The sequence below is a fragment of the Helianthus annuus genome, chromosome 14, assembly GCF_002127325.2.
Source record: "Helianthus annuus cultivar XRQ/B chromosome 14, HanXRQr2.0-SUNRISE, whole genome shotgun sequence".
NCBI lineage: Eukaryota > Viridiplantae > Streptophyta > Magnoliopsida > Asterales > Asteraceae > Helianthus > Helianthus annuus.
In genome coordinates, this window is record NC_035446.2 from 74,203,331 (window position 1) to 74,347,509 (window position 144,179).

Genomic DNA, 144,179 nt, shown 5'->3' on the forward strand with positions numbered 1-144,179 from the left:
ATGTTGAAGGTGAGTCTTCCTTATCATTTGTCTGTGGTGTCTTGGCGTTATTTTACTGTCTATATAAAATAAAAGATTTACACCATTCATATCTCCACGGTCTATATGGAGATATGTTGGCTACCTGGTCGGGGGTTAAGGGAATGGTTTGGTAAGAGTCTTGCCTTGTTTAGTGTATAGATCCTGCAAGGACCTGGGTCAAGCTTAGTAGGACCTCCTTCAATACCCACTGGTATTGGATGGCGGGGGTTCGAATTTCTTGATCCCCTCATATGTAAACTACTATTAAAACATTAACCCGGCTATTTAGGATTGTATCCTTAATGACTCAAACTACTTAGCCGAGGGTAACGTCACCTTCAAAAGGGGGGCCTACCACATTACGCATTAATAACTTAATTAATTATCTTTCAATAATCCAACCCTTTAGGATTGTATCCTTACTGACTAAAACTACTGGGTTGAGGGTAACGTCACCTTCAAAAGAGGGGTCTACTACTATAACTAAGATAATCTCTTAAAAAGTGCAAAAGTGCGGAAATAATCAAAGGTTACATTAAAGGCGAGTCGGATCCAAGTGATTCGTCTTGTCTATCTGTTTTTATTTTTATTTTTTATTTTTTATTTTCAGCATTTTTAGTTTTTATTTTCATGTTTAAACCTTTTTCTAAAATTTTGATTTGATTAGACGTTGAGGATAAACCGGTACTAAAAGCTCTTGTGTCCTTGGACGACCTCGGTATCTTACCAACGCTATACTACGCTCACGATGGGTGCACTTGCCCATATGTGTGTTTAGTGTTAGTAAAATATCGTGTTTTATAAATTTAAAACTTGACTAAAGTGTAAAAAAGGCTTAAAATATACATAAAAATATATACACATCGACATGCATCAGACTGATTCAACTATATTAGATGGATGCTTTATATCCATTAGGAACCACTCTTTTCCGTTATCCTTGCTTCCGTTGAAATTAGTAGGATTTGACATAGTGATAGGCATGGATTGGTTATCTCATAACCAAGCCCAAATTGTATGTGATAAGAAGCAAGTGGTTATCAAGACTCCGCATGGTGAGCCTTTGACAATTCAAGGAGATACGCAGTACGGATTGCCTAAGCAAGTGTCTATGCTTAAAGCATCTAGGTGTTTGAAGAAAGGCTGTGTCATTTACATGGCACAAGTAACCATTGATGAACCAAAGCCCAAGATTGAAGACATCCCTGTTAGTTCTGAATATCCAAACGTTTTTCCAGAAGAACTATCTGGTTTACCCCCAGATAGGCAAGTGGAGTTCAGAATCGATATTATTCCAGGAGCAGCACCTGTTGCAAGAGCACCTTACCGGTTAGCACCGACTGAGATGAAAGAGTTAAGGAATCAGTTGGATGAGTTGTTGGCTAAGGGTTTTATTCGACCTAGCTCATCCCCTTGGGGAGCGCCGATTCTGTTTGTGAAGAAAAACGATGGATCAATGTGTTTATGCATTGATTATCACGAGCTTAATAAAGTAACAATCAAGAACAGATATCCATTGCCCAGGATCGACGATCTGTTCGATCAACTTCAAGGAGCAAGCTACTTTTCAAAGATCGATTTAAGGTTAAGTTCTCACCAGCTGAAGGTCAGAGATGAAGATGTGCACAAGACCACATTCAGAACACGCTATGGTCACTATGAGTTCTTAGTGATGCCTTTCGGGCTCACTAATGCACCTACTCCATTTATGGATCTCATGAATCGCGTTTGCAAGCCGTATCTAGACAAGTTTGTCATTGTCTTTATCGATGACATACTAATTTATTCAAAGAATCAAGCCGATCATGAAAGACATCTCCAGTGTATCCTTGAACTTCTTCAGCAAGAGAAGCTCTATGCCAAATTTTCCAAATGTGAGTTTTGGCTTCGTGAAGTCCAATTTCTTGGACATGTGGTAAGCAAGCGTGGTATCCAGGTGGATCCTGCTAAGATTGAAGCAATTATGAATTGGCAAGAACCTAAGACTCCAACAGAAATACGCAGCTTCTTGGGTCTAGCAGGATACTACAGGCGTTTCATCGAAAACTTTTCAAGGATTGCTGCACCTCTAACCTCATTGACTCGCAAGAACATAAAGTTTGATTGGGGTCCCAAGCAACAAGAATCTTTTGAGATTCCTAAGCAAAAGTTGAGCAATGCACCTGTGTTGACATTGCCTGAAGGAATTGAAGAATTTGTGGTTTATTGCGACGCATCGCACACAGGTATGGGATGTGTGCTTATGCAGAAAGGCAAAGTTATTGAATATGCTTCCCGTCAATTAAAGGTGCACAAGAAGAATTACACCACCCACGATTTGGAATTAGGTTCCGTTGTATTTGCACTAAACTTTGGAGGCATTATTTATATGGAACCAAGTGCATGATCTATTCTGATCACAAGAGCCTCCAGCACCTGTTTAACCAAAAGGATCTTAACATGAGACAACATCGTTGGATGGAAACACTGAATGACTATGATTGTGAAATCCGATATCATCCAGGCAAAGCGAATGTAGTCGCTGATGCTTTGAGCAGAAAGGAAAGAGTTAAGCCTTTTAGGATCAACGCCAAGAGCATTAAATTAAAGAACAGCTTGAATGAAAAATTGTTAGCCGCTCAGAAGGAAGCTGTGTTGGAAACCAACTTTTCGAATGAGAAGTTAGGCATCGCAGCTGATCAATTGTCTTGTGGCAAGGATGGAATCTTAAGATTGAATGGTCGAATCTGGGTTCCAATTCACGGAGGGCTTCGAGATGTGATTCTCCAAGAAGCTCAAAGTTCGAAATATTCCGTACATCCAGGCAGTGATAAGATGTATCGGGATTTAAAGGCTAGTTATTGGTGGATAGGTTTGAAGAAATCTATAGCCACTTATGTGGCTAAATGTCTGACATGCGCGCAAGTTAAAGCAGAGCATCAAAAGCCGTTAGGTTTGCTACAACAACCTGAACTTCCCACATGGAAATGGGAAATGGTAACTATGGATTTTATTACCAAGTTACCAAGGACGAAACGTGGGAATGATACTATTTGGGTTATAGTTGACAGGTTGACCAAGTCAGCTCACTTCTTACCGATTAAAGAAACGCACAGTTCAGATAAGCTAGCTCAGCTATACGTGGATGAGATTGTGTCCCTCCACGGTGTGCCAGTGTCTATTATCTATGATAGGGATACATGATACACATCACATTTTTGGAAAGATTTCAGCAATCATTAGGCACTCGATTAAACTTCAGCACTGGTTATCATCCTCAGACGGATGGGCAAAGCGAGCATACAATTCAAACGCTTGAGGATATGCTTCGAGCATGTGTTATAGACTTGGGTGGAAGTTGGGATGACCATCTTCCTTTGGTTGAATTTTCATACAATAATAGTTATCATTCGAGTATTCAAGCAGCACCTTTTGAGGCTTTGTATGGAAGAAAGTGTAGAACGCCAGTTTGTTGGGCGGAAGTTGGGGAAACCCAACTATCAGGACCGGATATAGTCCTGGAAACGACGGACAAGATTGTTCTGATCCGAGACCGACTAAAAGCTGCAAGGGATAGACAGAAAAGATATGCTGATATGAGGCGTAAACCTCTAAAGTTTGAAGTTGGTGATAAAGTGCTACTTAAGGTATCATCCTGGAAAGGGGTTATGCATTTTGGCAAAAAAGGCAAGTTGAGCCCAAGATACATAGGACCATTCGAGATCATCGAATGTGTCAGAACTGTAGCCTACAAGCTAAAACTGCCAGAAGAGCTTAGTGGAATTCATAATGTATTCCACATCTCAAATTTGAAGAAATGTCTAGCCGATGAGTCGCTAGCAATGTCACATAAGGACGTTCAGATTGACAAAAGTTTGAAATTCGTTGAAAGACCCTTGTCGATCGAGGATCGACAGGTCAAGAAGCTTCGGAGAAAGTATGTGCCGATTGTCAAGGTAAAATGGGGTGCCCGTAGAGGCCCAGAGTATACATGGGAACTTGAATCCAAGATGAAGCAGAAATACCCTCATCTATTTCAGTAAATCTCGAGGTCGAGATTTCTTTTAAGGGGGTGAGGATGTAACACCTCGTAAAATCATGCCCAATATAATAAAGACACGTGTCATGAACATTAAACGTGTTATAAACCCGGATCAAGTTTAAAATGTCTGGAGGAATTAAAAGTGTCAACATGTTAATTTTTACCTCTGAGTGACCTTTTAACAATTCCAAACTTTTGTGAAACATTAATATACCCTCATGAATATCTGATAATAATTTCATAATGTAACACCCCGTGTTTTCCAAAAGTCAAAGTCAAAGTCAAGTGTTGACTGTTATTGGAATTAAAGATTAATAAAGATTAATTTCATTTTAGTTTCATTTTGATTTTCGTATTATTTGGAGTAAGTGTTGTATAATCAAACTAATCGACCGATAATCGAACTGTGAATCAACGACCGACTGTGAATGATAGGAAGTAACAATGCGATAAAGCTAGTCAATCAATAATCAAGCTAATCGAATCAATCATCAAACTCAAGTGTGGGGATTTTAATGCTTTTTATACGTGTGTGTGTGCCTTATGTGTTACTTGTGCATGTTTACTTTTATGTTAAAGTGTGTGGTGAATCAATCAAATCAATCAAGACTCAAAGGTGAATCGAACTCAATGGAAATCGAACCCGAAATGGTTGTAAGGATGCTTGTATGTTAAGTATAGTCTCGACTACTACTAAAAGTAATTTGATTAGGAATTCTATCATTCTCAAAATCATCGTTCATCGAACTCGAAATATCACAAATCGTTGCGAAACACTCAAAACTAGGCAAGCCGTTCGAACAGGGCAACCTGATCGAACAGGCTAGCCGATCGAACAGGGCAACCTGATCGAACAGGCTAGCCGATCGAACAGACTGTTCGATCGGACAGCTGCTCGATCAGGGATGCTGTTCGATCAGCTGACCCTTTCCTCTTTTGGAAGCCTATAAATAGGGCTGTCCTTGTCAAGCTTTCCACTTTTGGAAAAGCTCTGACCGACCAGCCTCTTCTTCTCACTAAATCTCAGATTTCTCTCAAACCGGTAAGTATTTCGCTCTAATCCTTGTACGTTTTTGTTCATTAATCGATTCTCCATCTTTCTATCTTTCAAAATCTGAATTTCATCCATGAAATCACCAAGATCTAGGTGTTCTTGAGTGATGTCATCATGGTGTTCTTGGTGTTCATCAAGAACTTCATGTTCTTGACTTCATTCAACCATGAATAAGCTAGATCTAACCGATTTCCACATAAATAACCTAAAATCTTCCAAAGATCTTAACATTTCACGGTGGAAAAGGATTGGAAGATGGGTTTTCATCTATCTTTCAACTCTTTTACACTCAAAAAGGGTGAAAACGAGACTTGAACCGATTTACAAATCAATCTAAACAAACACATGGTTCAAGATTCGGGTTCTACCTAGAGATATACCGATTTCGGGTTAAACGTTAAACTTGGGTTCCAAACCGTCTCTGACCGGGTTTGGGTGATTCCTGCTCGAGTCAGTAGGCTAAGTGGGGACTTCAGTTTTGTGGTTCAACTCGTAGTCAAAATATCTCTAAAACATCAACAATTCACGGGAATAAACAAGTGTTAAGTGATAGGTTAACCGAATCGAGAAGCTGGCCGAACGGCTAGGCTGTTCGATCGAACAGCCCAACCGAACGACTATGCCAGCCGATCGACTAGGCTAACCGATCGACTAGCACTTAGACCCACCAACTCACAAAGTGTAGTATTGACGAGGTACTGTTCGATCGACTACGCCACTCGATTGTAATCATTACTACTCGAATCATGAGATACTACACCTCAAAACACTTAGACTTTTCGAAACATTGGAATGTCACCCGATCGAGCATGCCAACCGATCGAGTGACAGACTTGAAAACAATGAAGTGCTAACCGATCGGTTGGGCTAACCGATCGAACAGCTGTTCGATCGGCCAACTTGAAAGGTAGTACAAACCATCATACGCAAACACATCCTTCACATCAAAGGAAGAAACAATCCACTTGAAGGAACCAGCCGATCGAGCCAGCCGGCCGATCGAATGGATGTTCGAACGGACTTTCAAACCAATCGAACAGCCCACTCGATCGAACTGCTGTCCGATCGAATGGCCTACTCGATCCAAGTACATTGTTTACTTTTTTTTCCGTGTTACTCATCGTTGTGTTATCGAACTATTCAGGCTAACCTATTCTCAGTGCTCCCTTCAATCCACGATCAATCACTGTGAGTATACTCGATCCCTTTTTGCTTTCGGCACTTTTGGGTGTTACATACGTAATCTATCAAATCCACAAACAACACAAACTATTTGAACGCTAACCTATTTGCATGTATTACTTGTCTAAATGATTGCTGTTTATTATGTTTACACGTGGAGTGCTATCTACCTGCTTTAGCAACGTAGTACTATAGTTTGGACTCAGCACCCGTTCCCACGGGGGTTGCTAAGGACAATTACTTGCATGGATTACGGTGGTAATCATGTATTGCGAACTGTCTCGGACAGTCAACTCGAAGTCATTGGTATCGATGGTCCCATGTCGATAATTTACATGCATCGTTTTCCCTTGTGTACGTGCTTGGTTATGCGTAAACTATTCGAACTCTATATGCTATATCAAACTTGTGTACTCACCTTTACATTATATGTATTGACTTTATTTTAACGTATGTGACAGGTGTTTAAGCTACTAGCGTGCTAGGGAAGCGAGGCAATAATAAGCTTCTAGGAGCCTGTGACCTTAGGACAGTGTCCACGTACCTGCTCCAGGGCCATAATTATCTGTAGATCTTGTACTGGCACCTGTAGTCAGTAAGATCCACAGTTAGCCGTCTAGAAGTCTTAAAACAATATTAAATTCGGTCTGTAATAATTAAGAATTTGAGTTGTCGGAACAGTTCCCATATTGTTTAGTTGATTTCTATGATAACTTGTTATTATTTGGGACACGGTATGGGACGTGTTATATAACTGAATTGTATGATAGTTGTTGTGGAAACTTCTGAACAATCTGTTTCGCTCAGTGCCGCGCCCCGATGATTCCGCCATCGGTTGGGGTGTGACAGATTGGTATCAGAGCCACAACTATAGGGAATTAGGTTAGACACGATCTAGTCCGGATCGCTGTCTTAGAGACCTAGACTATAGTTAGGAACCAAGAGACCAAGTTTATGTGCTTATTTTATGTTGTTTCCTTCTATTCTATCATTACATCCGAACTCCGAGCCAAATTTTGTAATTTGGACGGGATTAGGAGTGAAACCCGCAAATTCCTGCCTAAATTACAAATTTTTGCCAACTATTTTGTGTGAATTCTATCAACAAACAGGGGAGAATTATACCAAATTAGGGCTGAAACCCGTAATTTGAGGAGAACTTTCCTCTAAATTTTCTTAAAACAAGGAAGAAATTGCTGAGCTAGGGGTGAAACCCTAACCTTGGCAGTTATTCCAACTTTAATTTTATCTCGCCAAGGCAATTGACGGACTCCAACGACCTGAACTCACGAGTATGACCTAGAATGCGCATGCATAATGCCCAAGAATCGAGGCAGAAACATGTCCCCTAGAGTCGAAAGTGACGACAAGTCAACTGTGAATAGTTAAATTGCCATGGTTAGTCAAAGTCTAGTAGCCGCAGACAATCCTTTTTCCGATTTAAGTATTGCTTCGTTGATTTTATGTGATTTACCTGTTTACGTGTTTTAAGATTCGTTGATTACTCCATTTGTTATCAATCTGCGTGACCTTGTTGCTATTCTATCTCGATTCAAATCCCTGTCGATGTGATCTAAACGAAACCAGTGTGCTATGCTACGCTATACGACTAAGATAGACGATACAATGTGGTGCTATCCGATACGCAAAACGAACGGCACTCGACTTGTGGTTATAGGTTTCTGTTTTCTGACTACCTCTGTGATAAAATTGCGTACGTGTTTAGGAAATTAAGTGCTCTATTTGCTTAATTGCTTATGTGCCCTAATTGCTTCTGTGCTTATGTGTCCTAATTGCTTCTGTGCTTATGTGATTATGTGCTTATGTGATTATATGTGTTACGTGACGAGAGATGCGACGTGATTCTAAGCTTTAGAGATCTAAGAACGTGTGAGACTCGAATTCGTTGTGTTGAGCCTATGACGATGTCTATTGCAGACCATGTCGTCATCTGGACAACCTAGATCACGCTCACGTCTTACCTGCCAGGAGAAAAGAGATCGACGTCTGGCTGCTATCATCTCTAAGACCGTGGCGAAGGCCGTGAGTGAGGTTTATGAGAACGCCAGCAAATCATCTGAGATGTCACAAGCTGATGCTCCGAAAGAATCCAGCAAGACTGCTTTTAGCTTCAAGCAATTTAAGGCATGTGGGCCAAAAGAGTTCACCGGCGAGGATGGTCCAACGGCTATGTTTCACTGGTTTGACTCGATAGAAGTCACCTTTCGACAAAGTGGATGCCCAGATAATCTCCGGACTCTCAATGCTACTGGCGTCTTCCAGTCCCGTGCTTTGGACTGGTGGACTGCTGAAAGAAACAAGCGCGGAAACGACGCAGCCTATGCTCTGTCATGGAAGAAGCTGAAGGAAATCATGATCGAAGAATACTGTCCCTCCCATGAGCGTCATAAGTTGGAGGATGAATTCTGGGGTATTAAACAAGACAAGGGTGACAACGCCGGTCTCACTGCTCGCTTCAAGCAGTTAAGCATCATCTGTCCAGACCAGGTCAAGACTCCCGACATGACCATCAAAAAATACATCCGCGCTCTTCCTGACTGTGTAGCGGATTTTGTCCTAGCTTCAAAGCCCGCAACAATTGAGGAGACCTACCTGCTCGCCGCTGAGATTAATGACAAGCGGGTGAAGGCTGGTTTCTGGGATAAGCAAGTCAAGCCCCTGCATCAAGTTACTACCGCATCAACCGACAACCCTACCACTCAAGCCTCCAAGTCTTCGAGAAGAAGAAAGAAGAACAAAAGTTGCGCTGCCGTAACCACTGCTGCTCCACTACAGTCTGTACCAGCCCAGCAGCAACAGCCACAGCGTTCAGCGCCAGTGATCAATGCGCCGCCAGCGAAGCGTGCGTACACCGGCCCCCACCCACTCTGTGCTACATGTTCTTATCATCACCCGGTGGGTGTGGCCTGCCGTTACTGTGCCCACTGCAATGTTTACGGGCATTTCACTGCGAGTTGCCGCTATGGTCCCCGTCAAGCTCAGGCCCAAGTCACTGCCAACCAAGCTCTACTCCCTGCTCCTCAAGCTCAACAAGCCGCTCAGGCCCCAACAACCAATGTTCGGACCTGCTTTGCATGTGGTGACCCTAACCACTTTGCAAACCGGTGCCCGAACAGGGTAGTGAAACAAGAAGCTCAACAACCCCAGCAACAACAGCAGCAGCCTCAACAACAAGCCGCTCACGCCAGAACCTTCAACATCAATGCACGTCAGGCTCAAGCTGACAACAACGTGGTCAATGGTACGTTCCTTGTGAATGGTATATATGCATCATGCTTGTTTGATACTGGAGCCGATAACTGCTTTGTGTCATTTGAATTTGAGAAGCTTCTTAGACGTAAGCGCTCCTATCTTTCGTCACCCTTCGAAGTAGAAGTCGCTACCGGAAGAACCATTGCTGTCAATTCTGTGCTCCGTGATTGTACTCTCGAGCTCAACAATCATATATTCCCGATTAATCTCATTCCAATGCAACTCGGAAGTTTCGATGTCATAGTAGGCATGGACTTTCTTCGTGAAAACCGTGCTGAAGTTGTGTGTTCCGATAAGATGATTCGTTTTGTGCTAGCTAGTGGTGATATTCTATGTGTTTATGGTGAAACTACTGCAAAAGATCTCAAGCTCATGTCCTGTCTTCAAGCTCGCAAATATCTCCGCAAGGAATATCGAGCCTTCTTGGCCAACATTGTTGTAGCAGAGACGGACAAGAAAAAGAAAGTTGAAGTCAAGGATGTCCCCGTTGTCCGAGAATTTCCTCAGGTGTTCCCTGATGATCTTCCTGGATTACCTCCAAGCCGTGATATCGACTTTCGAATCGACCTTATTCCAGGAGCTAACCCAGTGGCTAAAGCTCCGTATCGACTCGCTCCATCTGAGATGCGAGAACTCTCAAACCAACTCCAAGAGTTACTTGAAAAAGGCTTCATTCGCCCGAGCACTTCTCCATGGGGCGCACCAGTCCTTTTCGTCAAAAAGAAGGACGGGTCGTTCCGAATGTGCATCGATTACCGGGAATTGAACAAGCTGACCATCAAAAACCGATACCCCTTACCAAGAATCGATGATCTGTTTGACCAATTACAAGGTGCTCAGTGTTTCTCCAAGATTGATCTACGTTCAGGCTACCATCAGTTGCGGATTCAAGAGGAAGACATACCCAAAACCGCTTTTCGAACCCGATACGGCCACTACGAATTTGTTGTCATGCCTTTTGGTTTGACCAACGCACCCGCGGTCTTTATGGATCTGATGAATCGCGTGTGTAAACCGTTCTTAGACCGTTTCGTCATTGTATTTATCGACGATGTCCTGATTTATTCCAAATCGAGGGCCGAACATGCGCAGCATTTGCGATTGGTTCTCGAGTTGCTTCAGGGAAACCAACTCTACGCCAAGTTCTCCAAGTGTGAGTTCTGGTTGGAGGAAGTTCAATTTCTGGGTCACATTGTGAATAGTCGGGGTATACACGTTGATCCTGCAAAGATTGAGGCAGTCAAGGGATGGGTTACGCCAAAGAATCCGTCAGAAGTTCGTTCTTTTCTCGGATTAGCCGGTTACTATCGGCGATTCATCGAAGGATTCTCAAAGATTGCTGTACCACTTACCTCCCTTACTCATAAAGACAAGCCTTTTGTGTGGGGAACCGCGCAGGAGACTGCTTTCCAAACCCTCAAACACATGCTGTGCCATGCACCAGTTCTTACACTGCCGGACGGAAGCGATGACTTCGTTGTCTATTGTGATGCTTCAAACCTTGGACTTGGCTGTGTTCTCATGCAACGAGACAAGGTTATAGCTTACGCATCTCGACAGCTCAAAATCCACGAGAAGAACTATACAACCCATGACCTCGAGCTAGGCGCAGTTATCTTTGCCTTAAAGATTTGGCGACACTACCTGTATGGTACAAAGTGTACGATCTTCACCGATCACAAGAGCTTACAACATATCTTTAACCAGAGAGAACTCAATATGCGTCAACGCCGATGGGTAGAACTTCTCAACGATTACGACTGTGAGATCCGTTATCACCCAGGCAAGGCGAATGTAGTTGCAGACGCCCTCAGCAGAAAGAATTACGTGATAGGTGTTCGAAACATCCAGGCTCAGTATAACCTCGAAGCTCTCATCCGCGAAGCACAACACGCTTGCTTTAACGAGCGTACGTTGAAGAAAGAACGAATCTATCACGACGGAACTCAGCTCGTGAGCAAAGCCAACGGGATATTCTATTATCTGGACCGAATCTGGGTTCCGAGGAGGACAGATTTGCGAAAGATCATCATGAACGAAGCCCACAAATCCCGATATTCCATTCATCCCGGTGCGGACAAAATGTACCAGGACCTTCGCTACAAGTACTGGTGGCCTGGGATGAAAAGGGATATTGCTCTATATGTTGGTAGCTGTTTAACTTGTGCAAGAGTCAAGGCTGAACACCAAAGACCTTCAGGCTTACTCGAACAACCGCCGATACCCGTATGGAAGTGGGAAAGCATAGCTATGGATTTCATAACTAAGCTTCCGACCACGCCATCAGGTCACGACAGTATTTGGGTTATAGTCGACCGTCTAACCAAATCAGCCCACTTTTTGCCAATACGAGAAGACTACAAGGTGGCCAAGCTAGCCCAAATCTACACCGACGAGATCATTAAGAATCATGGTACGCCTCGAGACATCATTTCTGATCGCGATGCTCGGTTTACATCGAGATTGTGGGAAACTTTTCAAGCAGCTCTTGGTACGACGCTGAATTTGAGTACCGCATTCCACCCGCAAACCGACGGGCAGACTGAAAGAACGATACGTACTATTGAAGACATGCTCCGTGCGTGTGTTATCGATTTTGGTGGTAGTTGGAGCAAACACCTACCGTTGGTCGAATTTTCGTACAATAATAGCTATCACTCCAGCATCGAAATGGCACCTTTCGAAGCCTTGTATGGTAGGAGATGTCGCTCGCCTATTGTATGGCACGAGGTCGGTCATTCCCAATTGACTGGGCCCGAGATTCTACAAGAAACGACTGACAAGATCCACCAGATAAGGGAAAATTTGGTAAAGGCCCGGGACAGACAAAAGATGTACGCCGATAAACGACGCAGGCCCCGCGAATTTGCAGTTGGCGACTACGTGCTCCTAAAGGTATCACCTTGGAAGGGAGTAGTCCGATTCGGCAAAAGAGGGAAACTTGCGCCTCGATTTGTTGGACCTTTTAAGATTCTGGAAAGGATCGGTAAAGTTGCCTACAAACTCGAATTACCGGAGGAACTCAGCAATGTCCACCCGACTTTCCATATTTCAAACCTTCGAAAATGCGTAGCCGACCACGACGCAATAATACCACTCGACGATCTTCAGGTCAATGAGACGCTACACTTCGTGGAAAAGCCTGTCGAAATCATGGACCGACAGACCAAGCAACTCAGACGCTCTCGCATTCCTATTGTAAAAGTACGATGGGAAGGCAAACGAGGCGCGGAGTTCACTTGGGAACTCGAAAGTGACATAAAGGCCAAGTACCCGCAGTTATTCAGTTAGATCTGAAGCATCAAATTGGTAAAATCACACGGCGATGTACGGTTCTCGGCCTAATTTCGGGACGAAATTCCCTAAAGGAGGGGAGACTGTAACACCCCGTGTTTTCCAAAAGTCAAAGTCAAAGTCAAGTGTTGACTGTTATTGGAATTAAAGATTAATAAAGATTAATTTCATTTTAGTTTCATTTTGATTTTCGTATTATTTGGAGTAAGTGTTGTATAATCAAACTAATCGACCGATAATCGAACTGTGAATCAACGACCGACTGTGAATGATAGGAAGTAACAATGCGATAAAGCTAGTCAATCAATAATCAAGCTAATCGAATCAATCATCAAACTCAAGTGTGGGGATTTTAATGCTTTTTATACGTGTGTGTGTGCCTTATGTGTTACTTGTGCATGTTTACTTTTATGTTAAAGTGTGTGGTGAATCAATCAAATCAATCAAGACTCAAAGGTGAATCGAACTCAATGGAAATCGAACCCGAAATGGTTGTAAGGATGCTTGTATGTTAAGTATAGTCTCGACTACTACTAAAAGTAATTTGATTAGGAATTCTATCATTCTCAAAATCATCGTTCATCGAACTCGAAATATCACAAATCGTTGCGAAACACTCAAAACTAGGCAAGCCGTTCGAACAGGGCAACCTGATCGAACAGGCTAGCCGATCGAACAGGGCAACCTGATCGAACAGGCTAGCCGATCGAACAGACTGTTCGATCGGACAGCTGCTCGATCAGGGATGCTGTTCGATCAGCTGACCCTTTCCTCTTTTGGAAGCCTATAAATAGGGCTGTCCTTGTCAAGCTTTCCACTTTTGGAAAAGCTCTGACCGACCAGCCTCTTCTTCTCACTAAATCTCAGATTTCTCTCAAACCGGTAAGTATTTCGCTCTAATCCTTGTACGTTTTTGTTCATTAATCGATTCTCCATCTTTCTATCTTTCAAAATCTGAATTTCATCCATGAAATCACCAAGATCTAGGTGTTCTTGAGTGATGTCATCATGGTGTTCTTGGTGTTCATCAAGAACTTCATGTTCTTGACTTCATTCAACCATGAATAAGCTAGATCTAACCGATTTCCACATAAATAACCTAAAATCTTCCAAAGATCTTAACATTTCACGGTGGAAAAGGATTGGAAGATGGGTTTTCATCTATCTTTCAACTCTTTTACACTCAAAAAGGGTGAAAACGAGACTTGAACCGATTTACAAATCAATCTAAACAAACACATGGTTCAAGATTCGGGTTCTACCTAGAGATATACCGATTTCGGGTTAAACGTTAAACTTGGGTTCCAAACCGTCTCTGACCGGGTTTGGGTGATTCCTGCTCGAGTCAGTAGGCTAAGTGGGGACTTCAGTTTTGTGGTTCAACTCGTAGTCAAAATATCTCTAAAACATCAACAATTCACGGGAATAAACAAGTGTTAAGTGATAGGTTAACCGAATCGAGAAGCTGGCCGAACGGCTAGGCTGTTCGATCGAACAGCCCAACCGAACGACTATGCCAGCCGATCGACTAGGCTAACCGATCGACTAGCACTTAGACCCACCAACTCACAAAGTGTAGTATTGACGAGGTACTGTTCGATCGACTACGCCACTCGATTGTAATCATTACTACTCGAATCATGAGATACTACACCTCAAAACACTTAGACTTTTCGAAACATTGGAATGTCACCCGATCGAGCATGCCAACCGATCGAGTGACAGACTTGAAAACAATGAAGTGCTAACCGATCGGTTGGGCTAACCGATCGAACAGCTGTTCGATCGGCCAACTTGAAAGGTAGTACAAACCATCATACGCAAACACATCCTTCACATCAAAGGAAGAAACAATCCACTTGAAGGAACCAGCCGATCGAGCCAGCCGGCCGATCGAATGGATGTTCGAACGGACTTTCAAACCAATCGAACAGCCCACTCGATCGAACTGCTGTCCGATCGAATGGCCTACTCGATCCAAGTACATTGTTTACTTTTTTTTCCGTGTTACTCATCGTTGTGTTATCGAACTATTCAGGCTAACCTATTCTCAGTGCTCCCTTCAATCCACGATCAATCACTGTGAGTATACTCGATCCCTTTTTGCTTTCGGCACTTTTGGGTGTTACATACGTAATCTATCAAATCCACAAACAACACAAACTATTTGAACGCTAACCTATTTGCATGTATTACTTGTCTAAATGATTGCTGTTTATTATGTTTACACGTGGAGTGCTATCTACCTGCTTTAGCAACGTAGTACTATAGTTTGGACTCAGCACCCGTTCCCACGGGGGTTGCTAAGGACAATTACTTGCATGGATTACGGTGGTAATCATGTATTGCGAACTGTCTCGGACAGTCAACTCGAAGTCATTGGTATCGATGGTCCCATGTCGATAATTTACATGCATCGTTTTCCCTTGTGTACGTGCTTGGTTATGCGTAAACTATTCGAACTCTATATGCTATATCAAACTTGTGTACTCACCTTTACATTATATGTATTGACTTTATTTTAACGTATGTGACAGGTGTTTAAGCTACTAGCGTGCTAGGGAAGCGAGGCAATAATAAGCTTCTAGGAGCCTGTGACCTTAGGACAGTGTCCACGTACCTGCTCCAGGGCCATAATTATCTGTAGATCTTGTACTGGCACCTGTAGTCAGTAAGATCCACAGTTAGCCGTCTAGAAGTCTTAAAACAATATTAAATTCGGTCTGTAATAATTAAGAATTTGAGTTGTCGGAACAGTTCCCATATTGTTTAGTTGATTTCTATGATAACTTGTTATTATTTGGGACACGGTATGGGACGTGTTATATAACTGAATTGTATGATAGTTGTTGTGGAAACTTCTGAACAATCTGTTTCGCTCAGTGCCGCGCCCCGATGATTCCGCCATCGGTTGGGGTGTGACACATAAATATGCGGTTCAAACTTGTGGCAAATAATTCAAAATTTTCAAAGAATGGGATCTTGTGCACATGTACGACAATTTCTTCATTCACATGGCTTTCTTCAAAGACTCCAAGACCCTCATAATGCATGGAAACACTTCCAAGAGTATTCAGGCCTGATCATATGTTCCCCACCTGCTGAAAATGACATTAGATTCGAGTTATAAGGATTGCATGGTCAAAATCTAAAAGTTTTCAAAATTTTGTCTTCTGATCAAAGGCTTACGGACCGCAAGGCATCTACCTTACGGATCGTAAGGAGGCTTAACTGGGCGATAAAATTTAAAAAGCGGTTACGGACTGTATCTAGGCAGAAAAATGGACATCTGCAGGTTAAAGCCCTTCCACCGCCTTTGTAAGCTTGTATTTCGATACATGGGGCTTGTAGATGGTTTTTCATGCACTATGGACACCTGTGAACATCTGGTAGCAACATAGGGACAAATGGATTGATCTTGGAGCATCAAAATCACTATATAAGGGCCTTGTTCTTGCTTCATTTGAACTCACACCTCAAAGTTTTACTCTCAAACTCTTCTCTGGAGCCTCCTAGACTTCTAAGAAGTTTTCTTAAGTTCAATTTTCGTGCTAAGGACTATAGTAAGTGTTCTTAGCTTCCTAAGTTTAAGTTTTATTAGCTTAATGACCAAAAGTCAAAGTTATCGTAATTAAGCTTTGACTTTGTGATTAATCACAAAAGGTCCAGCCATTTTTCGAATTGGAAGTGGCTATCTGATGGTAATTATGTAGGTAATAAACCCTTAAAAGGGCACCTCCTAATTATCACATTTACTTGGTCAATTGTCGGGTCAAACTTATTAATAAAAAAGTCAAACGGGTTAGTTTTTACAAATTATTTCATAACTGATAATGTAGAAGTTATGGAACATGTTTTAACACTTAAATAACTTGGTAAATAATATAAGAACATGTTTAGGCATGTTCAACCCGACAATTCTAAGTTTAGGCTCCGTTCGCAACCGAAAGTCGCAAAAGTAGACTTTTGCTTTGACTTTCAGTTCTGACCCGATTTAGCTTAGTTTAAATATGCCTTAAGGTTCCTTTGGGGCCACATTATATGTTAGTAAAACCCTCTAAGGTTATGCTACATGGTTCCTTATTAATCCGAATCATTTGCATGCTTCCATTAAATGCTTAAAAGTTGACCATTATGCCCTTTTGATATAAAAATGAGATTTTTGAAAATGTGAGAGGACAAAAACCTTTATTACTAATTTATAAACATGTCCTAAAAATTTGACATCAGTTCGTGGTCTAAAATAGAAGTTATGCGTGATATCGTAAAATGAAAGCTTTTTATTAATTAAATAGCATTTTTAGTATAAATCATGTTTAACCCAAAATTTGACACCAAACTTTCTACCCACTGATATAATATAATATTTAGGGATTTTTAGAAATTTTTGTCAAATTTTATACTGATTATATTATAGGGTTCTAGTGTAAATTCGGTATTGACAAAATTGCCCTTTTCTTTGATAAAATGAGTTTTACATAACATTTTGATACCAAACCTTTTCCTACTGATTTCAAATGTGAAATAAAATATTTTAAGCCTTAGAAACTTATCAAAATCACAGATTTCCTAAAATAAACCGAAAATCGTCAAATACCGACTTTTACGCTATTTAAACGCATAGTATGGGTTAAAACTATATTTAACACTTAAGACTTATTACCTACTGATATTATAAGTAAAATTTTTATATTTTAACAGTAAGTAAAATTTTTAAATTCAGATTTCCAAATTTAACTCTTAAAGCATATGTGAAATGACCAAAATGCCCCTACGGTGCATAGTTTGGCCATAAAATGATAAATTTCACATATGTGTGATATCTTACTGATATAACTTATTATAATAAACATTTTACTGACTATTTTAGACCAGAACCTCAGATTACTATTTAACCTTTTCTATAAACTTTAAAATGACCAAAATACCCTTACGGGGCTTAAATTGATTTTAAATTCGTTTTGGGCATAATGGAAGATATTCTAGTGATATCATAACATATTTTAAGCATATTAACTAATGGAACCTATTCATGACTCATTTGGTTACCCGTTATGCATTTTCACGTTCGGTACGATTTATGTAACTAGTTTGCATAAATTAAGCGAAACGGGTCAAACCTTATCATTTTTACTTCAAAATCCAGAATGTGTTTAGTTTACACATTTTATACAAGTCCTCATACTTGTCGGGTCTATTTCACATTCTAATCCGGTCTTCTCTTAATCTCGCGTTTTGAACCGTAGACTTTTCCTAAAAACTAACCGGTCTAAGTTAAGACTTAAATAAGACCCGTTAGGAATCTAATAGGTTATTAAAACCTTCGTTCCAGATTAGGAGCCCAATAAAAGATACTTGTACTTGCTGATTGATATACGGCTGAGGATAAAAATATATTTTGCTCAGGTAAATACTTTTAACTTATTTTCCGTTATAGGGGCTTGGGATACGGTAAATTATTACCGCTTGGTCGGGTATTGAATCTTTAATCAATTAATGGTTAAATCATTGAGATAATCCGTTTTAATCGGTTTTGTTTGATGCAATGCCTTTGAGGGGGGGGGGGGTTAATGACCGTATCATGGATATCCTTGGCTCATTCATTAGGAATGGTCACGACTTAAGCACGGGGCGTAGGCATACACCTGACAGTGCGTATGTAAAAGATATAACCACTCGTTGAGGATAGCTCGCCGTGGGATTATATTAGTGGCGTGTCTGTTAATCTTTAAACCCGGTACTTCTAACCCGGGCTACTGAATGGACGACAAACATATAAATCTGTATACAAGATTATTTTTTTAAATAATTGTCCCAAGTTATAAAAGATTTTATGCCTTGTGCATTCAAACCAATTTTAAAAAATTAAATACCAGTGTAAACTGACGTATTTTTCAAACAGGTTAAGTGCATGTACTAAGCGTAATGGGCTGGAACTCCTGAGTGATTAAATAAAGAGTCTTGCAAGCTTTTATCACTCTAAGTCTGTTGAACAATATTTCTTTTGTTTTGATCCGCCTGTGGATCCCTTTTTCAATCCGTTGTATATTATATTATTTTATTGTACTTTTAACTCGGTTTGTATAAATTACTTTTAGACTTCCACTGTGCATTAAACTGTGATTAATTGACTATGATGATATCAACTACGTCACGATACTCCCCACTGGGCCCACCATTAATACGTGGAAATATCGGGGTGTGACATTTATATGCCTTTTCCGGTATAAAAATAACCAAAATTAAGTGCAAACTTGTAGATACATGTAACCCTTTATACGTGACTTAATAAGAAACAAAAAAAATAACATAGACATGTGTATCAATTTCAAATGTATGGTATGTTGGTCGCGTATCGAATTTGAAGTAATTTAGATCACATTGACATAGTTGTAAAAGACTACTGTAAGTTGAAAAACAAATTACATGACAACCATTTAGTCGACCCTACAGTCCACCATCGTCGAGCCTGGTTAAAGTTCTAGCTCCCATAGTGGGAGCTTGGCAAGTCAAGTATATAAATCAAGCATAATTCTTCTGTAATTTTACAACCTTGGGTTTGGCTCGGATTCTATTTGTTACACCCCAACCGATGGCGGAAACATCGGGATGAGATGAAAACGAGATTGCAAGAGAGTTCATAACACTATGTGACAATAATAATTAAATTCTCATTTCATTTCAAAACTAGATTGTCATACAAGATTCAAATAAAAGGAAACAACATTGTCTCAAAAACAAACATAGCATCATAATTGATAAATTAATCTAGATGTGTATCTAAGTCCACCTAAATCTTGTTTCATCTTGTATCATCATCTCAACAATGAACCTGTAACATGTATTAAAATAGAGTTCAATGCAAAAGCAAAGGTGAGTATACAAGTTTTGTTACATAGCATAATATAGCTTAAAATAGCTTAAGTGCTCATATCCAACATGAATCATAAATTTACAAGTTTATTAGCATGCCGAAACGGTGTACTTATATGTTCAAACCCAAGTTTCCAATGCGTTCAAATAGCTTATCCCAAATAGAATAAAGGGAGGTTAACATGTTTAACTTAACATTACCCCAAGAATCGTGGGCAGTGCATTACTCCTATAGCGCTATAATTGTTAAGGTAGCCTAGCAAAGTTAGTGAAGATAATCGACACAAATAATTTACATTAGCATACAAGACTAAACAAGCATCATATAGTTTCATGGATAGAGTTTAAAATAGTTTCATGTGAAGTGTAAGTTTGTATCAAATACATGTTACACCCAAAAGTGATAAAAGTAAAATGGGTTCGAGTATACTCACGGTTTTGCAAGCTTTCCTACTTGGTAATCCCGCGAGTGAAGTTGGTTGTTTAGTTTGGAGCACCTTGTCCTTTTACACAAAGGAACATAGATGTACGAGTTTGGGGAAATAACGGAAGATTATAGATTCGGAATTTAAATAACATAAATATAGCCATATGAAAATAATCATCCATCACATATGAGGCTTAGAAGATATACTTACTAACTTGACAACGTCCACTTGTTCATCATCAAGGGTTCGGTTTATTTGAATATTACATAAGTATTACGTAGAGTATACTATATCATATATGTCAAGCATGAGGTAGAAGATTAAAATCTTCATTTAGGCACCTCTAAGTATCATAGAAATCATGCATGAGGTAGGAAGAACAAAGCTTCCATTTAGGTACCTCTATTGTTCACCACTACACTTGTTGTTATAAACAACAGGGAGGGTCATGAACTTACAAGTAATAATGATATATCAACAACTAATCTATGGAAAAACACCAAGCAATGTGCGGATTTTCAAGTAGGATAGCCCAAGCTAATCCTACATCACACAATCATCAAACCTTAGGCTTGAACATCACTTGTGGGTTAAACACTTGAACAAAACAGAAAGTTTGTGAGGTTTTAACCTCTGATTTTACATGTCTCAACCTTGTTTTTAAGCCTAACTAACCATAGATGATGTTATAAGCATAAGGACATAGGTTTGAGATGAGTTAGACTCAAGTTCGACTAAGATTAACAAGTTTAGATGAAAACAGAAATGAACAGTCCACTTCGGAGCCCTTTCGGTGACATTCCAGGGCTTGGTTTTCCATGAAAAACCTCTGGAAATGTTCTTAAGGTTGTTCCAAGCAAGTGGGAAAAAGAATCGAGTGAAAAGAGGAAGAAATGAGAGAGTTATGCATAATTTTGTGAAAGTTGATGTTTCTGCTCGAATCTTCAAATTACCAGCTGATTAGAGTGAGATTGAGAGTGTTTTTGAATGTTTGTAAAGAGGAAATGGCTTGACGGGTTGCGGGTGGAGGTGATGATGGCGTCGGTGGTGGTGATCGGTGGTGGCGAAGGTGGTGGGTTGTGGTGTTGGTGATGAATGGTGCTAGATGAGATGGAATGAAAAAAAAACATGGGGATTGGATGGAATGATTTTGAGGGAATAGAATGCCTTATGGAATGGGTGATTCCATTCCATTGACCAACCAAACAGCCTTTCTTTATTCTCTCGTAATAATCCGTTCCATTTCGCCTCTCATTCTTGCATAACAAACACTACCGTAATATATTAAACTTTTATCTTGAATCAAACGGATTAATAATTATCATGTTTATTTGAATTTGATAAATTAAATAAGGATAATAGTAAAAATATTTTAGTTAGGAAAATAAAAAATTAGATAGCTTCATATCCTTATCAGTTTCTTTTTAGAGTTAAATGTCATTTTAGTCCCTGTGGTTTGGGTCATTTTGTCAGTTTAGTTCAAATGTTTCATTTTTAACCTGTTGGTCCAAAAAGGTTTCACAATTGCCATTTTAGTCCACTGAGTTAACTTCATCCATTTTTTCTGTTAACGAGAAGGCCAATTCGGTCATTTTATATGGCTGAATTGCCCTTTTAGTTAACAGAATTACATACAAAATGACCAAATTGGCCTTCTCGTTAACAGAAAAAATGGATGAAGTTAACCCAGTGGCCTAAAATGGCAACTGTGAAACCTTTTTGGACCCACAGGTTAAAAATGAAACCTTTGGACTAAGTTGGCAAAATGGCCCAAACCACAGGCACTAAAATGGCATTTAACTCTTCTTTTTATTACATAGTTCAAAAGATATAAATTTCCGAATGATTCCTAGTCAATGAAAACAGCTTTATATACATCAACTCATATTTTCTTTTATTATAAAACTAAACTAGCTCTATACTTCCGTGCGCGTTGCGCACGGGACCGCTAAGAACAACAAAAAAAGAAAATATAGAAAAAAACACTAAAAGATAACCGAAAGAAAACCAATAAAAAAAAATTTATGGTAATAATATTGTTTGTATGAAATCCGTGGTCAGATATGAGCAAATGGTACTGGGTGTCGGTACGAAATTTCCCGAACCGAAAGATCATAAATACCAATTCGGTACCGACTTTTACCTTCATATACCATTACTGTAACCAGTATTTTCGGTACCAGTACCGATTCAGTATCGATTGGCACCGAGCTCATCCCTACCCCTGAAACTAAAAAAAGAAATCATTAAAAGTTGAAGAAAATCAACAAAAAAACGTTGTACGATACCATTGTCCTTATAGTACTCGTAATCAGGGATGAGCAAATAGTAACGGGTAGCAGCACCGAGTTTCCTGAACTAAAAGATATTCAATATCAACTCGGTACCGACTTTTGGCGTTTTCTGTACAAGCTGGTGCCGGTTTTTCACTTCATGTGCCGATACCGAACAAGATCACCGCCCAATTTACCCAATTACACAACACAAGACCTTATATGACATGTACAATTATACATATACAAATCCTAAGCCTTATGTCAAAGTACAAACAAAACATAAGAACCTACAATAAAGAATAACATGTAAAACCTTTAATGCATAGCTTACAACAACTATAAGCATAACAATGTTTCAAATTGATAATATATAGTATATAATATAGGATACGAAACAACTATTTGTAAACAATAATGAATAAAGTTTGTTTCAAGACAGAAACTTGTGTTATATATGTGAAGTACAACTCTATTTATGATGTAACTAAAATTGATAAACGACACTACATTCATATGTATATCAAACATTAGACATTACAAACTTTTTTTAACGGAAAATTTGGATTATTTACGGACCACTGGAGTAATATGGTGTTACGTCTTACGAGCGAAATTATCCGATCATATAAATCCAATAAATTTGAGGAAAACCCACTTGTATCCATCAAACCCAGGACTTAATGGTCCGGTCCTTAAGACTTATTCCACCCATAAGATATGGGTAGGCTATAATGTCATGTGCATATTAGATATTACAAACTATTTAACTAAGTCTAGGGAAAAGTTATTGTACAAATAAACTTTACGCACAAAACATACGAATTGCACGAAAAGGAAAAAGTAGGCGGTAGTATTTTTGTAATTATCAGTAACTATCAAAGTTACTCTACAAATGTACCTGTAGAGTAATTTTGATCTTTTGTAGAGTAATTTTTTAAAATGGTCTTTGTAGAGTAATTTTGTTCTTGTAGGAGAATTATTAAAATTACTCTACAAATGGTACTGTAGAGTAATTTTGATCTTTTGTAGAGTAATTTTGTAAAATGTTCATATAGAGTAATTTTGGTCTTGTAGGGTAATTATCAAAATTACACTAACCCCCTCCACCCCCCCCCCAAAACCTAAAAAACCTAGCACTCCCCCTCCCTCCCCCCCCCCCCCCAAACTAAAAGCTAAAAACTAAACGTTAAAGCTAAACCCCATAACTAAATGCTAACAAAACAAAATTACTATACAAGATTATTTTACAAAATTACTCTACAAAAGATCAAAATTACTCTATAGTTTTTTGGGGGTTAGTGTAATTTTGATAATTATCCTAGAAGACCAAAATTACTTTACAAAAAATCAAAATTACTCTACAGTTTTTTGATAAACTTGCACGATAATTTTGATTCACTTGTAAAAGTAATTTTGATACAGAGTAACTTTACAAAATTACTCTACAAGAGTAATTTTGATAGTTACTCATAATTACAAAAATGACACTGTACTTTTTTATCTTTTTCTTCGGTTCGTATGTTTAATACGCTTAGTTTATTTGTATTTGATCTTTATCTACTGATTCTAAACTAAATAAATAAATTACCATGTCAATGGCTATTTATGTAGGGCCACTCTATTATATATTAACCAATAGATAAGAATTTAAACTATACTATATGTTTTACAATGGGAACTAAAAAACTCTTCATGCTATTATTCTCACGGCATTATTTTGAACAAATCAAACCAAGTCTCGGTCAAATTACCACGTCGCAACAAATAAAATCAAAGTCAATGAATCATACCACAAGTTTGCTCATTAATTTAAAACAAAATGACGCTAAGCATATCGAAGTCAATGACTCATAACTCATAAGTCTATAAATTATATGATTATTGCAAGTAAAACACTCCAAAAAAAGGTGTTCTGTCACATTGTGAAAACATGCTTCTTCATTTCATCATTTGTGTGACAATGGTAGTGGAAGGTGCTACCACCAACAACATAGCAAAGCCAGGTTGTCCAACCCAATGCAGGAATATTACAGTTCCTTACCCTTTCGGTATTGGCACTGATTGTTCCCTAGACGAATCATATAGCACGATCTGCAATACTTCTTACGAACCCCCAAAGTTGTTTCCTACAAGTGGCGACCTTGAAGTATACAACATTTCAGATTCAGAGGTGCGTTTAGCAACTTTAGTTTCTTACGTATGCTACAACCAAAGTGGGTTTGTAGATGGAGTAATATCAGGGATTGACTTACGTAAGCACAAAGTATACACTTTCTCGGTAAAGAACAAGTTCACAGTCATTGGTTGTGACGATTACGCTTTGATTAATGGGACAGATAAAGATGACTTTACTAGTGGTTGTTTTGGACTATGTCGTAAAAAACCCAATGTGCCTTATGGGCAATGCTCCGGAATAGGGTGTTGTCAAATATCCATACCCAAGGGTCTCACATATTACGATGCTACACTTAACACCTTACGAAACCACTCAGATGTTTTGTCCTTCAATGAATGTGGTTATGGCTTTCTTGTTGAGGAAGGCAGTTTTAAGTTTAGCGGTGCCACTGATTTGTCAGCTGATTACACGGACTTTGTAAAGAGGATAGAGTCCACAATTCCCATTGTTCTTGATTGGGTAATTGCACCCAATGGAACTTGCGCAGATGGTAACGAATGCAAAGGAAACAGTACATGTTATAATGTAGAAGGCGGTGGGTATCGTTGTAAATGTGAGAATGGTTACGAGGGTAACCCCTATCTTGATCATGGCTGCCAAGGTTAGTCTCCGATTTTAGTAAAAACACGTTTTCACTGGCAACTCATAAGTAATTGCCAGTGTCGTTCGTTCCTTAGTGATTAAATCTTCCCTGCTTAACGAGATGTTTAATCCATCAATGTTATCATTTGACTGGAATTTCATTCGCCTTGGTTCATTTAAAACAAACATGAACAATACCTTTTAAAATTTAATTAAGAGTAAACTGCCATTTTGGTCCCTGTGGTTTGGCCAGTTTTGCCACTTTAGTCCAAATCTCAAACTTATTACATCTGGGTCCCTGTGGTTTGCATTTTGTTGCCATTTTAGTCCAAATTTCAAAAACCCCATTTTTTTGACTGTTACAACCTCCTATTTTGTCCTGTAGTGCAGGGGCATTTTGGTCCATGTTAATTTATTATAACATTTCAGTAATTAATAACATCTATCTTCAAGAACATCATCAAACTTCATCATCAAAACCCAGAAAATCAAGAACATCGTCAAACTTCATCATCAAAACCCAGAAAATCAAGAACATCATCTTCAAGAAAATCAAGAACCCAGAACAAAACCAGAACCCAGAACAAAACCAGAAACCATCACAAAAACAAAACCGATTTGTAAAAAGAAACGAGGCTCAGATCTGTATCTTCAAGAACATCATCAAACATCATCATCAAAAACCAGAAAATCAAGAACATCATCTTCAAGAAAATCAAAAACCGATTTGTAAAAAGAAACGAGGCTCCAACAACAAATCAAAACCGCCATGGCTGCAAACAGAGGTTGCAAGCGCACTTGCCCTCCTCCGATTCTGCCACGCCAAGTTGCGGAAAATCTCAAATGTTGACCCAATTTTGACTCGGATTAGGTGAAATCATCACAGCCTCGCAGTTTACTCAAAAAAAAATCATAACCACCAACAGAATACTCTGATACTCTGATCATCATAGCCTTGAAACAAACTTAATAAATAATAATGCCACTGCCAGAACAACAACAGCAATAAAACATAGCATATGCAGGGGGTTCAAGTTAATGATTAAAAAGCACAGATTCAAGTAACCACCAGATTCAAGTAACAAAAACCAATTCAACACAGATTCAAGTAACCTTGCATAAATCAACAAACGACACGTCATCACCTCTCTCTCTCTCTCTCTCTCTTTTACATCACAACACCATCTCCTTCAAACAACATTCCACTAGAAAGAGAGAGAGAGAGAGAAACAGGAGAGAGAGAGAGAGAGGCGAACGAGAGAGAAACATGAGAGAGAGAGAGAGAGGAACGCAGAGATGACGATGACGATGGTGGATCTGAGTTTCGGTAGGGACGACGCCGGAGATGATGATGACGATGGTGGATCTGGATCTGATCGATTTAGAGAGCATCGTGGATCTGGATCTGATCGATTTAGAGAGAAAAGAGAGAGAGTCAGTTATTTGGGGATGATGATGATGATTATGATTTATTTATTTATTTGGGGATGATGTTAATAAAGAAAATGTAAAATAAAAAGCAAAAGGACCAAAATGCCCCTGCACTACAGGACAAAATAGGAGGTTGTAACAGTCAAAAAAATGGGGTTTTTGAAATTTGGACTAAAATGGCAACAAAATGCAAACCACAGGGACCCAGATGTAATAAGTTTGAGATTTGGACTAAAGTGGCAAAACTGGCCAAACCACAGGGACCAAAATGGCAGTTTACTCTTTAATTAAAGAACGAACATGAATACATGCCTGATTCGTTTATTTGTGCTCATTCATTTATGTCTATTTATTTCTGTTCGTTTATATTCATTATTTTATGTTTGTTTATAGTCGTTATTTTACGTTTGTTTCGTCACTCAACTGCAAATGAATTCAAGAATAATGATGAATAAATAAGTCAGTAGCAATAGTATATGTCTTTTGAGATTGTGTCCAGCCAGAAGCAAATCCAAGCATCAGCCTAGGACGTGCAAATATTCCAACCATGGACCAATTCAAAATAATCAAGAATAACTTAGAATAATCAGGTACAAACGCCAAAAATACCAAATCAACCCTCTTCTCACAGTCTTAGAAGCAGAATAATATGGCAATCCTTAAACCAGTACAAGATTGTAATCCAATAACACTCAAGCCAATATATCAACAGAAAAATAGAAAACAACTAATTCATAAAAAATTTGATGGCCTAAGGATCGATTTAACACACAATAATGAATAACAAACTTGTATAAACACAATCTATGAAGAACAAATGATTTCTACAAAAAACTGATTTCATAGAGTAAATGGCTATCAATTTCATTGACTACTGCAAAATACAAGTACAGATATATAGTGATAAATGTTACACTTTGGTACAGTAGGAATACAACAATAGACAAAATAAGATATAAAGTTTTCATTATCTAATATCCCCCCCGCAAGCTGAACGGTGGAGGGCTAATGCGAAGCATATCCCGAAAGATATTGAATTGAGAAGCTGGAAGGCTCTTAGTGAAAATGTCAGCCACCTGAAGCATGGTCGGAACAAATTTTGTAACTAGTTTCCCTGCAGCCACTAATTCATGGAGAAAGTGATAGTCAAGATCAATATGTTTGGCCCGTTTATGGGACACAGGATTCTGGGTAAGAAAGATGGCACTTTGATTGTCACAAAGAATGGTTGGTCGTTCCATCGGTAAGGCATGTAGTTCCTTAAGGAGATGTGTGATCCATACAATTTCCGCAGCAGTGTTGGCCATAGCCCTGTATTCAGACTCGCAACTCGAGCGAGCAACAGTCGGTTGCTTTTTGGCACTCCAGGAAATAAGGTTACCACCCAAGAATATAGAGTTACCATAAGTAGAACGCCTAGTTTCCAAACATCGGGCCCAATCAGCATCAGAGTATCCAAGAAGAGTTGTGTGAGTGGGACGACTGAAATGTAGACCAAAGGCAATCGTTCCTTTAAGATAGCGCAGTATACGTTTCACGTCCTGGAAGTGAGCAATGGTTGGGGCATGCAGAAACTGACTGACTTGATTTACAGCATATGAAATGTCAGGTCTCGATACCATCATAGAGTAAATGGCTATCAATTTCATTGACTACTGCAGAATACAAGTACAAATATATAGTGATAAATGTTATGCTTTGGTACAGTAGGAATACAACAATAGACAAAATAAGATATAAAGTTTTCATTATCTAATATGATTGATTTGATTGTTTTTAAAATGACTAAAGGAGGTCGGTATTTAAACCCACTGATCATACTCCAATTTGTTTTAATACATATTACAACATTACATTTGTTTTAATACATATTACATATTACAAGAGTTATCATTCCAATTTGTTTTAATACATATTACAACATTAGCCAAACTTTCTAGCATTTACATTTAAGGCACTAATGATACTAACTTAACTAACGAGATTAACCAACAAAATCTAACCAAGATGTATTCCAGGAGAATAAGGCTTGTCTTCATTTTCAGTTTGACCAACACAGCATCAAGTATAGCAGTAGAACAACAAAATGACCATGGACATGGACTTCAAAACTGCAAACAAGGCACCAGCATGTGGTTCATCAAATTGATTAAGTTCACAATTTTTTATGAGGGATAATTTTTATAATTTATATCAAACCAGAGGATTGAATTATGTACTTTACTCTTTTATTTATATAAATTCTGTAGGCTTATATGTTTTTTTGAAGTGGCATGCTTAATTTTCATTCTCTTGCTAGATATCGACGAGTGCAACAATCAAGGAACCAACCCTTGCCATGGTGTTTGCATTAATACCCTAGGGGGTTACAATTGTACGTGTCTCCCAGGATTCTATGGTGATGCATACATAAAAAAAGGATGTGAACCCATTGACACTAAAGATTCAAATTGGTCATCGCCAAAATACATGATTGGTAATTCTTCCATGCAAATATAGTTATGTTTATGTCCACTAATAAAGCCTATAAAATCAATATGTTAGCATGTTAAGAAGATTGACTAACGAAAATCTTTGTTCATGTTGATACATATGTAGTAATGGTATCGAGTATGTTCACAATACTAGCTGGAATAGCAGGGATGTGCTTTGGTATAAGGAAGAGGAAGCTAATAAGGCTCCGAGAAAAGTTCTTTGAGCAAAATGGGGGCTTGTTACTAAAACAAAAGATCAAATCACAACAATCTAATGAAGCAATGACTTTGTTTAGTATTGAACAACTTAGAAAAGCTACTAATAATTATGCTCAAGAGAAAATTATTGGTAAAGGTGCCTACGGTGTAGTGTACAAGGGAGTTTTATTAGATAAACGTGTAGTTGCAATAAAGAAGTCTAAACTAGTTGATGCGACCCAAGCAGAGCAGTTCATCAATGAAGTCATGATTCTTACGCGAGTTATTCATCGAAATGTAGTAAAGCTTTTGGGTTGTTGCTTGGAAGAGGAAGTCCCTGTCCTAGTTTATGAATTCATCTCTAATAACACTCTTTTCAATCATATTCATCATAGACTAGGTGGAATGGATTGGTTATCTTGGGAGAATAGATTGAGAGTAGCCTCTGAAGCTGCGAGTGCACTTGCATATCTTCATTCAGAAATTTCTTTGCCAATCATACATAGAGATGTCAAGTCTACCAACATACTATTGGATGAGAATTACACAGCAAAAATTTCAGATTTTGGTGCATCAAGGTTAGTGCCATTAGATCATGAACAAGTAACTACTCTTATTCAAGGCACACTAGGGTATTTGGATCCAGAATACTTCAACTCGAGCCAACTAACTGAGAAAAGTGATGTGTATAGCTTTGGAGTAGTCCTTGCAGAACTCATAACTGGGAAAAAACCCATAGGTGCTGATAGAACAAATGAAGAAAAGAATCTAGCTACATATTTTGTCAATTCGGTTACAGGAAACCGCTTATTTGAAATTGTTGAACCTAGAATTTTAAGAGAAGGGACGCTTGAGCAGTTGCAGGAAGTTGGTGATCTCTTAAAGAGATGTCTAAGTTTGGTAGGCCGTGATAGACCTACAATGAAAGAGGTGGCAGTGGAGCTAGACGGCTTGAGGAAGTTCACAACGCATCCTTGGGTTCAACGAGAAACATATAGTGAGACTAAAAGCTCAGTCCTAGAATCCGTGCAATCGGATCTTTATGAAATCCCACTAATTTATGGTACTAATGAATGGGAATCATATTCGGGTATTACAGATATGGTGCTTAAAGAAAACAATACACGCTAGATTTCTCGATGCTTCTTATAGCATCAACTTTGTGAGTATCGCCACTATGCTTACCAAACCTTTTTAGGAACACTGTGTTTTATGTTATTTATGATGTTGTCTTGTTATACTTATTTTGCTTGGTGTTATGTTATAAAGTCATCTGTGATCATCTTCGTATGATTGGAGTGTGAAGAGTCATGGCAATCATGTGTTTGTGCATTCCGTTGGTGTGTATTGTTTCAACCACTGTGATTTTAATAAGCATAGAACTATTATGTATAGGTTCATAGAATGATAGGTGTATTACTTGGGTCAAATGTGGTAATGGTGATTTGGTTTATCAGTTCATTTGTGCCATTTGTAGGCGAAATGAGTTATAGGAAAACGTTTTCAGAGGTATATTTGCCCACGATGGATTTCATATTGGTTACTGAGTTTTCAAGCATAAATCCTAAGAGAATCACTAAGCTATTTGTATTTGTTAAAATTCATTATATTGCCAAGGTACGGTTCTCTTTACCTGGAAAAAAAATTAGCATGTACTGGCTGACATAGTGCTAAGCGTTGTATTCCTTTTTAGCATAAGTTCCATGTTCGAACACAATTTCTACTATTTCATCTCCTAACCCCATGAAGACCACCTAGTCCCACTGCTTAACACCATATTTTTTTTGAGGCACTCTTGGTGCTAGTTTGACTTGTTAAAAGTCAAATGACTAACAAAAAGAAAACGACTGAACTTCAAAAGAACTTATATATTGTACAAATATGAGATATTAGATGTCAATCCTTAAAACAAGACTTTACATGGGTCCAATATCTCTAACCCTAACAAACACCACTTTTACCTAAGATATGATGCAAATATAATAGATCAAGAGAGACTTTGACATCATCACAAAACTCTAAACTCTTGACTGGCACAATAATCGAAGGCTAAAAAGTTGACAACCTCATAAATATTAATAATTGCAAGAAAACTTTACTCAAAATCACGAGTTTTTGATGCATTTTACATGTCAAATCTATCCCTATTAGTATCCAATGCCACCCAACTCTTTTCATATATCCCGCCTCAACCCAACATGATGACCCATCCCGTCATGTGATCGTTCTTGTGCCCCAAATTTAGCCCGAAAAGCAGAAGCTGCCATGGCAGCAGTTTTGACCCAGTCTTCTTGACGATACTCATATGCATCACTCACAGTCCCATACCGTAACTTAGGATGTAATAAAGCAAATAAATCAAAAGCCCAATAACATTAAAAGCAACTTCTTCCATAGTTCCCCAATTTTCATCCAACCATATCGTTATCCCCACCTTCAATAAATAGAATGACTCATCGCTGAAATGTTACAACAAGGGATCATACAACCTAGCAGTAGTCCATTTTTTCTCTGGTCCTCTTAGTCCGGAAGAAGGATGGCACGTGGTGATTCTGCGTCGATTATCGGGCGTTAAATCCAATTACTATCTGTGATCGTTTCCCCATTCCATCTATAGACGAACATTTTGATGAACTCCATGGGGCGGTATATATTTCTAAGTTGGATCTTCTATCCGGTTATCATCAAATCCGCCTCAAACCAGATGATATTGCTAAGTCGGCTTTCAGTACCCACGCGGGACACTACGAATTTTTGGTGATGCCTTTAGGCCTCTGTACCGTCCACATTTCAACGTTTACTGAACGATGTCTTTGTCCGTTTCTTAGAAAATTCGTACTGGTTTTCTTCCATGATATATTGATTTATAGTACTTCCTGGGCTGCTCATTTGGATCACCTTTGCTTGGTTCTTCACCTTTTGCGTGGCATTCTCTGGTGGCAAAGCGTTCCAAAAGTCGTTTGGCATGACAAAAATTGCATATCTGGACAATTTTATCTCTTGCAGCAGTGTCGAAGTTGATCCTTCCAAAATTGATACCATCAAGCAATGGCCCCAACCCACCATTGTGAAACAGGTCCATAGTTTTCTGGGCCTTACAGGCTACAACAGGCGTTTTATTCGCAATTATACATCTATCGTATGCCCATTAAATGATCTACTGAAGAAAGATGCATTCGTGTGGACCCTACTGGCTGAGATCGCTTTTGGTCAGCTTAAAAACTTGCTTAACACCACTCCGGTTTTTCAGCTACCAGATTTTAGTAAACCACTCACTATCGAAACCGATGCCTCAGGTTTTGGTATCGGCGCTATTCTACCGCAGGAGAAACAACCCATTGCTTACTTTAGCTAGAAACTCAGCCCGCGTATGCAACAAGCTTCGCCATACCAACGGGAAATGTTTGCCGTTACACAAGCAGTTGCGAAATGGTACCAATACCTGCTTGGCTGCAAATTCCAGGTTATCACTGATCAACAATCATTAAGAAATCTTCAGGACCAGGTGATTCAAACACCTGACCAACACAAATGGCTCGGTAAACTAGTTGGTTATGATTTTTATATTATCTATCGACCTGGCAAACATAACGAAGCCGCTGATGCCATTTCCATGGTTCATTCCCCATCTTGCTTGGCGCTTTGCAGTTTATCTCTTAATTAAAAGTTGCTATAGCCAGTGATGCGTATTCAGCAGCTGTCTTTGTCCCCTACTACTTTCCCTATTATACGTACAAAAATGGTCTTTTGTTTTTCAACACCGGTTAGTCATCCCTGCTAACCCGTCCATTCACCAACAACTAATCCTCGAATTCCATGCGACACCTATGGGGGGGGGCACTCCAGAATTACTTGCACTTTTCACCGGCAACTGCAAATTTTTTTTGGAAAGGTATGCGTCATGATGTTCATACTTTCATCACCCACTGTCATACTTGTCAACAAATGAAGTGCTCTTGTGTCCCAAGTGGGCTTTTACAACCGCTGCTGATTCTCGGGTTAGTTTTTGAGAGTTTGGCAGTGGACTTTATCACCTCTCTTCCTCCGTCCCACAACAAAATAGTCATCATGGTCCTTGTAGATCGTCTATCCAAATATGGTCACTTTGTAGCCTTACCTGGTTTGTTTACCAGTTACACAGTCGCTGTTGTCTTTGTTTCTGAAATTGTGCAGTTAAACGACGTACCCCTAAATATTATATTGGACCGTGATCCTTGCTTTTGTCGGACTTCTTGTGAGAATTACACCATCTGCAGGGTACCACACTGTCTTTTAATTAGTACAGCCTACCATCCGCAAACAGATGGATAAACAGAGGCTCTCAACAAATGCCTTGAGATGTATCCTCGTTGCTTTGTCACCGATCAACCCAAAGAATGGGTTTGATTCTTACCATGGGCAGAATTCTGGTACAACACGTCCTACCAAACAGCTGCCAAAATGATCCCTTTGAAATTATGTATGGCGGAAACCTCCGACTGTGATCCATTATGTTCCACACGCTACTAGACATTCTATCGTTGAAGAACAATTGCTGGAGCGAGATGCTACTCTCCGCTTACTCAAGACTAACTTACTTAAAGCCCAAGAACATATGACATTGGCGACTAATAAACACCGTCATGACGTTCAATTCAAAATTGGGGATTGGGTCTATGTAAAGCTTCAACATTTTCGTCAAGGCTCTGTTCGGCTGCAACGCCACTACAAATTGGTTCACCGTTACTTCGGTCCCAATCAAATCCTCGCTAAAGTTGTCCTTGTAGCTTACAAATTATCTCTGCCGTATACTGCCAAAATAAACAATGTATTCCATGTGTCCCTATTGAGGAAATGTTTGGGTAGACCCGAACAACAGATCACACCAATTGAGCTTGTTAACTCTAATGGTACACTTGTATTACAACCGATGACTATTTAGGAATATCTTCTTTCCCATCCTCTTCTACTAAGTAGCACTGGAACGGGTACGGGATCGGGGTACGGGGACGATACGGAAACGAGGAACGGCAAAACTCAAAATTTCAAGATACGGGTACGGCAATAAAAAATTTTAAAAACTAAAAATATATTAAACAAATTCCAAAAATACTACATCTTCCAAAGGTAATTAATTATCAATAATCAAATCATTTTCAAATTCCGGTTCATCTAGTGAGAGATCAGCAATCAATAGAGAATTAGAGATGATGAGACTTGGGAGTTTAGAGATTAGAGAAGGCGAATATGATAGGTCTATTTATTTAATGGCCGGTTGTGGAATTTGAAAGGGTTAAAACCCTAAAATTAAATGGAAACGGGGTGGATACTTCTACCAGATACGTCCCCGACATTGGAAACGAGGAAACGTCCCCGACGAGTACCCATGGTGTTTCCGTCCCCAACAAGTACCCGATACGGGTACGGCCAAATAAATGAAGTCCCCATGCTACATAGCTCTTCTATAATTTCCTTTTTTTATTATCTCCTTCTTGTATAGAAAATAATAATAAAGTTAGCCCTTATTTGCTGGCTATGTTGATTTATCTTATTACATTCCAATATACTTACATCCAAAATTCATGAAAGCAACAAAAAATATCTAACTACCATCTAGTAATCGAAGTTTATATTTCAAATTATGGTTAGGCAAAACAACAAACACTTGGTGGGCATGAAAGTAATCCAACAAGTTAAGCTATTTGAACTTAAATTGACAGCAATTCATGGAAGTAAACAACGCCAATAACTATATACTTACATCTGAAGTCCATGAGAGAAACAAAATCAAACTAGCATCTGGTAATTTAAGTTTAAATATTAGCAATAATAAAGTCGTACGGTTTCATATTCAAAACTTCTCCCATACTCAAAATGTTCACCCCTAGTGCCTTGTAATCTATTGACTGCAAAATGGGTGTTTGAGCCCAACCATTGACAGCCCATCTATGACGAAACCTGCCCTTTTCACAGAAACGCGTGGAATTGTGTTAGAAACCAGAGAGATAATATGGAGGTGATTAATGCATGGAAATGGGTACCAAAAGATTGCGAGCTGAATGAGATTGATCCGGTTGAGTTCATGGGTGTGATGAGGGACAAGAGAATTGGGTTTGTTGGGGATTCTTTGAATGAGAATTTTTTGGTAAGTTTGTTATGTATATTTCGGATTGCTGATATAGGTGCTAAGAAATGGAAGAGAAAATGGGCTTGGAGAGGGGCTTATTTTCCCTTTATTCAATGTCACTGTTGCATATCATCATGCGCTATTGTTGACAGTGATATTATATAAGACCAGACGGTATGAAGACCGGCTTAGGCCTGGCCTGGCCCGGCACCGGTCCCCCACACCGCCCCCTTCGGCCCGGCTAGTCCTTTTCGGCTCCCCCTCGCTGGTCTCGCCGTGCCTCCCTTCTCTCACATATACCTATATATACATACATATATATATATATATATATAAATATATATATATATGTATATATGTATATATATATAAAGGGGTTCATCCCCCACCCCCTAGGTTCATCCGCTTCAAGCCCCTCCTACGTGGCGGTGACGTGGCGGCCCATCCCCTTGGGGATGAGGCTCTCCATACCCTCCAGCCTAAAGGAAAGAACAAAAGTAATTCATTGAAAGCTGCAAAAAGGCATAAATAGCCATACACAAGACCTGACCAAGACCTAAACAACTGACCCATGACTCTACCAACTAAACACGAAAAGGACTCCATGATCCCTATAACCCGGTCAAAAATAACAACCTAATATCCAACGTGCAAAACAAAACATAAAGCAACATACATTAAATAACCAAACATAAAATACTTGAACTAACTTGGAATTTATTCCAACACCCCCCTCTTAATTCAAAGTGTAGTTAAACCAAGCTTCCCACGAAGATAGTAGAACTGGTCTGCTCCCAGAGGCTTCGTAAGAATGTCAGCAGCCTGCTCTTCCGTGTAACACGACACCAGCTCAATCTGTCTTGCATCGACCAAATTCCGAATGAAGTGAAACTTAATGTCGATATGCTTGCTTCTACCATGATGGGCTTGATTTTTGGACAAAAACACAGCTGAATTATTATCACAGAAGATGATGGCAGTCGCACCTTGACATGCAGCTGCAGTGGCAGCAATATATTCTGCTTCGTTAGTGGACAAGGCAACAACTTCTTGCTTCTTCGAGCTCCAAGAGACAAAACCGGTTCCAAGAGAAAATGTGTTTGCTGATATGCTCTTCTGATCATCAATACACTTGCCCTAGTCGATGTACGTGAATCCGGACAACACAACTTCCTTTGCTTTTCCATACCACAGTCCCACATCAACGGATCATGCTATGTATCTCAACACCCGCTTCGCTGCCCCAAGATGATTCACTGTCGGCTTATGCATGTATCGCGATATAACACCAACCGCGTGTGCTATATCCGGCCTTCAATGAGTGAGATATATAAGCCCTCCAACCAAACTTCTAAATGTATAACCATTAGCAGCAGCACTTCCATCATTCATTTGTAGATTCTCATTAACATTCATGGGTGTAGATACACTTTTACAGTTAGCCATTCCAAACCGATACAGCAAATCTCTAGCATACTTCTGTTGGGAAATAAACGTACCATCATCTCTTTGTGTCACTTCCAACCCCAAGAAGTAGTTTAGCTTCCCGATATCGGTCATTTCGAACTCCTCAATCATCTTTTGCTTGAATTCAGCTACCAACTTTGCAGAAGAACTTGTATATACGATGTCATCCATGTAAAGACACACCACAATGATATCACTGGTACCACTTTTTTTTTTGACATATAGAGTTGGTTCACTTTGACTTCGTTTGTACCCATGTTGCACCAAATACCCATCAATACGACTATACCAGGCCCGCGGAGCTTGTTTCAAACCATATAGCGCCTTGTGAAGTTTAAACACCTTATCTTCTTTTCCTTTAATTTCGAAGCATGGAGGTTGTGCTACGTAAACTTCTTCTTTTAAAATACCATTAAGGAATGCAAATTTGACGTCATTGATAGGCGATCCATCCTTTTTGGGCTGCCAAGTCCAGAACAACCCGGATGGTTTCGAACCGTGCAACCGGGGAAAACGTCTCATCGTAATCAATCATATCCTTCTGTGAATACCCTTTGGCAACTATATGTGCTTTATAATGTTGAATCTGCCCATCTGCATGAAGTTTCAATTTAAACACCCATTTTAAGCCAATAACATTTTTACCTTTTGCTAGGTCAGCCGGGGTCTATATATTGTGTCTTTGCAAAGAAGACAACTCTTCTTCCATAGCTTGTTTCCATTCCTCACTTGCCATAGCTGTTTCGGGAGAGGTGGGTTCCATAGATAAGAGAGCAAACTGACATGTGGCATACGGAGATTGTAATGGAACTGTGTTTTCATACACTTCAACAAAGTCACGAACTCTATGGGCAGAGTCGTTAGAGTCAATTGAACCTCCTGAACTTTGGACTTGGTTGTCTTCTGAGGACCCTACACCACTGTTAAGAGATGGCCCACTGGATGAACTTGACCCTTGTGAACTTGGCATCTGTTGTGGGGTCACAGGTGGGCTCTCATTACCTTCAGCTCCCAATTGCTCATTAAAGGTGTTTTCAACTTCATTATGCACCATCCCTCTCACAAATGCGGTATCCTTTTCTTCATCATTAAAATTAACATCAATCCATTCTGCATTTTCATTAAATACAATGTCCCTACTTATGATAATATCTTTCTTAATTGGGTCATACAACCGAAATGCTTTAGAGTTTTGTGAGTAACCAACAAAAATACATTTTTTTTATTTTGGATGAAATTTCTTTCTCAATTGAGCAGGTGTTAACGCATAAGCAATGCAACCAAAGGTTTGTAGGTGACTTAAAGATGGTTTACGACCATACCACATTTCTAAAGGTGTGCTTCCTGCTATTGCTGTTGTGGGCGACAAAGTAATGAGATATACTGCTGCTGCGACCGCCTCGGCCCAGAAATGATTTGACAGCCCTTTAGCTTGAAGCATACAACGAGCCATTTCAGTGACTGTTCTGTTTTTTCTCTCTGAAGTACCGTTTTGCTGTGGCGTGTCGGGTGTTGTAAGATCCCTATGAATCCCATGTTCATCACAGAAACTAATGAACTCTTTGCTCAAAAACCCGCCACCACGATCAGTACGTAATGTTTTGATTTGATACCCGCTTTCCTTCTCCACGTTTGCTTTGAATGTCTTAATAAACCAAAGCTTTCTGACTTCTTCAAAAAATACACCCAAATAAAGCGAGTATAGTCATCTGTTAGAAGGAAATAAAACTTATTACCTCCTAATGATGTAGTTGGCATTGCACCCACCAAGTTTGCATGCACAAGTTGAAGGGGGTATGTGGACCGCCAAGCATGATGACGAAAAGAATGTCTTGTCTGTTTCCCAAAAACACATCCTTCACAGTCTAAAATTGCCCCTATTTCTGGTAACCCAGACACCATATCATTTTTACTTAACTGTTGGAGACCCTGCTCATGTAAATGCCCATATCGGTTGTGCCACAACATTGAGTCTTCTTGACTAGCAGCTAGTATAGTTCCTTGTGAAGCAGTAAAAGGAAAGGTGTTATTACTTGAGATGGGAATCGAACATACCACTTTCTTTGATGCCTTGTGAGTGATGGTACACATTTCATCGTCGAACAACACTGCATAACCAAACCTCATTAGTTGACAAACACTTAACAAATTGTAGTCAAGTGCCGGGGCATATTCAACATCGTGTAGGACTTTTGACTGCCCATTGACAAGCATCAGTTTGATCACTCCTTTACCTTCGACTTGAATCCCTTTCCCGTTTCCCATCTTTACTTGCACCTTTTTTGTTTCGTCCAGTTCTTTGAACAGTCTCCTCTGTCCCGTCATATGATTCGAACACCCGCTGTCGACGAACCAAATGCTAGCTGCCGAGTTCGTATCAGTCATGGCCATAAACAACTTGCACTCTTCTTCCTCCTCTACTTGTTCTGCTGCTGCGTTTGTTACCTGTGGTTCGTACCAACATTCTGATCGGACATGACCAAGACGATGATAGTTGAAGCACTCTATGGCGCTTCTGCCTCTACCACCCATCCGACCACGGCCTCGTCCGCGACCTCAAGCAGCCAACCGTCCTCTACCTCTTATCATAGGTTGGTTTTCCACTTCTCGGGCTTGAAACACACTCTCCTCTACTCTTTCAACACTCTGATTTACTCTTGCTTCATGGGATTGCAACGATCCCATGAGTTGATCGAAGGTGAGTGTGGTGAGGTCCTTAGCTTCTTCAATGGCTGTAACCACGTGGTCCCATTTGGTAGGCAAACTCCTCAAAACCTTCTCAATCACTGTTTGATCGGTGACCTCTTCACCGTATGCTCGCTTCTGATTCACGATCCTAATAACTTTCAGAGAAAATCAGCCACACTCTCATCATCTTTCATCTGTAAGGTTTCGAACTCTCTTTGAAGAACTTGCAACTTAACCGTCATGACTTTTGAATCTCCTTGTTACTCCGTTCGCAACACATTCCATGCATCTTAGCCATTGTAGACGCTGCAATTCGCGAGAATACGCTGTCGTGTACGGCCTGCTGTATAAGAGCGAGTGCACAGGCATCCTTTTTGCGGTTTTCCCTTAGCCTGGCTGCATCTCGATCTGCATCATCAAAACCTCTACTCACAATTTCCCACAGTTCTTGAGACCGCAACACTGTCTTCACTCTGATGCTCCAAAATTCGTAACCCTCTCCTTTAAAGACTGGAAGGAGAGGTTGATTTGTTGTTGTTGAACCCATGTTCGTACACACACTCATGAATTTGGAAAGAAGGCAAACCTGACGCTCTGATACCACTATGTTGACAGTGATATCATATAAAGGAAAGAACAAAAGTAATTCATTGAAAGCTGCAAAAGGCATAAATAGCCCTACACAAGACCTGACCCACTACCTGACCAACTGACCCATGACTCAACTAAACTTGAAAAGGACTCCATGATCCCTACTACTCGGTCAAACATAACCTAATATCCAACATGCAAAACAAAACATAAAGCAACAGACATTAAATAACCAAACATAAAATACTTGAACTAACTTTGAATTAATTCCAACAGGTATTGCTAGCAAAATATGAGTAAATTTTTCTGTACATTTATTATATTAGCATTTCAGTTTGTACAACATGCTATGGAATTTATTGAGATGATTAATATAAACATTGGTATCTTGGTGCTCCCAAGTCTTTTGAAAACTTTTTCCCATAAGAATTGATTAAACTTTGTATATTATGGAAATTGCATGCTTGGTTTTCAAATGCGTGCATCAGTGGAGAATAATGTGCGCATCACACGATGCAGTGATGTGATAACATCGTGTGATGCGTTCCCATGATGCACCCATTAGTAAAATGATGCTTGCATGTTTGAGAGGTCTTTTTACTTGTGGTTACTGATTAAATAAAGGTGGAAGCCAAAACAGTCTGAGGGAGATGGCGTCCATCGTGCAGATGTGGATATTCCTGCAAAAGTGTGGGGGGATATTGGTGGTTTCTAATATTCTTGTTCTAAATACTGGACACTGGTAATTACAGAGCACTTTTAAATCCTCAAAAACATGAACTGAATTTTTATTCTTTGAAAACACACTATATTTTTCTTTACATGTTATTTCAATCATAGGTGGAGCTATATGATAAGTTTCCAAAAGTGTCGCCTCTTTATTTCTTTGAAGGGGGGAAGCCAATAGTTTTTGCTCTTGACATGTTGGAGGGGCTTCAGATTGTACTACAAAACATGGCTGCTTACATACATAACGAATTCCTGAATGTTAGATATCCGCTGAATGTTTTAGGGTTTGACAGAAGTTCTTGTTCATAAATTATGAATTGATGAAAAAAAAGATATGCAGTACATATGTATATATACAGATACATGGATCGGCTGTAACCGCCGAAACTTAGGGTTAACTAATAATAAGAAATATTACTAATAACAAGTAACATATCTAGCTTATAAATTTAATAATTATATGTCTAACACCCTCCGGTAAGCTAGATCAGTGCAACATCATGTTCAGTAAAATCTTTAAGCGAAGAAAGTCTTTTGGCTGCAATGCTTTGGTCATGATATCAGCCAACTGGTCTTTAGTTGCACAGAATAATACAGTTACGCGTCTTCCTTCTTTATTAAGTCTCTGATGAAGTGATATTTAACTCTAATGTGCTTGCTCTTACCGTGGTATACTGGATCTCTAGCCAAACAGATAGTAGATTTGTTATCACAATATATAGGTATTGAATATTTGTTTTTTTCTTGTAGTTCATCCAGAATTCCTTTTAACCATATTCCTTGGCATCCTGCTAGAGTTAGTGCCATGTACTCGGCTTCTGTTGAAGAGAGGGCAACAACCTTTTGTTTCTTTGACTGCCATGATATGGGTCCTGAACCTAGATGAAAGATATAACCGGATGTACTTTTGCTATCATCTAGATTTCCCGCATAATCACTGTCACTATAACCCACTAACTTCTGTTTACTCCCTTTAGAATAAATGATACCTTGATCCAGGGTTCCTTTGATGTATTTTAAAATACGTTTAGCAGCTTCCCAGTGACTTTTCTTTGGATTTTCCATGAATCTGCTTACTTTACTTACAGCAAACATAATATCAGGTCTTGTGTTAGTCAAATACATCAGGCTACTGATGTGTGTAGAATGCAACATATAAATCACATCAATTAAGGCATAAAACTAACCCTTTTTAAGTACTAATGTTGGAAAAAGAGTGTTTTTGTCTTCCTTTTGTATTTTCAGGATGAAATGAGCTCAAAATCACAAAAGAAGCAAAAAGACAACTAATTCTAGCATAAATACAAGAAAAGGAACAAAAGTAGACTGCCCGGACCCTCAACAGCACCTCCCAAGGCAAAGAAGAGAAAACAGAGACTGAACACGCCCCGTGTCCAGCGAACACGGGGGCGTGCCCAGGAAGCAGCAGAAAAGACAAACCAGTAGAAGCTTCCATTGCCCACCACGGGGCCGTGTCCAGCGGGCACGGGGGCGTGGTGAAAGTACAGCAGGCGCATTAATTGTAATTGCGAATTACAATTAATGAAGAGAGAGAATGTCAGACGGGCACGGGGGCGTGTCCAGCGGACACGGGGCCGTGCCCAGCCTTCTGTTCAGCCTATAAATAGGGGTGCTTGGCTTCATTCCATTTCATCCCTTGGCACACCACCTCTCTCACACTTCATCCACCACCCACCACCACCATAACACCATCATCCACCATCATCATCCATTGTCCATCGTAGAGTGTGTGAGTCGTCTCGGGATCCAAGATTGATCGTAAGAGTTCTTGACAACCAAGGCCATGTTTGCCTAAGTCTCTTACATCACTTGGTGAAGACAAGTGTTTAGTATAATACTTTTTATTTTTAATCTTTTGCACTTTTTATTTGGTTTTGTATTAATGACTTTAATAACTAGTTACTTATGTTGAAGGTGATCTTTCCTTATCGTTTGTCCGTGGTGTCTTGGCGTTATTTTACTGTCTATATAAAATAAAAGATTTTTACCATTCATATCTCCACGGTCTATATGGAGGTATGTTGGCTACCTGGTCGGGGGTTAAGGGAACGGTTTGGTAAGGGTCTTGCCCTTGTTCAGCGTTTAGAGGTCCTGCTTGGGACCTGGGTCAAATTTAGTAGGATCTCCTTCAATGCCCATAGGTATTGGATGGCGGGGATCCAAACTCTTTGACCCCCTCATAAGTTAACTACTATTAATACTATAACCCGGCTATTTAGGACTTTATCCCTGCTGACTCAGACTACTTAGCCGAGGGTAACGTCACCGCCGAAAGCGGGGCCTACCACAATTTGCATTAATAACTTAATTCATTATCTTTCAATAATCCGACCCTTTAGGATTGTATCCTTGCTGACTCAAACTACTGGGGTGAGGGTAACGTCGCCTTCAAAAGAGGGGCCTACTACAATAACTAAGATAATCTCTTAAACAAGTGCAAAAGTGCGAAAATAATCAAAGGTTATACTAATACACGTGTCGGATCCAAGTGATTCATCTTGTCTATCTGTTTTTATTTTATTTTATTTTTCAGCATTTAGTTAGTTTTTATTTTTCTTAGTTTAAAACATGTTTCTCACTTTTTGATTTGGTTAGACGTTGAGGATAAACCGGTATTAAAAGCTCTTGTGTCCTTGGACGACCTCGGTATCTTACCAACACTATACTACGTCCACGATGGGTGCACTTGCCCATATGTGTGTTTAGTGTTAGTAAATATCGTGTTTTATAAATTTAAAACTTGGCTAAAAGTGTAAAAAGGGGCTTAAATATACATCTAAAATATATACACGCTAGCACGCATCAAGTTTTTGGCGCCGTTGCCGGGGACACAAGGATTTTAAGAAAGCTTAAAATCGACGGCCTAATCAGTTTTTCAAAACCTTTTTAAAACGCGCGCACATTTTTCTGCATTTTAGTTTAGTTTGCATTTACAGTAGCCTGAACACGGGGTCGTGCTCACTGAACACGCCCCCGTGCTGCATATTTTTAGAGTAGATACCCAGATACAGAGTCTGAACACGGGGCCCTGCTCGCTGAACACGCCCCCGTGCTCAACGTGACCAGTAACTTTAATTAAAACGCCCAGATACAGACCCTGAACACGGGGCCGTGTTCGCTCAACACGGGGCTGTGTCCAGCTTCTGTTTCCGTCTTATTTTTGTTTTCTGGTCCCGAGACTCAGTTGTGGTCTGTTGAGTGATTCTTATGGATCAGTACTCAAGAGGTTACAACTACACCTATGATGAGGATGATTATAGGGGTAATTATTGCACTAATTGTCGTAACGCACGCTCGGTTCAATATAATAACTCATATCAACCATCCAATTCATACAACTACTATGAGGAGCCCAGGTACGAGCCATCAACTTCATACACATCCTATGAAGACCAAAGGTATGAACCTCCTTCCTCATACTCATATTTTGAGGAACCAAGGTATGAGCCTTCATACTCATACTTTGAAGACTCAAGATATGAACCACCACCTTCATATGCTTATTATGAGGAACCATGGCGTGAACAACCCACCTCATATGAGTACTATGAAGAACAAAGTTTCGACCCTTATCCATCATATACTTACAATGAAGAACAATGGTGTGAACCATCTACTTCATATGAGTATTATGAGGAACCAAGGATCGAACAACCGGATTCAAGCTTTGAGGATCCAAATTCTTTTTCTCTCACCGAAGTGACCAATAGGATATTAGAACACATTAAAACTATCGAACGTTACATGAAAGAATCTCGCGCAACGGAAGAGGAATCTCGCGCAAGAGAAGAATTAAAAAATGATAATAACGTAGAGATAGTTGAAAATGTAAAAATGGAAGAACAAGAAAGTGAAAAACCGACACATGAGTTAAACAACGAAAGAGGTGAGGTCGATAACGCTAAAATTCAAGAAGAGTCTAATTTTGAAGAAATTAATCTCTTGTCACCTACTTTCGAAAATCATTGTTTAGTAACCCCTCATGCTAAGTTTTTAAAAGAGTTAAACACTAGTGCTAAAATCAAAGAAATAGTGAGTGTTAAGTTAACTAATGATCAAACCTCGCTAATAAAAGAAGATCCCTTTGAAATTAACATTACACCGGTTCCATGTTTCTTTCAAAATTCCTTTATTAGTAATATCACTATTGATAAAGATCTTTGTGTTAACATAATGCCTAACTACATTTTTGAAAAATTAAGTATTAGTGATTTTACTCCACTTCAAATTCCCATTTTTCTATCCGATCGAAAAGTAATGAAATCAATCGGTGTAGTTGAAGATGTTTTGGTTCAAACAAATCAAATGGTAATCCCAACCGACTTCGTCATCCTTGATGACGCTCCACTAGTCTTAGGAAAACCTTTTGTGCAAACTCATAAAGCTTTGAAAAACCGGAAATTCAACAATCTACCTCTTCAGTTAGGGGCATTCAAAAGGAGCATAGATCTTGAGCGTTCAATGAAATATCCTTTTGGCAATAATGACCCCCTAATTGAAGATGAAGCTGAACCACCCGATACAACTAACGAAGAAGACCACTTTGTCGAAGAAGAGATAGCCATAGAACAAACCTTTAAGGTTCTTAATCTAGATGAGCCACAAAATAAGGTGTCTTCTAAAGACCCACCCATTGAGCTCAAAGAACTTTCTAAAGGTTTGGAATATGCTTTTCTAGGCAAAGATGGTAGTTTACCTGTAATTATTTCATCAAAATTAAGTGACGTAGAAAAAGAGAAATTAATTAGCCTACTTAAAAAAACACAAAAACGCGATCGCTTGGAAGCTTGTAGATATTAAAGGAATAAGCCCTTCCATGTGCACGCACAAAATTTTAATGAATGATGACTACAAAACGGTAATTCAACCACAACGGAGAGTGAACCCCAATGTTCAAGAAGTGGTTAAGAATGAAGTCATCAAACTACTTGACGCCGGACTAATCTACCCTATCTCCGATAGCCCGTGGGTAAGTCCCGTTCAAGTAGTCCCAAAGAAAGGAGGTATGACGGTAATAACTAATGAGAAAAATGAGTTAATACCAACGAGAACCGTCACAGGGTGGAGAGTTTGTATAGATTATAGGCGATTAAATGAAGCAACAAGGAAAGACCACTTTCCTTTACCCTTCATTGATCAAATGTTAGAAAGACTATCCGGTCATAAATTTTATTGTTTCTTAGATGGTTTTTCAGGTTACTTTCAAATACCGATAGCACCAGAAGACCAAGAGAAAACAACTTTCACATGTCCCTACGGAACTTTCGCATATCGACGCATGCCATTCGGTCTATGTAATGCGCCTGCAACATTCCAACGTTGTATGGTCGCCATTTTCCATGATATGATCGAAAAGACAATGGAAGTCCTCATGGATGACTTTTCCATCTTTGGAGACTCATATGACCAATGCCTCGATAATCTTGAACGAATGCTATCCCGATGTGAGGAAACTAACCTCGCCCTTAACTGGGAAAAATGCCATTTCATGGTAACAGAGGGAATAGTACTCGGTCACAAAATCTCAAGCGAAGGAATGGAAGTTGATCGACCAAAAATAGAGACTATTTCTCGATTACCTCCTCCATCCTCCGTACGAGCAATCAGAAGTTTCCTAGGACATGCCGGATTTTATAGAAGGTTTATCAAAGACTTTTCAAAAATCTCAAGGCCTCTAACAAAATTACTTGAAAAAGATGTACCCTTCATCTTTGACAAGGAATGCAATCAAGCATTTCTAACCCTCAAGGAAATGCTAGTCAATGCACCTATCATGATAGCGCCAGATTGGAAATTTCCTTTCGAAATCATGTGCGATGCAAGTGACTTTGCTGTTGGAGCAGTCTTGGGACAAAGAAAAGAAAAGCATTTCCACCCAATTTATTATGCTAGTAAAACTCTTAATGATGCACAAGAAAATTATACAACTACAGAAAAAGAATTACTAGCAGTGGTATTTGCTTTTGATAAATTTCGTTCTTATCTTGTTCTTTCTAAAACAGTAGTCTATACAGACCATGCAGCCATCAGGTACCTCTTCAAGAAACAAGACGCAAAACCCCGTTTGATCAGATGGATTCTACTCCTCCAAGAATTCGACATCGAAATCAAGGACAAAAGAGGAGCAGAAAACACTGTTGCAGATCATCTCTCACGCTTAGAAGACCCAGCTTTGGAGACAACCAGAGACGAGTAAATCAACGAGAAATTTCCCACGGAATCCTTAGAAATGATGGAGAGTAAACAAGAGCCATGGTATGCCGACTACGCTAATTTCCTAGCTAGCGGTATAGTCACCAAAGGATGGCCACATCATCAAAGAAAGAAATTCTTTGCTGATGTTATGCATTACTTTTGGGAAGACCCCTATCTTTTCAAAATGTGTGCCGACCAGCTCATTCGAAGGTGTGTCCATGGTAATGAAGCACGAAGAATTCCCCGTCATTGTCATGAAGGTCCATACGGAGGACATCATGGTGCCGCAAGTACCGCACGAAAGGTATTTGATTCTGGATTTTACTGGCCAACCATTTACAGGGATGCACAAAACCTTGTAAAGACATGTGATGCCTGCCAGAGATCAGGTAATATTTCTTCCAAAAACGAAATGCCTCAAAATGGCATTCTCGTCTGTGAAATCTTTGATGTGTGGGGACTCGATTTCATGGGACCATTCCCACCTTCAAAGGGAAACAAATATATACTTGTGGCAGTCGATTACTTGTCTAAATGGGCGGAGGCCGAGGCTCTTCCGACAAATGATGGAAGAGTAGTGGTAAAATTTTTGAAAAAACTGTTCTCTCGCTTCGGGACACCAAAGGCTTTAATAAGTGATAGAGGTACCCATTTTTGCAATCATCAACTCGAAAAAATATTAACAAGGTATGGGGTCTATCACCGGGTCTCAACAGTATATCACCCTCAAACAAATGGGCAAGCCGAAGTGACTAATCGAGGTTTAAAACGAATACTTGAAAAAACCGTAGGAATAAATAAAAAAGAATGGGCCGACAAGTTAGACGACGCTTTATGGGCTTTTCGAACTGCTTATAAAACCACTATAGGCACAACCCCATATAAACTCGTCTATGAAAAAAGTTGTCACTTGCCAGTAGAAATAGCTCACAAGGCCTACTGGGCAATAAAAAACGTAAACTTAGATTTAGAAAATGCAGGTAAGAATCGATTTTGTCAAATAAATGAATTAGACGAGCTAAGGAATTATGCATATTCTAACTCCGAAATTTATAAAGAAAGAATGAAAAATTTACATGATAAATATATTAAATCTAATGAATTTCGGGTTGGAGATCAAGTTCTATTGTTTAATTAACGACTTCGATTATTTCCTGGTAAGCTAAAATCTAGGTGGTCAGGACCTTTTTCCGTCACCCATGTTTTTCCACACGGTGCGGTAGAAATTAAAACTCGAAATGGGATACCATTTAAAGTCAATGGCCAACGGCTAAAACTCTACCGAGGATCCATTGAGGATGAGGAAGAGGAGATCTCACTTCAAACGGTTAACGAATAAACTCATACCCGACATGTTACAGGTAAGTGTACGTTTCAAAACCAGTAAGTCTTCTAGCCATTTTCGGAAATAACGGGCATGCACACGAGCACATCATAAAAAAAAAAAATTCAAAAACTTTGCCCGGCACGGGGCCGTGTCCGCTGGACACGGGGCCGTGTCGAGGCAACTGTCGGGATAAAACCCTCTTTTCCTATCAGTTACATCATTCCACACGCCCCGTATAGCCGAAAACACTCTGGTTTGAGGCGATTTTCTGCAGTTTTCCAACGTTACCACCGAGTTTAACAACGTCAAGGTATGATTCTATCCTCTTTAGTAGTTAGATTAGTTACTTGCATGTAGTTAAAACATCAAAAATTGGGGAAAAATCTAGGGTTCTTCATGTTCATCCGGATCGAACTCAAAATTTTTGATGAAATCTGTTAGTAGTAGTTTAGATTAGTATAGTAGGAAGTAAATAAACATGTATTGTTGATAGATTCGTTCGATTTCCAACTAAAACCCCAAACCCTTGTTCTTGAACCGAAAAACACGAAATTGAAAGGGTAAACGGTTTGTTTTGGGAAAAACGACACTTAGGGTTTCATTTTCGGGGGAAACCGCTACTATTGGGCTAAAAATTTTCAGGTTTTCGAAACCGGGACGAAAAATGAAATTTTTGGGTTACAGACGCCTGGACACGGGGCCGTGTCCGCTGAACACGGGGCCGTGTCCAGCCCACTGTTTGCAGTTTCACTCCGATTTTCCTTGTTTCGTACTAACTTTTGATGTATTCTTTCAGATGTCGAAATTCACGAGGTTTAACGCAAGTGAACTGGACGCTAGGGCACGGTACGAGATTCTACAAACGAGACCGGAAGAGTACCCGAGGCGGGCGTGTACCGACTTGCTAACCATGGTGAATCAACTTGACCGATTCAACAACATTGTGAGAGGTCCACTGGCTGTCGCATTGAACACCAGGCTTCGGTCGGTGCATCAATGCACGATGGAGTTCTACAGCACCTTCATTTTCAACTCGAGATGTGACCCGTTTGACCATGATGCAGTTACATTCCGATGTGGAGGGACCACGTTCACAACCTCCATGGCACAGTTTGGAGCTATCATAGGGCTATATAGTGAAGAGGAATCGGGAAATGAAGAGAATACTGGGGGATTACGAGACTTGGATGCAACTGAACGCCAAGCCGCATGGGCTCAAATAGGTGAAGGAATCTACAACCCGAGCAGCACCAAAAGCACCAAACTGAGGGACCCGCTTTACCGCTACATTCACAGGCTCCTCACCTACTCGCTGAACCAGCGTCACGACAGTAGTGGCGTTGTAGGGTTGAAAGATTTGGTTGTCCTTCACTGCATCCACAACCAGAAGCCTCTCGATGTTCCTTATCTCTTGTTACGGAACATGCACCTAAATCGCCTTGCTCACGCTCCTACACCTATCTTCTTCGGGGGATGGGTGTACCGTCTTTTCAAGCATTTCACGAATATCCCAAGGTCCTTTGAAAGGAGTCCATGGTCGGGACGGGTCGATTACCACATTTGTCGAGCCATGAACTTGCTTTATGAAGCAGAAGACGGGACGGTGAGCTTTCAAAGGACGCAAGGCTATGCATGGAACCCGCAGGAGGCTCTAGTTCTTCATGCACCACCTCCCCATTTTCAGTACCCACCCCAAGGCGATCCGGGTCAATCCTCCTCTCAAGGAGGTGGTTTTCCTAACTTTCAAAGTTTACATGATCTTTTGCAGGAAAACCTTATGTGCACCAGGAACACCTACAATCTCGCCAACAACACATACCACCGGGTTGGAGCTATCGAGCGCAACATTAATGATATACAAGATGATATCGGTAGCATCCGGGAGTACATGGCGAGGCATGGGGGTGGAGGTGATGGTAGCGATGAAGACATGGAGTAGAAGGCTTGAAGGAACGAGGGGCAGGTTGGTGATGAGCCCACAGATTTAAGTACCCTTCTCTATCGAACAATTTACGGCCTGCGTGCCGCTTGTTAAACAATTTACTTTCCTTAACTATTTCTTTTATCTTTGTTTTATTTTTACTTTATGCGTGGAGACAATTAACGTTGGTAATTTAGGATGGTTTATGTTTGTTTGGTTTGGTATTGAGTGATTAGACAGGTACAATGCAAGGGTTAGAGTGCTAAATATTAGCACTTGCAGCCCCGAAATGGAGAAACCGGGAGACAAAACCTGTTTTTCAGGCTCACAGACTGCCCACACGGGGACGTGTCCAGCCGACACGCCCCCGTGTTCATCTCCCAGACCTGCTGTTTTGACCTGCAATTTTTTGCCAGACAAGAGGCCGTGTTCACCCAACACGCCCCCGTGTTCATCTTCTGTAAGTTCTCGGTACTGGCAGTTCACCACGGGGTCGTGTCCAATGGACACGGGGCCGTGTCCAGACTGCCAGTAACAAAAATCTTTGCTTTTTAAACCACTTTTACTCATTCTAATCAACCAAAAACCTTATTTTTGGACACATTGAGGACAATGTGTAATTTAAGTGTGGGGGGGATGCTAAAACCTTGAATTTTGCAAATCCTAAACACAAGCCTTACACAAAACTCTATTGGAACCGCTAAACACCCCAAATTTTTTTTTAAAAAATTTTTCAATTTTTTTTATTATTTACTTGTCTTAGTTTAAGTTGGGAATAACAAGTTCTAAAAAGGTCATATTTTTATAAGTTTACAACCGATAGCGTCGTGATAACAAAGAACCAACATAAGAAAATTATGAAACGACATAACAAGTCTAGTTAAAAATTCGATTATATATACTTGATCACATTAAAAACCCATTCCCACAAAATTGAGTTTTGAGCCTTTATTGAGCATAAAAATATACATATTTAGACTAAATGCTCATTTTTCGTTTCTTGTGTGAATAGCCGCTTGGTTCTTACAAATCTAGAACTTGCCACGACAATACATTCCCGGTCCTTACCAACTTAAACCCAAGTAAGTAAATGATGGAGGCATTAGGACTAACCATTTTTCTTTCAAAACCATTATTTTTCATTTTTTTTATCACCTACCCAAAATCCCCCTAGATAGCCCCTTTGAGCCTAAACCTTTCATTTCATTACCCCAAAACCCTTTTTACCCACCAAAAACCATTTTTTATTTTTCACCCTTTATTTTAGTAACAAGCTCGGTTTTCTTCGTAAACTCGCCTTTTTATGTGAAAAAATAAAAAATAAAAAAAATGATGAAGTCAAAAACAAACAAAAGCTATATAAAAGCTTGTTTGGAGAAATACTTCAAAATAAAAAGTCGCTAAAGACAAGGTATTTTACGAAAACCGACGCTTTTTACGATTTTCGCCCTTTTACTAACCACTAACACAAACCACCCACCTTTAACCCAAGCCTAACCCTTCACCCCAAAAGTCCTCTTGATATTTACAAAGGTAAAAAGTTAAAAAGGAGGAGGATTGATTGCTTGGCAAGCCTATGGAAGGCGTAAGTTCCATGCCGCTCTCGAGTGATTCACTAAAAATATACACCTTCGGCCGAGTGTTGAGTGATTCCCCGTGAGGTATGTGAACTTGTATATAAATGGAATTTTAATAAGGCATGCTATGCCCAAGTAAGTAATTTATCTTATGAAATGTTCAAAATAAATCATAACGAATAGGATTGTAAATAAATAAAAATAAAACTTACAAAGACCTTGGATTCCCGACACTCTAGGACAAGCTAAAAACTTTCTCTTCTACCTATTCCATTTGGGAGTGTAAGCCACATTTAAAGAGTTTTGCTTGAGGACAAGCAAAAGTTCAAGTGTGGGGGTATTTGATGTGTGTAAAATGCAACATATAAATCACATCAATTAAGGCATAAAACTAACCCTTTTTAAGTACTAATGTTGGAAAAAGAGTGTTTTTGTCTTCCTTTTGTATTTTCAGGATGAAATGAGCTCAAAATCACAAAAGAAGCAAAAAGACAACTAATTCTAGCATAAATACAAGAAAAGGAACAAAAGTAGACTGCCCGGACCCTCAATGGCACCTCCCAAGGCAAAGAAGAGAAAACAGAGACTGAACACGCCCCGTGTCCAGCGAACACGGGGGCGTGCCCAGGAAGCAGCAGAAAAGACAAACCAGTAGAAGCTTCCATTGCCCACCACGGGGCCGTGTCCAGCGGGCACGGGGGCGTGGTGAAAGTACAGCAGGCGCATTAATTGTAATTGCGAATTACAATTAATGAAGAGAGAGAATGTCAGACGGGCACGGGGGCGTGTCCAGCGGACACGGGGCCGTGCCCAGCCTTCTGTTCAGCCTATAAATAGGGGTGCTTGGCTTCATTCCATTTCATCCCTTGGCACACCACCTCTCTCACACTTCATCCACCACCCACCACCACCATAACACCATCATCCACCATCATCATCCATTGTCCATCGTAGAGTGTGTGAGTCGTCTCGGGATCCAAGATTGATCGTAAGAGTTCTTGACAACCAAGGCCATGTTTGCCTAAGTCTCTTACATCACTTGGTGAAGACAAGTGTTTAGTATAATACTTTTTATTTTTAATCTTTTGCACTTTTTATTTGGTTTTGTATTAATGACTTTAATAACTAGTTACTTATGTTGAAGGTGATCTTTCCTTATCGTTTGTCCGTGGTGTCTTGGCGTTATTTTACTGTCTATATAAAATAAAAGATTTTTACCATTCATATCTCCACGGTCTATATGGAGGTATGTTGGCTACCTGGTCGGGGGTTAAGGGAACGGTTTGGTAAGGGTCTTGCCCTTGTTCAGCGTTTAGAGGTCCTGCTTGGGACCTGGGTCAAATTTAGTAGGATCTCCTTCAATGCCCATAGGTATTGGATGGCGGGGATCCAAACTCTTTGACCCCCTCATAAGTTAACTACTATTAATACTATAACCCGGCTATTTAGGACTGTATCCCTGCTGACTCAGACTACTTAGCCGAGGGTAACGTCACCGCCGAAAGCGGGGCCTACCACAATTTGCATTAATAACTTAATTCATTATCTTTCAATAATCCGACCCTTTAGGATTGTATCCTTGCTGACTCAAACTACTGGGTTGAGGGTAACGCCGCCTTCAAAAGAGGGGCCTACTACAATAACTAAGATAATCTCTTAAACAAGTGCAAAAGTGCGAAAATAATAAAAGGTTATACTAATACACGTGTCGGATCCAAGTGATTCATCTTGTCTATCTGTTTTTATTTTATTTTATTTTTCAGCATTTAGTTAGTTTTTATTTTTCTTAGTTTAAAACATTTTTCTCACTTTTTGATTTGGTTAGACGTTGAGGATAAACCGGTATTAAAAGCTCTTGTGTCCTTGGACGACCTCGGTATCTTACCAACACTATACTACGTCCACGATGGGTGCACTTGCCCATATGTGTGTTTAGTGTTAGTAAATATCGTGTTTTATAAATTTAAAACTTGGCTAAAAGTGTAAAAAGGGGCTTAAATATACATCTAAAATATATACACGCTAGCACGCATCAAGTTTTTGGCGCCGTTGCCGGGGACACAAGGATTTTAAGAAAGCTTAAAATCGACGGCCTAATCAGTTTTTCAAAACCTTTTTAAAACGCGCGCACATTTTTCTGCATTTTAGTTTAGTTTGCATTTACAGTAGCCTGAACACGGGGCCGTGCTCACTGAACACGCCCCCGTGCTGCATATTTTTAGAGTAGATACCCAGATATAGAGTCTGAACACGGGGCCGTGCTCGCTGAACACGCCCCCGTGCTCAACGTGACCAGTAACTTTAATTAAAACGCCCAGATACAGACCCTGAACACGGGGCCGTGTCCAGCTTCTGTTTCTGTCTTATTTTTGTTTTCTGGTCCCGAGACTCAGTTGTGGTCTGTTGAGTGATTCTTATGGATCAGTACTCAAGAGGTTACAACTACACCTATGATGAGGATGATTATAGGGGTAATTATTGCACTAATTGTCGTAACGCACGCTCGGTTCAATATAATAACTCATATCAACCATCCAATTCATACAACTACTATGAGGAGCCCAGGTACGAGCCATCAACTTCATACACATCCTATGAAGACCAAAGGTATGAACCTCCTTCCTCATACTCATATTTTGAGGAACCAAGGTATGAGCCTTCATACTCATACTTTGAAGACTCAAGATATGAACCACCACCTTCATATGCTTATTATGAGGAACCATGGCGTGAACAACCCACCTCATATGAGTACTATGAAGAACAAAGTTTCGACCCTTATCCATCATATACTTACAATGAAGAACAATGGTGTGAACCATCTACTTCATATGAGTATTATGAGGAACCAAGGATCGAACAACCGGATTCAAGCTTTGAGGATCCAAATTCTTTTTCTCTCACCGAAGTGACCAATAGGATATTAGAACATATTAAAACTATCGAACGTTACATGAAAGAATCTCGCGCAACGGAAGAGGAATCTCGCGCAAGAGAAGAATTAAAAAATGATAATAACGTAGAGATAGTTGAAAATGTAAAAATGGAAGAACAAGAAAGTGAAAAACCGACACATGAGTTAAACAACGAAAGAGGTGAGGTCGATAACGCTAAAATTCAAGAAGAGTCTAATTTTGAAGAAATTAATCTCTTGTCACCTACTTTCGAAAATCATTGTTTAGTAACCCCTCATGCTAAGTTTTTAAAAGAGTTAAACACTAGTGCTAAAATCAAAGAAATAGTGAGTGTTAAGTTAACTAATGATCAAACCTCGCTAATAAAAGAAGATCCCTTTGAAATTAACTTTACACCGGTTCCATGTTTCTTTCAAAATTCCTTTATTAGTAATATCACCATTGATAAAGATCTTTGTGTTAACATAATGCCTAACTACATTTTTTGAAAAATTAAGTATTAGTGATTTTACTCCACTTCAAATTCCCATTTTTCTATCCGATCGAAAAGTAATGAAATCAATCGGTGTAGTTGAAGATGTTTTGGTTCAAACAAATCAAATGGTAATCCCAACCGACTTCGTCATCCTTGATGATGCTCCACTAGTCTTAGGAAAACCTTTTGTGCAAACTCATAAAGCTTTGAAAAACCGGAAATTCAACAATCTACCTCTTCAGTTAGGGGCATTCAAAAGGAGCATAGATCTTGAGCGTTCAATGAAATATCCTTTTGGCAATAATGACCCCCTAATTGAAGATGAAGCTGAACCACCCGATACAACTAACGAAGAAGACCACTTTGTCGAAGAAGAGATAGCCATAGAACAAACCTTTAAGGTTCTTAATCTAGATGAGCCACAAAATAAGGTGTCTTCTAAAGACCCACCCATTGAGCTCAAAGAACTTCCTAAACCTGGGTTACATTGGGTCTTGTCTTAGTAACTGTTCGGTTTAATATGTATGTAGCACATGCTATAGCTTCAGCCCAGTACTTGTTGGGTAGTTTCTTTATGTTCATCATACTTCGACTTAGTTCCATTAACGTTCTATTCTTACGCTCTGCTACTCCATTTTGTTGGGGCGAGTAGCTGTTGGTGAGTTGATGATGTATTCCATTCACTTTCTAAGTATTCTTGAAATGATCTTCCACAATATTCTCCTCCACGGTCTGTCCTTAATGTCTTTATCACATGATCTGATTGTTTTTCAGTCAATGCTTTGAATAACTTAAAATAGTTCAGGGCTTCGGACTTGAATTTAAGGAAATAAACCCAGGTTTTTCTTGTGAAATCATCAATGAATGTAATAAAATATTTGCACCCACCGATGGATTCCGTCCTCATTGGACCGCAGATGTCCGAGTGAATTAATTGGAGAGGTTTGGTTGCATGCCATTTAGCTTTATTAGGAAAGTTTTTCCTTGCTTGTTTACCGGACACACATCCTTCACATATGCTGTTATCTCTTAGTATCTTCGGTAGTCCAAACACTAACTCTTTATTTCCCATTTCTACTAACGTGTCTAAATTCACATGTCCATAACGCTTGTGCCAAAGTGTTGAAACTTCTCTCGTTGTCATAGTTAAGGCTAATGTTAGATCATTTCCAGGATTGAGTGGGAACATCTTGTTGTTTGTCATTCTTATGGTGCCCATGACTTCATCTTTAGCGTCTTGTATTGTGCAATAATCCTTCTCGAACTTAACTTTATATCCTTTCTGCACAAGTTGTCCCACACTCAAGAGATAATGTTTCAAACCTTTCAATAGAACACATTTGGTATTCTTTTGCTTTGTCCTCGTATTTTGATTACGACTTCTCCACTGCCTAACACCTCTAATCTTTTGTCATCTCTAGTTCTTACTTCCTTCTTTAGAGAATCATCCATTTTAACGAACAGATCTTTGTTTCCCGTCATGTGGTTACTGCATCCACTATCTAAATACCAACAATCCTTGTTAACTGTTTCTTCCATGTTGAAAATCATAAACATGGTATCCTCCTTTTCTTCCGGTTCATTCTCTTGATGAATTAACACGTTATCGCCGTTCACATTATCGTCTTTCTTCCTACAGAACTTGGCTGTGTGACCCAATTTCTGACAATTATAGCATCTGATAGTATTCATATATCGTCCCTTATTTCTGTCACGTCCCCTTACTCCCATATCGTTTCGATTTTGACGAAACCTATCTTGTCCACCACTTTGAATTTGAAATGCATGTTCAACAGGTGTGTCATCATACCTTTTCATACGTAATTCATGGGATTGTAGTATTCCCATCAGTTCTTCGGTGGTTACATCTTCTAAATTTTTCGTTTCTTCGATCGTAATTACTACAGACTCGAAATTTCGAGTCATGCTACGTAGAATTTTCTCTACAATTCTCTGTTCGCTAATCTTTTCTTCGTTCATTCTTAATTGATTGACTATTAAGGTTATTCTATTGAAATAATCTTCAACAGATTCCTCCTCTTTCATTTTTAACGTATCAAATTCACATCTAAGAGTCTGTAGTTTTACAGTTCTTACCCGATTTTCTCCTCTGTATGATTTATGCAGAATACTCCAGGCCTCCTTTGACGATTTGGCCATTGCAATTCTTTCGAAGACAATCTCGTTGACCGATTAAAATATTATGTGTAGTGCCCGCTTGTCTTTCTTGATAGAATCTCGATAGGCTGCAGTGGCTTCATCCGAGGGATTTGTTCCCAATTCTTGATAACCGTCTTCGACTATGCCCCATAATTCTTGTGATTCCAGTAAAACTTTCATCTGAATATGCCAGTGATAATAATTCTGTCCGGTAAGTTTTGGAATTTGGGTTTGAACCCCCTGCGTTTGATTCATGGCGTCTGATGTATGTTTCCGTTGTCTTTGTTGATGGAATTTTTCCGAACGCTGGGCTCTGATACCACTATGTTAGATATCCGCTGAATGTTTTAGGGTTTGACAGAAGTTCTTGTTCATAAATTATGAATTGATGAAAAAAAAGATATGCAGTACATATGTATATATACAGATACATGGATCGGCTGTAACCGCCGAAACTTAGGGTTAACTAATAATAAGAAATATTACTAATAACAAGTAACATATCTAGCTTATAAATTTAATAATTATATGTCTAACACTAAAGGCACTTAAATTTTAGGGGCTGCAATCACCTAGGCACTTCCATGGTGGTGATTGAAACTAAAATGGAAGTTGCTTATTCGACAAACCCCCTGAGAATTCCGAGGTATGAAGCCTAGTTCTGTTAGTTTTGATGCTCGTTTTGTATGAAAACACGCAGATTTGAAGTAATATACATGGACTTTGATCTTCATTAATGAACTCGACAAATAAAACTAAATACAGAACCCTCGATTTGTGCTAGATATAAACTAATCCTAACCAACTCATCATTATTCAGCCACTTTAACTAAATTAGGACTAACTTCAACATTCTCTCCCTTAATCCTAATTTAGACCAGCTTTTCTGAACACTCGAATTCATAATAATTTCTGTGTTGGAGCTTGAAAGTTAAAATACCTCTCTTGTTACATATGCCGCCAGTAGCAGGTGTAGAACAACAGCTCATGTTTTTACATTTTATGGGTTTCTAATTGTACGAAGGGTGGTATATTAACATGGTGATGATATCTGAACAACATGACTTGTGGTTTGACCCCAGCAACAATGGAGTGAACAAAGAAGCAAGCGTAATAAATGAGCTGATTGTTATGGCACTGCAAGGAAAGAATATTGAACTACTTGACCTGACTCATCTTAGCGAGTTTAGAGCAGACACCCATCCTGCCACTTGGTTGGGAAAGAAGGATGTTGTTGCCGTTTCGGGTCAAGACTACATGTATTGGTGCCTATCGTGTGTCCCAGACACTTAGGTCGACATCTTGTGGCAACTTGTGCGTTATAAGTTAGGGTTAATCGGTTCGTGAGGAAGTATGTTGTTTTGACAAACACAGAATCTTTTGAAGTTGGCAAAAGAGTGGAATGATGAGACATACTGATTTGATATATTATATGTTTAAAAAGGAAGTCGGGTTTCAAAATGATGTCTTTGTTGTCAAATGCCTTGAACATCTTTTTTGTTTGGTTAGTTTATTGCTGAATTTTCCAAGTATATTGTTTTAGAGATATTTGTAGAACATGTAGGAACTAGCTTCACTTTTTATTAAAAATACTAATAAATAAATAATACCGAGACTCTCGTTATTTGAGGGAAATTCGACTAGTACAATACCGGTTACAATACTAAATAAACGGAAATAAAATACAATATAATTGTACCAATCTTGATTCAAGCAAGCGACTTTGGAAACTTCAATCGCACATTCCAGATCAAAACTCCGCTGCAAGACAAGCAAAATCGTTGACGTTTTTTGTTGAGGCACGTGTTCAACACGCTTCCCTTAAAACAGATTCCGCGCCTCCTCTCAGACGGTTCTGTCTCCCAGGGTACAACAACCGAAGCAGTAGTTGTACTGCCGGAGATGGCACTCGCGCCCAAGATAACGCGGGGTATGATGGTGTTCATAAAATAGGAAATATTTAGAAGTGTAAAAGAATAATTTAGAGAATACATTTCTCTAAGTTTTATCCAACAAAGACAACCTTCATGTGTGTATAATATTTCTATCCAATCTATCTCAGAATGAACCGTGTTCCAATACTTATACACAATGTAGTCTACAGATCATTAAAACCCATTTAATCTTGTAGTTAATACTGAATTAACCAAGATAATTAATCTTGTAACTACAAGACCATAAAAAGGTTTTAATCGCATTAAAATGGAGTTAAAGTGATCAACGTAACTGTCATATCAATTCATGATGATCTTGTAAGTGACGGAGACTAGGTTGACTGATCGTGACCAGCACCCAAGCGCGCTACACACTATACAGTCGGATCCACGCTTATGCGAGCCGTAGGCCGCTCGTATGCTAGACGCGCACACTGCACTAGAACCTGCGCTGTGCGCGCGACACCTTGACCAGTGCGCCTAATTACCAATGCAAACCCGCGCACGCTTGAACTGGCATGCCAGTCCGCGCGCCATGCTTTAAGGATCTCACGACATGCCATATGCGCGCCATACGGATGCCACTACGTATACCAGGACGCCACCCGGTCATGCGCTGTCCATACTCGTGTGCCACCTGCACTCTCCGCCCTAGCCAATGACGTGCGCCATGCGCCTAAGGAGCTCGCGCCGCATCGACATGCCATCGCATCCGCCTATGCCACCCAAGGGTGCGCCATAAGCGGACCCGCAATGTATAGAACCACGCGCTCATAGACAAAAATACAAAGGTGGTGTGCGAAGTTCAAAGTGCACTACATAGGGCCTATTGCCCATGGCACGCGCGCATATGTGCACGAGTAAGGGTGCTCCGCACCCTTTAGGATCCCCACTAGTGTTTGTGTGACACCTGTGTCACTTCAAACATTAAACAAATACCAAACCAATGAAATATTGTATTTCATACTTGGGATTTGTATAAACATGTGTATCATTTGCACATATCAACTCTTGTTCGATTTCGGACTTTAAATCGCTTTCTGGACGGTTATACACGCACTGATGCGTAAATATAACCAGTTTAATGCAAAAAATACTCCGGAATAGTGACATAGGCTTAACATACCTTAAATAACCTTTACATAACTTAGAAATAAGTTTTGGAAGGTTTGGTATGCCGAAATCAAGTTTATTCGCTTGCAGGGACTAAATTCGACAAACAGCGAAAGTATGTCAATTTGAACTGTAACGAACATTCTGGAACATGACCATAAGTTAAACACACCCTAAATATCCTTTACATAGCTTAGAAATTGGCTTTGAGGGGTTCGGTGTGCTAAAATACACTTTATGCTCATTCAGGGACTAAAAGCGTCAAAAAGTGCATAAGTTTGCATTTTCGCGCATAACTTACGTTCTGAATACTTCCGGACATCCAAAAATTTATGTAAGCACTAAAATATTTTGTTTTAGTGTTTGGCATGAGAAAAATCCATTCGTCGCACAATTTGGATCGTCTTTCGCGCTTATGCGCATTCCGTCGTAATTAAGCAAACATCGCGATCGTACGACCAAACGAACCGACATCCGGCTTATTTTTGAGCATGTTTCATGTCCAAAATGTTTAAGCATCATTTTAGGGCCTTAAGGTTGGCTTAACGGGCCTTAAACGTGTCGGAAATGAGCTTATTGCATAACAGGGACTGAAACTGTCATTTTTCAAGGAAGTTTGCTGATCAGACCCCCAGGCGGGGCGCGTAAGGTATGGGTAAACCTTACGCGGGCGCGAGAGCCCCCCAGATCTGCAGAATTGTTGCAAACAGCTGTTTTCAGCTGATAATCACCCAAAAACCCCTTGCAAATGGTATTTTCAAACCATGGGGTGAATCTATGGGTGCCCAAGGTTTCCCAAAACAATGGGCCCATGTGTACGGCCGAGAACGAAGCACGTTTCGCGATAAACGATCCTAATGGTTGTGCCATGCCTATATAAACCCATTTCATTCATTCCTCACTTGATTTCTAAGATTTTCTCTAAGTTGGAGTGGTTAGCACTTCATACCTGAGAAATACTTGGAAATCAATCTTGCGGGGACCTTCTGTAAGTATCCTTTCGCGTTTTTCGTTCGTTTTAGCGTTAAAGTCAAACTGTGTTTGACTTTCTGCATTGACCAGTTTATGTTCAACGCGAAGTTCGTTTGAACTTCATAACGTGAGCGTAATCACGATGGTTATAGTCCCTAGTGACTATACCTACTGATTACCACGTTATCTAGGCTTAGTGACGAGTCGTAGTTTCGGCCAAAATGCGTTTTCTCGCGTATTTTGTAACCAAACTACTCTTGGGTATTAAAACCGTTTGTTTTAATACCAAACCTGTTTTCTAACTTAACTAAACATGTTCTAGCATGTTTAGCTCGTCACTCTTAGATTTGTGCTTGTTTAGGGTCGTAAAGGTAAGCGATCTAATTAATCGCTTATACTTTCGAACCAGACCCATTCGGTCGATCTTTAGGATCCGATCAAACACTTTAGGTGACCATAGTTGTATAGGGAATAACCTTCCGAGGTTATACCTTATGGTCACGTCGTTTAAGTAGTTGTATGATAAGTAGTTCTTATGCCTTAGGAAAATTACCAAAATACCCTTTTTACGCATAAATTCATTTTAAGCATATGTAACCTAAATTTTGACATCTAAACTGATTAGGCAACAATATTAGACATGTTAAGGCATATTCTTCTTATCATAGGACTAATTAGGTGGTCTGAACGCGTTTTACGCGAACGATGCGTTAAAGTGGCATAAGCTACCTAAACGGGTTATAATGGGTCGTAAGCACTTAGGTTAGGTCCCATTTTAGTATGTAGGATTTGTTAAACCATATCATATGAGTTCCAATACTCATTTGGTTTACGAAACCCCATACTATCCGATCTCCTGATTTAGGTCCGGTTATTTATGTAGTTATCTATATAGGGTGCCGTTTGATTCCGTGATCCCTCTAGGTTTGCTTGGTTGTTGTTCAAGACTTCTAAGCACCCTCATGTGAGTACATAGTCCCCTCTTTTACTGTTTTCCAGACACTTTGGGGTGAAACACATGTGCCTACTTGTTACTTTCATGCTTTCCATGTTTTCAAAGCATATACTTGCTATGTTCATTAGTACACTATTAGTACATGATTTCATTATGTTTTTGCTATGTATGTCCATTGTGTGCATACTTAGTACATCGTTTTACATGACATTTTATGCTATGTATGTTCATCATACTTAGTACATTGTTTTACATTACCTTTTCATGCTATGTATGTTCATCATAGTTAGTGCATTCGTTTTACATCACATGCTATGTATGTTCATCATGCTTAGTACATTTTCATTTCATCACATGCTTACATTTTAGGTATGACGTTTGGTTTGTTTAAGTGGGACCATATACATTCATTAACTTTGATCACGCCGCTCGTTAGTAGGTAATGGTACCATAGGAATTGACAACTCCCGTTCCTGACATCCTAGGTATGTTTGGATGGAAGGAATGACCGAATTCGATTAAAACATAACACAAATAGACCTTTAATTTGTTATTGGTTTATCACCACAGTCATAAGGCTTGGATGTATGCATTTTAACAATACCGCATAAATGTTTGTATTCAGTATAGCATGCATTTCCACAAAACATAACGTTGATTTAAACCACGTTTTACTTCAATACATTGTTTTGTGCATTTTTACCTATGGTTTAGTTGATACATATTTCACTAACCATACATGTCATTTTGTTTACACATTACATGATTGATATTTGACATAGACATTTTGATATTGATATACACATTTGACAACATTTTGACATAAACATTTTGACAAAGACATTTGACAAATGGTTTAGACATGGGCAATTTATATTCGTGGTTTGTTTGGGTAAGTGATTTAAGTAACGAGACGTGTGTAATGTGATACAAGCATGGTGGATACGCCGGTGGTACTTCCTATATATAAGTGCTTGTATTATATTACATGTCGTAACGTTATTTAAATCATTCAATTTGGACTTATACATTTTACACAAATAACATATTTTTCACAAAACGTTGTTTTAGAAAACAATTTGTTTTATACAAACTTATTTTACTTTGTTATTCATTTAACCTTACATTATTTATTTAATCTTACATATCTATCATCGCTTTTCAAATGATTTATAAAACAAAACATTTTTTTTCAAGGATCATGACTGATTTTTGTTAAACAACTTTTTTCTAAACATATAAGTCATGAATCCTAAATCAATAAAACCTATGTACTCGCCGGCATTTTTATGCTGACGTACCTATTTTCACATGTGTTTCAGGAGATGATGCATAGGATTGATCAAGATACACATAGGCGGACTTGGGCCTTAGTGATAATAAAAGATGCAAGACTAGTTAATTTTGTTATTTTTTTTTTGTTGTTAAGACATTGTAATTCAGTTAATCAATAAAACAAAATTTCAATTTTCCATGTGTTATGAAACAATGATTCTGTTACAACACTCCCCGACGATTCCGCCACGTTTTGTTGTTTTACGTGGTTGGGGTGTGACAGAAAAGTTGGTATCAGAGCTCATGGTTATAGGGAATTAGGTTATTAGTAATGCTTTGACCTAGTCTATAACCTTCCTAGGACCCTAACGTGAGTTTACTTGCGTTTAGTCATAAAACAATACCGTCACCTATCCTTAGGCGACAACCACAACAAGAACATAAATTTCAAATCCGCTTTGAAAACTAATCATCTGTTCTAGGATGATTGATTACTAGGTTTTGAACCCTTCGTTATAAGGTTTTGAACCCTCTAAGTTTTCAAAATCTCGTCAAAGTTTGGGTCTTATAATGTGAACACGTGCAAACTGGAAGGGTAAATGCCTGTACTCTGGGTTTTCTGTCTAAGGCTAGAGTGTTCGTACAAATCCGCAGTATCGGACCAGTCACTCTTACCTGGGAACTCTTGGGGTGAGTGTTCACTTATAGACAAGCATGTCTTCAGCGATGCATTATTATGACCCGTTTGCTTTGATTTGTCACCATCTCATTTGTTTGCCTTAGGTAATAAACAAATGATCGCAATTTTTATGCGTTGCCATTCTGTTTTGATTATCCGATAACCTTTCACTTGTTCCTTCCTATGTCTTTCATTTTCTTCTAGAATGTCTCTCTATCTCAGCAACGGTCAAATGTCCGAGCAAACAGCCAAATTTGCCCAGTAAGTAGGCGAGGTAATCCTGAAGTCTGTGGATTTGGGTATCGCCATGTCTCGTCTCAAAAATGGAGCCACTCAAGAGTCACTGAAGAAAGTAGAAGTCAAGCCTGCACCAAAATCAAAGAAGCGTAGGGCTTCAAGGAAACCCGCTGCAATTGCATCAAATCAAACGGGACCTAGCCAAGTGGCGACACCACTAGCTAAGAAGCCCTACAACGGAGCTACACCCTTGTGCAACCGATGTATCCTTCATCACCATGCCAGTATGAAGTGCCGCAATTGCCTAATTTGTGGACTCATTGGCCATACAGCAAGAGTTTGCCCAGCTGCAGCAACACCAAATCAAGCTGGCAACAATCCTACACAAGCTTGTTCTTGCTACAAATGTGGCGAAATGGGCCATTTCCGAAGGGATTGCCCGAAGATTGTCAATGCAAATCCAACCCTTGGATGAGCATTTGGCTGAGCAAAAGATGTTGCTGTCTTATGCCTTTGTTTCTTCTGTTTTCTTGTATTGTGAAACAATCTGTTTTGTTCATAAATAAAAGTCGTTGTTTGCAACTCTGATATACAAATGTAGTTACATGTGTGTATGGCATTTCCCTATGATACCTACATCAAGGAACTATGCCCTTTACAAACTACTCTTGTGATTCTCCCTTTCAAGTGATCGCTCATAATTTCCTCGAAAATTTTAAGTACTTGTTTCATTCTAGGAGACGAAGTACAAGAAATAAAACGAAATTTTGAGTAATCGTGCTTTTGCACATCTGTGCCTTAAAATCCTTGGTTAGATAACTAAGGATATTTTCAAATCTCATACCCATTACATTCTGATTTTTTTCAACATGCATAACATAAGTTTTCAAAACAACCTTCATGATTTCAAAAACATTTTATATATAGTTCGAAAACATTTTATATCAAATGCATGATTTCAAAAACATCATCTATGTTTTCAAAAACAACCATCATGATTTCAAAATGTTTCATATAGTCTGAAGACAATATTAACACAGTATATTTTTATCAAGTGCATGATTTCAAAAGCATCATTCATGTTTTCAAAAACCTTATACATAATTTCAAAAATTCATCTCGCATGATTTTAAAACATTTTTTTATATACCTGCCTAATACACCTACTTTATGATTTCAAAAATATTATATATAAGGTTTCAAAAAAAACATTGAACTCATTTTTTAGAACCCCATGCATAGTTTTCAAAAATATTTTCTTCATACATTGACTTAACCTTCAAATTCTGTTTCATATGTCGCCTTGACATATCTAGCATCTCAACTTCATAAGCATTTTTACTTCATGTTTTGACTTAAGCACATCTAGTGCAAGGTTTCAAAACATCTTCAACTTCTAAAATCCATATGGGATCTTTTTATCTTCACGATTAGACCCTTATGGATGATTATCATTCAAATCAGAGTCCTTAATTGGATTCCTTGTGTACCTTAATTCGAACATTTCGGTTCCTTAAAATCAAAATCTAATTTTCTCTTTAAGATCTTTCTATCTTCATAGTTAGATTCTTGATAATGTATAAAGGTACCAAATAAAATCCACGGATTGGATTTCTGGTGTGCTTTAAATATCTGTGTCCAAAGATAACAAATTTAAAATCATGTTAAACAATTACGTGACTATGTGTTTATGCATTTTGTGTTTTCTTTTATGCATTTTGTGTTTTTGTATACTCTGGATATTCGTTATTCAAATCCTCATAGAACCTTTCATATCTTCATATGAGGGATTCGTAGTAGGATATTCAAAAAGGTACTACCTTAAATCCTTATGGGGCTTCTACGTGATAGTCAAGACCCTTGGATTATATAGTACCATTCAATGATTCAAAAAGAGACGCTTTGAGTGGTCTAGTCAAAGGATTGATTCAAAATCTGGTTGAGAATGACATGTGATGATATAAGCTGAAAAGACTCTTTGGCGGTCTAGAGATCATTTATTGACTCAATTAAAAGGACCCTATGGTGGCCTAGTCACAATCATCACAGGCTCGTTCATTGTTTTCTTCCCCTACACGTTTTAAGATGCACTGTGCAGACTATGCAAGGAATTACATAATTATGGACGCGTACATAATTATGAAATTCAGTGCACGGACACCCGGTAAAATTTACTATGTGTAAGAACCGATAGTGGCAACCATAACAAAATGTGAACAATGTAATAGAGGTACGGTGGACGCACCAATAACGCTTTATATACTTGTATATAAGTGTCTCTCTCACTTTGCAAGCATGATGTTATTTAAAGTTACTAGAAGTTCAGGACTCTAACCAGTGTTGTTCGATCTTTTCAACTTCATGTTTCAAGCTCTCACAGGTTTCCTCTAAATAAATTTCAGGACGAAATTTCCTAAAGTAGGGGAGACTGTTACACCTGTGTCACTTCAAACATTAAACAAATACCAAACCAATGAAATATTGTCTTTCATACTTGGGATTTGTATAAACACATGTATCATTTGCACATATCAACTCTTGTTCGATTTCGGACTTTAAATCGCTTTCTGGAGGGTTATACGCGCACTGATGCGTAAATATAACCAGTTTAATGCAACAAATACTCCAGAATAGTGACATAGGCTTAACATACCTTAAATAACCTTCACATAAGTTAGAAATAAGTTTTGGAAGGTGTGGTATGCCGAAATCAAGTTTATTCGCTTGTAGGGACTAAATTCGACAAACTGCGAAAGTATGTAAATTTGAACTGTAACGAACATTCCGGAACATGACCATAAGTTAAACACACCCTAAATATCCTTTACATAGCTTAGAAATAGGCTTTGAGGGGTTCGGTGTGCTAAAATACACTTTATGCTCATTCAGGGACTAAAAGCGTCAAAAAGTGCATAAGTTTGCATTTTCGCGCATAACTTACGTTCTGAATACTTCCGGACATCCAAAAATTTATGTAAGCACTAAAATATTTTGTTTTAGTTTTTGGCATGAGAAAAATCCATTCGTCGCACAATTTGGATCGTCTTTCGCGCTTATGTGCATTCCGTCGTAATTAAGCAAACATCGCGATCGTACGACCAAACGAACCGACATCTGGCATATTTTGAGCATATTTCATGTCCACAATGTTTAAGCATCATTTTAGGGCCTTAAGGTTGGCTTAACGGGACTGAAACTGTCATTTTTCAAGGAAGTTTGCTGATCAGACCCCCAGGTGGGGCGCATAAGGTATGGGTAAACCTTACGCGGGCGCAAGAGCCCCCCAGATCTGCAGAATTGTTGCAAACAGCTGTTTATAGCCGTTAATCACCCCAAAACCCCTTGCAAATGGTATTTTCAAACCATGGGGTGAATCTATGGGTGCCCAAGGTTTCCCAAAACAACGGGCCCATGTGTACGACCGATATCGAAGCACGTTTCGCGATGAACGATCCTAACGGTTGTGCCATGCCTATATAAACCCAACCCATTTCATTCATTCCTCACTTGATTTCTAAGATTTTCTCTAAGTTGGAGTGGTTAGCACTTCATACCTGAGAAATACTTGGAAATCAATCTTGCGGAGACCTTCTGTAAGTATCCTTTCGCGTTTTTCGTTCGTTTTAGCGTTAAAGTCAAACTGTGTTTGACTTTCTGCATTGACCAGTTTATGGTCAACGCGAAGTTCGTTTGAACTTCATAACGTGAGCGTAATCACGATGGTTATAGTCCCTAGTGACTATACCTACTGATTACCGCGTTATCTAGGCTTAGTGACGAGTCGTAGTTTCGGCCAAAATGTGTTTTCTCGCGTATTTTGTAACCAAACTACTCTTGGGTATTAAAACCGTTTGTTTTAATACCAAACCTGTTTTCTGACTTAACTAAACATGTTCTAGCATGTTTAGCTCGTCACTCTTAGATTTGTGCTTGTTTAGGGTCGTAAAGGTAAGCGATCTAATCAATCGCTTATACTTTCGAACCAGACCCATTCGGTCGATCTTTAGGATCCGACCAAACACTTTAGGTGACCATAGTTGTATAGGGAATAACCTTCCGAGGTTATTCCTTATGGTCACGTCGTTTAAGTAGTTATATGATAAGTAGTTCTTATGCCTTAGGAAATTACCAAAATACCCTTTTTACGCATAAATTCATTTTAAGCATATGTAACTTAGGTTAGGTTTCATTTTAGTATGCAGGCTTTGTTAAACCATCTCATATGAGTTCCAATACTCATTTGGTTTACGAAACCCCATACTATCCGATCTCCCGATTTAGTTCCGGTTATTTATGTAATTATCTATATAGGGTGCCGTTTGATTCCGTGATCCCTCTAGCTTTGCTTGGTTGTTGTTCAAGACTTCTAAGCACCCTCAAGTGAGTACATAGTCCCCTCTTTTACTGTTTTCCAAACATTTTGGGGTGAAACACATGTGCCTACTTGTTACTTTCATACTTTCCATGTTTTCATATCATATACTTGATATGTTCATTAGTACACTATTAGTACATGATTTCATTATGGTTTTGCTATATATGTCCATTGTGTGCATACTTAGTACATCGTTTTACATGACATTTTATGCTATGTATGTTCATCATACTTAGTACATTGTTTTACATTACCTTTTCATGCTATGTATGTTCATCATACTTAGTGCATTCGTTTTACATCACATGCTATGTATGTTCATCATGCTTAGTACATTTTCATTTCATCACATGCTTACATTTTGGGTATGACATTTGGTTTGTTTAAGTGGGACCATATACATTCATTAACTTTGATCACGCCGCTCGTTAGTAGGTAATGGTACCATAGGAATTGACAACTCCCGTTCCTGACATCCTAGGTATGTTTGGATGGAAGGAATGACCGAATTAGATTAAAACATAACACAGATAGACCTTTAATTTTGTTTAAGGGTTTATCACCACAGTCACAAGGCTTGGACGTATGCATTTTAACAATACCGCATAAATGTTTGTATTCAGTATAGCATGCATTTCCACATAACATAACGTTGATTTAAACCACGTTTTACTTCAATACATTGTTTTGTGCATTTTTACCTATGGTTTAGTTGATACATAAGTCACTAACCATACATGACATTTTGTTTACACATTACATGATTGATATTTGACATAGACATTTTGATATTGATATACACATTTAACAACATTTTGACATAAACAATCTGACAAAGACATTTGACAAATGGTTTAGACATGGGCAATTTACATTGGTGGTTTGTTTGGGTAAGTGATTTAAGTAACGAGACGTGTGTAATGTGATACAAGCATGGTGGATACGCCGCTGGTACTTCCTATATATAAGTGCTTGTATTATATTACATGTCGTAACGTTATTTAAATCATTCAATTTGGACTTATACATTTTACACAAATAACATATTTTTCACAAAACATTGTTTTATAAAACAATTTGTTTTATATAAACTTATTTTACTTTGTTATTCATTTAACCTTACATTATTCATTTAATCTTACATATCTATCATCGCTTTTCAAATGATTTATAAAACAAAACATTTTTTTTTCAAGGATCATGACTGATTTTTGTTAAACAATTTTTTCTAAACTTATAAGTCATGAATCCTAAATCAATAAAACCTATGTACTCGCCGTCATTTTTATGCTGACGTACCTATTTTCACATGTGTTTCAGGAGATGATGCATAGGATTGATCAAGATACCCATAGGCGGACTTAGGCCTTAGTGATAATAAAAGTTGCAAGACTAGTTAATTATGTTATTTTTTTGTGTTGTTAAGACATTGTAATTCAGTTAATCAATAAAACAAAATTTCAATTTTCCATGTGTTATGAAACAATGATTCTGTTACAACACTCCCCGACGATTCCGCCACGTTTTGTTGTTTTACGTGGTCGGGGTGTGACAGTTTACCTTTAAGGAAACAATATACAAGGAGTGCTCCTCCTTATAAACCACTTTAAGTTTTGTCATCCCACCTATGTGGGACAAGTTGACAAAACTAATCCATTTTATTCATCTTTGTTTGTTCCAAACATACAACTTCAAACTTCGATATCTCATTCATCTTAGCTCTATTTGGACATAGTTTGAACACAAACCATAAATAATTATTTATACAACACATATATAAATATTATTGATATCCAAAATATTTAGTGAAAAACTCATTTTCACTAAAATTTCCAACAATCCCCCACATGAATGGAGATCGATTAAACACACAAAATTCCCCGATGAAACCTCGACAGTCGAGTATTGCAGGATAGGTAGGTTTTGCCTTTGAACCTTCATTTGTGAAGCATACTTAGCCTACTAGGGTTTTGTAGACGTGATGTCCTTGAACAACCCCCCATTTGTGTAAGCGACAATATACATTCACACAATACTTTCCCTATCCGGGCCATCCCCTCACTATCGTGTCCTATTAAGGTCCTGGAACACTTGCCTGGTTATGCGAGAGCTCTAGGATTGCGCACCCCACAATACCATTCGAAGCGACCATACTTCTCTCTCACATAGGTGATTCCTTTGAATCATTAAAAGCATTATGGCTTTCTATGATTTCCACAAATCAATTAGCCATATATTATGCTTAGCCTCACAAGACTGTCACTGAGTATTATAGGAATGGACTAGGACGTATTTAAACACCCTTTTATAGTTTTAGGGGGATATATGAAACATATAAACTAGCTTATATATAAACGTATATATTAGCTACGCCCCCACAGTGACTACCCTTCGGTTCATGATTAAGTTGGCCTATTGAACCTAGATCTTGGGATCTCCAGTCAACTAGGTTAGGTTTCCCTCATGTCCCTTTTTCCATGGGCTTTAGTCTCATTCCACAACTTGATCTCTTATCAACCCACTGGTTGTTGGATCCAAAATTACTTGTTGACTTCGCTAAGTCAACAACAATAATTTTCAGTTTAGATCAGTTGTTCTAACATGTTCTTGAGTCGCTAGTCACTTTTGCCTTTTAGTCGATTCATAAGACTAATAACTCTTGATCTCAACCTGGATCCAGTTATGTACCTTGTCTTTAGAATGACATGAAACTCAATTCATGGCTAGACACGTTTTCACCATGCCTTTGGTGTGTCATGACTGACATCTTACTAGATTGAATCTAACCAATTGGCATTCGAGTCCAATCTACTCGATTAACTCCATATAACCATTGTGTACTCCATTTGGTCATGCATTTGCAATATATGCAAGTCACCCCCACATTTAAGTGTAATTGGATAACATCCAAATGGGGCGATGAAAGGTTCTCTCTTTCATTTCGAGTTTGAGAAAACTTCTCAACTACCATTTCCACATTCAAATGCAAGTCACCCCCACATTTAAGTGTAATTGGATAACCTCCAAATGGGGTGATGAAAGGTTCTCCCTTTCATTTCGAGTTTGAGAAAACTTCTCAAATACCATTTCCACATACCCTAAAGGGTTTGTTTCTTAAATGGCCTCCTCCCCCCACATTGCTTGCATTTTAATGAAGTTATATTTATAGTTTTGTTTGGCACAATTCGTTCTTGTGTCGTCACATATTTTGAATGTTTAAAGTTAATTTAATCTCCGTCGAGCATATAAATTAACAAGTATTAGTCTAGCATGCTTTAGACCACAATACTCTAGCATGTGAACAGAAGATGCATCATTCTGATTCTTCACAGCCTTAAGAGATAACGCACTATCTCTTCCGAACATTTGTTTCTTAGTTTAGACACAATAATGAAATTTTATTTCACCATTCCAATACCATCGGTTTTAGGAAGGCCTCAAAACCATAGTTAACTTCATCCATTAGGATCATAACTCGTTTGCCTTTTATCTCCAAGGCTTCATCATTGACTTCCTACAGACTTAAACATAAGTCTTAATCCAAGTCACTTTGATGAAAAATCTTTGTATAAAATCACTTGAGTCTTGAGATATAGCCAATTAGATTGACTCTCAACAACAAAGCATTCACGTATGCCTATAGTGATATATACATTTACGTTGTTGTTTCATTAATACCATGTATTGGGATACTCTCCCAAATTGAGGACCAAGCCTCCACATAGTTTAAACAACATTGATGGTGGTAGAAGCATCTACAAGTCCATCACTATTGTAAATTTCCATCAATAAATTTTCTAAATTTATTAAAACATTTACAATAATAACATATATTTCTTTCATATGTTATATTCTTTGAAAACTTACATGTGCATTTCCATGTTGATGCTCTCAGCATTAGACGACATGTCTCGTTTTCGTGTATTCCATCTCAAACCATACACCACGTTTCTTACGACGCCGTTATGCATTTGATGTTTGATTTGTGACTTATTACATAAGTCATGATCACAACCCGCTCGTTGTGTTTGTGTCAATTACTTTTTTACACTTTGTATCAAAATGTGTATCCTTTTGACAACTTATTAGTAGTCCAAAATAACAGGTAAACCAATGATATCTAAACATCAAAAGTCAAAGTGTTATTAGCTTCAACACTTTTTACCGAAATAAACGCAATTATTTCGTTCGGTGTCATGTTTTGAGGTACTCCCTCATCTTGGAACTCTAAAGTTGAAAAATCACAAGTTGTCCAAAGTATAAAGTTGTTTACAATTAACTACTCGCAAGTAGTTAAGCAACTTATTATGTTTATAACAACATCGAGTTGTTTTTCACAAAACAGTCTTTCCAAGACTATTATATGGTTCAAGACGTTATACTTCTCGTGGAAGTAACGAATCACTTGTACTTCGCAAAGACATGTTTTATTCGTTTAAAACATTTCTCGTTTTTGCAAGTGTTTTAATATTAAACTATATATTTATGTTTTGATTACAAATCAAGACAATAAACCTTATAATAGTTTAATAAATAAAACAATTTCAAACTCGCTCGTTTGAAAATAAAACGAATACAGATCGTTTTAATAAATGGTTATCATATTCGAACCATTTCTAACCGCTGTTAGATAATAACGATTGTCAATCGTTAAAAAGAGTGGTTTGTATGATAACCAATTCTAATATGCTAATTAGAATTTAATGTTGAACAAACATTCAAAATATTTGGTTTTTATAAAGTAAATCGGTTCTAACGCGCTCGTTAAAAATAAAACGAATACAATTATTCACTTTTGGTTTAAATGAACGTTTTCTAACACGCTCGTTAGAAATGAACACAAATCTTTTCTAACACTCTCGTTAGAAAATATATAAAACGATTACAAATCATTTTAAATAGTTTATCATAGTTAACCCGGTTCTAACCCGCTTGTTAGAAATAAACAATTGACAAAGTCGTTAAATCGTTTCTAACACGCTCGTTAGAAAATAAACAACTATCAAACTCTTTAAATCGTTTCTAACACGCTCGTTAGAAGTAATCGATTACAAAATTTGTTTCGAAGTTTATAAAAAAATATAAACCATTTCTAATACACTCATTAAAAATAAACAAATAAAATTCGTTTAAACGTATGTGGAAAAAAATCCGTTTCTAGCTCGCTCGTTAGAAATTTAACAGTTTAGACGAAACCGTTACAAGGTTTATTATCCAAAATAATTGTCTCCAACACGTTCGTCGGTAATTATTTGAAATAATAATATTTTCTAACATGCTCGTTAGAAAATCTAGACGTATATTTTCTAGCACGCTCGTTAGAAAATCTAATCGTCTTTTAACAAGTTAGTTTTACACAATCATCGTCTCTAACACGCTCATTAGATATAAAAGATGATATTAAAACTTACCATTCTATACAATTCTAACACGCTCGTTAGAGATATAAAAAGTTTTAATGTTGTTATTCTTTCAACAACGTTTCTAACACGCTCGTTAGAAGATATTAAAACTAGTTATTTTATAAAATTATTACTTTCTAAAAAACTCATTAGAAAATAAATTTATTTCAAGACTTTTAAAAACCAACATTAATCTCTCAATTATGGTTACTAAAAGTTTATAATAAATAAATTAAACGTTACAAACATTTAATTTGAAAGGGGTTACAAAATAAATTTTTCGAATACGCTCATTAGAAAATTTAGTATTTCAAAACATATTGAAATACATTTTATTTTGTATATGGTTCGGTTTATCAAAACACAAACACAAGCCATGAAACTCCAAAACTTGAATCAAAAAGATAGTTTTGTAACAAGGTATTCGGATTAAAGATTGTACTCCAATCATCAAAATTAATCCGACTCATTTGTACTAAATAAATATTTCCCAAAAAATATTTTCAAGATTTTAACAAAAATCTCATTAGATATTTTAACTTTCGTTAACCTAAATCCTCGTAGAGAAGGGATTTAAGATTGTAGCAACAATCTTCACGAAAGTCTGTTTTAAGATTGTAGGAACTAGGTTCACTTTTTATTAAAAGTATTAATAAATAAATAATAACGAGACTCTCGTTATTTGTGGGAAGTTAGACTAGTAAAATACCGGTTACAATACTAAATAAACGGAAATAAAATACAATGTAATTGTACCAATCTTGATTCAAGCAAGCGACTTTGGAAACTTCAACCGCACATTCCAGATCAAAACTCCGTTGCAAGACAAGCAAAATCGTTGACGTTTTTGGTTGAGGCACGTGTTCAACATGCTTTCCTTAAAACAGATTCCGCGCCTCCTCTCAGACGGTTCTGTCTCCCAAGGTACAACAACCGAAGCAGTAGTTGTACTGCCGGAGATGACACTCGCCCCCGAGATGACGTCGGGTATGATGGTGTTCATAAAATAGGAAATATTTAGAAGTGTAAAAGAATAATTTAGAGAATACATTTCTCTAAATTTTATCCAACAAAGACAACCTTCATGTGTGTATAATATTTCTATCCAATCTATCTCAGAATGAACCGTGTTCCAATATTTATACACAATGTAGTCTACAGATCATTAAAACCCATTTAATCTTGTAGTTAATACTGAATTAACCAAGATAATTAATCTTGTAACTACAAGACCATAAAAAGGTTTTAATCGCATTAAAATGGAGTTAAAGTGGTCAACGTAACTGTCATATCAATTCATGACGATCTCGTAACTGACGAAGACTAGGTTGACTGATCGTGACCAGCACCCAAGCGCGCTACACACTATACAGTCGGATCCACGCTTATGCGAGCCGTAGGCCGCTCGTATGCTAGACGCGCACACTGCACTAGAACCTGCGCTGTGCGCGCGACACCCTGACCAGTGCGCCTAGTTACCAATGCAAACCCGTGCACGCTTGAACTGGCCTGCCAGTCCGCGCGCCACGCTTCAAGGATCTCACGACATGCCATATGTGCGCCATACGGATGCCACTACGCATACCAGGACGCCACCCAGTCATGCGCTGTCCATACTCGTGTGCCACCTACACTCTCCGCCCTAGCCAATGACGTGCGCCATGCGCCTAAGGAGCTCTCGCCGCATCGACATGCCATGGCATCCGCCTATGCCACCCAAGGGTGCGCCATAAGCGGACCCGCCATGTATCTGAGCACGCACTCATAGAAAAAAATACAAAGGCAGTGTGCGAAGTTCAAAGTGCACTACATAGGGCCTATAGCCCACGGCACGCGCGCATATGTGCACGAGTAAGGGTGCTCCACACCCTTTAGGATCCCCACTAGTGTTTGCCTTTAAGGAAACAATATACAAGGAGTGCTCCTCCTTATAAACCACTTTAAGTTTTGTCATCCCACCTATGTGGGACAAGTTGACAAAACTAATCCATTTTATTCATCTTTGTTTATTCCAAACATACAACTCCAAGCTTCGATATCTCATTCATCTTAGCTCTATTTGGACATAGTTTGAACACAAACCATAATTAATTATTTATACAACACATATATAAATATTATTGATGTCCAAAATATTTAGTGAAAAACTCATTTTCACTAAAATTTCCAACAGAACACACCAGTCATCCCTCTGCAAGTGATACTTTCAGTGTTGAAAGTCAGGTTAAAAACTAAAATTTCACTCAACACTGTTGGATAGTTAGTTGCTTAGATTATATATATATATATATATACATATATATATATACTAGTCATTTACCCGCGCGATGCGGCGGGAAACATATCACTTAGGTTGGTAAGTTTAGAGCTATGTATGGGGCGGTTCGGTTTTGAGCCATAACCAAAACCAAATTCGCGATGCAACGGAAAACACAACACTTGTTAGTAATTCTAATGGTGTGCATGAGAAGGTTCAGTTCAGTTGGGTCATAACTAAAATCTAAATTTTCGGTTAAGGTACTTTAAACCGGTCATGGGGATTTACCCGCACGATGCGGCGGGAGTGGTGATTTACAATAGGATACTCGTTTACCGTTAGTTTATCAGTTGTCTCTTGATATATTGAATAGTATGTAAGTTACTCCAACATAGAACAATTAACTGGGTCAATACGGAACAATTAAGTGGGGCTATTGCTGGTACCCAAAATAGTTTCTTGTTCTTTTTGCCATGATCGAGTTAAAAATTCAAGGTAAGAAGGTTAATTTCGTGATACGAATTACATAGTTTCCGTCAACTATAAACTTTTTAATAAAAGAAGGTAGAAAAATAATCCAGAGAGTTAATTACACAAATGGGTCCTGTGGTTTATACCTAATTTCGCCTTTGGGTACTAACTTTTTATTTTAACAGATTTAGGTTCTATGGTTTCAATTTTGTAACACCATTGGGTACTAACACCAAAATTAGTTAATTAATGACTAAAATACCCTTGCATTTTTTTAAGTTTATCAATGTAACACATTTGGGTACTAACACCTAATTTTATTTAAGTTTAAATCAATTTTACAAAATCTATTTTTTTTTATTTTCATCTTTTTATTATATCTCTTAATTAACATAAAGTCTATTTATTTTGTTTATTTTCATATTTTTATTAAATTTCTTATTTAACATAAAATCTACTTGTTACACCAGTATTTTTTTAAATAGATTTTTTAAATAAAATCTATAACTATATAGTTTTATGTAAATTAAATTTCTTACTAGTTTTAAATAATATAAACCTTACTCGTTTTGAATTTTGGATATATATGATTGATAATAATAATAATAATAATAATAATAATAATAATAATAATAATAATAATAATAAATATCTTTCATGTAAAAAAAAATTAAGCCATTTTTAACTTGTTTTTTGTTCATTTACATTTTACTATTTTAGAAAGGTATTTAATTTACATAAAATCTACTAGTTGCACAAGTAAAATCTACTAGCTATATAATTTTATGTAAATTAAAAATCTATTTTACAAAAAAAAAACGAGTTAAAAAAAGGCTTAAAATTTTTTAGTTTTATCTAAATACCTAGCTATATAGTTTTATCTAAAATACCTAGCTATATAATTTTATGTAAATTAAATATCTTTCTAAAATAGTAAAATGTAAATGAACAAAAAAACGAGTTAAAAAAAGGCTTAATTTTTTTACATGAAAGATATTTATTATTATCAATCATTTCAATCCAAAATTGAAAATGAAAATTTAATTTACATAAAACTATATAACTAGTAGATTTTATTTAAAAAATCTATTTAAAAAAATACTGGTGTAACAAGTAGATTTTATGTTAAATAAGAAATTTAATAAAAATATGAAAATAAAAAAAATAAATAGAGTTTATGTTAATTAAGAGATATAATAAAATAATGAAAATAAAAAAATAAATAGATTTTGTAAAATTGATTTAAACTTAAATAAAATTAGGTGTTAGTACCCAAATGTGTTACATTGATAAACTTAAAAAAATGCAAGGGTATTTTAGTCATTAATTAACTAATTTTGGTGTTAGTACCCAAAGGTGTTACAAAATTGAAACCATATAACCTAAACCTGTTAAAAAATAACTTAGTACCCAGAGGCGAAATTATGTATAAACCACATAACCCATTTGTGTAATTAAGTCTAATCCAGATATGTTAATTTAGGACTCGAGTTAAACTAATTAATGGATAAGTAATAGCTTTTTAAAGAATAATTTAATGGTTTGAAAGTTGCTCTAAAACACACCACCCATTACTTCTTTTGACTTTCTCTCTTGCTTATCGACTCACAAGAAGAAAATTGTAAAATGCATTTTGATGCTACCAAGAGGAGGTGAAGGATTCAAATCCTAAAAGGTGCATCTATAAGAGTATTTCGAAGTAGTATGTTTGCGGTTTAAAAAAGACGTTTGATGGTACCAACATGATTATTCTGCCCATGATATGTAATATTTACCGTCTAATTCTATTTTATATACCTTAAGTTTTTAACCCCCCTTTATTTCATGTTGAACCAGTAAGAGGTCTGAACCATTAAGTGTTGAACCAGTAAGAGGTCTGAACCATTAAGTCCTAAACCAGTAAGAGGTCTGAACCATTAAGAGCCGATATAATGCTTAACCGTTCAGAGGTAAATATCTAACCAATTCAGATTAGAGGTCTTAACCATTTAGACTCAGTATAATGCTTAACAATTCAGAGGCAAACATCTGAACCTTCAGAGATTTACTCGCGAAACAAACAGTCTGAACCATTAAGTGTTGAATTATTAATAGGTCTGAACCATTAAATGCTTCATTAATAGGTAAACAAACAGCCCCTTAAAAAGACATTCTACATTTCATTTAGTTAACCCGGTCTCATTTACTCTCCCCAACAAATATATATTTCTAGCCTATCTTACTAATATAATAAATCAAACCTTCTAAATCCAATGTGTCAACACCACATGCCTTCTCATTTTCTCTCTCCTAGGTGTCAACTTGTGAAGCCCCTTCCCTAATTATATCCTATGTGTCATTTTGTTAGAATTTTGATTTTTTTTATAAAACCTAAAGGGAATGGGCGGCAATTGACATAAGTAGTGGAACTTTTAAAATTTGAATGACACTGCAAAAATTTATTGTCTGCATTCCCCTAGATGATCAGAGCTTCTCCTCTCAAAACTCATCTCTCTCTCTCTAATCTTCACTATTCTTTCTGGGTAAACATCAACGAGAAGCACCAAATTTCTCCATTGTTATTCTTGCAACTTATCTGGATTCCAAAATGTTGAGCAACTGTCATCAATAAAGGATTGTCAGCAGCGGCATTATCTCCGGCAGAGGTGTAACCACCGGTTTTCATACAGATCCGGTGGTTGTCACTAGATTGATGAGGTTTTGGTTGGGATTCGCGACTTGGTGAGATGTGCAGGTTATAAGGTAAACATATTTCTGTTTGTGTAATGTGATACGAGCCCTAATTTCCCCTTTTCATTCTCCCCCTCTTTGTTCTCTGATTTGGATGAAACCCCAAAACTTGCTTCTGTATCCCCAAATCAACATCAAGCGAAAACCCTAATCTCGTAATCTGGTCACGTTGGTGCTTGAAACATGAGGGTTTGTTTCTTTTTGTTCGAACCTTTGTTGATTGTGTTAATCAACTTGTGGATCTGGTGTGTTTGATATTTGATTCTTGAATTGGTTAGCTAAAGTTTGTTACTTTTATATAATTTCAAAAGAAGAAAAAGATAGTGATTTGTGTTGTGTATATACATTTCTAAAAATTGAGATGTTATTTGATTTCAAGATGGCCTTTTTGTTGCTTTCTTGAATCTTTTTCATCCATAGAAGAAAACCCAAGTTGCATTTTTTATTACAGTTTTTGGGTTCTATAGTTTTTCAGTTTATTAGTTTCTTGACATAGGATATGTTATATAGGTTATATAACAAGAATTGGGTTTTGATATGTGATGGGAGTGTCTGATAATATTTTTGTAATCATATATGACATACCAATAGTTTATATCATCTAAACTATTGGACAAAAAAACTTTTGGGTCAATCCCACCTGTTTCGATCCACACCAATGGACAAAAAACTTTTGGGTCACTTCCATAGAGCACAAAGGTATATGATGCTTGATGAACGTGTTCTCTTGCACACTAGGTGTTCGACAAAATGACAAAAAGAGATTTAGTATCATGGAAAGTGATAAATTTGAGTGTATATTATTTTGATAGTTGACACTTTATAGTGAAACTGGTTTTGTTATTTAATTCTTTAGTTAAACCGCGTGATTTTATTACAAGTTATTATTAGTATGTTTAAAGTTCAGCCGTTCAAGTTTCTATCAATATGATTTGTCATGTTGTTTAAAAAAATAAACAAATCCTCCAAGATGACCCATTTTGCTTTGGAATAAATATGAACGTGTATGATAATCTGAATGTAAATGAATTCTATTACAAGTCTCGGCATTTTAAATAGATCTTGAATAGAGTCTGTAGAGGTATGGCTAGATTTAGGCATGTGGAGGAATGTTCAACCACCAAAAATCTCCACTTTGTATGGTCTAAAATTCTTAATTTGGTATAATATATCTGATACAATAAGATTAAAGTAAAAGAAGTTATAGATAGTTTATTAATGTATACATAACTAGATAGACTTCTAAGTTTTGATATTATTCTATTGGACGATTTGGTGGTTGGAAACTTGAACTGTAGCGAGGCTAGGTATCAAGCTTGATGCGAACAGAGACCAATCAAAGTGTGATATTTAATGTGTTTTTGTGTTTCTGTATATAAGGTTGGTGACCAAGATGAAAAGCTGGCAGAAGGTATCAAGCTTTAGCTGGGGTGTTCGAGAGATTTACCGAGAGACCAATCAAAGTGGTGATATTGTTGATAGTTCGGGTTCGGCTACGGATGTGTCGTTTTCGAATAGTACGAAAAGGGTGTTTGAAGTTGCGGTTGAGTATTCAAGAACTATGGGGTATAAGTTTATTGCTCCTGAACATATTGCTATTGGTTTGTTGACTGTTGATGATGGTAGTGCTGGCCGTGTTCTTCAAAAGCGAGTTGATCATGTTTAGATTATAGAGAATGAGATGCATTAGAGTTTTATTTGAAATATTTGATAATATAGTTCGAATTCGGTTTTCGAACGTACATGCTGGATGGTTTTATTGAGAGATACTTTTAAAATTATTTAAATTCATGTTTTAGAACTGTTTATTACAAATTATGTAGGTTGGTTAACTGTTTCTTGATTTTGAACAGGAAAATAAATAAGAAGAGTGCAGGACTGGGGATGAAACATTTCGATCTTAATTAAGTGGGAGAAGTAGAGTTGCCGCGGTTCATAACCAGTTTGAACATGCCAATTGTTTGTAAGTTTGTAATAAAGAGGTACTAAATTGGAAATTTTAAATGTGATCTTATACGATATATCATTATTCTAGAGATCAATGAACTGTAAGTCTATAACCCTTGCATTTCTTCCATATAAACTATTAAGTTGGGTTGAATTTGTTCTTAGTTTTACATGATAAACTATTCTTGCTTTTAACTGGTTTCATAGATTGACTTGTAATCAAAATCACTAATATGGCTTTATTTATATTCAGTTGATTTTAGTATGTGGTTTTTAAACAAATAGATTTTCAAGAGAACAGGTTTGTTGACCCATGGTTTGTTATGTTTAAGGATGTGTTAATGTATAATGTACTATATTTATGGAATCTTCGGCACCGGTTTTGATGTGAATAAGGATCTATTGACTGAATTAAATCGCAACTGACCACCAAATTTTACGGCTTTATGATTATTTTTATTTTCATGTAAGTAGTTGGAAGTAATCTGATGGTTGATGCAATATATGTGCTTTTTCTATTAATTTATTAATTAATTTCTTTAAAATTTTACAGGAACGCATCTTCATCCTTAGTGAACTGGTTCGTGTTATCTTATATAAATTTCAAATATACAATAAATAATCTAGTACGTAGCCTTATTTTACCATGGCCAGGCAACATGTTTGTTTATTAGCACCATTAGCAGTTGGCACAAAGGGTTTGGGGCCAGGTAGGGTAAAAGGTTCGATACCATTTACTTATAGACATGTATGTTGATTCTATGGGTCATGTTTTATCTCTAGCGCCAAATGGGTTAATGGGGTTGAAAGTCTCGTGTAGAATGTTTTTAAGCATACAACCTACTAATTCGTTTTATAAAAAAATAAATTATTGTTGAGTAATAACAGAAAGAACAAGGACACAATTTTCTTTATTCCATTAAAATGGAAGGTTTGGCCTTTTTAATTTATAAATATAAGCACTAACGCACTACATCACTATCAGTCACATACATTTTTATTTTTTCTTTCCTTTCTAAATAATGTAAACTAAAGAATTAGTTTGATGTGTATGAGTTTATATAATATTTTTATTATGTGATTAACTTTACCCGACCCGAATTGTTAATTTGACTCGATTTTGATCCTTAAAATTAAAAAAATACATTGAATTTAGAAGATTGGAACACATATCCGGTCTTATCAATTGTATTCTTTTAATGATTCAGTTTGCGACTTATCTAAATTAAATTGATATAGAAACAATAGGTATGGTTTCTTTATACATATAACTTTTGAAAACATGTCTTTTTATTTTATTTAACGACATAATTTGATTAATGTAAATTAATTTTTCCTACACGGGAATTTCTCGGGTGGCGCTGACTCAGGCGCTAACAGGGTGTGACTAATTTGTTTGCTTTATTTGTAAGATTTGAAACACAAGTATAGACTCCAGCAGCTGCCCCATCTTCTCTTCTGAAGATATGTATGTAATATGCAATGTGAAATGATTTATTAAGAAACTATAGAACCGATGAATCGCAAATTAAAGACACCATTGTACTGAACAAGCATAAGAATGATTACTTTAAATTTCCATTTCCTAATTAGATTTAAGTAAAATTATCATACTGTTAGTGTCTATTTTCAAAGTGATAATTTTTCAGTTGCCGTTTACACATGTATATCCTGCACCTATAGCTACTCTGATCAATGAATAATGCACTTGACGAAACGAAAACTGTTTTTAAGAAGTAATTATTCCTCCTGATGGCATCCCTCATGCTTTTTTATTCTAAAGATCAATACTCAGTTGCCATTTACACATGTATATCCTGCACCATGTAGCAGTCATGTTAGCAAGGCGGCGTGGTAAGAAAAACACGTGGTAGAAAGGACGTTAAAGTGGTGTTTAAAAATACGGAAACCAATAAAATGTTAGTATGAAGAGGTTATCCAATTATAAGAAATCATATATATAAAATTCTTTTATAAATAAATTTTTTTATAAAACAACTCATACCCGTGAAGCTCACGGGTATATAACCTAGTTATTATATATATCAAATCACAACACCACTTTGCTACAGTGGTGTTGTCAAATTTTTTTCTTTTTTATTCCTTTTTCTTTCTTTCTTTTCTTTTTGTGATTTTTTTTTCTATTTTACTTTTATTCTTTAATTTTCAATATTGACTCTTACAAACTCTTAACTTTCTAAATACTTTTTAATTGAGTTTTACGTTTTTGTTTTTATTTACGTTTCGATGTAAACTTAAGTTGATTTATATTTCGACATGATTTTTTTGTGTTTATTTACGATTTTGCCCCCAGTATAAAATTAGTTTTAATATTTTTTTACAAAACTATGGTAGTGTTTTGTTTTAGTTGGTTTGCTCGATTTAATTTTATTCGTCATGTCATGTCAAGCGGTAGTTTTTCCATCGTTTTAGTTTTTTATAGCAAAAGTATTTTGTTTTACTTTGTTTACTCAATGTAATTTTTTTTTTTTGAGATCGTGTTATGAGTAGTATGTACAAGTAACTAAAACACAGACGTATATGCTATGAGAAAGAAATATTCGGCTTAATGCCCCGCAACGCGGGCAGGCAAAACCTAGTTATTTATAAATGAAAATAAATCTCATTCTTATATAATTAGCTTTTAAATATTAACAATATAGCTTTTGTCTTTTTGAGGTGTTTTACAACCGTGAAAACTAAAGAGACGATTAACCAAATCTAATTAATGTATTTTACTTGTGGATTTAAAAAATAACCGAAAGTAGATTATTCTACTCATAGGATTAGGATCAAATACAAAGGATCCTAATTATAAGAAGTGTATGAAGGATTTATAAAATGACAAGTGTCCAATAACCTAAAAAAACCCACTACACAAAAAAACAAAAAACAAAAAAAAAAAAAAACTTAAACATCCACCACCACCAAAAACCTAACCCCCCCCCCAACCGCAATCACCCACCCAAAAAAAAATTATTTTTTTTTGCCGAGGGGGTGGGGGTTTAGGTTTTTGGGTGGTGGTGGGTGTTTAGTTTTTTTTAGGTTTTTTTTTTTTTTTTTTTTTTTTTTTTTTTTTTTTTTGAGGGGGGTTAGGTTTTTGGGGTTTTTTTGGTGAGGTGTAGTTTTTTTTCTTTGCCGCAGGGGGGGGGGGAGGGTAGGTTTAGGTTTTTGGGTGGTGGTGGGGTTAGGGTAGATTTAATTTTAGGTTATTGCACACTTGTCACTCTATAAATCCTTGTTACACTTCTTACAATTAGAAGCCTTTGTAGAATAACTTGACCCTCTACTCATAATACAATGAATTTACACCAACAATATGGATCATACACTTTGCAATTTCCATATCATTTCGACTTGAAAGATTAGAAACAGTTCAAGAATTTCAGTATTTTCAAAACAAGAAAATGAAGATACATGCATATATAGAAGTATTTTAAACAGCACGAATCAAATGATCAAAATCTGTCCTACAAATTGGACAAGTTCTTCTATGAACCAACCAAAGATCAATACAATGGCTATGAAACACATGCTCACAACTTGGAAATCTTTTGCATACCTCAAGGTCTTAAAAATCATTCAAACATATTGAACAACTCGATGATTCTTCATGTGCTTCATTAATCTTATGATTAAAACATCGCAACGTTTGCAACTCCTCCCGCGACAACCCGGAGGGCTTATGATCAACTTCATGCGCGTCAACTCTAAAAAGTTCTGATTTGGCAATGAACCCAATAACGGCATAAACTATCATCAAATAAAGGAACCTGAGTAAGCAAACAAATTCTGCATTTTAACAGTTCCCCATCGATGCATGCTTCGATATATTATCCAAGCCGAATTGTGGGCCTTCTCATCCTTTGTGTAATTACCCAACGACACCCATGCTCTCGAAACGGTCTTCAGCAGGTTGTGGGCCTTCATCCGAGGCTGTGGCAGCTTAAACCCGTCAACCTGTTGCTTTGGTCTCATTGACTTTCGCCTCGAGGGATTTCTCCAGCGCCTTTGTTGTTTCAATATTTCCCACTGCAGCTGCTGATGATGCAACAAATACGGGACCAAGGATGGTAGCTGGGCTAGTCAGGCAAAAGGGCTCAAGGGTTCAGTTTTGCCTAACGCAGGTCGCGGGGTCCCTCCACGTTTGCAAAACGTGGAAGGAGGTTCACTAGTATGTTTGAATTATTTGCTTTGAAGTTCTTTCTCCAAGGCCGGCTCGGATCCAGAAAAGAAAGCAAATAGAATGAATGAGATGAATCTGATGAAGAGTTATTTGGAAGTGACAAAGAACTCTTTGAATGACCAGAGATTAAGGAATCTCTCTGCTTTTCGGAATGTCTTTGAAGTGTTTATGAGCTGTCTTCTTATAGTGGAAGACACCTCCCGAAATGGTATGGACTATACTAGCGAGACCTGTTTGCTTATGGAGGGTTTCCCCTTTTGGGGTTGAAGGCTTTGGACCCCTGGTTAATAGTGTGTGCTTGTGCAGACCTGCTCTGACTTTGTGAGTTGGTGAGCGTGAGTTGGTGGGACGAGCTGTTAGACATGACTAGTTACTGTTTCTCGATTCCCTCATTTTACAGCTTTTCATCCGATGAACCTTTCAACCTTTTAAGCTCTTTGCATATTAATCATTTTGTTTATCCTTGGGCTACCCCCGTCGTCAGCCCCCCAAGTCAGAGGTTTTTGGGGTAGTACACTCAAAGACTTCTGACTTTTATGCATGTCTTTTAAAGTCTTGAAGGGTTCGTTGCTTGGAGGCTTGAAAGGTTTGAGGCAGTTACTTTTTTGAAATTTGAATTTGAAACGATTTGACAGTTGATTTGATTGACATGTGTCAGGCGGCGGATTGGTAGAGATTATTTATTTACCTTTAATACCCCTACTTTACCTTCATATTTATTTTAACAGTTGCAAACTTTCTTCATTTTCCTTACAATCGTTCACAGTTTTTCCTTCCTCAGGTTAGTTTCTCTTCTCCATTTTCACTTTTACTTTGTTCTATCATGGGTGCCCTTAAGGATTTAGCGAGGTCATTCTCTCGGATGACCCAAGAGGAGGTAGACCTATTTTGCCTTGAATATGGTATTGATAAAAAGTTTAATCCCACCGCCCCTTCTTGTGATGTTTCTATTGACAAACCGATTCCAGGTTCGATTGCTTTGTATTGTCGCCATTTTCAATGGTCCAATCTTCGTTACCCTTTCTCGCTTTTTGTTCTAAACTTGCTTGAGTATTACCGAGTATCTTTTGGGCAAGTTCATCCAAAAGGAATGGCTAGGGTTTTGCACTTTGAAGTGCTCTGTCGTGCTCTTGGCTATGATCCATCTCTGTTGCTTTTCCGGAGGTTTTTTCGTTTAGCCAAAAATGGCGATTGGTTTACTTTTGAAGCGACAAAGGTTGATACTTGCCTTGTTTCATCAATGGTTACAACCCTTGGGTCCTGGAAGGATCAAGTTTTCTGGGTTTCTGATTCTATCATTCCTTTTAAAATGATATGGAGGCGTCCGGATGCTGTTCTCAATGATCCGGAACCTTCTGAGTCTGATTTGAACGATGCCTTTCTTTCAGCCATTCGGGGGTGCCCTTCGAGGGTTCGTCCCTTTCCCGAACATTTGTTAGTGCTTTTAGGGGTTAGTAATATTTGGGCAAAAGCCGATCGGGATCCGGTGTTAATGAGAAATGGCGTTGGTATGCATTTTCCCCTTTTATGCCTTTTTACTTTACTTTGTTTGTGACTTATTTTTCTTTGTTTGTTTTTTGGCAGTTATGTCTGCTTTGGACTTCATCAAGAGTGACGATACGTCCGATGTTATTTTTGAAGATGCTCCAACTGTTCCGGGTGAGAATGTTGTGGTGAGAACCTCTGAGCAAAGGTTTGAGGGCACGGGTTATGCTAATGTTGCCAATGTTAAGGGTTTTACCAAGTCTACTGCCCCTAAGTCTTCAAGTCGCCGATCTTCTCGTCGTTTGCTGAAAGCTGGGCCTCAATCCACTTCCACTGAGCCAGTGGATTTGACTGATGATATTGAGGTTTCGGAGGATCAGGTTGAAGCGGGTGTTTAACAAGATAAGGAGTTGGTTGTTCATGGCAAGAAGGTTCGAGGTAAGAAGGTTACTCCTGTTCAAGAATCATCAAGCAGGGACGTTGGAGGGTTGGACCCTGAAGGTGTTTATGTGCCTGCTTGGCAAGTGAAGAATGATGATACCTTCAAGGATGCTGCCGTTTGTGAGGATGCTCTTAGTCATCTTGCTCCTCCCTCTGTACGTGAAACCATTGCTGAGATGGACGATGACTTTATGTTATCTCGCATGGTTTTAACTACTTGCAACCTTGCTGCCATGCTTCCCCAAGGGATTACACGCTTTCGCCAAAGGATGCGGGAGTATGAGGATTTCTCTAAGAAGAAGGACAAAATGAAATCCTCCCTAGCATCGATGAAGAAGGAAGTGGCTGGGTTTGCAGAGAAGGAGGCGGCGTGGAAGAAAGAGGTTGATGATCTGAAGAAGATGCATGCCATTGAGATGGGTGACCTGAGGAAGAGCTTTGAAGCAAATTTGTTGAAGTTGAAGGCTGATCGAGAGGCCTTGTCTGTCCAGCAGCAGGCTTTTCGTGAAGAAAAGGAAGGGTTGAAAGCTTCAGTTGGTCAGGTGACTGCTGACAATCAATGGTTGATCGAGCATGGTTTCCAGCAGGTGGTTACTTACCTTTTGCATTCCAAGGAATTTAACTCTGCCCTTGGTGATGTTTACACAAAGCTGCTGAACCTGGGGAAGCATCAAGGCCTTACTGCTGGCTATAAACTTCATGAATCTGGACAACCTTTGGAGAAGTCCCCCATGTTTCGCCCCGAGGCTTCTGATATCTTCAAGGCTTCTGTTGAGCAGATGGAGAGGCTAACCTACCCTTACATTCATGAGGTATCCTCTTGCTCTGGTAAGCCTTTGTCTGTTTTACAGGGATTGAAGCCTGAGGGGTTGAATGAGAAGGTTTGTGCTGAGGTTTTGGGTTCTTTGTCGAGGAAGAGGTCTTACTCTGGGGACAGTGATGATACCCTTTCGAGTCTGCCTGAAACCTCAAAGGATGCTGGTTTGGAAACCTCTGCTGTTGGTGGTGAAGAAGGTGCCAAGATGAAGAAGACTAAGAAAGCCAAAAAGTCGAAGGGTGAAGGTTCTAAGCCCTCTGATAACTGACATTTATTCGTAGCTTTCTTAGCAAACATTTTAATGTTTTGTAATGTTTTAAACAATGTTTAGGTTTTGGGAACCCTTAAGGTTCCTATGGTTGGTTAGGCCTATATGGCCGTTGAACACTAGTTTTAATTTGCAAGCCACTAGGGCTTGCTTTGACTATCTTATGAAGGTCTTTTATGGCCTTTCTAACTATGACATGATGGTTATCGTTGATGTTTTTGTTGGTTCCATTTGCTTGGTTTTGTTTTGTGGGGTTTCAACCCTTCAAGCTTTTTGTACAGTTGCTGATAGGTTGAAGCCTTTAACCTTTCAAGCTCAGTACCTGTTGGTTGAACTTTGGGTAGCTTCTGATTTGGTTTGTATGTTTGGTTGATAGGCTTGTTTGTTTATTCTTGCCTTGTCTTTGTTTACTTTGTCTTTATGTTTTTTACACTTTAAAGGGTTCAGTGCTGCAGTCACTTTGCCTTAGTGCTTATCATCAAGACGTAGTATCTATCCTTTTCTTTTATTTCGTTGTAATTTGTTTGATTTCGTAAGTCTATTTATTGAGTACCTTTTTTAGACTTAAGGAACGATTGGTGTAGGCTGTTCGAACCTGTCTATGAGACATTGTTGTTTTCCTTTGATAAGTCTCATGGAGTTGTATTGATCTAGGAACTCACCCCTTATATAGGTCCATTCAACCCTTGAACCTATTGAGCGATGTGGCCTGGGAGCTCATCCCCTTACATGGCCCTTGCCATGGAGTTTTTTGCTAGGTTCTCAACCTGATATTAGGATAGAAAGACAAGTTTGATAAAGTAACTTCATTCATTCAAGCAACATTTGCTTTTACAAAAGGTTTTTGTTTTGCTACAAACCAAACTTTCTAAACATAGAATTTTCTTAAAGTTTTTCCGTTCCAGTGCCTTGGGAGCCTTTTGCCTTCTAGATCTCCCAGCTTGTAGGATCCTCCTTTGTGTGCTTCGAGGATGGTGTATGGACCTTCCCATTTCGGTCCTAGTTTTCCCTGATTTTCTTTTTTGCTTGCTTCGTTGTTTCTGAGGACAAGATCCCCTGGCTTGAATCGTTCGTTCTTGACCTTCTTGTTGTAATAGCTTTCCATACTTTGCTTGTACTTGGCTTCTTGTATTGCTGCTTGATCCCGGGCCTCTTCTAAGAGTTGTAAGTTCAACATGGTCTCTTGTGTGTTTACCTCGGGATCCATGTTGACAATTCGTTGGGTTACAACTCCTATTTCAGCGGGGATTACGGCTTCGGATCCGAATACCAAGCTATAAGGTGTTTTTCTGTGACTTGCTTTTTCTGTTGTTCTGATTGCCCATAAAACGCTAGGCAATTCTTCCAGCCAATTACTTTCGTATCTCCCCAATCTTGTTTTGATGCCTTCCACTATGCTTCTGTTGGTCCTTTCAACCTGACCGTTTGACTGCGGGTAAGCCACTGAGCTGAAGATTTGGTTGATCCTGTACTCCTTGCACCAAAGGCTGAAGGGTTTCTCAGCGAATTGTTTCCCATTATCGGTGACGATTACCCCTGGCAGCCCATAGCGGCATATGATATTCTCCCATACAAAGTCTATGATTTGCTTTCCTGTGATCTTGGCAAGGGGTTTGACCTCTGGCCATTTGCTGAAGTAATCAATTGCTACCAACAGGAATTTTACTCCCCCTTTGCTTGGAGGGAATGGGCCAACAATGTCCATTCCCCATTTATGGAATGGCCATGCTGAAGTTATGGGGACCAAGTCATGTTTTGGACTTTTTGGTATTGGGGAGTGGATTTGGCAGGCATCGCATTTCTTCAATTGCTCGACGGTATCCCGATGCATTGAAGGCCAGAAATATCCCAAGTTCATGAGTTTTGCAACCACCGACCTAGCTCCGAAATGAGCTCCACATATTCCTTCATGCACTTCTTTAACCAAATACTTGCTTTGTTCAGGGCCCACACACCTTAGCAATGGTGCAAGGTATCCTTTTTTATAGAGGATTTCTCCTTGCAACACATACTGTCTTGCTTTGATCTTTACCCTTTCAGCTTCTATTTGATCGCTGGGTAGTTCGTTGTTTTGAAGGAATTTCTTTATGGGAGTCATCCAATTTGGATCTTCCTCGGTGACCACATCTTGTACTTCCAATTCGTCAATTGAACGAGCCTTCAACACTTCAACCAACACCTTTTTTGTGAGGTGGGCGAATGTGAGGGACGCTAACTTGCTTAAGGCGTCAGCCTTTTTGTTTTGGGATCTTGGAATCTGTTTGATGTTGCATGCCTGGAAGGTGTTCATTAATTCCTTCGATTTTTCTTTGTACCTTCTCATGTTGGGCTCCTTGGCGACATAGCTGTCATTGACTTGGCTTGATACTAGTAGCGAATCAGTGAACACTTCAAGCTTTTTGACTTTCATTTCTTTGGCTAGCCGGAGGCCAGCGATCAGTGCTTCGTATTCAGCCTCGTTATTAGTGGTCTGAAAGTTGAAACGAAGAGCATATGTGAATTCTAGCCCCTCAGGGTTGATTAGGATTACACCAGCTCCTGACCCTTCAACGCTTGAAGCCCCGTCGGTGAACAGTTTCCAGGCTTCAGGGTTGGAGGGTTCAGTGGTTGTGGTGTTTACTTCTTCAGTCTTTTGGCTTGGGACTTCTACTAGGAAGTCAGCCAAAACCTGAGCTTTGATTGCTTTTCGTGGGACATAGGTGATGTTATGTTCACCTAGTTCCACTGCCCATTTTGCCAATCTACCTGAGTTTTCAGGCTTTTCAAGCACGTTCTTGACAGGTTGGTCAGTGACCACTTGTATAGGATGTGCTTGAAAGTATCTTCTAAGCCTTCTGGCTGTTTGGACCAAGGCTAGGGCTAGTTTTTCAAGGGGAGGATATTTGGTTTCAGCTAGTTTTAAAGTTTTGCTGAAAAAATAGACGGGTACCTGAGCCTTGTCCCTTTCAATGGTGAGGACTGCACTGATGGCTTCGTCGGCGACTGAGAGGTACACCGATATGAGCTCCCCGGTTTCTGGTGCTGCAATATCTGGCAGTGAAGCAAGGTGCTGCTTCATTTGATTGAAAGCTTCCTCAGCCTCATCGGTCCATCTGAAATCTTTCTTATCTGAACAATTCTTGAGCGTTTTGTAGAATGGTAGAGACCTTTCGGCCAGTTTTGAGGTAAAACGCTTCAAGGCTGCAAGCTTCCCATTCAAGCTTTCAACCTCCTTCTTGGTTCTTGGTGGTTTAGCTTCGAGAACAGCTTTTACTTTGTTGGGGTTGGCCTTGATGCTTTGTTTTCCAACAATATGACCCAGGAATTTTCCTTCATCAAATCCGAACGAACATTTTTCCGGGTTAAGCTTCATGTTGATTTTTCTAAGATTCTTGAAGGTTTCTTGGATGTCATCAAGCATCTGGTATTCCGTTTTGCTTTTGATCACCAGGTCATCGACATACGCTTCCATGTTTCTTCCAATTTGGCTTTCGAAGGCTTTATCGACGAGTCGTTGGTAAGTGGCTCCTGCGTTCTTGAGGCCAAAAGGCATCTTTTGGTAACAGAAAATGCCCTTGTCTGTGTGGAAAGCCGTTTTTTCTTCATCCTCTTCTTTCATGAGGATCTGGTGATAGCCTTTGTATGCATCAAGGAAGCATTTGAACGGGTATCCCGTGAGGGAATCAACCTTAAGGTCAATTTCTGGGAGCGGGTAGCAATCTTTAGGACAAGCTTTGTTAAGATCCTTGAAATCTATACACATTCTCCAAGAGTTGTCGGGTTTCCGGACCATGACAGGATTAGCAATCCATGATTGATACTTAACCTCTCGGAGAATGCCAGCTGATACAAGCTTTTCAACCTCTTGGCAAGCTGCCAGGCTTCTTTCGGGTGCCAAACTTCTTTTCTTTTGAACCACTGGCTTGACATTCGGTGGTATTTTTAACTCATGTTCAGCAATGTTTCGAGGGATCCCGGTCATGTCTTCGGGAGACCAGGCGAACACATCGCTGTGATGTTTTAGCAGCTTTTCAAGGTATGAAAGGGTATCTTGAGAGAGGTTGGGGTTGACCCTTATCCGCTGTTCGGGGTACTTAGGGTTGATGACTAACCCCTGCTTGTCTTTCTCGTCATTGGAACTCTCTCCTTCGATCAGGTAAGCTTCCTGAGAGGGTTGAAGGGTTGCAATCCCTCTCTCGGTTGGAAACTTGACAGTGCCATGGCCAACAGATACAGCCATGTAAAATGCACATTGTCCGGGCCTCCCTATGATTACGTCGTAGTTGGAAGGGATGTTGATAACCACGAAGGTTAGTGATCGGGTTCTTTCCTTTGATCCCTCCTTAAGACAGACATCAAGGGTTATTTGCCCCAAAGGCTTCAGGGTTATATCAGCGATACCCTTTATGGAGGTCCCGGAGGGTTGAAGCCTTGAACGCTCCTCGTTGCTTAGTTGATTGAAAAACTTCTCGAACATGATTTCAGTGGCTGCTCCCGTGTCTATGTATGCTTTGCATGTTTGTAAGGTACCCACGATGGCTTCAACCACAAGGGGACCAGGGAGCGGGTCCCTCCTTGTTGGGGGGAAGCAGACACACTGAAGCTCCCAATCCTCCAACCGTCGCTTCTTGTAAGGGACCTTTTCGTCAGAACATACCATGTTTACTTCCTTCCCTTTGTTTTCAGCCATCTTGTCTCGAACTCCCTTGACCAAGTGGGCAAGTTCCCCTGACTTGACAGCCTCTTCAATTCTCTTTTTCAGCTGGAAGCAATCGTTGGTGTGATGTCCCTTTTCTTCATGGAATTCACAGAACTGATTGGAGTTCTCGTTTTTTCGACTTTTGGGAAGAGGTCTGGGAGGTCTGAAGTTTTGCTTGACCTCTTCCGTTGCCAGGATTTCTTGAGGGGTTTTGGTGAGAGGAGTGAAACTCATACTCTTATCTCTGCTTGGAGGGTTTCGCCCTTCAACCCTTCGAGGGTCTGAACCCTTTGAGCGTCTGTCGTAAGAGTTAAAGTTTCCTCTCTTTCTGGCTGGGCTGCTGCTTCGCCAACCGGAACCCCTTTTTCTTTGTTCTTTGATATCAACAGCTTCCTCTCCTCGGATGTGAGCCTCGGCTCTTTCAAGGGCTTCTTCCAAGGTTTTGGGTAGAGATTTGTTGAAATCTCGTGTGAGATACTTAGAGGTTATGGCGTTCATAAAACCGGCAACCCTCATTTTCTCATCAGCCCCCACGTAGGTTAGCCCTTCTTTCTTGTACCGTTCAATGAATGCTCGTAGGCTTTCATCATCTCGTTGTTTTATCTGGAAGATCACTGTCGCGTCTTTAACGTATCTCCTTTGTTGGGAGAAGTTTGCTAGGAAGCCTCTGCTGAGATCGTCGAAGCTTCGAATGCTTTGAGCTGGTAGGTCGTTGAACCAGATTCTAGCGGACCCAACAAGAGTCTGCATAAACATTAGGCAGCATTCAGCGTTCGTCCATTTTTCTATTCGAGCAGCGCCAGTAAAGATCTGAAGATGATCTTCGGGATCTTCAGTCCCATCATACGTTCTGATGTGAGCTGGCATCTTGATTTTAGACTGAAAATCATAATCAGCTATCTGTCTAGAAAAGCATGAAAGGTTACTTGGCTTGTAAGGTTTAGCCAGGTCTTCTTCATGTCTTGTACCTACGTTGTTGTTGTTGCCAGGGTTTCCCTGGGTGGCAAGCACCTGATTGATGAAGTGTTGCCAGGGGAAGTTGGCCATCATTTGAGACATCATGTTGGGTATGAAATTGAAACCTTGAAGGCTTCCCGGCCCAACTGAGCAACTTACCCCAAGGGGGGTGCTGGCCACAGCACTTCGTGCTAAAGGGAGCACGGATAGGGCTTGCTCCCATGTGGTAGTTAGAGAAGTGGGACAACTGGTCACCGGGGATTGTAGGAGTTGGTCGAGTGTTAACTCGTGTCCTAGAGGAGTACCACTAACAGTTGGTTGGGAAGAGAGAATAGGATGAACAGTGGGGTTTGTCATAGTGGACAGATAAGGGTGAAGGTTTGAAGGGTTGCTAGGACCGGCTTCACTTCTTGTAACGAAGGGTGGTAGAGGTGGTCCAGGAGATAACGTTGGCTCAGGTTCGTCGTAATCTAGACGAATCCTTACACCCTTTTCCCTTTCTCTGTTCACATGTTGGTTAAGAAGTGACCTCAGCTCAAGGAAGTTATGAGCGACCCCCTCGGGGGTAAGTTCAATGCGTGTCGGAGTGTCAGACACACCAACGTTGGGAGACGGAGCTCCAGATCTGGATGGGGTTGGTGTGTTAAAGGTGAGGAACTCGGGTGTACTCCCCGGAGTTGAAAAAGGCGTTGTTATTGTTGTGTGAGCTTGACCACTTCCCGGGGTAGAGGTGTTAGGGATCTGGTTTACCTCTCCCGGAGATCCACTTTCTGACATAGTGGTTTGGGATGGAAGGAGCTACACGTACCAGGTCTCTTTTGAGGAGAAACAGCGGCGTAGCCCCACGGTGGGCGCCAACTTGTTGATGCAACAAATACGGGACCAAGGATGGTAGCTGGGCTAGTCAGGCAAAAGGGCTGAAGGGTTCAGTTTTGCCTAACGCAGGTCGCGGGGTCCCTCCACGTTTGCAAAACGTGGAAGGAGGTTCACTAGTATGTTTGAATTATTTGCTTTGAAGTTCTTTCTCCAAGGCCGGCTCGGATCCAGAAAAGAAAGCAAATAGAATGAATGAGATGAATCTGATGAAGAGTTATTTGGAAGTGACAAAGAACTCTTTGAATGACCAGAGATTAAGGAATCTCTCTGCTTTTCGGAATGTCTTTGAAGTGTTTATGAGCTGTCTTCTTATAGTGGAAGACACCTCCCGAAATGGTATGGACTATACTAGCGAGACCTGTTTGCTTATGGAGGGTTTCCCCTTTTGGGGTTGAAGGCTTTGGACCCCTGGTTAATAGTGTGTGCTTGTGCAGACCTGCTCTGACTTTGTGAGTTGGTGAGCGTGAGTTGGTGGGACGAGCTGTTAGACATGACTAGTTACTGTTTCTCGATTCCCTCATTTTACAGCTTTTCATCCGATGAACCTTTCAACCTTTTAAGCTCTTTGCATATTAATCATTTTGTTTATCCTTGGGCTACCCCCGTCGTCACCCAACGACACCCATGCTCTCGAAACGGTCTTCAGCAGGTTGTGGGCCTTCATCCGAGGCTGTGGCAGCTTAAACCCGTCAACCTGTTGCTTTGGTCTCATTGACTTTCGCCTCGAGGGATTTCTCCAGCGCCTTTGTTGTTTCAATATTTCCCACTGCAGCTGCTGAACTAAGTGCAATTTCCCAAGCTTTATTTTGTAGCTCCAAATCCGTTTTTTCCATCAACATTAGAAGATTTTTCACAAATTCTTCCACAGCCTTGGTCATTTTTGCTGACACTGCAACATGAAGCAATGTATCATGGTTTCCCGTGATAGCCCAACGTATCAGATATGTCTGTATGAAAGGAAACTCGGACTGGCCTGTTTACAAGTAAACGGGTCGAAACCAAAATACACAAAAATAAGTCAAATAAATCCACATTTTTTTAAAACAGGTCATTAAGTCGAATCGAACAGGTAGCATCAAATGATCCACAAAATTTTTAAAAAATATGTAGATAAACTAATTTCTATTTGAAATGAAACGAAACACAGATTGGCTTGTTTACAAGTAAACGGGTCGAAACTAAAATACACAAAAGTAAGTCAAAAGAATCCACATTTTTGTAAAACAGGTCATTATTAAGTCGAATCGAACAGACAGCGTCAAATGACCCACAAAATCTAAAATAAAGTATATAAATAATTAATTTCCATTTAAACTATTTGAGATGAAACAAAACCTAGATTGGCATGTTTACCGTAAACGGGTCGAAACTAAAGACGCCAAAATAAGTCAAAAGAATCCACATTTTTTAAAAACGGATCATCATTTAGTTGAATCAAACAGGCAGTCTCAGACGGCCCACAAAATCTTTAAAAAATATATTTGATTACTAATTACCATTTGAAAAGTTTTAGATGAAAAAAAACCCAGATTGGCCTGTGTACAAATAAACGGTTGAAACTAAACAACACAAAAATGAGTCAAAAGAGTCCACATTATCGTAAAACAGTCAATTTGTAATCAAAGTGACAGCCTTCCAATCCCCATTGATTGTTGCTTCATAAAGCGGAACACCAACCCTAATGTACTCTTCTTTGCTTCCTTCAAAAATCACACACGAATCGCCTCATTTCGCTTTTAATATTGGTACATTGATTGAGAGTGTAACCATTCAAAGTTACTTCACGTATATTCTTTGGGAAGCAGGTTGATACAGAGATTTACATGTGATTATTTAGTATAACACCGCTTTTAAAAACACAGATTTAAAAAAAAAAATCATAACACTTACAATATCTCCAAACAGTTTTGGGTGGGACGTAAGTTGAGCACTTAAAAACCCTTGTAACTCTTGCCACTCACTGTTTTCTGAGTTAACCATAAAATTATCAGAAGATTGCTGCTCCAAAACACCCTCTGGCCAGGCTGTACTTGCTGCATGTGGCTCGTCGGGACCAACAGCTGCGCATGGAACTCAAACCCGTTTCTCCTAACAGTTCACAAGATATTAAGCAGATACATATACAACAAGGTGCAATGAAAACTTTCACTTGATTATAATTAACATAAACTTTCCATTCATATGCATATAAACAATTGTGAAACATAATCAAAGGTTTGGTAATTCCCTTTGTATTCTTGCTCCGTTAATTACAGGTTAACCAAAGAAGTTTCATTTTTAAAGATAAGAAGATATATGGAACAGATCATAAAAACACACACGGGATGAAAAATAATATACCAATGTAGCAAACCAAAATTAGAGAACTTACAAATACATTGTCTACTCCATGCTTTGACAGATGAAACACGGATTTGTCAGAGAAGGCACATGGGGTAGATTTGCATATAGGAAAGCATTTTCTCCGCCCATGATGAAAGCAAGATAAGCGTGTACATTGATCAAGCAATGGCCTTTGAATCAATGGCTTATCCAATGGAAAAAAAATTATTCTCAGCAATCTGTAGCAATTAAAGCAACAACATATGACATAGTCAGATTAAAGTACCACGGTAACAAAAACCCTAAAAAACGTAAAAAATCAAACGGTTAAACAAAAGGTTGAATAAATCACAACCTTCAAGCCGCGTTCAGGTTGCTTAATATGATCCTCCTGCGACCCGTTACAAAAACCCTAAAAATGTCAAAAATCAAACAGTTAATCAACATTGCTAGATCAACAAACATTAAAGACACTTGTTTGAAGAAGAAGGTTGTCGTGACTCGTTAAAATTGATTAATCCTGAAAGGACCAATTAAACATGAAGTTAGTAACATAGTCAATACAATATTCGTGTTAAGGCATCACACAACTTTAATTTAACAAAGCCACATAAGAAAATCACCTTTTCTTACCGAAACCCAACTCCAAATCGGTTCAATATAAGTTGTCTGGGCAAAAAGAATCACAGAAATCATCAAACTATAGCAGATACAAAACGGTATTGACTCAAATAACACACGAAAAACTCGTTCTCATCTGAAAACTATGTTCTTCCAATCCAAAAATTTTTACAAATTTTCCAAAACAAACGTTTAACAACTACAAAATACAAGTTAAAACCTAAAAGTCATGAAACCGAAACAAATTTGCCCTAATTTGTGCATACTTGGTGAGACCTAACGGCGAAGCGAGCAACAGCGCCAGTCGCCGGAGTATCAGCGGCGGAAATTTCAAGCAGGTCAACAGATATGGGTGGAAGTGTGCGGATTACTCTAGAGGATCTGGATTTTGTCTCTGAGAAGTATAAATGGTTTCTTGAGAAAGCGGATTGCTCTAGATAGATCTGGATTTTGTCTCTGAGGAGTATAAATTGTTTCTTGAGAGAAAATGGGTGGCCAGATTTGATTCCTGAATTCAAAATTTGAAATTGCAGAGAGAGGAATATTTAGGTATAGATTTTTGGAAGCTTTTGGTGTCACGGAGTAAAGGGAATTCAAAAATTGGGCCGCCCAAAATTTTGTTTGGCCTCCCAAAATTTTTGTTGCTTTATCATATTCAACATTTGTGCTTTAGTTGGTTATACAATATGTTTTAAAGACTTGTAAAGTGACAAATGACCATTTCTACCCTTCCTATATGCTTATTAATATAGAAAACCCTAAATATTTAAGAAAACTCAAAAGCCCCCGACTTTTTTTTTTGAAAAAAATAACACATGTAATATACATGTTTTTAAGAGTTTTGGGCCAAAAAAATCAAAAAAGCGCCGAAGGTTTTTTTTTTTTTTTTTTAAAAAAAAACAAATTTCAGCAAATTTCAGCATTTTTGTCTAACACATGTTAGGCAACCGGACATTGCTGAAATTTGTTTATTTTTTTAAAAAAAATCCCTTTGGCGCTTTTTTGTTTTTTTTTTTTTGGCCCAAAACACTTTAAAACATGTATATTACATGTGTTATTTTTTTCAATAAAAAATAATGTCGGGAGGTTGGGTAAAAATGGGGAGAGATTTGAGTTTCCAGAGTTTTCTAAGAATTTAAGGGTTTTCTGTCTAGCATTCCCCTATATATATATATATATATATATATATATATATGGTATGGTTCATGAGACAATCACCTTTATCGCGAGAATCATGAGAACAAGTATGAAAATAACCAAAACTACTTAAAAAAGCTTAAAAAACACACAATTTTTTAAAACTCTTCATTAAAAATCGCCCCAGTTTATTTTTTTTTCTTTTTTTTTTTGAACTTTTTTTTAATCCGAATAACAATCACTGATGCACATGTGCATATGTCATATTTCTTGACAACACATATACAATCATTACCATCCGTAATATATTACCAATATTATACAAGTTCTCTTCCGTATACACTACAATTTTTAGAATTAAAACCCTTACAAATATGTTTTTGTAAAATCACTAAGGTCATTCATATTGATGCACATGTGCGTAATTTATATAGTAAAGAGAGAACTAATGTTAATGCAAATATGCATTAAGTTTGTATGTTTGGTTATCTTATGGGTTGTTTATTATTGTAGATTAGTAAATGGAAAAAAAGTGAAGAAGGTAAATTTTGTTCTGAAATTGATGAATAAACGGTACAAAGAATGTCAGATGTTATGCTATGGATGATGATGACCTAATGGTTAATCAAACAGTTAAAAAAAGTTGTTTGTTAATTAATGATGTAGTTGGGAAGATATACACATGTGCATCACTTAATAAATGAAGATGTCATTTGTGTGCAAATATGCATTTTGGCTAATTTTATCTGGTTGTTGATTGTTTGATTATACTTGTCTATTTATGATACGATATATATTGTTAGATATGGTATCAAGGTTGGTGATGCACATGTGCATGGTTTGAAATGTTATATATATTGGCAATGTATTACGAATGGTAGTGTAGACGAAAGTGAAATTGTATAATACTGATAATGTATTATGGATGGTAGTGTAGATGGAATGGAAATTGTATAGGTGTTGTCAAGAAATATGAAATATGCACTTATTCATCAGTAATTGTTATTCAAGAAGTATGAAATATGCACATGTGCATCAACAATTGTGATACGGATTTAAATAAATTTAAAAAAAAAAAATTTATAAATAAGTGTTGCAGTTTAATAGAAAATTTTAAAAAATAAAAAAAATTGTTTGCTTTTAAGTAGTTTTCGTTGTGTTCATATTGGTTCTCGCAATAAATGGTAGTTTCTAACGGATCTTCATCCTCTATATATATATATAGGGGAACACTAAAATGGAAACCATCTCCAGTTGTAAGAACCGCGATAACCACTCTCAACCAATCAGATTAAGCTAAATAAAAAGGTATTTTGGTCTTTTACTTCCAAATGTCAAATTCTCCTCTCTCTCCATTTAATGCTTATCTCTCTCCTACTTTTTATTTCATTTTATCTTTCTCTCTCCTAATTTCTTCTAAAAGCAGACTTCATCTTCTTTATCCCAACCCATTACCCACCAGCCACAAAACCTCTATCTCTCCCAAAACCTCCTTTCTAAAGCTTCACTTCCTTTAATCAATTTTAAAAACCCTAAATCCTCTCATCTACAGCCGCACACCCTCTCTAGTCCGATCAGAGATTCTGGCGACTGCTCCGGCGACCGCACAGTGACTCCGGTCACACACCCCCACCTGCAAACCCCCACCCTTTCACTTAAAACCTTACCTGCAAACACACAAGTCGCACAATAACCTCATCCCTCTATTTCCTCGCCAGAATCTATTGACCGAGAGTTGTGAATCGGGGAAGTGTGCGACACTAGTTGGAGTTGACCGCTGCCGCTGCTTCCTTTCCCAAACCGAGACCCGAATCAGCAATCCTCCAATCATAACCACTGTCGCCGTCTACTCGAACCAATACACTATCTGGCCTTGTTGTACAACCCAAAATAATCACCATCGTCATAGTCCCGTCAGTGCTGACCTTTTGACTGGAAAACACGCCATTGTCGTCGCCGTCGCTGATGGCGGCACTGCTGTTCCCGTTGACTGACCAACTCCATTGTCTCTCTCTCTCTATCTCTGTATTTTCTCGTGCTCGAAACAACCTGACGCCGTCACTGCCGCCGTGAACCTCCATTTCTGATCAGTGAGTAGAGGGTTTCAAGGGAGGTGGTTGTGGGTGAGGTGTTATGAGAAAGATACCTTTATTATTATTTTTTTGAACAACTCTCGGTCAATAGATCACAACTCTAGGTCAATAGATGATTACCTGGAGCTGCTTTATACTTTGTGATTTTTGATGTTTGAATTGTTTGTTGATTTTTGGAATAAAGTATAAAGTGTGCTGTAAATTGATTTGAATTATACTTTGTGATTTTTGATGTTTAAATTGTTTGTTGATTTTTGGAATAAAGTATAAAGTGTGCTGCAAATTGATTTGAATTATACTTTGTGATTTTTGATGTTTGTATTGTTTGTTTATTTTTGGAATAAAGTATAAAGTGTGTTGTAAATTGATTTGAATGATGTTCGGTTCGTTGAGGTTATAAGATAACATGTAAAACCTAAACTTTTTAACGTAAACGTTAAAACGCAAACTTTTTAACGTAAACGTTAAAACGTAAATTTTTAACGTAAACGTTCAAACCGTAAACTTTTTAACGTAAATGTAAACTTTTTAATGTAAAAACGAAAAGATTTAACGTAAAACATAAATTTTTAACGTAAAACGTAAAAAGTTTACCGTAAAACGTAAAAACGTAAAACGTAAAATGTAAATCGTAAAATGTAAACTTTTTAACGTAAAACGTAAAACGCAAAAGGTAAAAACGTAAAAACGTAAAACGTAAAAACGTAAAAATGTAAAACGTAAAACGTAAAAAATTGAGGTAAAAAATTTTATCCCGTAAACCGTAAATTTTTTTGAAAAAAAAAACGGGTCATAAAATACGGAACGAAAAAAACGGCGCGTAAAAAATGGGGCTAAACGGAGCGTACAAAAAAATTGGGCGTATACGGGGCGTAAAAACGGCGTGCAAAAAACGAGCGCGAAAAAAAAATTGTTTTGTTAAAAAATCTAAATTTAAGACGGGTTTTAATAAAAAAAAAAAGAGAAAAATGCCCGGATAATCCCTGTGGTTTCACATTTTTTCATCTATAGTACCCAACTTTCTAAAATTACCTGAATAGTCCCCAACTTTTCATTTTTTGTTCCCGAATAGTCCCTGGGTCTAACTTCAGTTTGTTTTCTCTGTTAAGTGGGTGTGAAATGACCAATTTACCCTTTTCTTTAAAAGGCCAAACCACAGGGACTATCCGGGTATTTAATAAATAAAAAAATAAAAATCTAATTAGTAACTAAAATTTCAAGTGGACCCCACCTAAATCACCACCCACCTCTTCTTCATCCCACACCACCTGCAACCACCCATCTTCACCATCATCTTCAACTTCATCCACCACTCTTCCACCACCAACCCTTTGTCCTGTTCCTGCATAAAGGTTCTACCAAGATTACATGACGCCAACGAGATGCAGCTTGCAGTTCCGCTTTTTTGAGAAACGGTTGAGACTTTCGTCATGGTGAGTGAGTTTCCATGTAACGGAAGTGGTAACCATGACGGTTTTTGATTACCCGTTTTCGATCTTTTCGCCACCAAGAAACAATAACACAAAAGTAAACCGACTATCGCAACCAAACCGGCTAAAACACATCCGATAACCAAAGCGGGTTTTGTAGTTTTCTTCGACGGAAACAAAACAAAATTCTCCACGGAAGTAAGCCCGTCTAAGCTTCGAGCCTCGTTGCTAATTTTCAAGATTTCGAGACCGTTCAAAACCGCGTTTTGATAATCCGCAACACTATCCGGACCGATACTTACAGTCAAAGTGCTTAAATTATCGGATGAATTGCAGACAAAATCTTTGTAAACAGGCACATCGAGGTTACCGATTAATGTCGATAAATCAATATCGGGATACGCATTCTCGGAATTTATAAACAAATTGAACACAAGGGTGTTTAGAGACGTGCTCACGATATCGCAAAAATGCGCACGAACAAAGTAAGTGAAATCGGGATCAACCGGAAGAACCCAAGTGATATTGAAGTCCAAATTAGCAACATTAGCATTTCCCATTGTTTAAGCAGTTGCGTACACCCAATTCGGTGCAATTTCGGGTGTGACACTTTCGGTGACTTTATAATTGACGGGATGACCGAGACACTTGCAGCTGATCCGTTCACATGAAGATACTTTTTATCATTTTCCCAAGTTCTTCCCAGTGTATCGTTTTGCTGGGCGAGTTTCGGACCGCCCATATTCAAACGGTACATAGTTTCGAATGCTTGATTCGAAAGCCCGTTAATTGTGGTAATCGGGAATACAGATGTGGCTTCATTCGGGATCAAATAGTTGGGTACAGATACAACTTCAATCGCGTTAACAAACGCAACTGAATTGTTTGAAGGGATAAAATTCAAAAGCAACGAACCGGAAGTAACATTTATCAAGTACTCTTTAAACAGGTGGTTCGAACCGGACAAAGGGTGGTTGCAAGTAGTGTGGTGAAGAGAAAACAAAGGGGTGGTGGTGGAAGAGTGGTGGATGAAGTTGAAGATGATGGTGAAGATGGGTGGTTGCAGGTGGTGTGGGATGAAGAAGAGGTGGGTGGTGATTTAGGTGGGGTCCACTTGAAATTTTAGTTACTAATTAGATTTTTATTTTTTTATTTATTAAATACCCGGATAGTCCCTGTGGTTTGGCCGTTTAAAGAAAAGGATAAATTGGTCATTTCACACCCACTTAACAAAGAAAACAAACTGAAGTTAGACCCAGGGACTATCCGGGAACAAAAAATGAAAAGTTAGGGACTATTCAGGTAATTTTAGAAAGTTGAGGACTATAGGTGAAAAAATGCGAAACCACAGGGACTATCCGGGCATTTTTCTCTAAAAAAAATTGTTTAAAAAAACAACTATTATAATAATACAAAAAAGTAATAAAAAATAATAAAGACAAAAAGACAAAAAAAAGTAATTTTACTAAACTACCCTTTTGCATTAAAATATTAAAAACATAATAAGACAAAAAATATTTAATATTACTTTTAACTACTTTTAATCTCATCCATCCATATTGTAGATCTAGTGGCTAGAAAGTGGTTCTCGCAACTGGAGATGGTTTTCATTTTAGCGGTCCCCTATATATATATATATATATATATATATATATATATATATATAGGGGAGGGTTATCTTGAGAACGCTAAATATTGCGAGAACCGTGAGAACGAATGAGAAACCAACCAAAACCAATTTTTTTTAATAAAAATAATCCTAGCCTAACTCGTGGCACGCGATATAGTGAAGGGCGGAGGTTCTTTTTTGTCCTTTTATATTCTTTTTTTAATGTTTCTCACAACACCGCTTAATTTTTTTGGTGTTTAGTTAGATTCAACAATTACATGGTGTTTTTATTATTTTTGGCGTTTTGTATGCAATGACTTTTTGTAGTTTTTTTGGCATTTTGAAGCTAAGGGGAGAAATATAGTATTTTATTATTTAAAAAAAATTACAAAAAAGAAAACAAAAAAAAAAATAAAACTCCACGTCAGAAGGTACTTTGTCTGAGAAGTATCCACCACTTCCTTCGTCTTCTTCTTCGGAGTCTTCTTCTAGTCTTTCATCCAAGTCATCACTTTCACTTTCATTGGCTTCTTGTTGTTGAAGATTTGAAGCCTCCATTTGAACATGTCCTGCATGAACGCCATTTTTATGTCCATGTCTGTGTTCAAACATGTGGCGTTGTGTAACTCTTCCATGAACCCAACCCCCTGCTTGGTCATGATATCTTCAAGCATGTAGTCTTCCTGCTCTCTGTTGTCATATATAACGGTCACCATGTCTATTTTTTCATCAAAACGCCATGATGTGATGATTGGGTCCATTTTTCCATCTGCTTTGCTTGGTCCAAATTTTCTTGTTAATCTTCTCGTAAGCTTATGTGTTTCATCACATTCGTTATCAAGAGGGATGCAAGCGATAGGATACACCTTTGTACCTCTTCTTCCATTTTCAAAATTGCTTTGATTGTCTTAACAAACACCCTTCTTCTGTTGTCAAAACGTATGACGAATCTTCTGATTCTCAGGGTGTATTTCCATGAAACGATGGTTGCCATTTTTGGCGTTTTGTTAAACTTAGTGTTTTGGTAAAAGATGTTTCTAGAATGATGGATGGAAGTGATTATGGAAGCGATGTTAACATCGTTTATATAATGATGTTTTTGGTGCGTAATTTAGGAGGGAATTTCTTCTAATAAATGTTAACAATTGAACTTCAGTTACTGTTTGTTTCTTCTACTGTAATCTGCAACGCGTTTTATCACTAAGCTTTTGGCGTTTTGTATTAATGGCGTTTTATTTATTTTGAATGGCGTGTTCTCATTTTAGTTGCCGTTTTGAATTTGAGCAGTAAAAGACCTTTTTACCCCTCAATGAAGCGCGTCCACTTAATAGAAATTGATGTTATTTATGAAAACGCCACCGCGCCAATCTAGTCCATAGATTGTTTTGATCGGACGATCCATAAGCGTTCTCACTGTTCTCACACTACAAGTATATACAACTATACACATGTGTATCAAAAAAACCAAATGGTCAGCGAAAAATAATTATACACATATGTATAAAAAACAAACAGTCACTTAATAGTACTATACACATGTGTATTAAAAACAAACATTCACCTAACACCAATTAGAACCAAACAAGCTACATGTATGTATAAACATAATATACGCATATGTGTATACATAATCATATAATTAAAACATGTACAATTTCTTCAATTCCTACTACATATATGTATATTAGGGCGGCATTCAAATAACATTCACAACAATCCTATTACATATATGTATATAGGTACGAGATTATGAGAAAACACCATAAAGTGTGAGAACGGATCCTGGCCCAACACGTGGCATGCGATATAATGAAGGCCGGAGGGGCTTTTTTGTCCTTTTATATTCTTTTTTTTTTCAATGCGTCTCACAAGACCGCTTCATTTTTTGGCGTGTAAGATTTTTTGGCGTTTAGTTAGATTCAACAACTACATGGCGTTTTATTGTTTTTTTAGATCACGTGCATAGTAAATAATTTAGCGTTTATTGCATCCCCAAATTCATTAAAATCAATTAGTAATTATAACTTCTTTTCGTACATGGCGTTCCCAAATTCATTAGGCGTTTTTGTAGATTTCAACAGTTCATGTATGTTATAAAGGTAAATTTCTTGGCGTTCATGGCCTTTTTAAATTCATTAGTAATTTAAAAGAGTACAGATAAAGACGAAATCAAACAAAAACTAATAGTCTTTTGTGGATGGTATTACATCAGAGATGTAACCATCGCTTTGTTCATCACTCTCATCAGACTCATCATCATCATCTTGTTCATTAGCATATAATGTATCATATACTCATCATCATCATCATCTTGTTCATCACTCTCATCAGACTCATCATCATCATCTTGTTCATCACTCTCATCAGACTCATCATAATCTCGTCTCTTCTTTGTTGCATCATATACTTCAATGTATTCACAACGCTTGCATCGTTCGAAGGTTCTAAATCACATAGTTGTTCAAGAAGATGTAGTATATCTATCTTCAGCACTTCATCCATTATCAACGAATAATCCACCCCGTGTTGATAGCTCACGTTCACCGTTCTTGATTATTCATCTGGACTCCAACTGGTAACTTTTGGTAGATCAGTATCGACAACATCATCATCGTCTTTTTCATCTTCTGGAAATTTTCTCTTTAATCTTCTTATTACCGTTCGAGTCATTTCACAATCGTAGGCCAATAGAATCCCAAGGGCTAGAATATCCCTCTGAACGGCTTCATCCATAATAAGTATGACCTTGATTGTTTTGACTTTCACGCTTCTCCTGGCAGAGAACTTTAGGACGAAACGTCCCTCTGACCTCTCAAACCTCCATGCAATAACCCGAGCCATTTTTTTAAATTGTATGGCGTTCTAGACAATGTGTGGTGTGTTTAATGAATGTATGGAGTGTGAAGCTTTGTTTAGCTGTTGCACTTATATAATGAGCCTTTTTTTGTTCCAGGTAGATATATGTTTTTGGCGGTAAAAAACATCAGTAATTTTTTGATGTGTATTTTGTGTATCAATTGTTGTGCCATGTCGGATGCAGGCCTATAATGTGACAGGTAATTATGGCGTTTTGAAAAGATAAATAAATTCAATTACGATGGTGTGGCTTTTAATATAATAAATGTTAGTAATAAAGTTTTCCCGTCGTTTCAGTTACTGTTTTGTTCAGCTTCATCTGTTGAGGCTGTAACACTTCCCATCTTTTCAGGGTTTGGCGTTTTTTTTAATCGCGTTTAGATAAATATGGCACGTTGTTTTATACATTGTTTTAATGGCGTTTAGTCAATTATTGGTGTTTTTAATAATAATTTGTTAAAGAAATTTCATTATTAGTTTTGGCATTTTTGGCGTTTTATATAGCAATAACATGCTTTGCCAGTGTCACACCCCCAAAATCCACACACGGAGTACCACCGCTTGGGAGCGTGACGTGACCAGGATCAAGCCATCAATCATATCAAAAATAGTAATCGATAATAATAAAAGTCAATAAAGTAGTTTATCATGACATGATTGATGTTTCCAAAACCAAGCATTGTTTAAGTAGCGGAAGCATTATTGTAAACCCAAGTTAAAATACTGAAATGTCATAAGAGTCTAACAAAGTAATACGATCCTTGTCCACAACGACCGGCTCCTCTTTGTGCAAGCTCCATGTACCTAACGATCTGCAAGGCATGTAACAGAATGATCAACAAACTAGTTGAGCGAGTTCACAGTAAGTAAGTGCGTAACAGTAAGTAAAGGATGGCTCTACTGGGCCGTTAGTACGTTGTATAGGTGGGGGCTTCCCATGTTATGTGACCACTAGACTGTTCGTATCAACTACTCGTATCATCCCTGTTCTTCTTCCGAGAACAGTAGCGCGTATGGGGTGTACGTAGGTTTTACGTACGTATCCTTCATAACCGAGGATAGGAGACGCGGGGGTGTACGTGGGTTTCACGTACGTATCCTTTGTACCGAGGATAGAAGTAAGTAATGCGTACACGTAGGTTTTACGTGCGTGCCTGACATCCGAGGCAGTAATGGCATATGACCACGTAGGTGTTATCCTAACCTACGGAACCGTCCTGACATCCGAGGACCATGGTAGGTGATAGTCTAGGAAAGCATATGTACGTTCTTAGTCAATTGTAACCTTTATCCCATTCCCACGACCCGGGAATCCCATGCCTTAGTAGGAGTGTGAACTCACCTGGGTTTGCTCGGCAGACAGTATAATGCTCAAGTATACAAGTAAGGGATCAACCACGTCCTATCATGGTTACTATGCAAGTTAGGTTCGTATGTAGCACGTTTGTATCATGCATGGTATCAAGTATGATCATGGCAAGTCACATAAACGTATCAGCAGTTCATATCATGTAACGAGTCCAAGTAGTCGGCCCAATTAACATAAGCAGTCCAATTAGCAACTATGTAAACAAGTCCAATAACATAACAGTCATAAGGTTGGGCCCGTGACAACGTAGACCCAAAACAGTGTACGTGTAAATGATGGTCTCGAGTCGCAACGGAGATCTCGAGTCGCAACCGGAGATTACGAGTCGCAATAGGTGGTCTCGGTTTATCATGGCCCGGTTACGAGTCACAGCCGGAGGTTACGAGTCGCAACAGGAGGTTGCGAGTCGCAACTGGTGATCTCGACTCATTATGGTCTGGTTACGAGTCGCAACGGGACTCGCAACCATGGTCTCGGCTTGTGCTGTTGTGGTCTCGAGTGGGGTTCCGACTCGCAATGAGTGGTTCCCAGTCGCAACCGCGTGTGTAACTGGTTTCCATAATTCCTGCATTGACTTATCCGTGATTCTAGCAAACATCTAAGGCAGTTTCGAAATCAGATCAATCACAGAAATTTATCAACAGTTTCATATCAACAATAGATCATGTTCATAGCAATTTCATATTATTAAGAACAGTAACAATCCATTCAAACCACATGCAATCGGAAACACCACACAAACCTTATACCGAATTCTTTACTATAATGCATCCTAGCCGGTTAACAACATATCCGAACTAATCTTCATAAAGCCAAACATACATAGCCGATTACAATCATATAATCACCTATATCCGATTCATGAGCAAGCCAATTTTATGAACACTAACTATCATTGATCAAATCTTAAAATTATCATGCAAACCTAAACACTTCACAACCGGTAATCATACATCAATCAAGCAAACATACTAACCGATTACAAGTGAAGAAGGGTGATCCGAACAAGAGGAGGATCGGATGATCTTGTGCCGTCGGGTTCCAAGTAAAACGAGAGAGAATGAGAGAGCTTGTGTGTGTTGCTTTGTAGTTGCAAAAGTTGTAAAAACTAAAGCCCTAAGATGTGCATGTGTATATATATGCGTACAAGGAATGTGGGCCGAAACCCCACATGGGTTTTCTCTAGGTCTCGAGTCCACTAAATGGACCGAGTGGGTTTGTGTTCGGTTGGGCATTCGGTTCAAGTAGTAACATACACATTCTTATGAAATTATATAGCACATAACATTCGATCACACAACTTAATCACATAATTCACATTAATTCAATGGTTACACGTAATGTACGAGACGGTAAAGTACGAGTTGTCACATTATCCCCAACTAATTGGAAATTTCGTCCCGAAATTTGGTATGCACTCACTGAGGAAGCTAGGTAAGTTATAGTATTCACTGGTTTTCCTGGGGTGTCACACCCTCCCCCCGTTGATCTGGAATTTCGTCCCGAAATTCCGAAGTAGTAGCTTCATCCTCAGTAGTGGTAGCATTGGTTTCGAATAACTTGGGGTACTTTTCTGTCATTCTGTCTTCGCGTTCCCAGGTGTACTCTGGGCCACGTTTGGAGTTCCAACGAACTCGAACAAGAGGGATTCTCTTGTGTTTGAGGACCTTCACGTCCCGGTCCGTGTTTCTACTGGTTCCTCGACGAACTGCAGCCGCTCGTCGATAGTGAGTTCCTTAAAAGGAATGATGAGGTTTTCATCTGATAGGCACTTCTTTAAGTTCGACACGTGAAAGACATTGTGAACTGCTCCGAGTTCATCTGGTAGGTTCAACTTGTAGGCTACCTTGCCAATCTTTTCTAAGATTTCGAATGGTCCGACGTACCGCGGATTCAGTTTGCCCCGTTTGCCAAAACGTACCACACCCTTCCAGGGTGAAACTTTCAATAAAACCCGGTCTCCGACCTCAAATTCCAAAGGCTTTCTACGCTTGTCCGCGTAGGCTTTCTGACGGTCGCGTGCTGCCGCCATGCGTTGCCGTATCTGTGCAATCTTTTCTGTGGCGTCCACTACAATCTCTGGACCCGTAATCTGACTATCCCCCACCTCTGCCCAACAGAGAGGTGACCGGCATTTACGTCCGTACAATGCCTCGAATGGAGCGGCTTGAATGCTGGTATGGTAACTGTTATTATACGAGAACTCCACCAAAGGGAGGTGTTTTTCCCAGCCGTTGCCGAAATCTATAACGCATGCCCGAAGCATGTCTTCTAGAGTTTGGATCGTTCGCTCAGACTGCCCATCCGTCTGAGGATGATATGCTGTGCTCATGTCTAATCGTGAGCCGAAAGATTTGTGCATTGCTTGCCAAAGCTCTGACGTGAATCGTGCATCGCGATCCGAAATAATAGAGGTGGGCACTCCGTGCCTCGAAACAACTTCTTTGAGATAAACGTCTGCGAGAGTGGAGAACTTGTCCGTTTCCTTGATCGGCAGGAAGTGTGCAGACTTGGTGAGTCGATCAACTATGACCCATATTGTATCGTTCCCACGCTGAGATCTAGGTAAGCCTGTAACAAAATCCATGGAAATTTCTTCCCATTTCCATTGCGGTATCTTAGGCTGCTGAAGTAGACCAGCTGGTTTCTGATATTCAACCTTGACTCTCGCACAGGTCAAACATTTTCCAACGTACGTAGCAATGTGGGCCTTCATACTAGGCCACCAATAAGTAGTGCTGATGTCGTGGTACATTTTATCTGACCCTGGATGTACTGAGTAGCGAGACTTGTGAGCTTCATTCATCACAAGTTCGCGTAGACCGCCATAAAGTGGGACCCAAATACGCCCCGTTACATAGTAGGCGCCGTCTGCCTTCTGTTCCATTTGCTGTCGTGAGCCGCGTAAGGCTTCAGCCTTAACATTTTCGGGCTTCAATGCTTCTACCTGAGCATTTCGTATCTGTGCTGGAAGGTTAGACTGAATCGTAAGCTGTAGCGCTCGCACGCGCCGTGGTAGAGTGTCTTTCCGACTAAGGGCGTCAGCCACAACATTGGCTTTGCCTGGATGGTACTTGATGGCGCATTCGTAGTCGTTAAGTAACTCGACCCATCGTCGTTGACGCATGTTCAAATCCTTCTGCTTAAGGATATGCTCGAGACTCCTGTGATCGGTGTAAATCGTGCACCTGGTACCGTACAGGTAGTGTCGCCATATCTTAAGCGCGAAAACAACAGCTCCCAGCTCTAAATCGTGCGTCGTGTAGTTGCGTTCATGAATCTTAAGTTGGCGAGACGCGTAGGCTATCACTTTATCACGTTGCATCAACACACATCCAAGACCCTGGATGGATGCGTCACAATATACTACGAAGTCTTCTGTGCCTTCTGGCAATGAAAGAATAGGTGCGCTGCAGAGCCTATCCTTTAGATACTGAAAAGCAGTTTCTTGCGTGTTGCCCCAACGGTAGGTGACACCCTTCTGTGTCAGTAGCGTAAGTGGTTGCGCGATCTTTGAAAAGTCTTTAATAAACCGTCTGTAGTAACCTGCCAGACCCAAGAATTGGCGTATTTCTGTCGGTGTACGCGGTGCAGGCCAATTTCTGATCGAATCTACCTTGGATGGATCGACGTGAATCCCGTCCTTGTTTACCACATGGCCTAAGAAGTGGACTTCACGAAGCCAGAAGTCGCATTTTGAAAGCTTGGCGTACAACTGTTCCTTTCGAAGGAGTTCCAATATCAGACGAAGATGCTGCTCGTGCTCCTCCTGACTCTTGGAGTAAATCAGGATGTCGTCTATGAATACAATGACGAACTTGTCGAGGTAGGGTTTACACACCCTGTTCATAAGATCCATGAATACTGCAGGTGCGTTCGTAAGTCCGAACGGCATAACCAAGAACTCGTAGTGACCATAGCGAGTTCTGAATGCTGTCTTAGAGACGTCCTCCTCGCGGACTCTCAGTTGGTGATAACCTGACCGTAGGTCGATCTTGGAATAGTAACACGACCCTTGCAACTGGTCGAATAAGTCGTCTATGCGTGGAAGAGGATAACGGTTCTTCACCGTCACCTTGTTCAGTTCCCTGTAGTCTATACACATCCTGAACGTACCGTCTTTCTTTTTCACGAATAGCACTGGAGCTCCCCAAGGCGAAGAGCTTGGACGAATGAAACCCTTTTCCAAGAGTTCATGCAGTTGCCTTGACAATTCCTCCAATTCCGATGGAGCGAGACGATATGGTGCGCGAGCTATGGGTGCTGCTCCTGGAGCGAGCTCGATCTGAAATTCAACCTGACGATGAGGCGGTAAGCCAGGTAAATCTTCAGGAAACACCTGAGGGTAATCGCGTACGACTGGTATATCTTCCAATTTCTTTTCCTTTACTGATGCGTCTGAAACAAGAGCCAAAATGGCTGTGTGACCTTTACGTAAGCACTTCTGAGCCTTTAAGAATGAGATGATGCCAACCACAGCACCACTCTTGTCGCCTTGGACTTCGAGAGGTTCTTGACCAGAACGAGGAATGCGAATAATCTTCTCGCTGCATAGGATTTCTGCCTGGTGTTGGGATAACCAATCCATCCCAATCACGACGTCGAAACTTCCCAAAACTATGGGAATGAGATCAATAGAAAAGGCTTGACCAGCTAGAATAAGGTTACAACCCTGAACTACGTGCGTGGCTTCTAGACTTTTACCGTTAGCTAACTCTACTACATGTTTGGTGGGTAAAAGTGTTGGTGCACGTTTTAGCAGTTGACACATTTTCACAGACATATAGCTTGTATCCGCACCCGAATCAAACAAAACAGTAACGTAAATATTGTCGAGGAGAAACTTACCCATAACAACGTTGGGATCGTTCACTGCGTCGCCACGACCTAGTACGAATGCACGGCCCCTTGCCTCGTTGCCGTTGTTGTTTCCCCCATTGTTGTTGTTGCCATTGCCCTGATTGTCGTTGTTGTTGTTCTGGTTCCTGTTGAGCTGTGGGCAGTGTCTCTTGATGTGGCCTTCAGCACCACAATTGTAGCATCCTTTGTTGCCCTGTTGTTGGTTAGGCTGAGCGTGAGGCTGCTGCTGATTTTGGTTCGCAGGACGAAGGCTTCTACAGTCTTTGGCCTCGTGACCCATCTTGAGGCATCTTTGACAACGACCCTTGTTACACTGACCGTTGTGGTGCTTGTTGCAGTTGTTGCACTTTGGAAGATTTCCGCGATATCCACCCTGCCTGTGGCTGCCTGACGACTGCTGGTTAGGGCTTTGATAGTTGTCAGTCTTTCGCTGCTGATTCTGGGACTGAACCGAAACTGATGCTTTGCTTGAATCCCCCTCCCATTTCCTCTTGTTGTCACTGGGGGTAACGGGAGTAGCTGAAGGAGTGACTGTAGTAGTAGCACTGACACGCTTAAGCAGTTTATTCTGTTCCACTGCCTGATCGGTGATGCGATGAGCGAGGCGTTGGATTTCCTGGATGTTTTCGAGGTTAGCCGACGTCACGTGGCTCTGAATCTCTGGCGCCAATCCCTTGAGATACAACTCAATGCACTTGTATGGAGGGTCCACCATAGTTGGACACAGAACGGCCAGCTCGTTCGACCGTTTAGTATACGCTTCGATCTCTGACCCAACCATTTTCAGATTATACAACTCGTCTTCTAGCTTGTGAATGTCTTCACGCGTGCAATACTCACGCTTGATGAGTTCCTTAAAATCGTTCCATGGGGTGGCGTTAGCAGCTGCCAACCCAAGAATCTGCACCTGCGCGTTCCACCAGGTTAGCGCGATTCCTTCCAAGGTGCCAGTAGCAAACTTGACCTTGCGAGCTTCAGGGCACTCGCACATCTCGAATACTGATTCTAGCTTCTCGAACCAGTGGAGGAGTCCAACCGCTCCTTCTGTGCCGCTGAAAGAGTTGGGACGACAGTCCATGAAGTTCTTGAAAGTGCAGACAGGCTGCTGCGCGTGTTGACCTATTGTGTACGAATAGGATGAAGTTAAATACAAGAGTGAATGTAGGATCTAGGGATCCTAGTGTGTGCCTATACTGCAGGATATACTACCTGCTTGAGCTGCTGCAACTGCCGCAGCAACTTGGGCTTGAACAAGAGCCTCTAACTGGGCTTGTGTCATGTTAATTCTTCCAGCCATTGATCTTCATGTCAAAGGCGAAATAGGTGAGAAAAGTTCGCGAATAGTGCGATGACAGAAAAGCGTAAGCACGTAAGGGTTCTTATGCAATAGCAAATAGTGAGCATTGTAGTCTAAGCATACCACGAGCAAAGTTCTAAGTAATTCTATCAAGTAGGCAATAAACATAAACCTTATTACCTAAAATGTCGAGTCTTGCACGTGGAGCGAAGCGTCGTTGTGGATCGTTGAGAGCACTGTTCGGGTTATAGTCTGGTTTTAATAAAAACGTTTTCCCATATTAAAACCAAGTTCTCTATAACCAATGGCTCTGATACCAATCTGTCACACCCCCAAAATCCACACACGGAGTACCACCGCTTGGGAGCGTGACGTGACCAGGATCAAGCCATCAATCATATCAAACATAGTAATCGATAATAATAAAAGTCAATAAAGTAGTTTATCATGACATGATTGATGTTTCCAAAACCAAGCATTGTTTAAGTAGCGGAAGCATTATTGTAAACCCAAGTTAAAATACTGAAATGTCATAAGAGTCTAACAAAGTAATACGATCCTTGTCCACAACGACCGGCTCCTCTTTGTGCAAGCTCCATGTACCTAACGATCTGCAAGGCATGTAACAGAATGATCAACAAACTAGTTGAGCGAGTTCACAGTAAGTAAGTGCGTAACAGTAAGTAAAGGATGGCTCTACTGGGCCGTTAGTACGTTGTATAGGTGGGGGCTTCCCATGTTATGTGACCACTAGACTATTCGTATCAACTACTCGTATCATCCCTGTTCTTCTTCCGAGAACAGTAGCGCGTATGGGGTGTACGTAGGTTTTACGTACGTATCCTTCATAACCGAGGATAGGAGACGCGGGGGTGTACGTGGGTTTCACGTACGTATCCTTTGTACCGAGGATAGAAGTAAGTAATGCGTACACGTAGGTTTTACGTGCGTGCCTGACATCCGAGGCAGTAATGGCATATGACCACGTAGGTGTTATCCTAACCTACGGAACCGTCCTGACATCCGAGGACCATGGTAGGTGATAGTCTAGGAAAGCATATGTACGTTCTTAGTCAATTGTAACCTTTATCCCATTCCCACGACCCGGGAATCCCATGCCTTAGTAGGAGTGTGAACTCACCTGGGTTTGCTCGGCAGACAGTATAATGCTCAAGTATACAAGTAAGGGATCAACCACGTCCTATCATGGTTACTATGCAAGTTAGGTTCGTATGTAGCACGTTTGTATCATGCATGGTATCAAGTATGATCATGGCAAGTCACATAAACGTATCAGCAGTTCATATCATGTAACGAGTCCAAGTAGTCGGCCCAATTAACATAAGCAGTCCAATTAGCAACTATGTAAACAAGTCCAATAACATAACAGTCATAAGGTTGGGCCCGTGACAACGTAGACCCAAAACAGTGTACGTGTAAATGATGGTCTCGAGTCGCAACGGAGATCTCGAGTCGCAACCGGAGATTACGAGTCGCAATAGGTGGTCTCGGTTTATCATGGCCCGGTTACGAGTCACAGCCGGAGGTTACGAGTCGCAACAGGAGGTTGCGAGTCGCAACTGGTGATCTCGACTCATTATGGTCTGGTTACGAGTCGCAACGGGACTCGCAACCATGGTCTCGGCTTGTGCTGTTGTGGTCTCGAGTGGGGTTCCGACTCGCAATGAGTGGTTCCGAGTCGCAACCGCGTGTGTAACTGGTTTCCATAATTCCTGCATTGACTTATCCGTGATTCTAGCAAACATCTAAGGCAGTTTCGAAATCAGATCAATCACAGAAATTTATCAACAGTTTCATATCAATAATAGATCATGTTCATAGCAATTTCATATTATTAAGAACAGTAACAATCCATTCAAACCACATGCAATCGGAAACACCACACAAACCTTATACCGAATTCTTTACTATAATGCATCCTAGCCGGTTAACAACATATCCGAACTAATCTTCATAAAGCCAAACATACATAGCCGATTACAATCATATAATCACCTATATCCGATTCATGAGCAAGCCAATTTTATGAACACTAACTATCATTGATCAAATCTTAAAATTATCATGCAAACCTAAACACTTCACAACCGGTAATCATACATCAATCAAGCAAACATACTAACCGATTACAAGTGAAGAAGGGTGATCCGAACAAGAGGAGGATCGGATGATCTTGTGCCGTCGGGTTCCAAGTAAAACGAGAGAGAATGAGAGAGCTTGTGTGTGTTGCTTTGTAGTTGCAAAAGTTGTAAAAACTAAAGCCCTAAGATGTGCATGTGTTTATATATGCGTACAAGGAATGTGGGCCGAAACCCCACATGGGTTTTCTCAAGGTCTCGAGTCCACTAAATGGACCGAGTGGGTTTGTGTTCGGTTGGGCATTCGGTTCAAGTAGTAACATACACATTCTTATGAAATTATATAGCACATAACATTCGATCACACAACTTAATCACATAATTCACATTAATTCAATGGTTACACGTAATGTACGAGACGGTAAAGTACGAGTTGTCACAGCCAGTATCCGTTCTCACAGTTTTCATACTATTAGGCGTTTGGTGTTTGTAGTTTTTGGCGTTTTATAAACATTTTTTTTACAGATATAATGTATTTTATTAGTGGAGAATTAGATAACAAACAACAGAAAATGATCCCCTAAAAAAATAGAAAATAAAAAAAAATAAAAATGCTAATCTAATTTCTCATCCGAATGTTCACTGTCATCAGCCTCTTCTTCTTGAAGTTTTTGTACCTTGAACCTTTGAATAACTTAGCTAGATGTCGATTTTCCTACATAACTTCCGTCTTTAGACGAAGCTGATTAGTGACATCCTGTATTTTGGTGTGATCTATTGTTGTTTGGTGACATGTGGTTGAAGATCAACGCCTTTGTGGATGCTATTATGATCATGGAGTCCAAAATATAATTTACACTGGTATCGATCTCTCGCAACCCCCGACCCCTACCCCGGGAGCGGAAACCATGAGCCAGTTAAGTGGTATCGGTGTTTATTAATTTGGCAGCGAAATTTAAACATCAGGACCGTAGTTAGGAAATAGTTATCAGAGGTTAAAACACCAAACTTTTATAATAAATAAATAGGATAAAACCCAAGTTTCCATTACAATACATTTATAGGGATAGACCCTATTTTAATGAAAACAAAATCTACTTTTTATTTAGGTAACTTTTATAGCCACATCTTTAAGCCTTCAGTGCTCTCCAGCTGGCTTCTATTAGCTTCACATTAAGTTACCTGAAACGCGCTTTAAAAAGGTTTTATCAGCAGGAAATACCGGCGAGTGCATTCCAATTTGTAAAACATTAGTTATTATTACATATAGTATTAAGGGCGATTACAATGTTTATCGACCCAATTACTCGTTCAGTAGGTGTCACTCGACGGGTCTATGACTAGGGTCATATCACACATTGGATACCCGTGCCCAATTGTGAAGGTTATCAAGTGCTGTATACAAACCCCATAATACTGGCAGCAATTGTAGAATTACAAAGACATAATCACTGTAATTGTAATTGATAAACATTTATGGTTTGGCAAAACATTTGAAATAATGGCTCACAAACGGTGAGAAAGGGAGAATGACTCACATTGTTGACTTAGATAAAACTATAGTTTCCTGATGGTTTTCTTGGGTATTATCTATTAAAAAAAAATAAACAACGCACACTTGTCAACCCAAATCACATTAGACATACAACACGAGACAGAACTCCAACGACTGAGTTAGGCAGAGCCTTGACATACGTTACGGAGCCCTAGATCAATCGGGTAGGGTAACAAATATGTGATCGGGGGTTATAATACTTACAACGAGGCAGAGCTTCGCTTTTTAGGGGGTATTATTCACGAGTATAATTTCCTATTAGAGAATTGAGAGACAAAAAGAAATTGAACGTTGAAGAATGAGGCCGAAGCCTCCTTTTATAGGGCTAGACAATAGCGGCTCGCGCCCCGCGACCAACGTGGGGTCGCTCTTCGCGGCCCGCGAGGAGTGTAGGCTAGGCTCTAGCCTGGTCGAGTTAACTCGCTAGATTCAACACGCATAGGCAGCCTATGGGCTCCTTTTTGATCATTTTATAAGAACGTCTTAAACAATTACAATTTATCAAACACTTGATCGGAGTGTCGCGCTCCGGTCAAAGATAATATTTATAGGCCCAAATTACCCTTAACAATGTGTTAATGGTAGTAAGGGGTCGAACCACGAAGAGTATGTGGTTTGTGTGTGGATTCGAAAGAATTAAAACAATTGTCACGATTTATGAAGCTTGCTAAAGTATTTTTTGTGTTTTAGTTTAATTGAGAGGTGTGAGTTTAAACTAATTGAATTGATTAAATTGATTAACAACTAATGATTAATGCTTACGAACAAATTGATTACTAGAACAATAATAAGAAAAAGGAATCACACCCGGTTTCGGTAATTGCAAACGTAGGATTTCTACAAGTTTTAGATTCAACTCGAATGCATTTGATTAACGGATTTAATGTACCTTGACTTAGGTGCTAAGCCCCGAAGAACGGACAAGAATACACTTTTTAATCAACACAAGTAAATCCTAACAACGACAATGCACAATTACATATCACCATTTCGCAAAGTCATAACTTTTAACATCGTTCGACAATTTACGAATTCGCAACAAATGTAACACTATTGTCAAAAGTTCCAAAAATCAAACACAAATTGTCACTAAGTTGAAACAAGAACAATTCGAAACCCTAAAATTAACAACTACCTACACCGGGGTGAAACCGAGATGATTAGCCGCTCATGGTTGAAGAAGCTTGATCACCGGATGATTGGAACGCGAATGAAGTCATCTTGAAGCTTGATGGATGAAGGAATGATGGATGATTAGGGTTTGTGGATGATGATGGTGAGATGGATGATGGATGAAGAATTAGGGTTTATGGAGGAATTGGTGATTAAGGATGGTTGATGGTGATGATCTTGATTCAGATGTTGTAGTGTTGAAGGAGATGGAATGGTAGGTGATAGGTGGTGAATTGTGGCTCCAAGAACAAGTTTTCCAATTCAAAACTTGTGTAACTCCCAAAATCAATACCCACGAGCCAATAGAATTCGAGCTTAGTCCCCAAATCACAAAAATCGCGTTTCCAGTTTTGACAAGCTGTCGCCGACGGCCCTCAACCCGTCGGCGACGGGTTTTGTTTTTCTGTCTCCGTCCGACGGCTTATGTACCTGGATACGGAACATGTGTGCCGACGAGTGTTTCTGGAAGGCGTCGCCGACGGTCTGGACCCCGTCGGCGACGGGCTCTCGTTTGCGAGATCTCTGTTTTTCGATCCCGACACTCCCGATTGACCCGTGACGCATCCCAGTGCTCCGATTTTCGATCCGGCGACCCGTAAAGCTCTCGAAAAGCTCCTTAAACTTCATTAAACCCGCATAATCACAAATCTAATTAAAAGTAGGCCATTCAAGATTAAAACTCATATAAAAACATAACATTACACCATTACGAGCACCGGTTTTCAACCACATATCACATCCCCACACTTGTCTTTTGCTTGCCCTCAAGCAAATCTGTTTTTCACTTTCACGTGGGTCGAACGATGAGTACACATCCCATTCCCGAGACAAAGGTTAAAGTCTATTGTCATACAAAAGTTCACATTCTTTACAATTTCCACAGATTTACCGGTAAAGTGAATAATCACATATAATAATGGTTATCCAAGATTAACCCGCCCGTAAAACTAACAAGTCATGCATATCCCTCACAATGTTCTCTCCACTCGGTTTATTAATTCGGCTAATGTATATAATGTATTAGCACTTCAATCAATTAATCGCTCAAAACCGGTTAGAACACGTACCCGCATAGGCTTGCAACTCAATCATTCTCCACCACCGATCACGAATACTAAGCACAAGTCAAAAGGTCTTTGAAGGGTTGTAACGGGGCTAGGCTGAAGGTAGGGAATATGATATTTTAAAGTGGCTAAGGTAATGAAAATTCGATTCTTATTACAATACAACTATTCTAAACTCAAATAAACTATAAACATCAACTATAAGGCAATGATTTTCGCCTTTTATTCAACAACTAGAAACACATATTTTTGGATTTTCTCAATGATTTTTCATTCTTTTTCGCAACATTTTATATATATATATATATGTAAATCACAACTTCAACTTAAACTCCTATAATCGAATTTTCATCACACGGGTTTAAAAAGAAAAGGCTTATGGTTATGGGCTAGGGGATAATTTTTGGGTAAGGATATAAAAAATGGTGTAAAAGGAAAAGGTTTGCCTAATGCCTTAGTCATTCTCGTGCTTGTATTCGGTCTATGGTCTCGAACGTATCAAAAGTTGCAAGTTCTACAATATGCGACTAATGGTCCACTCAAACAAAGAAACATGTAAATGTAAATCCATGATATCAAAGTGGCTCAAAACCTCACGTCTAAGGGTATGATATGTGATATGCATCAGCTGCTAGTTCCTTAGGCGAATTATTCCCAAATAACCACCCGCTAAATACCCGTCATGCAATTAATTTGAACTTGACCATGACAAAAGACCAAATGGGTTGTGCCATCGCTCGTTGACTTGGTTACTTGTGCTTTTAAGATCGCTTTTGAAACAAGAAATTTTTGAAAAATTTTTGAAATTCCCCCCCCAATGTGTAGTGTTTAAATGAACGGGTCAAAATCGAAAATTTTTACTACTCACCCATCCCCATACTTGAGGTAAACATTGTCCTCAATGTGTAGTGTTTAAATGAACGGGTCAAAATCGAAAATTTTTACTACTCACCCATCCCCACACTTGAGGTAAACATTGTCCTCAATGTGTAAGAACTAGAGTTTTAAAATGCACAAGGGATGTGACACGACTAATTCCCCCAAATTTTCACCCCGGAAAAATAGTATACAAATTACATTCCACTTATTGCTAATCTAAGAATCAAGGTAAAAAGGAAAGGCATGCACCTGATTTTCATCGCTTGATGCCCATGTCTTCTTCTTCTCTTCATAAAAACAGTTGTCTCTCGAACATCATATACCTACAAATTCTAACCCTTGTGTAGAAGCATGCTTCTCACAACCATTGAAATTTGTTAGGAGTTTTAGTTCTACCGTTTTTTATAAAAGTATTACCAAGTCATACGTTAAATTACCTTGATTTTTGTGGAAAAATAAATTACAACAACAACAAACCTAACTCACTTTCGTAGGAATCACGGTTGCATTTAGCTTATGCAACAAGCCCTTTTAAACCTCCCGATAGCTCGGGAGGACGAGAGGTCTCGTGAGGGTTATATAGGGAACACACCCACAAAGTTCATTTAACTAAGAAAAGAAATTAAATAACAAACGAAAATAACAAAAACAAATAAATATACAACAACAACAACAACAACAAAAAACATACCATACCTCTACCGCTGATATCTTTCGTTGGGATCCACTGGCGGGTTTGGTTGGTATGGATAACCAGTGAGGGCTTCAAACATCTCCCTGTAGTTATCAAGTGGGCTCGATTCTCCTTGAGGCGGTGGCTGGTAGGGAATCAGAATGAAACTGGACCCTACAACCTCGGGCCAGTGAGGAGTCGGGTCGGATGGGCCTTGTGGGTGTGGCAGGTCGGGGTAATTGGTCCATCCCGAGTGTTCAGCATATGGGAGACCAGCCTGATAGTCTCTTTGGTGTCACTCCTGGTCGTGGAGCACCTTGGCATTTTTAATAGCCATTTGTTGAGAGACATACAGGGCACTCCAGTAGCGTCGTTCCAACTCTCTTGCTTCATTTTGACGCGTTGCCTCTGCTTCTTCCCATGCCCGTCTGCGGGCTGCCTCATCCTCCTGCATCTTCGCCAACTGTTCCATGTGTGACCTTTGCATTGCTTGGAACAGTTGTTGCTCTTCCACAAACTTACTCATTCTCTCCCGATGGGCTGCTTGAATTACCCAATACTCCTACATTGAGGGTCCCTGTGACTCCTCCCAAGCTTCCCTCCTTCGGTTATACTCTCGGCCTTCACCTATACATGCAGAGACGTTGTCATATATATCTTGCTGTCCCCTATCAAAATTTTTGTAGGAGGGCACCCGTCTCATGGTCACAAAACCCGCCACATCTGCATTGATTTCCCTATGCGGCCGCATGTATCTTTGTCTTGGTCTTTGTGGACCGGAGGGTTCAGCTTCCTCCTCTTCATCACCCATCTCTTCATCTTCTCCCGATTCCGGTGGTGCCCCTGAAGTAAGAAACTCATACTTATGACCCAACCTGTCGGTCACAACATACTTGTTCCCCGAGAATTTAATTTCCATCTTCCAGTTCTTCCTCATGTGGGCCTTGTTAATTTCCTCCAACAGTTTAGCTACCCATAGTGATTCCGGGGGTAGGCAATTTTGTTGAACGATCATGGCACTAATGAGGCGTGCGTATGGGATGAAACGCCTCTGTGATGATTCCCGAGTAACCCATGTATTCATCATCACTATGTGCCTCCATGATAGTGTAGGAGTCCCGTATAACAAAGAATGTACCACCCTACAATCACTCGCTCTAGCACCTCCTCGGTCGCCAAACCTCACCAAAATATTCTCGAGGGAAATCCCTTGGAGAATCTTTCCCTCAATCGTCATTTGACTTCTTTTTGCTTATCCTCCCTTGCTGTAAGGTAAAACAACTGCTATCAGCTGCTCGGGATCATCATTGTTCATGTGATTATCCAAGAAACGCTCCATGGGTGGGTAATCGTATGCTTGCACTCCTAAGGAGTCGAAACGCACAATACAATTCATTGTTTTGAAGGACATTGTCATGTTCCCTCGGCTAGTCTTCCCCACCAATTTCCACTGCGATGTAGGTTCATTTTTGTTCACGAGCTTCAAAGTGGATAACCATTAACACACCTCCGCTAAATACACCCGGGAGGTGTTGTCTTCACACCAGTCAAGGACTCTTTCCCAACCTAATCGTTCGAACATCTGCACGATCCCAATCTGCCAAAACTCTTCCACGTTCACAACCCGTTCACATATCACCCTTTCAGGAATTGAAGTGTTCACATTGTTTACCATCTTCCACTTCCATAACTTAGCCTCCAATTTCCTATTCTGATAACCTGATAGTGGCTTGTTTTTCTCTTCATCCCAAACTTGAGCACTACGGCTGTTGGTGCATGTTTTGTGACAACAGCTTAGATTTGGTCTTTGGATATCTTGTAATTAGTAAAACAATAAACAGTTAGCGGGTTTAGCTTTGTAATAGTTTGTAATAGTGAAGTAAGAGTGATTGGGCCAAACCAAGCCCACATATGGGGAGTGGTTTGCGAATTGGGCCTAGCCCAAGACCTAGCCCACATGCAAAGCTTTGTCCTATATAAACAAAGCTTAGCATTAGGGTTTAGGTTAATCTTCTAATCACCTTAATCACTTGGAGAGAATTCATGAAAGAGAAAGGCTTGGACGAATTAGGATCTTGATTGATTGTAATCGTTACGAAGATAATCAATAAAGATCGGGTTTGAAGTGATTCGTGTTCTACTAGTTTTCTGTGAAATCTAATCTAGGGGATTCCGCACTCTAGGTTGGATCGACGATTCTGTTACGATCCGCACGCGTTACGGGACTTACAATTGGTATCAGAGCATTCGGCTCTTGATTGGCTTGGTTCAGAATCGTTTTTGCAGAAAAATCGGCGTTTTTGGAGTTTTCAGAAGCTGTGTTCGTGTTCTGCTGCAGATTTCGGATAGGATTTAAGCATTTCGGATCATTATTGATCAAAATACTTGAATTCCGGACCATTACTGATAGAAATCTTGCATTTCTGATCAATTTCGGACCTGAAAAAGGCAATTTCGGACCAGAAACAGAGATTACTGATCATTTCGGATTTCCAGACTTGAATTTCGGATTCACAGGCTTGCATTACGGATCAAAATCTGCATTACGGACTAGATTTGCTTGCATTTCGGATCCATAGGCTAGCATTACAGATCAGACTGCTCCATTACGGATCAGAAGGTGTTGATTTCGGATTATTGTGAAGGATTACGGACCATTTCGGACAAAAAGTGGTCATTTCGGATCAAAATATCTCATTTCGGACCATTCCGGATAAGCATCAACATTCCTGACCATTTCGGACCTTTACTGATCATTTCGGACGAGGTGGAATTTTTCTTGGCTTGTGTAAGAAAATTTTTACTGTTTCGCGTTTAGAAAACTATCCGTAACTCATTTGGAGAAACCGTCTGCACCGTTGGAATCCTTGTATTTTTAGGACAAAAAAAAAATCCGGAAAAAGATCTTCGACATTATATATCATTGGAATCGTATTCTCGAGACGAGTCTAACGGTATAATTTGGTAAAAACAGATTTCGGACACAATTTGTACGGTTTTACCAGTCTGATTACGTTAAAATGTCGAGCATGACTAAATTGAACGAACTATTAAGGATGGAGCATGAGGTTGGCACAACCAACAAACCACCTAAGATGATGAGGGTGGAAAACTACTTGACATGGAAGGATAGGTTTCAATCCTTCATTGAATATCAGGACACTCGCATGTGGATCTGTATTACTGACGGGTACACAAACCCTACACATGATTTTGAAGGCAGACCTTGTGTCATAGCCTATGTGAACATGCAGGAGAATGAAGAAAAAAATGTATGAGGCTGAAAAGAGAGCCTTGGCTGCCATCAAGATGTCCCTACCTGATAGTATCAAACATACCTTTAAGAAGTACACTACTTCAAAGGAAATGTGGGATGCTCTAGAGAAGAGATATGAAGGAAATCCTGATGTCAAGAAGAACAAAGTTGATCTTCTGAAGAAGCAGTTTGCTGTGTTTAAATACATGAAGAATGAGTCACTTGAGGACATCATCACTCGATACTACCATCTGATGTCAGAGCTGGATAATTATGATATAGACTGCTATTCTGACATAGAGAAAAATGACAAGCTGCTAGATGCCCTGCCTGCTAAATGGGATATTTACACTCTCATGATAAAGGGAGAAGCTGACTATGAAACAAAGGAGCTGGAAGAGGTTGTTGGAAAGCTAAGAGCTTACGAGCTCAGCATGAAGAAGAAAGACACTGGATATGATCAGGTTCAAGATCCAGGGATCTACAATGGGCTTACATCTTCTTCATCTCATGATGCTTCTAGCGACTCTGCCACTGCTTTCCTTTCGTGTGATAATGAGCAGGTTACAGTGAATGAGGATGGTGATGTGTGCTTTGTTGCAGCTGCAGGAGGATCAACAGGAGTTAAGAGACAATCAGCTTCTAAGCAAACAAGCAGTGTAAAGTCAATGCCTATGAGTGTGAAGTCTGCTGAAGAACATCTTGCACTACTTTCTTCCTTTGTTGCCTCTTATGAGAACTACATTCAGGGGAAGATATCTGATCCTGCTACCTTAGATGAAGACTATGATCAGATTGACCCTGATGATCTAGAAGAGATGGATTTACAATGGCAGATGGCCATGATTTCGAGGCGTGTGAAGAGGTTCATGAACAGAACTGGAAGGAAGTTTGTGGGGAAGAACGTTGGTTTTGACAAGGCCAAAGTCAGGTGCTTTAACTGTCAGAGTTATGGTCACTTCGCAAGGGAATGTCAGAAACAAAAGCATGAGACTTCGAGCCAGAGTTCAAACAATAAAAATTCATCAAACAACTCTAACTCAAGGGCGTTGATCTCTACTGCAAGAGAGGGTTCGTATGACTGGAGCATTCACTTGGAAAAAGATGAGAATGTTACACAAGCATTTATGGCAGAGATCGTGCCAGTTGAAGAAGCTGAAACTAAAGCAGATGCTGAGAAAGAAAGTGATGCTGAGGTAAAGAAGGTTGATCAGACAACTGAAGCTGAAAAGGAAAAGCCAGAGTATGAGCATGACATGGAAGCTGATGAGAAAGATGAAATTATCAAAAGGATGGGAGCTCAACTTGCTGCTCTCATGGCCAACTTAGACAAAGCGACAGGAGAGGTAAGTAACTCTGCTACTTCTGTTTGTTTAAAGTGTCATGAACTACAGGGTGAAGTTGACAAATTGTCAACTCAAAACAAAAGTCTTGTGAGCGAAATGTCAAACGTAAAAGAATCAAATTTCTTTGCTAAAAGAAATGAGTCATCATATTTGAAAAAGATAAAAGGCTATGAAGCTGAAATTGAAGCTTTAACCTGCAAATTGAATGAAAAACTTCAAGTCATTGACTTAGCTCATGACATGATGGCTGAGAAAACAAAAGAGATTTCTGATAAAAACAAAGAGTTGTCAGATGCACAACTTAAAATTGTTGAACTTGAAAAGAAGTTAGGTCAATTCAGAGATTCTACTTTTGTTATGAAACATATGATGGGTGGGTTAAAGAAAAGTAATGACAAGACAAGTGTGGGATTCCAGGGCTTTAATGAAGTCCCACCTCCTCTTAGTCATGACTATTCTCTCTTACCTGATGAAGATGAGTTCACAGACTTTTTGTCAACATCACCAAGTAGTTTCACTTCCAGTCAAGGTGATGTGTTTGCAGATAATGATGCTAAGAAGGAAAATAACAGCAAACCTGTTTTGAAAAAGAAAAATACATCTTCTAAAAACAATAATCAAACTTTTGTTTAAAAGGTTAATTTTGTTCAAGGAAGTGATATGAAAACCGAAACAGCTGTTATTGAAAAGGAATCAAATGTTGAGTTTGCTAAAAACAAAAACATAGAACAATCTGAAATTAAGCAAACTGAACAAGATCCTTCTAAAGCATCATCGTCAAAACCAGAATCCAGTTCAAAGGCTTCAGGTGAGAAGTCTTCGAAAAGGAGATCGTGCTTCAAATGTCACACAAAGGGACATGTAGCTAGCTGCTGTCCTAATAAAAGGGTTGAAGCACAAGTTAGTGAGAAACAGAGAGGAAAGTCACCAGAAAAGAACGGTGATAAAAAGGAAAGAGAGTCTAACTCTCCAAAGAAATCTGCTCCAAAGCAACAACAGGGTGTTGCTAGTGGTGTAGATAAGGCTGAAAAAGGAACTCCTCAAGTTCCTCGTTTTCAAAGAAATCAACCAAGATTTCAGCCTGAATCTACATCAGGCAGATATGAGAGATCTAGAAGTAGTTCACCAAGAATGAACAACCAAAATTCAAATAATTTTAGAAGCCAAGGTCAATATCAAAATCGATACCAAAATAATGGTGGTCGAACTTTTTACAACAATGGCTTTAGAAATTATAACAATCAAGCTTCTTGGAATCAAAACTCAAGATTTCAAAGGTCACACAGTCCAAACACATATAGGAACCCACAGGACCAGAGACCTTATGGAAATCAAACCCCATTTCCATCAACAGGTCCAAGATCCAAGACTCCAGTCAGGAGTGATGGACATTGGATGGATGTTCCTGTAGTTGATGAATCTGGACGACCCAAGACCATCAAGGCTTGGGTCCCCCACTCTAACTAATTTTTGGTTGGTGTGTGCAGGAGCTGCTAAGGAGGATTATCAACTTATGGTATGTTGATAGTGGCTGCTCCAGGCACATGACGGAGGATGCGAGGTTGTTTTCTGAATTTGAAGAATATGATGGTGGACATGTTAATTTTGCTGGTGCTAAAGGTGGTAGGATTACTGGAAGAGGAAAAGTGACGAATGGGAAGATCACTTTGGACAAAGTGAACTATGTTGAGTAGCTGAAACACAATCTGATGAGCGTGTCACAAGTCTGCGACAAGGGTCACTCGGTCCACTTTACAAATACTGAGGCATTGGTGTTGAAACCGGGTTTGGTCATTCCGGACGATTGGATAGTGATGCGTGCACCAAGGAAAAATGATACTTATGTCATGGACATGGGTGCCAAAGATCCAACTGCTGCGGTGGCGTGTTTACTGTCAAAAGCATCTGAAGCTGAATTTATGTTGTGGCACAGACGCATGGCTCATATTCACTACCGCAAAATGAATTACATTATTAAAAATGAGCTAGTGAAAGGAGTTCCATTGCTGAGGTTTCAAGTGGAAGATAAATGTCTTCCATGTCAAAAGGGAAAACAACACAAGAAACCTCATAAGTCTAAAACAGTAAATTCCATTAATGCCCCTTATGAATTACTTCACATGGATTTATTCGGTCCAGTGAACGTAAGGAGCATAGGTGGAAAGTACTACTGTCTTGTTGTCACTGATGATTACTCACGTTATTCATGGATTTTCTTTTTAGGTACAAAGGATGAAACAGCAGAGATGCTGATAGATCTTTTTACAAAATTGGAAAACGTTCATGATGCAAGGATCAAGAGGATAAGTAGTGACAATGGCACGGAGTTCAAGAATCGTATTCTGGATCTCTACTGTCTACGAAAAGGAATAGAACATCAATACTCTGCTCCTTATACTCCTCAACAGAATGGAGTCGCTGAGAGGAAAAACAGGACGTTGATTGAAGCCGCTAGGACGATGCTTTCAGATTCAAAGCTACCAGTTCTTTTCTGGGGAGAAGCTGTGAATACAGCTTGCTACGTCCTAAACAAAGTTTTAACCGTTAAACGTTTTAACAAAACTTGTCATGAGTTTATGTTTAACGAAAAACCAAACTTAACAGGCTTTGAACCATTTGGATTACCCTGCACCATTGTGCGAAACAAAGATAAACAAAAATTCGGTGAGGTAGCAGACGAAGGCTACTTTCTAGGCTACGTGCCTGGCACACCGAATAAAAGGGTTTTTAATCTAAAAACTGGTAAAATTGAGGTTGTTTTTAATGTGGAAATTACTTCCTACAAACCTCAACAATCAACGAGTGGTCCTGCTATATTATATGATTATGAAAGTGTTTTTAAGTCATTTAATATTCCTGAGGTTTCTGATGCAGATGATTCTCAGCTGATTCAAACAATGATTGGTGAAGACGATGAAGGCGAGTTCATGCCTAGATCGAATGTTGATATGTCAGATGCTCCGGAAACTTCCCAAGGTGCTGCTGATCCTGATTCAAGTGATAGTGAACCTGAACCCAATCAGGGGGAGGATTTCATTAATCCATTTGAAAATCAGAATGTTCAGGGGGAGGTTGGATCAAACCTGGGTGACAATCTGGAAGTCGATGCTGTTGCTACTACAGGAGCAAATAGAGATCATCTAGTTGACATGATTCTTGGAGATCCTACTGCAGGTGTTCAGATAAGAAGAAGCATTGCAGCGAATTCTGGGTTATTTGTTTCGATTGAGAAGACTGGGATAGTGAATGAATGCTTGTATAGTTTCTTTATTTCCCAAGAGGAGCCGAAGAACATTCATATGGCTCTTAAAGACAATTCATGGGTTGAAGCTATGCAAGAGGAATTGGCCCAGTTTGCGAAGTTAAAGGTTTGGGAGTTAGTGGACCTTCCTAAAGGTGAAAGGGAGATTGGCACTAAATGGGTATTTAGGTGCAAGAAAGATGAAAGAGGTATTGTCACGCGCAACAAGGCTCGGTTAGTTGTTAAAGGGTTTAATCAGCAAGAAGGGATTGATTACAATGAAGTGTTTGCACTAGTGGCAAGGTTGGAGGCAATTCATTTGTTTCTGGCTTTCGCTTCATTCAAGGGCTTCAAAGTTTACCAACTTGACGTGAAGAGTGCATTTCTTTACGGAAAAGTCCAAGAACTGGTGTATGTCTCACAACCAGAAGGGTTCGTTGATCCAGACTATCCAAATCGAGTGTACAAACTTGATAAGGCTTTGTATGGGTTACATCAAGCTCCCAGGGCGTGGTACGAGACACTGTCTACACATCTGCTCAAGAATGGTTTTGAAAGAGGTCAGATTGACAGTACACTGTTCATTAAGAGGAAGAAGGAAGATTTTCTGCTGGTACAGGTATACGTAGATGACATCATCTTTGGGTCATCTGATGAGAACATGTGTAAGGAATTTGAACAGGTGATGAAGAGCAAGTTTGAAATGAGTGCTATGGGTGAGCTGTCTTACTTTCTGGGATTACAAGTTGAACAGAAGGAGGATGGGATGTTTATTCATCAAACGAAGTATGTGTATAACATTTTGGATCGGTTCAAAATGAATGATTGCACTACTTGCAACACACCCATTTGTGAAAACCACAATCTCGGCCCAGATCATGAAAGCACTGAAGATGCTGATCCTACTCATTACAGGGCGATGATTGGTTCTCTAATGTACTTGACTGCTTCAAGACCTGACATCATGTTTGCTGTATGCTTGTGTGCCAGATATCAGGCGAATCCGAAAGAGTCACATATGAAAGCAGTGAAGCGTATTCTTCGTTACTTGAAGGGGAAACCTAAACTCGGGTTGTGGTATCCAACTGATAGTGATCTAAGGTTCGTTGCTTACACTGATTCAGACTTTGGAGGATGCAAATCAAACAGAAAGTCTACAACAGGTGGTTGTCAGTTCTTAGGAGGCAGGATCGTGTCTTGGCAATGCAAGAAGCAATCCTGTGTGTCTACCTCTACGTGTGAAGCTGAATATATTGCTGCGGGTAGCTGTTGCTCTCAGGTTCTCTGGATTCAACAGCAGATGCGCGATTACGGTTTGGATTTCACTCGTACTCCTATTATGATAGATAATAATGCCACTATATCAATCACAAACAATCCCGTAAAGCACAGTCGAACTAAACATATTGACATACGTCATCACTTTATACGGGATTGTGCTGAAAAACGACTAATTGAATTACATCGAGTCGACACAGAAGATAACCTTGCTGATCTTTACACAAAAGCTTTTGATCGAGCTCGCTTTGAACACTTAGTCGAACTTAACGGGATGAGGAATCCTGAATAACTGGTTTTTCATAAGAATTTTGTAAATAGTTTACTGCTTTCTCAAAAATCAAAAATACAAAAACATTAAAAAAATCAAAAACATAAAAAAATAGAAAATCAAAAATGAGTTTTCACTGTGTGAAAAAGGAGAAATGATAGTACATCAGCAAGTTAGACTGTCACACTGAAATGAACCTAACATTGCTTCAGTGTGATAGCAGCTTCATCATATGATGTACCCGTAGGCAAAAGCATGAAATAATCAACTTACCAAAGTGATATAAACCTAAAAGCACTGAGTATGAGTGGGGAACAGATCAGTGGTGTATGGTTTAATGACCTTAATTCTTGCGTTGATAGATTGCCAAAATCTGAAGTTTTGGGTCTTTATACTGTTATCTCATCTGGGGATATCATGGGTGTCCTTCTGCTCCATCCAGATACATGCTGACCTAGACACACCCAGGATATCTTAAAAGAGCTAAAAATGCCAAAACCCTGAAAATAGCTCTCAAAGAGAGTCATTCAATAAGTGCAAAATGCACAATTCGTACCAAAAATGGTATCTGTCTTAGCCCTCGATAAGATATTTTGGTCTCTCTGCTGTACGGAAGTACTGACCTGTTCACCAATTATCTATCGTTGAAAAACAAAACGGATGAATTCAGTATACTCACCTACTACGATGAATCTTTGTGCATACCTTGATCGCGGGGGTACATCCTGAAGTGGGACACGCTTGTATTTCGGTATAATAAAATTACCTTAACGTATCATACGGTAATGGTACTTGAAATGTTCATGCATTTTGTTTAGATGGACAAACATACTGGTAATCGTCTTGAACTGCTTTTCACTAAAACATTACATTAAGAATTAGCTAATTGTGTGAAACAGTTTGATTTTGCTGATATGATCTTCTTACCAGTGATTCTCACAAAAATAGAGTGTTTATTGTTTTTGTTATTTATTTGCTTTCAGGAAAATGCAAAAATACAAAAATAGTGTCTTTTTCTGTTTAAAATTCTTAATGTACGGAAAACTGTTATTCTTGGAGGAATTGTTACTGATAGGGGGAGACGGTGTTAGTAAGTGAGTTCAAAAATTTTCAAATCAGCAGGTTATAGGGTGTTTTGTTTGAAATTTGTGCGTGTTGGTGCTGAATGGAAAATGCTTAATCTGTAACATAGTTTAACAAATCTCTTGAATAATAATAATTTGTTCAACTTTTGTTGAAAACTTCTTATGGTTTCTCGAGATGTTTGTTTTATAGTATACAGATTGAAGCTGTATGTTGCTAAAGAGTTGCTGTGAAGATGAGAGTTTGCTTGGATGCATGGTAGGACCTCCTTTCTACATTGCAGACAAAGTTGAAGAGTTGAAGATTGCTATTCAAATGCTGAACAGGAGTTTACTCAAGCGCTAATGTTTTGAAGATTTGGTGATTGGATGCATCAGCTTAGGGGGAGTCTGTTGCTGACAGAAGCTGTTAAAGCTGAAGCTATCCAAAGACCAAAAGACTTGAAGATTCTGAAGACTGAAGTTACCTTTGCAAGCTATTGTCAAGGGGGAGTTTGTTGGTGCATGTTTTGTGACAACAGCTTAGATTTGGTCTTTGGATATCTTGTAATTAGTAAAACAATAAACAGTTAGCGGGTTTAGCTTTGTAATAGTTTGTAATAGTGAAGTAAGAGTGATTGGGCCAAACCAAACCCACATATGGGGAGTGGTTTGCGAATTGGGCCTAGCCCAAGACCTAGCCCACATGCAAAGCTTTGTCCTATTTAAACAAAGCTTAGCATTAGGGTTTAGTTAATCTTCTAATCACCTTAATCACTTGGAGAGAATTCGTGAAAGAGAAAGGCTTGGACGAATTAGGATCTTGATTGATTGTAATCGTTACGAAGATAATCAATAAAGATCGGGTTTGAAGTGATTCGTGTTCTACTAGTTTTCTGTGAAATCTAATCTAGGGGATTCCGCACTCTAGGTTGGATCGACGATTCTGTTACGATCCGCACGCGTTACGGGACTTACAACGGCTATCCCTAAACTTTGCCCACTCCCAATCCTGCCTATACAATCTCGCATCATTCTCCTCTACGGAGCTTAGCTGCTCCCACTTCTTCGGTATTAAACCGGAAGAAGAACCGACTCCTGATGATGAAGCTTGCCCTGTAGTCTTTTGTCTTTTACCACCGACCATAATTTGTGTTGTTGGAACAAGAAAAACTGTGAAAAGATGTAAAGCAAAGAGATTGATGAACACCCCTTCAAAACCCTAAGTTACACGCCCAGAAATCTTGCAAACTAGCAAGAATTGATGAAAACCGTGTTGGGGGTTTTGTTCTTCTCGAAAATTCACACAAGATAGACCCAAAAATCAGGGGATTTGATGGAGAATCGAGAGAGTTTTGGAGGTTTGAAGGTGCTAGGGTTTTGGAGTAAAGATGGGGAAGATGAAGGTGAAAAAGGGTGAGTTAGGTGGAAGAGAGAGCAGGGATTTATGGTGGGTAGATGATATGGAAGAATGGGGGTCGAATATGTGGTCAATAATGAGTTTAGGTGATGTTTGATTAGGTGTAAAAGGGTTTTAATTCGAATGTAGCACCTAAAAAAACGAACCTGCGTCGGAGCAACATAGACAACCCGTCGCCGACGGGTTCCAGCCCGTCGCCGACGGGCAAGGAAAAATGGGAATGGGGGCGACGGCTTAATTACCTGTATACGGGAAAACCTGGCCGACGAGGCTTTTGAGAGGCCGTCCGGGACGGGCACCAACCCGTCGCCGACGGGTTCTATTTTTAAATTTTTTTTTTTAACTAAGAGGAATTTTATGGAATTTTAATAAAGGAACTATATACATTAAAAATTCCTAAAAATTATTAAAAATCTTTTTGTGAATTTTTTATAAGTTTAAATTTGAAAACACAAAAATCGTTACGGCCCTACCACCCCTCGAAAAATCGTGTATTGTCCTCAATGCACCTAATAAAGCTTAAAAACATACCTTATGTCTTCAAAACTTGTTCGGGATATCCGGACTTCACATAATCAACCGGGGTTAGCATGAAACGGAAACGATTATATCAAAAACACTCAAACAATTGAATAATTGTACATAACTTTACACGAAATGTTACCGGTCCTTATCACTCGACCTCATAAACCGGTATGCTTACCACGAAGCCCACCGATTCTTTGTTTTCATCTACCTTCTCGTTACCGTCAAGAAACAGTTTTAGTCGATGACCATTTACCGTTTGCCGTACCCCATCCTTAGTAACATCACCCAATTGTCCGACCCGGGTGATAACATAGGGTCCCATCCATTTGCTCCGGAGCTTTCCGGGAAAGAACTTGAGTTTCGAGTTGTAAAGCCACACCTTTTGGCCCACCTCGATCTCTTTCTTTCTCAACTTGGCATCATGCGCTTTCTTCATCCCATCCTTGTACTTAGATGGGCATTCATATGCCATTTCCCTTAGCTCCTCCAACTCACATAACTTGAGTTTCCTTTCCTTACCTGCATCATCATATTGAACATTAACTTCCTTAATAGCCCATAATGATTTGTGCACAAGTTCAACCGGTAAATGGCAATTTTTACCATAAACCAACCGGTAAGGTGTAGTGCCAATAGGTGTCTTATGTGCCATACGGTAGGCCCATAAAGCATCGTTCAACTTAATTGACCAATCCTTACGGCCCACCCACACGGTCTTTTGCAAAATCTCTTTGATTTGCCTATTTGACACCTCAAGTTGCCCGCTTGTTTGCGGGTGATAGGGGGTAGCAATCCTATGGTCAACACCAAACCGCTTTAGAAGTTTCCCAAACCGAAAATTTTTAAAATGAGATCCTCCATCACTTATAATGACACGAGGAATCCCAAACCTTGAGAAAATGTTGGTTTGAACAAAGTTACACACTACGGAATGGTCGTTTGTCTTGGTGGCTATTGCTTCGACCCATTTTGACACATAGTCAACGGCCACCAAGATGTACAAGTTGCCATAAGAATTGGGGAATGGGCCCATAAAATCAATACCCCATACATCAAAAACATCGAAAACGAGAATTGGTTGCATGGGCATCTCATCCCTTTTTGAAATACCCTATTTTCTAGCACTCTATGCAATTCTTTGAAAACTCATTAGCATCTTTAAAAATAGTAAGCCAATAAAGACCACTATTTAAAACTTTATGACCCGTTTTGTGGCCACTAAAATGGCCACCACATGCAAATGAGTGTAGATGCTGCAACACGCTTGGAATCTCTTCGTCATCTATGCATCTTTTGATCACTTGATCCGCACACTCCTTCCACAAGTGCGGTTCTTCCAACCGATAGTACTTGATTTGGGACATGAAGTGTTGCCTCTTCCGTCTATCCCAATGTGCTGGCATATCACCTGTAACAAGATAATTGACAATGTTAGCATACCATGGCAATTTATCTAATTTCATTATGTGCTCATCTGTGAAAGACTCATTGATCTCTAAAGACTTTGGATCCTCTTCGAACATCAACCGGGACAAATGGTCTGCTACCACATTCTCTATACCCTTTTTGTCTTGTATCTCCAAATCGAACTCTTGGAGCAACAACACCCATCGGATTAATCTCGGTTTTGCATCCTTCTTTTCTATGAGGTACCTAACTGCAGTGTGATCAGAATAGATAATCACTTTACTACCCCATATATAAGACCAAAATTTATCCATTGCATATACTATCGCAAGTAGCTCTTTTTCGGTGGTGGTGTAATTTAATTGTGCATCCGAGAGAGTCTTACTTGCGTAGTATATGGCAACGGGTTTCTTATCGACCTGTTGTCCCAACACGGCCCCCACCGCATAATCACTTGCATCACACATAATTTCAAAAGGTAACGACCAATTTGGCGATTGCAAGATTGGGGCCTCCACTAACTTCTCTTTCAAATTGTTAAAAGCATTTTGGCAATTTTCATTAAAATCAAACGGTTGGTCTTTCAACAACAAATTGCATAAAGGCTTGGTTATATCACTAAAACCCTTAATAAACCGCCGATAAAACCCCGCGTGACCTAGAAAAGACCTAACACCTTTAACAGTCGTGGGATACGGTAAAGTAGATATAACTTGTACTTTAGCACGATCAACCTCTATCCCACGACTTGACACCACGTGTCCCAACACTATTCCTTCTTGAACCATAAAATGGCTCTTTTCCCAACTTAAGACCAAACTAGTTTCGACACACCTTCTTAACACTTTATCTAGTTGGTCCAAACAAGCCTCAAAAGATGACCCAAAAATTGAGAAATCATCCATGAAGATTTCCAAAGACTTCCCCACCATATCTGAAAAGATACTCATCATACACCTTTGGAAGGTGGCGGGGGCGTTACATAATCCAAACGGCATTCGCCTAAATGCGAAAGTGCCATAGGGACAAGTAAACGTGGTCTTTGCTTGGTCTTCCGGATGGATGGCAATTTGGTTATAACCAGAATAGCCATCCAAGAAGCAATAAAATTTTTACCCTGACAATTTCTCAACTATTTGGTCAATGAATGGTAAAGGAAAATGATCTTTGGAAGTTGCGGTATTCAACTTCCTATAATCAATGCAAATTCGCCACCCGGTTACCGGCCGAGTGGCTACCTCTTCACCTGCGTCATTTTTGACGACTTGTATACCCGCTTTCTTGGGAACCGTCTGTGTTGGGCTCACCCATTGGTTATCCGAGATCGGGTAAATGATACCCGCATCAAGCCACTTCAGCACTTCTTTCTTCACCACCTCCCACATATTCGGATTTAATCTCCGTTGTGCATCTCGAACGGGAGTCACATTCTCTTCCGTGATGATTTTGTGCATCACCACCGAGGGACTGATACCCTTCAAATCCGCAATGGTCCATCCAATCGCCGCCCGATTGGTGACCAACACCTCCATCAACTTTTCCTCTTGCTCCACGGTTAAGTTTGATGCAATAAGCATACTTGAGATACTTCGGCAATGCCTTCAACTCAACCTCCGGAGGCTCTACTAAAGACGGCTTCAATTTAGTGTCAATGCTCTCCGGTAAACTTTCAACTTGGTGCGTCCATGTCGGTTTTCCTTCTCGAACCGCAAGCACCTCCAAACTCTTCACTTCCTCGTCTATGCTCCTTTCCACCTCCACCTGTGACCTGTCAAACATATAACAATCCTCTATTGTGTTTTCCCCATTCACGAGTGTGTCGCAAAGAGGTATACACGTGTCAACAATGTCTGCCATATAGCATTCATCATCAACTGGGGGTTCATAAGTCCGGAAAAAACATGCAACCTCAACCTTCGGTTTCCAAATGTCATGTCAACTGTTCCTGTTCTGCAGTCAATTTGAGCATTTGCAGTTGCTAAGAACGGTCGACCCAAAATCACCGTGGGTTGTTTGGTTGGGTCCTTGGCCACGTAATCAAGTACTAGAAAGTCCACCGGATAGTAAAAATCCTCGATTTTCACTATCACATCTGAAACAACTCCACGGGGTAGTTTGGGTGTCAAATCGGCTAACACCACGGTAGTGTTTGACGATTAAAGTGGACCAAACTCGTATTGGTCATATAAACTACCCGGTAGAATGGTCACGCTAGCACCAAGATCTAGAAGTGCCCGGTTGATTTTAAAATCGCCTACTTGAATTGAAATGATAGGATCTTGGAGCTTAGGTGGAAGTGCACCCGAAAGAATCGAACTCACGTTTTCGGTTAAATCTAATTTTTTTTGGAAATTTTTGAGTGCACTTTTGGGTACACAAACCTTTCAAGTACTTAGCATACGACGGTACTTGTTTGATTGCATCCAAAAGAGGTAAATTTATTTTTACTTGTTTAAAAATTTCCAACAACTTTTCTTGTTGTGGACCTCTTTTGTTTACAATTTTCTTTATGGGTCCCTTCAATGCTTCGGGATAAGGGGCGGTATTAGCCTCCACACCCTTTTCCTTAGCCTTGGGGACGGGGATGGTCACAACGGGAGTATCATTGTTCTTTTTCAAATCATTTTTATTTTGACCCGTTTGACCATCCTCAGGCTCATCCTCACTAGCATCTTCCACCACCCCTTCAACAAATTGGGGGGATGGTGTTTTGACACCATTATCAATGACTCGACCACTACGTAAAGTAATTTTATTAATTGGTACCTCACGTGTGTTCCTTGAGCTTGACCCTTGATGCTTAGGGTTCACCGCGGTGTCACTTGGGAGCTTTCCCGTGCTTCCTCTCATTTGAGCCATTTCCTCCGCGAGTTGGCCCACTTGCTTTGCCAATGCCTCATGTGCTTTATCCTGAATCTCGTTTGTCTTCTTTATCTCCGTAATATCATGATGGGATTCTTTTATATTGTTTTGAGATTCTCTTTGCATATTCAACAAAGCATCCATTTTGGCATCAAGTCATCGCCACCGGTTTGATTGTTCGACCCGCTTCCATTATCGCCTTGATTGTTGTAATTCCTTTGGTACCCATCTTGGTAATTATTGTCTCTACCTTGGTACCCTTGGTTGTAATTTCGTTGATAACCTCCTTGGTTACCACCTTGACGGTTTTGATATGATGACCCGCTTTGACCTCCTTGGTTACCCGGTTGAAAATTCGGGTTCATTAGATTTGAAGCATTACCATATCGGAAGTAAGGGTGATTTCTCAAACCCGGATGATAAGTGTTGGAGTTCATGTCATATTGCTTCCTATCTCCATACACTTGGTTGACTTCCTCCGTGTAGTCACTCGGCCCCGTTGGACATTGTTCCGCTCTTTGTCCAATATCACCACAATCTTCACATACCTCGAATTGAACTGCATTTACTTCCTTTTTCTTCATTCGAGCCATTTCCCGCTCCAGGGTGGAAATCCGATCTTTAGAGTCAAGATCGGGAAGTGACCGTGAAATGGGATGCTTCTTAGCTCGATCGGCCGATTCTTTCTCTTTCGAACGTTTACTCATCCGTTCCAAGAATTCCCAATCATTATCTTCATGGTTGCTTAGAAGGGTCCCATTGCTCGTTGATTCAAGTCGGTTCCATGTGTTGTCGTCTAGACCTCGTACAAAGCACTTGACCAACTCCCACTTCTATATTTGATGATGTGGGCACTTTCGCATCAACTCCCTAAATCTCGTAAAGGCTTCATGCAACGGCTCACCCGATAATTGGCGGAAAGACCGAATTTCATCACGAGCATCATCGGTCTTTGCCATAGAATAGTATTCATCTAGAAAAGCTTGTTGCATTTCTCCCCATGTGCGAATGCTATTGGCCGGGAGTGTAAGGAACCATTGCTTCGCTTTGTCTTTCAACGAAAATTGGAATAAGCGAAGTTTGACCTCTTCTAATGCAAAGTTGTGCCCCCCAATAGTACTACAAATAGAAGAAAATTCCGCCAAATGTGTGTACGGTTCATCATTAGACCTTCCGTTAAAATGAGGAAGTATGTTGATGTAATGTGGTTTATAATCAAACATCCTTCGCTCACAAACGATTGGTGAATCGTTTTCGGTGACAATCGGCCTGAAATGGTCATTCACTCCCCGTGGAGGTTGTTGACGACGATAAGGACCGTTAACCTCTTGATCACCCATTCTTCGGTTATCCCTTCTATCATCTCTCCTTTCGTTCCTTCTTTCATCCCTTCTCTCATCCCTTCCGTGATTCCTACCTTGGTTACCTCTTTGATTGCCCCCTCCCACAAAACGAGGAATCTGATTAGGGTTTCCATTATTATTGTTATTGTAATACCCATCATTTCGATTCCTTTGGTTGTTATTTTGTGGTTGGTGGTTATTCTCGTAACCATCATTCCTTCTATTCCCATGACCATAATTGTCATCCCCAACGTAGTTGGCATTTTGATAGCCAAACTCTTCATCTTCGTACCCTCTTGCATGGTAGCCATTACCCCAATTGATGTATCTCCAATCTTCATCATCGTCCACTCGATCATCATAAGAACCCCCATCATCCGAGTTTTCTGTATGAATGCTTACATGTTCCGGCGATTGATAACCGGGAACACTATAAGGTTCATCATCGGGAATTGCATTCCTCAAGTCGTCGATATTGAAAAATGGGTCTTCATTCACGGGATTGCCGCGATCACGATTACCTCTACGATCGGAGTTGACATTCCGATCATCAAGGTTGATGGGTAAAGAAACTTGTCGATGAAGGGTTTGTTGTTGGGGTGTTTGTTGGGTGTTATTGGGATTTTGGTTTTGGAAGGGTGGTGGAGGTGGTCCGGTGTTGTTACCACCCGGTCGCTCTTGAGGTATAGGTTGGACATTTTGGGCAGGATTGAAGTTGCTTCGGTATTGATATTGGTTCTGGTTTTGGTTGGAGTTTTGGTTCGCCATTGAATCAGTTTCAATGGTTGGTGTGAGTTGTGGTGTATGGTTGGTTTGATTAGAAGCAAGTGTTGCTTCTAACCGGCTTGCTAGGTTCCTTCTTGCGACTCTTTCGATTTCCGGTTCGTAGACTAACGGTGAAGTCCTCCCGGAGTTCCGCTATGCATGCACTACCTGTAACCTGCACAAGTAACACACCCCGCGTAACAAAGAAAAAGACAAGTACAAAAAGAAAGCTAAACAATTTAAACAGATAATCACGCAAATTCAAACAATATCCAAACACAAAGCGCACGCACTCCCCGGCAACGGCGCCAAAATTTGATCGGAATGTCGCGCTCCGGTGAAAGATAATATTTATAAGCCCAAATTTCCCTTAACAATGTGTTAGTGGTAGTAAGGGGTCGAACCACGAAGAGTATGTGGTTTGTGTGTAGATTCGAATGAATTAAAACAATTGTCACGATTTATGAAGCTTGCTAAAGTATTTTTGTGTTTTAGTTTAATTGAGAGGTGTGAGTTTAAACTAATTGAATTGATTAAATTGATTAACAACTAATGATTAATGCTTACGAACAAATTGATTACTAGAACAATAATAAGAAAAAGGAATCACACCCGGTTTCGGTAATTGCTAACGTGGGATTTCTACAAGTTTTAGATTCAACTCAAATGCATTTGAATAACGGATTTAGTGTACCGTGACTTAGGTGCTAATAACTATCAACGCCCCGAAGAACGGACAAGAATACACTTTTTAATCAACACAAGTAAATCCTAACAACGACAATGCACAATTACATATCACCATTTCGCAAAGTCATAACTTTTAACATCGTTCGACAATTTACGAGTTCGCAACAAATTTAACACTATTGTCAAAAGTTTCAAAAATCAAACACAAATTGTCACTAAGTTGAAACAAGAACAATTCGAAACCCTAAAATTAACAACTACCTACACCGGGGTGAAACCGAGACGATTAGCCGCTCATGGTTGAAGAAGCTTGATCACCGGATGATTAGAACGCGAATGAAGTCATCTTAAAGCTTGATGGATGAAGGAATGATGGATGATTAGGGTTTGTGGATGATGATGGTGAGATGGATGATGGATGGAGAATTAGGGTTTATGGAGGAATTGGTGATTAAGGATGGTTGATGGTGATGATCTTGATTCGGATGTTGTAGTGTTGAAGGAGATGGAATGGTAGGTGATAGGTGGTGAATTGTGGCTCCAAGAACAAGTTTTCCAATTCAAAACTTGTGTAACTCCCGAAATCAATACCCACGAGCCAATAGAATTCGAGCTTAGTCCCCAAATCACAAAAATCACGTTTCTAGTTTTGACAAGCCGTCGCCGACGGCCCTCAACCCGTCGGCGACGGGCTTTGGTTTTTCTGTCTCCGTCCGACGGCTTATGTACCTGGATACGGAACATGTGTGCCGACGGGTGTTTCTGGAAGGCGTCGCCGACGGTCTGGACCCCGTCGGCGACGGGCTCTCGTTTGCGAGATCTCTGTTTTTCACTCCCGACACTCCCGGTTGACCCGTGACGCATCCCAGTGCTCCGATTTTCGATCCTGCGACCCGTATAGCTCTCGAAAAGCTCCTTAAACTTCATTAAACCTGCATAATCACAAATCTTATTAAAAGTAGGCCATTTAAGATTAAAACTCATATAAAAACATAACATTACACCATTACGAGCACTGGTTTTCAACCACGTATCAACACTTAAATCAACTAATTGTCTTATTGTTACATCTTCAAACACTACCTCATACTGCCCATTTAATTTCTGATATTTAATTCTCTTGGTCGTTAAAAACAATTAATTCTCGTTATTCAAAATCACATCATCACTTTCAAAACACATGTTTACCCCCCCCCCCAATTTTTACTATTACTTGCATTTTCAAAATTCCTTTGATTGTGTTAACAAGCACCCTTCTTCTGTTGTCACGAATCTTATGATTCTCAGGGTGTATCTCCATACGATGGTTGCCATTTTTGGCGTTTTGGTAAATTTGACGTCTTGGTAAAAGATGTTTTTCGAATGACGGATGGAAGTGATTACTTAGGATCGTTTATATAATGATGTTTTTTGGCGCGTAATTTAGGAGGGAATTTTTCTTCTAATAAATGTTTTTAGAATGATGGATGGAAGTGATTATGGACTTGATTGTTCGTTTTTTTTTTTCAAATGAGGGCTGAAATAGTGATTGGGTGTAGGGCTGGCAATTTTACACGAATACACGACACGAACCTACACGAAGTTAACATGTATCGTGTACCAAACAGGTAGAGATGAGATTACCTGTTAATTTTCGTGTATAAACAGGTTAAATACCTGTTTACCTGTTAATACCCGTTAGTACACGATAAGAAATTAAATTAAATAAAACTCGTCAGCCATGTGCGTGTGGGTTCCTTAATTCATTTCTATTTTCATTCCTTATTCAATTCAAAATAATAAAACCCTAAACTCCCTCTGTAACTCTTAGATAGCATGTCGTGTTCGTGTTTCTGTTCGTGTTAACAGGTAATTTTCGTGTATAACAGTTGAACAGTCCTGTTAGCAAGTATTAACAGGTAATTTTCGTGTATATCGTGTCGTGTTCGTGTTCGAAAAAAAGGACACGATAAGTTATCGTGTTCGTGTATGGGATTTCGTGTATCGTGTCTTATCGTGTCGTGTCTTATCGTGTACGGGTATATATGATATGCCAACCCTAATTGGGTGTAAACCCGAGGGCTGAAATAGTGATTGGGTGCATCTACCTTGAATGAAAGAAAACTTCCTTTTTGATCATTTTATAAGAACGTCTTAAACAATTACAATCTAACAAACACTATAT

General features: G+C 39.2%; 1 protein-coding gene, 1 long non-coding RNA gene and 1 pseudogene across 3 annotated transcripts; all 3 read left to right on the plus strand.

Moving 5' to 3' along the window:
* The first annotated feature begins 24,382 nt into the window (after positions 1 to 24,382).
* LOC110941994 (wall-associated receptor kinase 2) lies at positions 24,383 to 30,675 on the plus strand. Its single transcript, XM_022183693.2, has 3 exons — positions 24,383 to 25,199; positions 28,911 to 29,087; positions 29,210 to 30,675. The coding sequence occupies exons 1-3, from the start codon at positions 24,383 to 24,385 to the stop codon at positions 30,412 to 30,414; spliced, it is 2,199 nt and encodes a 732-aa protein (XP_022039385.2). The 3' UTR covers positions 30,415 to 30,675.
* Positions 30,676 to 33,877: 3,202 nt separating this feature from the next.
* On the plus strand, positions 33,878 to 58,802 carry LOC110944030 (annotated as a pseudogene).
* Positions 58,803 to 79,546: 20,744 nt separating this feature from the next.
* Positions 79,547 to 82,611, plus strand: LOC110884363. 2 transcript variants are annotated; one of them, XR_002561090.1, is made up of 4 exons: positions 79,547 to 79,867; positions 81,236 to 81,421; positions 81,709 to 81,818; positions 82,356 to 82,611. It is a non-coding gene; the product is annotated as an uncharacterized LOC110884363 (long non-coding RNA). The 2 variants fall into 2 exon arrangements; XR_002561089.2 differs by lacking the exon at positions 82,356 to 82,611 and having other exon boundaries at positions 79,549 to 79,867; positions 81,709 to 81,997.
* The last annotated feature ends 61,568 nt before the right edge of the window (positions 82,612 to 144,179 follow it).

What these genes read in the sequence shown, in the direction of transcription:
- LOC110941994 (XM_022183693.2), top strand. Translation starts at nt 24,383, where the DNA reads ATGGTAGTGGAAGGTGCTACCACCAACAACATAGCAAAGCCAGGTTGT. An exon ending in TCTTGATCATGGCTGCCAAG is followed by an intron (nt 25,200 to 28,910) that starts GTTAGTCTCCGA and finishes TTCTCTTGCTAG; the next exon opens with ATATCGACGAGTGCAACAAT. An exon ending in ATCGCCAAAATACATGATTG is followed by an intron (nt 29,088 to 29,209) that starts GTAATTCTTCCA and finishes ATACATATGTAG; the next exon opens with TAATGGTATCGAGTATGTTC.